Source organism: Natrix helvetica, assembly GCF_964273705.1.
Source record: "Natrix helvetica genome assembly, chromosome: 1".
In the NCBI taxonomy this organism is placed as follows: Eukaryota; Metazoa; Chordata; class Lepidosauria; order Squamata; family Natricidae; genus Natrix; species Natrix helvetica.
In genome coordinates, this window is record NC_138548.1 from 275862211 (window position 1) to 275992489 (window position 130279).

General features: G+C 39.5%; 4 protein-coding genes across 11 annotated transcripts; 1 reads left to right on the forward strand and 3 right to left on the reverse strand.

Annotated features, from left to right (window-relative positions):
* Positions 1-6338: 6338 nt before the first annotated feature.
* NDFIP1 (Nedd4 family interacting protein 1) lies at positions 6339-37946 on the reverse strand. 2 transcript variants are annotated; one of them, XM_081934459.1, is made up of 8 exons: positions 37657-37946; positions 24249-24330; positions 20758-20888; positions 19561-19648; positions 17542-17666; positions 14730-14796; positions 10469-10574; positions 6339-7262 (listed from the first exon to the last, which is right to left on the reverse strand). In XM_081934459.1, the coding sequence occupies exons 1-7, from the start codon at positions 37705-37707 to the stop codon at positions 10471-10473; spliced, it is 648 nt and encodes a 215-aa protein (XP_081790585.1). In that variant the 5' UTR covers positions 37708-37946; the 3' UTR covers positions 6339-7262; positions 10469-10470. The 2 variants fall into 2 exon arrangements, with proteins under 2 accessions (XP_081790585.1, XP_081790584.1); XM_081934458.1 differs by having other exon boundaries at positions 24249-24336; positions 37657-37945.
* Positions 37947-46422: 8476 nt separating this feature from the next.
* On the forward strand, positions 46423-59125 carry GNPDA1 (glucosamine-6-phosphate deaminase 1). Its single transcript, XM_081937220.1, has 7 exons — positions 46423-46578; positions 47932-48061; positions 49597-49698; positions 50766-50948; positions 52020-52204; positions 55262-55436; positions 58643-59125. Exons 2-7 carry the CDS (start codon positions 47938-47940, stop codon positions 58735-58737), a joined length of 864 nt encoding a protein of 287 aa, XP_081793346.1. The 5' UTR covers positions 46423-46578; positions 47932-47937; the 3' UTR covers positions 58738-59125.
* An 859-nt stretch (positions 59126-59984) lies between these two features.
* RNF14 (ring finger protein 14) lies at positions 59985-77497 on the reverse strand. Of its 7 annotated transcripts, none has more exons than XM_081935870.1 (10): positions 77135-77497; positions 73950-74095; positions 72487-72567; positions 71859-72021; positions 70662-70813; positions 69694-70197; positions 68039-68267; positions 65165-65337; positions 63453-63583; positions 59985-60522 (listed from the first exon to the last, which is right to left on the reverse strand). In XM_081935870.1, the coding sequence occupies exons 4-10, from the start codon at positions 72010-72012 to the stop codon at positions 60492-60494; spliced, it is 1374 nt and encodes a 457-aa protein (XP_081791996.1). In that variant the 5' UTR covers positions 72013-72021; positions 72487-72567; positions 73950-74095; positions 77135-77497; the 3' UTR covers positions 59985-60491. The 7 variants fall into 7 exon arrangements, with proteins under 7 accessions (XP_081791996.1, XP_081791998.1, XP_081791992.1 ...); XM_081935872.1 differs by lacking the exon at positions 77135-77497 and adding an exon at positions 76835-77043; XM_081935866.1 differs by lacking the exon at positions 77135-77497 and adding an exon at positions 76668-77043.
* Positions 77498-86909: 9412 nt separating this feature from the next.
* Positions 86910-120171, reverse strand: HSPA4 (heat shock protein family A (Hsp70) member 4). The gene is made up of 19 exons (XM_081934455.1): positions 119740-120171; positions 116085-116142; positions 107628-107768; positions 106957-107079; positions 106433-106532; positions 105430-105563; positions 102745-102989; positions 101159-101235; positions 99422-99573; positions 97721-97827; positions 97416-97549; positions 93071-93252; positions 92395-92490; positions 91959-92111; positions 91425-91550; positions 90632-90739; positions 89303-89422; positions 89040-89201; positions 86910-88160 (listed from the first exon to the last, which is right to left on the reverse strand). Exons 1-19 carry the CDS (start codon positions 119844-119846, stop codon positions 87954-87956), a joined length of 2532 nt encoding a protein of 843 aa, XP_081790581.1. The 5' UTR covers positions 119847-120171; the 3' UTR covers positions 86910-87953.
* Between the last annotated feature and the right edge of the window lie 10108 nt (positions 120172-130279).

The window sequence follows — 130279 nt, forward strand, 5'->3', positions numbered from 1 at the left end:
GCAATATCTCCTTGCCTTTTGACCCCTTTAGATTTTGCTCTACTTGATTTCCACCCTTCTGATGTCTTATGCCTGTTCGATTTAATGTTGTCAGCTGCCCAGAGTCACCATATGTGGGTTTGACAGTCATATAAACTTATTTAGTAATAATAATTGCTCATCACAGCATCAAGCCAGATAAAATGTCCTTTAAATCAAATACTCTCATAAACCCATCTGCACAACATTGTTGGTGAAGAATGTAAGCCTATTGCTTTATCCCAGGCTATGTTTCAGCTTAAGTCTACAGTCCTTGTATTCCCCAGGGATCTCCCAACTAAATGCTAACCAGATCTGATCTAGCTTAGCTTCTAAGCCTAGACAAGATTGGCCAGATGCTGCCACTTGCTGCAAACTTCTTGACTGTTATTAGAAACATCCCATTTCTTTTTCAGTGTGCTGGGCCTTTGAAACATTTTCTTTCTGCTTCAGCATTTCTTTAGGAAAACTCATCCTACATGTTGCAAAATAGAGAATCTTGTTAATGCAAACTCTCCTATGAAGAGGGTTTAGGAATATGGTTTCTAAAATGTCATTAGTTTCTTTCCTAGTAACAGAAAAACACATTCAGAGGAAGAGTATCAAGATCTGGACACCAATAAGCCCAGTATGGTGTAATGTGCGGACCCAGACTTTGAGTCACCCTCAGTCACTGATTGAGCTTGGGTCAATCACCTTCTCTCAATCCAACTCATAGATTATTGTGGAGAAAGATACTATGTATGCATATATGCCCCAAATACATATTCTATTTCAAGAGACACTTTTCCTCATCCCAGATTTCCCCCTTTCTGACTTCAGCAGAACCAGAAGCCTGGCCTGAAAAACAACTATGTAAAAATAATACAGTGATGAGATATCCAGAGATGCATGCTTTATCCAGCTTTCACTGGTTTTAGAACTACCGGTAATCTTTTTTTCCTGGCTAACTAAAGCTGAAGCAAATATGACAACATTCCCAACAACCCATCATTATATTACTGGCTACTCAGTCATAAAATACTGCTTCCTATTTCCACCAAAGGATGTAGCCAGCCTCTTAGTTCTATGAGTTTGGATAAGCAGCAATACCCAGATGAGATCAAGCCATATAGGTGGTTTGGATCCCTGAGACACAAAAATTTAACCTTCACTTATTAAAATAAATCATAAGTGTAGCCAGACATATAGATAAGTGAGTTGCCTTGAAAAGATGCATTGGCAAGACTAGGGGGAAGAGATATTGTAGAAAATAGCCACAGTGTAATCCAAGCTACTACCTGGTGCTCAGATAAGATCACAGTTAATGATTCCAAGGTTATTCAACACAAATAGAAGCAACATAAAAAGGTATGTTGACAGCTCAGCAGCGTCAGAGCAGGAAGTTATGTCCCCAATAGGAGTTAATCTACAGTCAATCAATATCTGTGTGCTAGTCAAAGTCATTGGGTCAAGACAAAATGAACCAGAGGTAAGGCTAGAGCAACAGTAATGTATAATCCGCTCCCAATTCTGTAGACATCTACACAGAAGACAGTCATTTTGAGTTCAAAAGGACTTGCTCCCAGGTAAATGCATATTGAATTGCAGCCAAAGACTTCCAGCAACTCAGTTAAAGCCAGACTTCCAGCAACTCAATTAATCCCGATTTTTAAAAAATGCCCCCTCCAAAAAATTAGCAGCCTACCACCAATGCTTTCCAGTTCAAACTCTAGAAGAAATGTATTAGGAGTGTGTAAGCAGATTCTGTTTTTTTTTCTTGGTAAGAAATTAGATGACATTTCAGAACAAGGTGTTGGTTTTAGTTGTAATAGCTTCATATCTTGCCATCAGTTCTAAACCTCTGGACACCAGTAGCTTCCTCCTGGTTTGATTAGCCGTTTCCCAACAGCAGCATTTGGTTTAGGTGTTTGATGTAGCAAAATCAATGCAGCTATCTTTCCACACTTTCCTAAAAGCAACATTTAAGCTAAGTAGATCCAGGGAAATGTAAATAAAACTTCTCCAGAAAGCCACACCTGTCTAGTTACACAAAACATCCTTTTCCCCTACCTCACCTGGAAGTTGTTTGCTACAGAGGATAACCCAACTTGCACCATTGTCACCCCACTGAAATTCTAAACTTTGCACTATCAACGCAAAGTAAACATGTGGCTGATTGGTAGGTGCAAATAAACACGGTTAAGAGATAAGGTGCTGATACTATGTTCCTGTTGCTTCCGGGAGGTCTATTTAAACAAGATTAAGCTAACCCACAAAAGTTTCTTTATGCAACTGCATCAGTGCTTACTACTTCCCCTTCCCCTTTTGCTCTAAATTAGGCCTCTATAATTTTCTTAATATTTGATGGACCATGCAAGTTTCATCAGCTTTTGTTGCAGTCAACACTAATGTCTAAATTTCCCAAGATCCAGGGTGATGAAGACTTTTTCTAATAGCTATAGAACAGAGATGATCGTTTATTCGTAGCAGGATCCGACTTCCCGAAACACTCTTACCATAACTAGGATAGCATACAAGTGTTTTTTTTTTTAAAAAAAATATCACTAGATAGCTTTTCAGGGTTAGGAGAGAAAGTATAAAACATAGTATCTTAAGGAAGGTAATCTGTAACTCTTGCACGAGTGGATAATTTTACATTTTTAAAGTGCCAAAGTGTATCTAGGCTGCTGAACTTCAGGATTTAGGCAGGGCTCCTCATAATGAATAAGCCACTAGGGCTAAGGCAGGACTGGGAGCAAGATTCAGAAACAAGGGCTAGATCTTTTGCCAAACTCCCCGGGTTTGGTTAATCATGGCATGGCAGTGGGCACCAAAAATCTGTCTCCATCATTCCCCCAGATGTCATTCAGGGGTGAGAGAAATTGTCTCAAAAGCTCTAGGACGACAAGTTGAAATATCCAAATCTCTCTATTATGAGGTTACTCTTAAACTCATTCACCCGCCTAACCCCTCTGAATCATGGTTCGTAGTTTACCTTATTCACTTTTCCTTTCCCAATGTAAATTCAGAGGGAATCTTCTCTACTAAAGTTGTGTGAGGCCTGTTCTCAATGGCCCTCGATCCTGGTCAGAGTATCCATTTCTCTCTGGGGGAATATGTTGAGTGGGAGAATGTTAAGAGTTATTGAAGAAATATAGGAAGGGGTCTGAGAGAAAAAGGTGACCTTGTTCATCAGCCCTGCCCTTGTCTCCCACCAGCATATGGATCCCATCCAATAATCATAAAAAATGTTTGGCTCTTGACAGAAACAATCCTCATCCTCATTATAAATTAAAAAGTCAAAATAATAAAACAACTGTCTTCACTAGTCTCTCACTCCATCTCCCAAATACACTCGCATTCAAAAACTCATTGCCAGTTCCAGAGTTTCCAAACTTTTTTTCTTTCTAGCCATATTTTTCCTGCCCTCCAAAGATTCAAAAAACAAATATACATGTTATCAAAGCTTTACAAATTAAAATTAATTTTAAAATATTTAAAATTTAGATATCGGGTACATAGCAGTCCTCATGCATATTCTTTTCTACAAGCAGTTCTATGTGCAGGAAAGATTGACAGCTTGGATTATCATATGGAGAATGAGAATAATAAAACTTCTGCCCTATCCATTTAGAAGTTGCTTTGCTTTCAGTGATGCTTACAATTGCACTTAGAAAGCCAGTTGGCATCTTTTAAAAATGTGATTTCATTGTTTATTACAAGATATGTTATAAAAACAACATTTTACTTACATATTTTTCAGTAATGACATATAATTTTACAGCAAAATACTACGTATCTATCTAAAATTAAGGTATGCTGAAATCACTTCTCATCAAGAAACTGGCTATAGGACTGAAAGTATTACATATATATTTTTAACCACTGAATAAGGTTTTAAAAATTGAACGATAATTCAGGGGAGATAGCCGATATTAAAAATGATTAGGCTACAGAAATATTACTCAAAAAATTTCTACATCTCTCAGAAGGCATGCATTTTCCCCAAAAAATTGAAGGGATGTGATTTGCATCTCTCTGCAAATACAAACACTGCTGTCCCAAAATACCTTAACAAAGACTCAAATATCACTGTTACAAAGCTTGTTGTCTTAAACAACCCAGGAAATGAAGAGAGGATTTGACGCCACTTTGAAAACAAATGCATCTCTACAGAAGGTAATGCTATTAATCCTTGGTGATACCTATTCAAGGGAAAGAAGGCATTTGGGGAGTTGTTTCTGTAAATTATTGTACATGGTTCTAGGAGCAAGTTAAAAACACACATATAATTTTAAAAATCTCATAATAGACCTAGTATTTTTTATGATCAGCATTTTTCTCTAGTGTGAGAGGGAAGTTCTTCAAACCTATGTAGTTTATTGTAAAGCATCAGATATAATAAAATGTATTATAATATTTATCAAAACAAGTTTTAAAGTGGTGCAGTAAGATGGGATAGCATATTTAGCAAGTGGGCTGTGCTAAACCAGATACAATTAACTTTGTTCACCATGTCTCCTGTGAGTTTCGTGTACTCCAAAAGGAAATACTAAACATGCTTGCTATGTTACAAGAATTCAGTGAAATTCATTATGTCGGTGCCTTCCATACAAAAGAGGTGAACCTAAGACCTTGGGAATTGCATAAGGCCTCAAATGCCGCTGCCCCCCCCCTTTACTCCTCCTCTACAAATTATCTCTGACCAAAATTGTTTAAGCCTGGTATCAAAGATTTTTGTAATTCTGAGATAGGAAACTGAAGCTCCAGAGAGAGCCCTAAAAGAGTTTAATTTAAAGAACACAACTACCCTAAAAAAATCCACCGAAAATACTGGTCATACCCACTATACAGGTGAAACTCAAAAAATTAGAATAAATTTGTCATACTTGTGATGATTATGGCGTACAGCTCATGAAAACCCCAAATCCACCATCTCAGAAAATTAGAATATTACATGCAACCAATAAAGCAAGGATTGTACATAGAATATCGGACCTCTGTAAAGTATAAGCATGCATATGTACTCAGTACTTGGTTTGAGCCCCTTTTGCAGCAATTACTGCCTCAATGCTGCGTGGCATGGAAGCTATCAGCCTGTGGCACTGCTGAAGTGTTATGGAAGACCAGGATGCTTCAATAGCAGCCTTCAGTTCTTCTGCATTGTTCGGTCTCATGTCTCTCATCTTTCTCTTGGCAATGCCCCATAGATTCTCTATGGAGTTCAGGTCAGGCGAGTTTGCTGGCCAATCAAGCAGAGTAATCCCACGGTCATTGAACCAGGTTTTGGTGCTTTTGGCAGTGTGGGCAGCTGGAAAATGAAGTCAGCATCCCCATAAAGCTCGTCTGCGGAAGGAAGCATGAAGTGCTCCAAAATCTCCTGGTAGACGGCTGCGTTGACCCTGGTCTTAATGAAGCACAGTGGTCCAAAGTCCTCTTTTCTGATGAGAGCAACTTTTGCATCTCATTTGGAAACCAAGGATCCAGAGTATGGAGGAAGAATGAAGAGGCCAATCAAGCACAGTAATCCCACAGTCATTGAACCAGGTTTTGGTGCTTTTGGCAAAAGTTGCTCTCCGATATTGTACTATGTACAATCCTTGTTTTATTGGTTGCATGTAATATTCTAATTTTCTGAGATGGTGGATTTGGGGTTTTCATGAGCTGTACGCCATAATCATCACAATTATGACAAATCACGGCTTGAACTATCTTGCTTTGCATGTAATGAGTCTTATCTTATTAGTTTCACCTTTTAAGTTGCATTACTGAAATAAATGAACTTTTGCACAATATTCTAATTTTTTGAGTTTCACCTGTACATCTTCATCCTACAACTGGAATCTTTAACTGTTTGAAACTACATACAAGTCACATTCATCAAACGTTACCAATGTAATACATACGTGAATCACATATGTGCACAAGTACAGTTCAAGCATGAAAAATAGTTACAACCTGCCTGTGGTATCCTCCCGGCATAAACATTAGGTCTAGACAGTGCTTGGCTGAGTCACATTTTTTAAGCTTTTACAGAAATAAGGAAGACTATATTTTTAGGCCACATCATGCAAGCAATGCTATAGAACAAATTTTGAGATAAACAGTTACTTGGTCTGTCAACTGCCTTAGATGTGAGAATTGATTAAGACAGCAGACATTTGAGTGATTGAATAAACTGAGACTTGTAATTAAATAGTGCCATATCTTCTTCCATCCTTGCCATTTGCCATCCAATGGCCCAAATGAGTGTGTGCCTGGTCTAACTGGGCTCTTTTAGGATTTCCCCCTTAAAGTCTCCATGTGAACACTGGTGCATAGCAAAATGAAAATCCTACTAATGTAAGTGACATTTATTAACATTCTGCTATATTTACAGTTTTAACACAATAGAATTCTGAATTACTGTTTTGCAGAAATCACAGAAACGTACAATAAACTATATTTAACTGTAACATAAAATAGAAAAACAAGAAATGTTAATTAGTAAAGAGACTACTTTAAGACCCCTAAAATCATCAAACATAACTGTCTGATTTTACACATGGCAGTATCAAATTATTTGAATTTTATGTTACCAACATATACTGCAAGGATCCCAAGCCAAAATAGATATAGTACAATTGTATAAAGGACTTATCATATATTACCAAAAATTAATACATATCTCTACCATCTTCTTAGCCATACTCTCACAGTTATTCTTTAAAACATTCAGATTGTGCATGTACGCTTTATTCCAAGTTGTTATCATTTTATTTAATAACAGATACATATTATGTGCAGAAATACAATTAAAACAAGTTTCTAGACCCAAGAACATCCCTTCACAATGGCCAGCATTATTACAGTATCTTACACTAAGAGAGTATACTCCAAGCTCATTTTAAGGGGAGGGGGAAAAGCAAGACTGACCCCTTCTGGCTACAGGGCAATAGCTCATGCTATTTAAAAGACTACAAATACTAAATAAGGCATTATTAGTAACATCACAGACTTGATTGCAAGAGCTGTTTCAAACATTAGCCACTAATTTAATGATTACAGGAGTTTGCATTGTACTATTAAAATTTTACATCTAAAAACAAATAGAAAGAAATGCTTCTTTTTTCCAATAAAACTTTATTTATTTTAAGCAGGTGATTAATTACTTTTGTTCTTTTGTGGGTGTTCAGAGTCTTGATTCATTTCCTGCAGATGTCCATATATTAATTGAGGGAGGATTCATTTAAAGCAGGAAAATGTTGCCAAAAGACTTCAGTCTGAAAAAAGCAAAATGATAGCACAGAGAAGAATGGTCATAAAACAAATTAAGTATAACCGAGGAAACATTTTACATACACAAATTATTGGAGATAGCATAATAATTCATAAGTGTTTGTCTTCTTGACTGTTTTTACATTTTTCATTCTGTTGTTTAATTTTAATAGCTGAATATATGTGTGGTTTGACACAATCTGTGTTTGATGTCAAGCTTTTAGAAAACACTTGCCAAACTCTGTCCAGAGTTTCCCTGTCCAGTTGTGTCCAACTCATTGATTCACAGCTGAAGAGCCAGCATTGTTGAAAGATGCTTCCATCCTCATTTGGCAGGCATGACTTATATACTAAGGTACATGGAACACTGTTACCTTCCCATCAAAGTGATACCTATTTGTCTACTCACATTTGCATACTTTCAAACTGGTAAGTTAGCAGAAGTTGGGGCAGGAAGTTGGCCCACACGGTGCTTGGGTCTTGACTGCTAACTTTCTGGTTGACAAGACCAGCGTTGGCCACAGCACTGAGTGGTTACTCTATAATTGCTCAGTGCAGCTCTATATTCTATAGATAGTCATGCTATCTTCTTCAAAAGTTTAGACAAATTGTATGTAAGAAAGCTAGTGCATATTATTGGATCATATTAAAATAGACAGTGGAGGTTCACAAATGGGGTGGGGGGAGGCTATGGGCTACCTCTTCCGGCTTAGCATAATTAGATCGATAGAATAAATAACTTTGATATCTTGAGTACAGCCTGCAACTCTGTATGAAAACTTGATTTTTATTTCCACATATCAATTTATAAAGAATACTGAAAATAAAAAGCACAATAAAATGCAAGTGATGAGAAGAGGCAATTTACAATCTTGTTCACCATTATAACTCCTGTACTCATGTTCAAATCTGAACAAATTAAAGATTGCTAAATTTATTTACTTTAATCTCAAGGAATAAGATTACTGTATAGTAAACATAATTAATAGCTACAATTTAGTTAATTACATTTAACTAACTATAATAAAAATTGCATTAGTTCCATGCACACTGACTGCAAAACACTGGCTTGGGATAATAATTGTGTTAGGAGCTTCAAACAAATAGCACATTGTTTGTAAGCATCCTTTTTGGACTGCTTTTTCTGCACATCTACAAGTTGCTTCAAATTTGATTATGAATACTTCCACTTGTTGGACAATACAGCTATTCTTTGTAAGTTGCATAAATTTGCCCAACTGAATCAGCATCAAGCACCTTTAATAAATTAATAAATATATTTTGTTGCCTATTAAATTTTAATTTGGTAGGCTAGAAAATTTCAGGCACTCTCTAAATCCACAAACTCTTCACTTTTTGTAAATATCAAATTAAAAACTGAGTAGATGCAAAATTATGTGGCTGCCATTTTTGCACCCTACATGAACTACCGTATTTTTCAGAGTATAAGATGCACCCCTTTTCCTCAAAAAAGAGGCTGAAAATCTGGGTGCGTCTTATACACCGAATACAGCATTTTTTGCCTCCCGAACACCCGCCCCTTTACCAAAACGGCTGTGCATACCCTTATGGAAGCTTTCAGAGAGCTCCTGGGGGCTGGGAAGGGCAGAAATGAGCAAAAAATGACCCATTTTGCCCCCCCCCCCCCCAGTCCACAGCAGTACTCTATAAGCCTCAATAAGGCTATGCATGTAATTTTTTGGACAAAAACCGGGCCCGTTTTCATGAAAAATGGGCCATTTTTTCCTTGTTTTTGCCCCCCCTCCCAGGAGCACTCTGCAAGTCCCCCCCCCCCAAGGCTATTCGTGCTTTTAGGGAAAAAACGGGCCCGTTTTCACGAAAACGGGCCATTTTGGGGAGGTTTGCAGAGTGCAAAAACTTTTTTTCCCTTGTAGAAAGCTCTTTAACTAATTGATGAGAATTACATTGATCAAGTGCTGTGCCAGGAGAAACACCTACCTATCTACTGTATTTCTTTCTATATTTCTCTCTATCTATCCCTCTACCTACCTACCTACACATACACTCTCTCTCTCCCTACCTACCTACTGTATTTCTCTCTCTCTCTCCATTTCTCTCTCTCTCTAACCCTCTACCTGCCAACCTACCTACTCTTTCTCTCTCCCTCCCTATATACTGTATTTCTCTCTCTCTCTTTCTATTTCTCTCTCTCTATCCCCCTACCTACCTACCTACCTACCTACCTACCTACTCTCTCTCTCTCCCTACCTACCTACGGTATTTCTTTCTCTTTCTCTCCCTGTCTATCCCTCTGTCTACCTACCTACTTAAAAAAATTGCCTCTTCAAAACCTTGGTGCATCTTATATTCTAGTGCGTCTTATACTCTGAAAAATACAGTACATCAGAAAGAGTCTGATGTAGTTATTAAAGTATTGGCCTAGAAACCATGAGATTGAGATTGAAGCCCACTTTGGGCATGAAATCGAGCTGGGTGGCTTTCGGTCAGTCATTCTTTTTCAACCCAACCTACTCACAAGATTGTAGTGGGGAAAATAGGAGGCAGAAGGAGTATTAGGTACAATCAGTGCCTTGAGTTATTTTTAAAAATAAAGAAGATGGGCTAAAAATACTCTAAATCTACATTCAGAGAAATCGTTTCTGATGTCAGTAGAAACAAAATAAACAGCAATGGCCTGCTAGCCAAACCCATTTTTTATTGAAAGAAACTTTCAATAAAACTGTGAGGAAAATTGTAATTCAGTGGGAATTCCTCCTAGTCAGGAGGGCTATAGGGGATGCCAAATCACTAATACAGAATTAAAGATATCCTAACCACAGTTTATTTTTTTTAAAAAAAAACTTCTCTAGTTCCAGTGTCTTTAGGTGGCTAATGCCAATTGCATTTGTTTATGCAGTCTGTCTCATGATGGTGTTTTTCTTCCCTGAGTTTTGTATATTGCCTTCTAATTCAATAGTGAACATCTATTTGGCAAAAAAAGTTGTGTGTATACATCAGGATACACATCTTCCTAAAGCAATTTGAAATTTTCTTTTAGCACTCAATATGACTGAATTACAAAAATGTATTTTGTGAAAATACAAAAAGAAATACAAATGCAACAAATAATATAAATTGATTTTATAAATAATAGGGAAATGTGAAACTTTCTAGTATTTTTTTTAACATGTGTCTATATACACAAACACAAACACACCAGAAATTAGCAAACTTTATTGAAGTATATTACCTTTAGTAAATAAAGAGAACTCTTGTCCTAGGGAGTGTAGAAAATGTTTCTGGCATCTTTCGAACCTTTGCATAATTAATAAATCCTCTGAGAAACAGAAGAAATCCTATAGAAAAAGTACAGAATATTTTTATGTAAACACATTATTTCTCTTTGATCCCAAAAGCACTGTTTGTTCAAGGGCCTAACAATCAGTTTCTAATTTGTTATGGTTTTCCTTAATTAGTTACATTCCTTATTGTGGTACGAGGTCAAATATTGAGTAAATCAGGCGATTTTCTGGTAATTCAATCTTCAAACCAGGATTGTTGTCAGGTAAGCAATTCTCAATGAAAGGAAAGAGATGAAAAGGAAAAGAGGTTGGCAGGATAAAATCCCTGATTTGGACAGAGTTGCAAAGTAATCCCAAGATTCCACCCACCCTGCCAAAATAATCCCAACTGTCACAAAGATATGAAGAAGCTTTCATCCTAATGAACATAGTTAGTCAAGCTTTTGATGAAACTAAACAAACCGAAATTCCCTTAGGCAACGGATAATTCCCTTAGGCAACGGAGACTCTTGAGACATTTTTGGAATTGTATAGATGGTCCTCAACTGACGATCACAGTTGAGTCCACAATTTCTGTTGCTAAGCGAGACATTTGTTAAATGAGTTTTGCTCGATTTCATGACCTTTCTTGCCATAGTTGTTAGGTAAATCACTGAAGTTAGTAAGACTAAGTTAGTTAGTTAGTAATTAAGTGAATCTGGCTTCCCTATTGACTTTGCTGGTCAGAAGTGATCACATGACCCTGGGACACTGCAACAATCGTAACTATGAGTCAGTTGCCAAGTAGGTGAATTTTGGTCATGCAGCCATGGGGACGCTGCAGAAGTTGTAAGTGTGAAAAACCGTCAAGTTATTTTTTTCAGTGCCGCTATAACTTTGAACAGTCACTAAATGAACTGTTGTAAGTCATGGACTTCCTGTATTTTGTGCTGTGCGGATGAGGATAATGCGTGTATCAAAGAATAGTTATGGGAAAAATCTATAGTTGAGAACCTCGTAGGAACAAACACAATCATAAAGAGAGATCTCCTGAGGAAACTAGTTGGTGGAAGATTGCTGTTTGGAAATGACCAATAAAATGTTAGCAAGGAGAGCTTGAAAAGGTGTTAGAATTTCAAGAAGCTCAGGAACAAGTAAGTTGGGTCCCTAAACTAAAATGAAGCCTAATAAGTGAAAGTACTGGAGCTTTATAAAGCATGAGCAAGTGAAAGTGGGAACAGGAAAATAAGAAGTGAGACAGTTAAACTGTAAAAACTCTGTCTAAAAATGATGTATATAGTTTGTTACGCTAAGGCTACTACATACATTAGAAATACTATATATAATTGAATGACTTGTCACTCAAAGAATATAAAACTGGAGCCCTCTTAGTGAGATTCCTACAAGAGGGGCGAGAGATTGGAGAAGGCTGAAGTGGAAAACTGTCAACTGGACCAGAAGGAATTATTGGGTGGTTTGCGTGGAAATTTATAAAACTTCCAGCACTTAAGCGTGAGCTGTTTAAGAAACAGTAACTTAAGTTCAAAAAGGCTACAGTTATTTCTAAAGAATAAAAGATATGTATACAAGAGGAAACTTTGATTTATTAACCATGAGATTGTTATTTTATTCAAAAAAGAGAAAAGCAAAGAAGTTGAACAGTAAACATTGGTTTTAATTTTTGCTTCTAAACATTATACCGAACCAGTTAATATTCACCCCAGGTTTAAAGCCACATTACTAAAATATATAGAAGAGTTCCAAATCAGGAAAAAACCATTTAATATCCAAACAATCTATATTTCCTTACAGTTACAGACTGTGCTTAGGGTACTAAACCACAGGTTTATTCATTCTCTTGTCTTAGGCAGCACAGTCGACCAGTTTAAGAGCTACAGCTTAAAAGTGTTGAAATGCACAGTCAGAGAAAGAGCAACAAGATGGGGAAGCTCTGTCTAAGGGTGAGACTTTATCCATAATTCTTAAGGATCGTGTAGATCAGTGATAGTTATCCTGGTCCCTACCGCCCACTAGTGGGCGTTCCAGCTTTCATGGTGGGTGGTAGGGGTTTTGTCCGATACTGAAGCACTTTCCTTTTTTTTTTAATTTAATTGACTTTTAAAAACATTTTCATAGCATTATTTAAAAACATTTTCATTAGGTTTTCATAAAATCACCATTACTGTGGAACCGATGGGCGGTTAGAAAATTTTACTATTAACAGAGATAGAAAAGAAGGTGGTAGGTATAAAAAGGTTGACTACCCCTGGTGTAGATCTAAAATCTATGCATTCATTGACAAATACATTCCTCTAATAATTATCATATTCCTTATTGTCTTGATTATATTTGTGATTCCTAACCTTTAAAGACATGTCATTTCTTTACTTAAACCAACATGAAACAAACTTCCAATTAGCTGAACATTTAATCAACACATTTATTTTTTACAAAGGCAGCCAGGCTAGTTGTTATAGCAAAAACAAACAACAATATTGGGAAGGTTTCAATGCACTGTGAAATCAATTATTTACAGTTTTGTTTATCCCAGCATGCAATATTGGGTCTACATATTCGTTTGGCATTTTATTATTAATGCATATGTTTGGCAAGAACTCCAACACTAAAGAATTGGTTTCCCAATAGTGTCTACAATTACAAATAGTATTACAAATAATACTATAAAATTAAGATTAATGTTAAAAATAATAATGTAACTACAGGTAGTCCTCGGCTTACAACCATATTTGAGCCCAAAATTTATATTGTTAAGTGAGACATTTGTTAAGTGAGTTTTGCCCCATTTTACGACCTTTCTTGCCACAGCTGTTAAGTGAATCACTGCAGTTGATTAGTTAGTAACCTGGTTGTTAAGTGAATCTGGTTCCCCCCTTGACTTTACTTAACAGAAGGTCACAAAAGGTGTTTACGTGACCTTGGGACACAGCAACGGTCATAAATATGAGTCAGTTGTCAATCATCTGAATTTTGATCACATGACTATGGGGATGCTGCAAAGGTCATAACTGTGAAAAACGGTCATGTGTCACTTTTTCCAGTGTCAGTGTAACTTTGAACGGTCACTAAATGAACTGTTGTAAGTCGAGGTCTACCTGTATACATAAATCATTCATGTTCAAAGGCTGAAATGGAGCCATGAGAGAATGTTCCATATTTAGCCCCCTTGGCCTTTAAAAACTATTTTAAAGTACCAGTAAATTCAAATTAAGGGTTCTCAACTGTTTGAAATTACAACCAATCTGAAAAGGAATTTATGACCTGGACCTGAAGTTCTGATAGTTAGTGCCCCTTACTGTGTTTTATGACCGTTTTGCTGAAAACTGGCACTTTTGGTTTTCAGCAAAAACACAGCATAACAACCAATGTGTTCGCTTCATGCCCACAACGTTCACTTAACCACCATAAAAAATGTAAAAAATGTAACATTAGTACAATGTAATGGTCATAAAACTGTTACATTTTTTCACAAACATAAAAACACATCAATCAACAGCAACAATCATTTAATGAAACTAATTAAAACATAGATTAATATAATCAAAACTGCCTTCTCTGGGAAAAATTTCAACTTATGTAACAGCTGCAATAAAGCAGAGATACTTTTAAATATGGGTTTGATTGATAGTGGCTTCCATTATTCAAATATTTTAACTTTTATTTTACCACAATCTGAATAGTTTTTTTTCTTTTCTGTTACGATGTTAAAGAAAGCATTATTTATCGTTTTCTTGGTACTATTTAACTACACCATTATCCTTTGGAAATTGTTAATGTCTCACCTAATTTGTAGTATGTATTTACCTAAACCTGTGTTTTAGTGATTCCGAATAATATTGAAACATTCTGAAGAAATTTGACCAATCTGAGTCTTCCCTTTACATGTTATCTTTGACACGTGTTCTATCTGGTTAAGCTACAGGATTAGCATTTGGCCAATGCAAGAGTCAGACAAGATTTTTTTAATATGCAACTAATGACATCTCCACTAGGTGGTAGGATTCCTTTATATTAAATCCCTATAAAGAGCCCTACTTAGACCTTTCTCAAGTAATGAATTAAAGTTAGAAATTAGGTTAAGTCAAAAAGCTATCAGAAAAGTTATTTTATGAAAAGTTTTTTAGCTTACAATTAAATTTTGATTTACAGCTCCAGGTAAAATAATTAAAATCAACAACTAACATTAAAATAAATTTACTGAAACCCACTTACCTAATACAAGGAACACCCACCACAGCCAGTATTGCCCATCAAAATAGCCAGGGAAATAGGTAGAGAACTAAAAATTAAAAACAAAAAATGAGGAATGTATTAAGATGTTAAGCATTTGTGGGATTTTTCACACTGCTGATTACCGTAGTTGCTAATTAAGTAGAACAATTGCTAAATCCTTCAAAGCAGGAATGGTTTAGCATTAAAATAACTGCTGCTCATTTACAATTATTTATTGAGCTAGCATTAATAGTTCTGGGAAGAAGTCCTTTAGGACTCAGCAGTTGTAAAGTACTTTCACTGATACTTTCTTAGTAGAAGTGAATATAAGACAGCCATGCTTGATTCTATAAGAACACCTCAATAATTTACTCTTTCTTGAAAAAACAGAGCAAACACGACGTACTTTACTGCTGAAGTGAACGATGAGGAAAATCTGCTCTTGGAAAACATTAGGCATTCTGCATATTTTTCCTCAAATACAAATGATTCCTTTTGTTATCAAAGTTTTGTTACACTTTGCCTCTTGCACCGATCCGTGCCATGTATAGTTCTTGGGATCTGTACACTTTGAAATGATTCAGAAGCACTTTGGATATTGATTTGTTTATGCATTCATTCAATTTCTATAGCCACCCAACTCAACCAAGTGATTCTGAGTGGCTTATAATTCTAAAATTAATGTTAAGAAAAATTAAAAAAAAAAAAAACAGCCAAAAAATAAATATACACTGCAACCGAGATAGTGAACCAACTAACAGTAAAGCCAAGGAACAGGGCCCTTAACACCTGAGCCGCAGGCCTCGGTACACAGCCAGGTTTTTAAAGCTTTGTGAAAAGCCAATAGGGGCCATTCTAATCTCCAAGAGGAGAATATTCCGTAAGGCAGGGACTACAGCAGAAAAAGCCTATCCTCTAATTCAGTGATGGTGAACCTATGGCATGCGTGCCACAGGTGGCACGCGGAGCCATTTGTCAGGGCACGCGAGGCGCTGTCGTCAGCTGGCCAGCGCGCATGTGCGCGCTGGCAGCTGTGTTCACCCTTTTTTAAAGCCATTTTTCGCCCTCCCCAGGCTCCAGAGGCTTTTTAGGAGGGCAAAAAGAGCCTCCCCCACCCCCCCCCCGGAGGCGTCAGGGAAGCCTCCGGACAGTCCCTGAAGCCTTCGGAGCACTTAAAACAACCCTCCGAGCAAACCGGAAGTGATGTCCGGTTTGCTCGGAGGGTCGTTTTGAGCCCTCCAAAGGCGTCAGGGAAGCCTCCGGACAGTCCCTGAAGCCTTCGGAGCGCTCACAACGACCCTCCAAGCAAACCGGAAGTCACTTCTGGTTTGCTCGGAGGATCGTTTTGAGCGCTCCGAAGGCTTCAGGGACCGTCCAGAGGCTTCCCTGACGCCTCTGGAGGGCATCCGGGGGGGACAGGGGTGGCTGTTTTCACCCTCCCCAGGCTCCTACAAAGCCTCTGGAGCCTCGGGAGGGCGAAAAAAGAATGTAAAAATGGGGGGGGGAGGAGCACCTGTAGTGTGCGCATGCGCACTGGGGGTCACGCATTGCATTATGGGCGCGGCACGCCTGCACATGACCCCCCTGCGCTCCCCCCATTTATGGCACGTGAGCCAAAAAAGGTTCGCCATCGCTGCTCTAGTTCCTGCCTGTTAACACTTTTTGGTGGAAGGGATCTACAGCATGCCCAATCTGTTGGATTGAATTGAAAACATTCAATCACATGGTCCCTATTCTAAGAAGCTGACTCATAGAAGTTAATGAAACTCTTGTAGCAATTGCATTATTTTCCAGTTTTGCATGGAGACTGGAAAACCTTTTATCTAAATTGGTATAGGGTTTCCTGCCTAAGCAGGGGGTTGGACTAGAAGATCACCAAGATCCCTTCCAACTCTGTTATTCTAGTCTATTCTTTAAAAAAGTATCTATTTCGTAGTTCTTAGTTATGTTCTCTGAAATTAAGCTTAGATTTTTAATTATCTTTGTCTCTTCCCAAAAATGGAAAACTGAATTATGTTTAAAGACAATTTTGTAAAATACTGTTTAATAGAGAGATGGTATCAAGGTTAAGAACTACTTTGCCTTCAGTTGTTTTTAAGGAAAATTTCTATATATAACTTGTATTTTATATTATCCAATTTAGTTTTTCAAACTTATTTCATTATTTTTATGTGCTCCTTTAGGAAGCCTATCAGTAGAAGAGAACCATGTAAGTACATATGGGAAATCCACATATATAGATATATATATATAAATTAATGGCAAATCCTATGTCTTCTACGCAGGTTATTTTAGATTCAATTCCTAGCATTTGAAAGAAAGAGGGAAAGAATGAATGTTTGAGGTCCAGATAATTATGTCTGCGGCATTTCCCTGATGTACTAAGGTAGTAACTTTATCAAAAAAGAAAAAAAGATTAATACTGCATGATTTGCTTTTAACAAACTCATGTTGCCTTCCGTTAATTGCAGAGTGCCTATCTAAGAGCAAATGGGTTTTATAGACACAGGTTTTCTAACATGCATCCAAATACTGCACATAAAATATGAAAAATATAAAAAAATCATTCAGCTAAAACAGTAAATAGTTTGAAAGAAGACTAAACAAATTAGCATGCAAAATGTATATTAAGGACCCCACATAATTGATCACAGGACTCAAACAGAACCTATTACATTGTATTTCCTAAATACAATGAATAGTTTGTCTAAATTAATTTTCTAAACTTTCACAAGGAGAAAATAATGGAATACTAAACTCTGTATCGAACACATAGACTTGTGATAACTTCTTTTTCCACGCTGTAACTTACCCTGACAATCAGAATCCACTTAATGAGAGAGAGACCAAATCCAGAAATAGCCCCATATCTTCCTGCTGCTGAGGTAGTCAAGCAGAAAGAGAGGAAGAATCCAATCCAGTTGAAAAGGAATGCCACTAAAAAAGCAAAACAAAGAAAATGCCTTAATGCCAAATAATGGATTTAATTTTGTTCTAATTATTGATGATGGTCATACTGTAATTAAAAAAAGATCGCTACTACCAGGACACCCTGAAGAATTTGGGAGGGTAATTAAAAAAGACTAATATGAAAAGTTATAGAAAGAAAACTCTCCTGACAAAGGCAATCTATAGATGGCTAGTAGTCAGAATGCCTCTCAGCATCTGAAGAGGTAGGAAGAGAAAAGGAAACTGCCTTCATGCCCGATTTTGAGCTTCCCAAAGAAATCTGATCAACCACCGTGGAAGCAAGGTGCTAAAGTAGGAGGAACTTGTGTGTAATAACTCAGTGGAGTTGTACTTATGACCATTTGTGGAAGTATTTAGGTTTCTCTTCAATTTTTGTAAAATGTCCACTTCAAGGCCCCTAAAATAAAGAGGTAGCATAAACTGTTATCACATTCATAAATTAGCACTGCTGTCTATAGCATCCTTATGCTTATAACTTATCATTATATCTTATACTACTTTTTTAAATTTGTATTAAAATAAGTTAATGGACACAAGGCTTTTCTTGGGTCAAAAATGATCAGCTCTGAGACTTCAAGGGGGAAAAAACAGCAAACGGAAGACAACTCAGCTAAAAGTGGAACTGGAGACTGGTGGAGAGAAGAGCAGACGAGTAGACTAGCTGCTCGTAATTCCTCCACAGAGAGAGGACTTGAGATTGCTGCCAAATGCTCAGATAGTTTCTCCTTGCAAGGAGATTGTAAGACAGGAGTCTCCAACAAGTGTACAGATCTGGGAGACAAAGAATAGCCATCTTGTTCAAACCAGTTGACGCCTTTAAGGAAACTAAGTTCACTTATTTCCTTTTCTAATCATTTTTAGAAATTGTTTTAGAAATTTTGAAAATTTACAGACTAAGGATCCAGATGGATTTGAAATGGGATTTTAGAAGAATCCTTTCTGTAGAAAAACACTTTTCTTTTAAATTCTTTTTTTTTTTAATGATAAGGTTGAGATCTTTAAGGTTGGACACTGGCAAGAACCAGAAAGAACTAAAGATTATAATTTAAGGAGAAAAACATTTGACTTACCAGTACGGATTGAAGCAAAATATTTTAACACTGAACTTACAGAAGAATATTTTTGAACAATGGGCTCAGACATTAACTTTAAGAGTGTCTGTTTCTATTAATAAATTGGGTTGTAAAAGATGTTATGAAAAAGGAACAAGTTTTACTTGACAACATTGAGACTGATCTGAAAGTGATTTCGAAAGTGACAGTCTACAAAAAAGATGCCACACTGGATATTCGGAAGAAACCCACTCATGACTTAATAATTAAAAAGGATGTATAAATAATTAACCAGGAGAGTGACATGGATTATTTTTCCTTGCTGGATTTACAGAGGCTTATTAAAGCTCTGAAGAATTTTGTGAGAAGGGACAAAGAAAAGATGAAAAGAAATCAAGTTCTAGATCATTATTTCTTGACTGAAGATCAAGATTGTTAAAAGTAAAAGGAAGTTGGTTTATTTGATCAAAGCTAAAATAGATATGTTGTTCTCTCTATTAACCCTTAATGGGCTTTTGGTGATGAAACAATGGATTGAAACAATGAGGCTTCAAGGATTTGTTTATAATAAGATGTGAAATATGGAGGGGAAAGTCATTTGTTGCATTTTAAGAGAAGTTACTAAAATTATTTACACTCGTGATGAAAGTGGAAGTGATTGCTATTTAAAAAATTATCAGCTCCATATGTGCAATCTCTGTAACAGCTCAGAAGAAAATATTTCTATTATCTAGATGGCCTTATAAAATATGAAAACCAAATGTTATTTCAATTGCAATTGTTAAAAGTACTTTGTTAAAAGTACTCACTGAAGAAAGTCAGCATGAAAATGCCATCATTTCCTATCCTCAGTTGGTCGGAATCATCAAAGTCATCCCGTGTCACAAACTCTTCTTCCTGTGGCATAAATGAACAAACTGATTAGCAAAAGTCTGGTTCATAAGAACAATATGCCACCTTTCCTTAAAGAGAATAAACTAGAAAACTTGTGAAAATCAGAGATTTTTCTTACCAGATTATTCAATGTCTTCAACAATGGCAGAACTTTTAATGTTCTTAAAAATTCAGGGAGATATTCAGAGATGTATCTGCCTTGAAAGCAGCCCATGGTGAACCATATAGCAGTCAAACCTCAGGACAGGGAAGGATTTATGACATTTTTATTACATCATAAACAGATTGTATTAGAATTTTTAATGCCATATTTTATAAAATTTGCCAAATTTCCATGGTAGTCATAGGTTCTGGATTTGGGGCGCACTCTATAAATTATTCCATTGAGGTATCTTTGTTCAAAAATTGTTGCTCTATGATGCACCATTTTGCCCAGTTAAAGGTTACAGACACAAGAGTTTTAGTAGTATACAGATAGGTATTTAACAAAGCACACCTATCTTCTTCTACTTCAGTGTAAATCACTAAGGAATGAGAAATATTTCATATACATACATGAGTGAAATACCATAATTAAAGAGAAATTTAAAAAGAAAGACCTAAGTGAACTGTATCTAATGTACAAATAGGACAATACAAAAATAAACATAGCAATCTTATAACTATACCCTGGGATTTGAAGTGAGTGCCATCGGGCAGAAGACATCAAAGTATAGCCAGCCAAACAAAGAGGTTTAAAGATAGTTTCTATCCTTGGGCTGTCAGACTTTTAAATACAACCACAATCACTCCATGCACACGCTAGTTTTTTTTCTTTTTCTTTCTTTTTTTCGTTTCTGCTATAATTTTGCACCAGTGAGGTTAAAACCAATTTCATTGTATTTAAGTACAATGACAATAAAGATTATACTTATACTTAAAAGCATTTTAACATGTTACCTATATTTCCTAAAACTGCACAAATTGATAAATTATTCCTGTTATTTATTTATTTAATTACATCAGCAAACTTAGCTTATAGTCACTCCTTAGGGTATTGACAGCACTGACATCAACAAATCTACTTTTTCATTATGTTTTGATACGTTTTCAGAGAATCAAAACACACGTACCCTTCCAGGAACTAAGGGAATAGTAGCTTCTGCCTTAGTTCTCTCTGCTTCATCATAAGTAGGTAGAGTTGTAGCTACATTATATGAAGGAGGTTTAGGGAACCCAGCTTCATCTTTGTAGTCAAAATATGCTGGCAGGCAGGAGAGATAAGATGGTTAATTTATTATTAACATTTGTAAACTGAACTATGTTATGAATGGAAAAGTCAACACTTCCAACTTTTTATCTTCAGAAAAGTGGCAAATTACAAAACTCATGAATGGCAAAATCCATTATATTCTTGGAGTGGATGTACTTCTGAATAAATATATTTATCCAATATAATGCCCTCCCAATGAGTTACTCCCAGAGTTATTAAGTCAAGAAATCTGGAAGCACCACTTTGGGAAAGAATCAGGGATAACAGTGCAGTATGAAATAACTGTGGAGAACAATCCCTTCTCAAATCAGATTGACCCAAACTGCTGAAAGGGGTAAATTTGTAAGTAAGGACAAGAACAGCGATTGGGGACAAAACAAACAATACAATAAAGCTTCTTCATTGGCTTTCAGTCATAATAATGGGCATTTCTAAACCAAGATCAAATTAACCATGAGTCATAAAAGCCATTGTTTGTACACGCTAGTTTTTTTCTTTTTCTTTCTTTCTTTGTTTCTGTTATAATTTTGCACCAGTGAAGTTAAAACCAATTTCGTTGCATTTAAGTACAAAGACAATAAAGATTATACTTATAAATAAAACATCAGACTAAGATTATGGAAACCAAGACGTCACTAAGGCAAAAGGCTCATTAATTTTATCTACTACCTAAGGATGTCTTGCAGATAGGTGCAGTGGGGGGCTACTGCATGGTCACAAGGGTTCAGGCGAACCCTTAGTTCTGATCTTTGGCTGGGCCCGCCCACACGACCATGTTCTATGCCAGTGATGGCGAACCTACAAGTGGCACACGGAGCCATTTGTCAGGGCATGCGAGGCGCTGCCCTGTCAGCTGGCCAGCGCGCATGCGCGTTCTGGCCAGCTGAGTTCACCTTTTTAAATGCTATTTTTCGCCTTACCCAGGCTCCAGAGAGTTTATAGGAGACTGAGGAGGGCAAAAAGAGTCTCCCCCGCCCCCCTGGAGGCCCTCCGGAGGCTTCAGGGACCGTCCGGAGACTTCCCTGAAGCTTTCGGAACACTTAAAACCACCCTCCGAGCAACCAGGAAGTGACTTCCGGGTTGCTCAGAGGGTTGTTTTAAGTGTTCCGAAGGCTTCAGGGACCATCCGGAGGCTTCCCTGACGCCTTCGGAGCACTCAAAACGACCCTCCGAGCAAACCGGAAGTGACTTCCGGGTTGCTCGGAGGGTCATTTTAAGCATTCCAAAGGCTTCAGGGACCATCTGGAGACTTCCCTGATACCTTCGGAGCACTTAAAACGACCCTCCGAGCAACCCAGAAATCACTTCCAGTTTGCTCGGAGGGTCGTTTTAAGCGTTCCAAAGGCTTCAGGGACTGTCCGGAGGCTTCCCTGAAGCCTTCGGAACACTTAAAACCACCCTCCGAGCAACCCGGAAGTGACTTCCGGGTTGCTCGGAGGGTCGTTTTAAGCGTTCCAAAGGCTTCAGGGATCATCCGGAGACTTCCCTGATACCTTCGGAGCACTTAAAACGACCCTCCGAGCAACCCGGAAGTCACTTCCAGTTTGCTCGGAGGGTGGTTTTAAGCGTTCCGAAGGCTTCAGGGAAGCCTCCGGACAGTCCCTGAAGCCTCGGGAGGGCCTCCGGGGGAGCAGGGGGGCTCTTTTAACCCTCCCCAGGCTCCTATAAAGCCTCTGGAGTCTGGGGAGGGCGAAAAAAGCATGTAAAAATGGGGGGGGTCGCGCATTGTGCGCGCATGCGCACTGGGGGTCGCGCATTGTGCGTGCATGCACAGTGGGGGGAGTCACGTGTTGCATTATGGGTGCAGCACGCCCGCACACAACGCCCCTGCGCTCCCCCCACTTGTGGCACGTGAGCCAAAAAAGGTTCACCATCGCTGTTCTATGCTATTCATTTATAACTTACTTTCTGGCTTGTTGGCTGGCCCACTGAGTTCTGTGCTACCCCTGCTGTTCTCACCAGAGCTGCCTGAACTGATTAAGAGCCTGTTTGAAGCTCCATTTCTCTCCGAAAGGGGTGCATGGGAGTGAAGCGCACACGTGCACTCACAACGAGCAAACCCTTTATTAAAGAACGTGCAGCCCACCTCTGGATAGGTGGCACATAAATGCTTTAACTTTTATGCATGTTTAACACGTACATAAATGAGTGATACCAGTCACCTATCTTTGGACTACAGTATTTTAGTTCACAGGATTAAGGAAATGGAGGGACTACCTGTGCCATCTGAGCTGCTCAGAAATAGGAAAGAATGGGGAAAATTATTAAGTAAATACTAATTAAATAAGCATGTTCACTGTTGATTATAATGTTCTTTGTTCTCAGGACAAAAAGTATTTTAATCAGGCCAACTGTCTTTCTTTAATCTATCAACTGTATGATAAAATATGAATGTTGTCTTCTACTATCTAGCTTTTCGGTCTTTAAATTGCCCTTTCCTTTATCTTCTTTTGGCACATTATAGTAACAGTAAAATATGAATCAATGGCACATTTATTTTATAATCTGTATAAAATAAAGCATGTTATATGACAGGAAAACAAACAGATACACTCTGAAATAAGCTGCTCCTTTCAGTTTACTTCCAAGTAACAGCATAAACATTTCTTTGCAAAATAGAAAGTTGTCAAATACAAGAAAAATCACGTTATTTAGAACCATATTGTGGTATTTAATTTATCCTATTACTATAATGCTACATTCAAGTATATTTCTAGCTAACTATAAACATAGATGATTTGGAACTTTTTATAGAGAGCCCTTGACTTACAACCATTTGTTCAGCAACCATTTGCAACCACGACGATACTGAATGAAGGGACTTACGATCTGTATCCGAAGTTGTAGCCACTGCAGTACCCGTGTGATCACATGATTCGAATTTGGGCAATCCACCCACCTTTATGACTAACCACAGGAATTTTGCAACTGCCCTCACCTGCCGCAAGTAGCAATTCAATAATTCAATGTATAGCATATGGCAGATCAGTTGATTTCTACAAATATAGAGTTGTGATCTCTTGATGTTGTGAAACTATTATTTAAGCAGCACTAGAAGGAGAAAGAATTATCTTCCACATACTCTTCCTTCTTAACCTACAGTTGTGAGGTATGGCTTCACAGCCAACAATGCAACATACTATAGAATTACTTACAGAAAAGTAAGTTTCCTAACTTTCATAATTAGCATTATTTTCCTGTTTCTTCTGCAATGTAAAATAAGGACTATCTAATAAGGATAGATTTATCAGTCACTTATTTTTCCTGTAAATTTAGATTGTTCACACAACATTTTGCTGTACCTCCAATCATCAAGAAAGTTATTCCAATACCAGACTTCCAAGTTTTTACCTGAATTCTCTCCAGAAATGCTGCTGTAAGGTGGTGGAAAATCATTTACAACTGGCAGATTTTCAACAGGTTCCTCCTCGTTCTGCAACTGAGAAGATTTTTTTTCTTTAATTAAATGTTTCATCATTTTTTTAAAAAATCAATAAATGTTTTAAATATATATAATTTTTCAATCATCCCTTTAAGAGAGATATAAATCACTTTTTAAAATCAAGCTATTAATTCTAAGTAACTTTTTTACTTAATATACTTTTATTTTTATTAAACATTTTAGTTCACAGCTAAATAGTATTGCGATAGCAAAGTAAATCAGCCTTTCTTGTAAGCTTTTTGCTTTGCTGAAAAGTTCTTAAAATCTATATACAGTTGGATGTTTGAGAAAGATACTGAACAAGTATATGAATAAGGCAACATATGTAAAATTAGGATTTACTGGGGCTAACACATAAATAATTCGTGAATATGGGACTCCTAATTTATATTTCTTTCCATTTATTTTCAAATTATTAATGCAAGTATTCTAAATTAACAGATATTTCTATCTGTGTCTCACATACCCTTTCAAACAATCAGCGAATCAATAAATCATCCACAATTGTTTGTTATTAGGAACAACACTGCAAGATCTAAATTTACACAAAAGCATTGCTTTTCAATCAGCATAGAAAAACTGGAATATGGAACATATATTTCTATTATTAAACTGTAACTATGTAGCTTAATTCAGTGGAGCAAAAACTGCTCAGTCACCAGATGGCAATACATATGAGCTTACTGACTGCTGATACCACTCCTCAAATTCATCTTGTTGCTATGGTAACACAGGGGAAATCTTCAAGATTTCTAGCAGCAGTGTGAAAGAGAGGATTATGGTAGCATTGCATTACACACACACACACACACCTCAATTTACATAAACATTTATCTTTATGTTTAGATATGCTTAAGGCAAAGTTGTATATGAACACATTATGTAGCATTTGCTAAAGAATACAGCAATTCTCTCCAATTTATGGATACCACCTTCTGCCATCCTTATGACGCACTGACGTCAGCCCTTTAAGGTAGGTCAATTTGGGGAACAGGCAACACAAGTACCACTGGAACTCTACATTACTGATAATAGGCCATAATAACAAAACCTTTAAAAATAGAGTTTTTTCCTCTGTGCTTTTTTTATACCACATATAAGCAAGGCAGGCTTATGTTGAGTTACTTTCTTAACCCTTCTTCTTTCCCAGGCTGAGTTGTTTGCTTAAAAGTTATTGCATTCCATCTTTAAGGTTATCTACATATCCCTGTACAATTACTCCCCCATCAGTCTTCCCTCCTGGGTTCAAAGAAGGTTCTGGTAGGTTGCTAAGGGAAATGTCTACAGACTCATTCTCCCAACCTTACTTGGCAGCTCCCCAAGATCAACAAGTAAGTCTTGTTACTCAGAATCAGACAATAGGAAAATATCCCCCCCCTCCTTTTTTTGGTACAGATAGATTTGGAGAGTTTATCGTAATTGCATCAGAAAGTAAGGAATCATCTTCATCCTAGCGATAATTGTGTATTGGTAGTGGCAGCACTTTTAAAAATATGGTTTATGTGGAAATTTCAGATGGAACTGGATGCCCAATGACTAAGCCTCCTAAAGTCTTCTGCTATATCTAGAATCTATAATATATTCCATTTCACACTCTCTACCTCCCCGCCCCCAAATAGAGATTTTGAATGCAAGGTACAGAGGCTACTCACAAATGAACAGTGACTAACACAAGACCAGATAAACCTTCAGTGAAGCAGATGAATTGCAAATGAAAGGCCAATGGCTTAATTTTCTGGGTAACTGGGAAGAGACCAATAAACCTTAAAAAAATCCAGATTTTGATGGTAATGCAGAATGTAAAAACCACGTAGGAAGCCAAACTAAATCAACCACCAGAAGCTTGGCACCCCTTGCTTGTATGTATCTGCAATACATCTGTATACAGTCTTGGCCAAATCTGTTCCTTTAAGAGGAGTTGAGCAGTCTGCCTCTCCTGTAGAATGTCAAAAGCATGAATAACAGTAGATGCCGCAATTCTGGAGGGCAAGATGTGGGGTTGGTAGCAATACATTAATTAAAAGGGAAATGTAACTTGGAGGTATATACTGAGATGTTACAGGCAAATTCAGTTCGGTTGTCCTGCCGATATCAGACATAGCACCTCAGGTATTGATTCACCTTTTAAAATTTCCATTTGATGACAGATAATTAGATGGCAAATGAATTCAATTGTATAGCAGGTACAAGAGGGCGTTCCAAAAGTGGGTGTAGCAAAGGTGTCACACATTGCAGACACAGGACCAGCTTGGGGTACTTGCTGGTCAATCTTTTCCACAAGTATAGGTTTCTCTAATAATTGTGTAGGCAATTTAAGTTCCTGCACTGTGATCTCATCAGAACCTAAAATAGTGGATAGTTATATTTCTAAGCCTGAAAGTGTGAAAAGAATAGTATGGATAATAAAATGTATTTATCTATTGTTAGTTGTCTGAGCTATTCCTAATAGTTGCCAAGATCTTGAGAGAGGAGCCTGTGAAATTTCTCAAAGATGTTCTGGAGTAATTTGAGTATTTGCTTGCTGCACCACCTGAAGTTTCACAGCCGCAGCTTTAGTAACTGATTCAGTGGGACAAGTCTTGACTAGGTGTTTGGGCTCCATAGCAGAAACACAACCAAAATCTTTCCTCTAATCCTTGTCTGTTGCAGACATGGTTTTTTTTATTCCTCCTATTTGCATGGATTCTCTGGAATTGGTGCCCAAGAGGGAGAAGATTAGTGATGAAGAAAGAATAAAACCTCCTCCACTTATTATTTCCTCTGTGCTCAACCCCTCCAATCATCCAGCAATGATCATACAATGCTGGAACAGTTCTTCCAGATTACCCAGCTTGCTGTATCTTATTAACATCTCTCAGTTCATCAGCAAGTCCTTCTATTTCACATTTCTGGCCTATAACCGAAAATCCAATAGGAAGTAACATACCCTGCAATACCTTTGCTTTAGCTTATGAATCTCCTGATTTGGTGTTTCCCTCTTTGCTGAATTAACAAAAGGCAGTTCTAAAACTTTGCAGGAAGTTCTGGTAATTATGCAGCAATGACCGTTCCCTTCAGTGAGAGGCACAGCCCATTAGGCAGTCTCTTTTTTTCAGCAGATTTAGAACAAAGATATCACTGGAGCAATCTATGGGAATCAAACAATGATGAGCTTCCCAGTTGAGCTGCAATGGACTAGTTTTTTGGTATCATCATAGTTTTTTTGGCAACTGTGGCTGGCACCTTCAGAGGAAAAGTGATCTGTTTTTACCAGACTTTAATTTCTATTTCTTTGTTAGGATCACTATTCTATGCAGAATTCAATGATACTGTAGGAAGTTATCACCCAGCCCTCTCCCAGAAAAATGAAATATCCTAGGAAATATTGATAAGGCAGAATATTATATTTTCCTGGATGTGAAAAAGGGAGAAACACATTTTAAACACTAAATTCCTACAGCTTCCTGCCCAGCCCCACTTTGTCAATGGGCCATTAAGAAGGCCAAGCTAGTCCACTTTACATAATAAAGAGTTCTCCTCTTCAGCTGTGATGGGATTAAGGCAGGATAATAAGCCTTTACTCAACTGACCACATGGCATCTGAACTCAATCAAACCTGAATTCAAAACAGCCTAGAGGGTTGCCCTTGCATGGGCCCATGTGAGTCTGGCAACCAATCAGAATACATTTCTTACACAGGAACAGGAAACAGATAGGTGGGGCAGAACAGATTATAAAAATCCCTGCAAGCCCTTCTTCACCCCTTCTCTTCCCTTCTCTTCTCTTCTCCACCAACATTGAAGCATGTGATCACCTTTGCTGTTCAGGGCTCAGGCCATGTGGTCCTGTCCACCATTAAAACCATCTTTCCAAGCAGCCTCCATGTCTCCAGTGTCTTTTTCCCCACTTGGAGCCGAACCCAGAAGGACATTTCTTCCAACAATTGGCGACCCAGATGGGACTCCAAGCTAGCCTAACAAATGGATATGGCCCAGGTAAGCCTCCCATGCCGGCACAGACCCCATTGAGTCTGTGGGTGGACTTTATCTTGGCCTTAGCCATTTGGATCTAGGCTTTAAAGGGGTTTTGAGTTTGAGCTCAAAGGCTGCCTGGAAAGAAGGTGAGTACCTCTAAATTTTAATTCTCTAAAATTTAATTTTAAAGCATGGGAAATGTGTGTATGCCTGCCTGTGTGTGACTAGTGTGTGTGAAAATGGATGGAAAAGTGAATGGATTTTTTATTTTTTGTTGTTGCTGCTGTTTTTGTCCTGTGAGAGAAAAAAGCTAAAGCCCATAAGAAAGTTAGTGAGAAAAAGGGAGGTACGCATACCCGCTCCGACAACACCCCTCCTGGGTCACTGTGCGGCTGGTCCTCCGGGTCTCTTTCCCCAAGACTTGAAACTGTAAGAAAAGTCCCTGCGTGAAAGGGCGCGAATCGAGAGAAGGTTCCCGCGGTGAGGAACGCGTCAAAAGTCCCTCCGAAGGGCACCCCCAGAAAAGTCCCTCCGAAGGGCACCAATAAGACCCTCCGAAGGGCAAACAGAGAAAGTCCCTTCAAAAGGGCGCGAAAGGTCCTCTAAGGACGCGAAAGTAAAGTGGGGAAATACGAAGTGGCAAACCCGGCTAGGACGAAGTGAACCCACATCTAAACGGGATCATGGGAAGCGGTAGCTCGAGGGTAGCCATGGAAACCCCCCTAGGGGAGTTGTTGGGGGCCTGGGACGAAAAGCAAATGCCCGTCCTGGCCGGAATGAAGAAAAAAAAGAGCAGATTGTAGAAAATGGGCTTTGCTGAAAGATGATACAGGAAAAACTAATTTGGCTGAAAAGGTACTTAAAAGGAAATGGTGGGATTTCTTTTTTTTTTCTCTTGTCTGTCTCTTTCTCTGTCTTCTATGTAACCACGTAGTTTTTGTTTCTTAAGATTTGTGCCTTCCCCAATTTAACTGAAATTCATGGTGGGAATGATTTTGTTTTTCCCTCTTTGTCTGTCTGTGTGTATGTCTAAGTCTTTGTGCACCCTCAAGGTAATTGTAACTAAGATGTCTCCAATCCAAAAGACAAGAATTTTAAAGTGTTCAAAGAAAGAAAGGAGTAAACTGGCAGAAATTGCCTTCGCTCAGTTTGTTGGGCCTAGAAAACTAACTGAAACTGGGAAGGGTCTTCACTTTGTGTCTGTTTTGGCCAGCAGAAACAGAGTAAAGATATATATATATATATTTCCTTCCTTCCTTGCCTATACCTTAAAGTAACAACCCAGGAAATGTTTGCAAGAAAAGTTTCATCCTTGCATTGCATTTATTGTGTGTCTAAATGATTTTACCTGTTCATTTCTTTCCTGGAGCATGTGAATCCAGACCCCATTTCTCATCTGTGATATCCCCATAATGTTTATCTGTTTATCTGCTGAGTAACTGATGCTTTTATTTTTCAAACTCTGCCTGCAAGCTATCTACCCCCCCCCGCCCCTCCCTTACCTCTAATCCTCCAACAATGCCTTTTCTGTGGGGGAGGGAACCTTGTTCTCATGTCTTTCAGCCCTAGAAGATTGTACTCTTCAGAAACAAAGGACTGCTAGCTCAAACCATAACTCTCCAATTTGCTGCTGGTGATTGCCTCCTGATAAAACCTGACATGAGAAAAAAAACTTAGCCAAGCCTGGGACAGACTGCCAAGACTGACTGACCAGCCTTACCACCAAACCAAGCATGCCACCCTAGCAGACATGAAAGAACCCTGAAGGAGATGAAGAAGTAAAGACCAAAAGACTTTTCAATTCCCAGAAGACAGCTGAAAAGATTATGGGGAGGGTGGAATTTGATAAGTTTTCTTTCTCTGTTTCATTCACAGAAATTGTAAGGTCTTCTTTCCTGTCTCATTTATATTGTAATCAGTTTAATGTATTCATGTAAGAATTGTATTTGAGAATGGCTAGCACAGCAAGTTCTGAACACCTTAGATTTCTGGCTGGTGGGAGGGAAATTTTGTCCAAAATGTCTGTATTTTCTGTATTGTAGAAGCAGCTACACACACACACACACACACACACACACACACACAAAGAGAGAGGGAGAGAGAGAGTCCCCATTCAGAATTAGATTGAAACTATCTCCTTGACTTAACATGGGGAGGGTCAGTTCCCCTCAGGCAATTCCCCCACTTGAAGAGTAGCAGAAAGGATCTTCAAAACTCAAACCCTGACAGTGACTCCCCCCCCCCCAAAAAAATGATGTTGCCCAGTAAAGCAGGACATGTTGCACTGGTGGTCTCTGATAGGAGTCCCTGGGCTCATTGTGTGTAACTTTAAAAAAAAATACTAAATAGCTTGTATTGCACACTAGCTAAACTCAATTTGGCCTCACTAAAATAGGAGCCAGGGCAAGTTAAAGAAATCCCTTGGAAATGGGCAGCCTGTACTTCTTTAAAAGGAAGAATCCTTCAATGGCTGTGAAGTTTTTTTGGGACTTCTGCTTGCTTGTAGTCTGGAAGCTCACAGAAAGTGATATCAAACACCTGAAAATAATTGGCATGGTAAATTGGATATTGTAAATTTCTTTCCAGAAATTGTGCCCTGGTTGCTAAGACCTTCATGGTTGAAAGCTCTCTGGGAGCCACTGAAGGGATCCTTCTGCTGTCTCTTTCAATGCTTTTCCATCAGAAAAATTAAGTTTCCCTGATCTGACCAATTTTATCTTTTGTCAAAAACATGTACGTTCCACTCACATTTTTTTGAACAAAAAAAGGAGGGATTGTAGGAAGTTATCACCCAGCCCTCTCCCAGAAAAATGAAATATCCTAGGAAATATTGATAAGGCAGAATATTATATTTTCCTGGATGTGAAAAAGGGAGAAACACATTTTAAACACTAAATTCCTACAGCTTCCTGCCCAGCCCCACTTTGTCAATGGGCCATTAAGAAGGCCAAGCTAGTCCACTTTACATAATAAAGAGTTCTCCTCTTCAGCTGTGATGGGATTAAGGCAGGATAATAAGCCTTTACTCAACTGACCACATGGCATCTGAACTCAATCAAACCTGAATTCAAAACAGCCTAGAGGGTTGCCCTTGCATGGGCCCATGTGAGTCTGGCAACCAATCAGAATACATTTCTTACACAGGAACAGGAAACAGATAGGTGGGGCAGAACAGATTATAAAAATCCCTGCAAGCCCTTCTTCACCCCTTCTCTTCCCTTCTCTTCTCTTCTCCACCAACATTGAAGCATGTGATCACCTTTGCTGTTCAGGGCTCAGGCCATGTGGTCCTGTCCACCATTAAAACCATCTTTCCAAGCAGCCTCCATGTCTCCAGTGTCTTTTTCCCCACTTGGAGCCGAACCCAGAAGGACATTTCTTCCAACAATACAATACATAATCCATTGTTCCTTTGGTGACTGTAAGCCATCCAGATCTTTGCAGTCTCAAACATGATATCTTTCCAGAGTCAAGATTAAGTTATTTTGCTGAGATTTTCTCCAAACGTGTTTCTTATTAAATAGTTCCATTTTTACTTCTGTCCACAAAATTCTGTTCTATTGAATCATGTAGTGGTGTCTGGAAAACTTGAGTGAAGCAGCAATGCGCTTTCTGGAAAACAGTGGTTTCTTCCTTGATATCCTCTAACACAAACCACTCTTGTTTCTTCATAGTGGACTCATGAACATTGATATCAACAATTAGACAGGTATGAGACAAAGGAGCATGCCAAAAAACTGCCTTTATTCCTACCTACTCATAATCTTTTAAGGGGCCTGCCCTTCTTTTACTTGGGTTAGTAGTTCTGCAAAATACGCACAGACATCAGGCTGGAAAAACTTTTTTGAGGAAAATAAATAGTAGTAGCAATAAGGAAAAGTTGAAGAGGGAAGACAATAGAAATAAAGAGATTTGGAACAAAAAAATTGAAAAAGGAATAATAATATAATCCAGAAAGAGCCTAAGGCACCAAAGCTGAGTCCAGAGGTAACAGAACTTCCAGGAAGGGACCTGTGGAACCAGCAGAATTGGCAGAGTAATAACAGCTCAACAAGAATAGCTGATGAATGGCTGAAGGTGAGTGGGAACAGAATGTCAGGCAGATCAGTAAATACTGTAAGAATTTGGGGGGAAATAGAGATAAGGCTTTAAACAGAATCCCCCCCCCCCCCCGGCAACCTGGTCTGTGTTTGGGTAGATTTGGGCTTCTGACTGGTACTTTTACACTCCTCCAAATCAGATCCATCAGATGAAATTTCTCAGAGTACTATATTCCTAATTCTTGTAGTGACTTGAATGACCATTCCTGGGAAAAGGAATGATGATGTTGAATATTTTTCCACTTGTAGATTATCTGCTTCACCATGGATTAATGGAAGCCGAACTATGTGGCAATGTTTTGTAGTATCAGCGTCAAAGATAATTTATCTGGGGAAAAGTAACTAATGGTAAGACATTTTACTGAACAGCTTCTTCCCAGGAGTTGGGAGGAAAATACAGTGAAATTATGGGTAAAAGGATTAGAGATTTTATTTTGTAGAAGGCATAAAAGTGGATCCAACTCCTCTCATATATGCATCTTTACATGCTCTGCTGCAACATAGGTTTGAGGCTGTCTCTCATAATTCAATAAAAACATATTTATAAAATTTAGGTGCGAATCCAAATACTTTTAAGATATTTTGCAGAAAATATCTAAAAAGAATAAATTCCACAAAAAGAACCAATGTAATATTAGGTTTGCAACCATCATCATTTTGAAAATATATATCTTTAGGTATATGTTGTGCTAATTACATATACAAAGGGTACTAAATATGGATTTTAAACAATCATATTTTTTTTTAAAAAAAATCAATAATAAAATTTCTTCTCCCAAAATATGAACATTTTATCATTTAGGATTTTGCTAGACAAAGGAAACTATATGGTACGTAAATTATGTCATTAATTATCATGTGTTCAAAGAATAACCTCAAAATCTAATAAAAAAACTTCTGCCTTCAAGATGTTGGCCAAGAAACAGATAACAAAGAATCCCATTTTGAAAATGGGACAAATGCATTTTTAGATGATCGTGAATGTTAAATTATTACCATGCAACCCAACTCTTAACAACTAATCTAATGATTTTAAAATAAAACTACAAAACAACTGCAACCTAATACAAACCCAAACATGAGTATAAGTCCCTTAGAACAACAGGATGTATTTCTGAATGCATAACTTAACAACCATTCAAAATTATACTGGAACCCTCCCCAAAATGTACTTACAACTTGGTTCCAAAGTTCTACCAGCCAGGGTTCCCCCAATAGTCAACATTTATTCATTAAACTTATATGTCTTCCACCTCAACATGAATTCGTTTTGGGGTCTCAGTAACCAGCCTGCATTTATGGCCATTTGCAGAGCCCCATGATCATGTGACTGTGATTTATGATGTCTTTGCCCTAAACTAGCATTTACTTCGTTTTCAGCAACATCATCCCATAGAAAACAAGTCGGTTTGCTTAATAACTACAACATTTGTTTAACAACCGCCACAAAAAAGGTCGCAAAATGGGTCTTGTGACATGGTGACCCACTTTATGACCATCACAACTTACAAGTGTAATGGGCAGGGTCCATTATGCTCATACGTCAAGGACTATTTGTATGTAATATTGTGCTATATATCACATAAATAGTGTCTCCGTTTTTCCCCCAGCAAATTCTATTGTTTGGGAACCATGCACAGCTATTATTATAAAACAGCATTATTCCAGGCCTCATCACAATAAAACTGTTTTTATAGCCCTGCAGTTATTGAATCCAACAAATATTCATCTAAATTCCTATGAAGTATACATTTCTTATTAATACATAATTTCCAAAAATATTTTCAGAATTATAAAAAGTTAAATAGAAAGTAGACACACAACTGTGAACATAACTAAAGCTAATGCTTTTGTTCAGCTTCACTACTATAAACTTAATTATATTTGCAGTTCAGTCCCAATACATATTGCCTTAGTCCTCAATTACATATAAATATATAAGGAAATTTAGGGATCATCTAAGCTTACTAACCCTTCAAAAAATCCCCACTACCCTCAGTTAAAAAACAATACATGCCAATTTTACAAAGTACAGTAACTTCAAACAAAGATAAAATAATTATGGATTCAAAAGTCAATTGATTCCAGAAACAATCCTGGATGAGGTTTACATTCTTGCAGAAAGAACTGGCTCCAAATCTGTTTTCTGGACTTGCAACTTCTACTTAAAACATTGGGTAAAAAATATGGTGAGGGGGTCCTTTCTGTAACTGGTATCTATCATTTCTGAAAGAGACTTTGTTGATGGCCATTCATGCCTTTGTTGTCTAGACCACTATACACCAATGTTTGTACATGGAGTTATCATTAAGGCCCATCTGGAAGTTTCAGCTGTTCATTATGGCCCAGGGTATTATGGCTAGGTCTAGATTAGCCCATCTAACATCACTAATATGGGATCTGCTTTATCTATTAACATATGAATGCAATTCAAGGTGTCAGTTGTCACCTTTAAACCTCACATGGTTCAGATATTGAATATTTCTGACACCATCTAGCCCAAATTGATTCATGGAGGGGAGATTTGCTAAGAGTTCCTCTATTGTAATTTGCAAGGACACCATAATCAAGCTTTCTTAATGATGCCCTGTCAATAGTTGTTAGTTTCTCAAGAGTCATTATAACTAGAGAGGCATACAAGACAGAACAAATAAATATATGAAGAAATGAAACATCAAGATTTCCATACAAATGACTTAACATATCATTTCTCCATGATTTCTCACCAACATAGTTCCCCTTTAAGCCATAAATCCCTTTGATTTCTATATCAGCAAGCATGTTTTAAATCATGGTTTTGTCATAGCTAGGTCAGCAGCTAGCCAACCTTGGCTAAAATAAGCAAGGTCAAATCTGGTCAGTATTTCAATGAAATATAGTTATCACAACTGTAGACTACAATGGTATTTTTTTTAATAAATAAAAAGCTCTAAAGAAGGCAACAGTTAACTAGTTCTGTATTGTTACATAAAAACATGTTGGACGCGTCCCAGTATTAGCTGGTTCTCAACTCACGATGGTAATTGAAATCTAAAATGAGTCACTGTGAGACTATGCCCAATTTTACCTTTTTTGTGACAGTTGTTAAGCGAACTCAGTGGTTGTAAAGTGAACACCATGATCATTAAGCAAATCCACTGCTGCTGTACAATCAATTGTAAGTATAGCAGTTGACCTTTGACTAAATCTCAACCTGAATTAAATTGACTTAAAAACAACTTGGGAGCTTTTAACATTGACATGGGATTTATCCAAAACAGACAAAATTAAATAAGAACCCTTTAAAGCACTGCTGTCAAACTCTCAGCCCATGGACCAATGTGTCACATACTGGACACACCCACACCTGGTTTAGCAAAGGGGGAAAAAGTCACAATATGCCACATGACAATGCCATGATGACGTGAGTTTGACACCCCTGCTGTAAAGATTCAGGAGGAACCAAATAATGTGTTATTTGGACTGAATATTTTTCAGTATGTTTCCAATTAAAATTAAAGCTACGGATTTTTTTTAAATTAATGTAAAATGGCATTCTGTTCAATAAAACCTAAATATACTTATTTGAAATTTAGCACGCTTAAGCCCCACAGAAGTTTCTACTTGCACACATTTCTTTCAGTTTATCAAGAAATTAAAAAAACACATTTCTCTTAAAAAAAATAAAAAATAAAAGCCCAGAACGTAATATAGTCTACATTTATTTTTCAGAAATTTGGCAGGTCTTTCATTTAGAAGAACTAACTTCTGTGAAATGTCTGTTAAAAAAATAAAGAACAAAAAATTACAGCTAACTTCAAACCATTATGTTAAGTGTAATATTTAAAAATTTGGATTCAGAGTCCGAACTGAAATGACAGTTTTCAAATCAGCAAATTAGTTCTGTACCTAATTTTGCAATATGTACTTATCAGCTTTAAACCCTCCAAAACTATCAGCTAAACAAAGAGACATCTATTTAATTACACTTCGTAATTACAAAATCTCAAAAGGCAATGTGATATTCTCTTGGGTTCTAACCTGAAAGACACTTCGGTAATAACAAGACTTTACGAACAATAATTTCAAATGAATACCGAAACTACAATTGAAATCCAATTAAATGATGCTAATGATATGAGATGCAGGCAATTGTCTAGCAACACTTGGTGGGCCACAATTTTCCCATCCCAGATTTAGATTAAGAACGCTGATCCCAGATCTTTCATAACATATTTAGGTGAAATTATTCTTCATTTTTGATACATACCATACAATAATTGTAATACCCAATGCTATATACTTTTCAATATACTTTTTTTGACAGTCCGTTAAGGCAGGGGAACCAGCTGGCTTATTTAATTTGAATTTCACATCTGTAAATGTAAGAGTTCTGGAATTCACAGTGTTTTACTATTTGGATATGGGAGAAACGAGAAACTCCAGAGATGTTAAGAATTAGGTCTCCCAACAATTTGCTACCTCCATCATATCCTTACGGCAATTAATTACTCCAGCTAGCACAACTGCTAGCACAAGGACTAGCTTGCCTTCACACTCACAATCAGCGCCCATTAAATTCTCCATCTATACAGGATGAAGAATTTATAAGGCCAAACGGACGAACCTCTTCTCCTTTCACCGCTGGCTTTAAATCACCACGGCTTTTGATACTTCTACTGCGTAACACCCTAATCTTAAATCATCCATCCTCACAATATGGAGTCGGTCAGTAACCAAACCAGCCACGGATGCACAAACCAAGAACGCCGTTTATTTAGGACAGGCGTTGTCATCTTTATTTTTTCTACCTTACGATCAAATCGGACACCAAAGGCTGGGGGAAGAGGAATAAAATTGCTTTTATGGTCGGGTTTCCAAAGGGAGCAAGCAGATGGTTGGGGGTGGGTGGGTGGGGGAAGCATAGTCTCTGTCTCCTTTGGCCTTCAAAACTTAACACACCAAGTAAAAGGGGAGGGAAACCGGATGCGCGATTTAAAAAGTCGGGGGGGGGGGAGGAAACGTTGGAGTTGCCTTAGAAATCAAGAGGCCAAAATGGAAGCAACGAGAGAGAGAAAACATATCTTATCGGGGGGAGGGGGGAAGAGGAGACGACTGAAGCGTTGAAGGCTTCCTGGCTTCTAAGCCGGAGGGAGCTTTTCAAAGCGCCTTTCGCCGCCTCACAACAACCCCCCACCCCCGTCCCAACACACCCCGCCGCGGCCTAAAGGACCGCGGCTCTCGCGTGAGCCGCTTTGCCCAGTGGCGAGCCGCTTCTTCCTCACCTGCTGGTATCGGCCGCCGCTGCCGTTACTGCCGGGCTCGGCCGCCGCCATAGCGTTTGGGGAAGAACCAAGCGAGGGCCAAGAAGGAGGAGAGGACCTGCCTGGGGCGGCGAGCACTTTGAGGGAGTGGGCGGAGGCCCGTCGGGGACGGCTTGAGGACGCTTCCGCCCCCCGAGGGCGCTGCCGGTGCTAGGCTTGGAGGAGGAGGGCTTGACGCTTGAGAAGGAAGGCGGCAGCGGAGGCCACCCGGAGAACTCCCTGCTGCTATTGCTGCCGAAGGCCCGGCCCCTCCCCTCCCTTCCAAGCCGTCACGCGCTACCGCCGCCGCCTCCTCCTCTTTCTTAGGTTCTTCCGCTGCTCGGCGTTTTCAGCCACTCAGCAGTCTAAAGGGAAAACCCACCGGACCTCAGCAGAGGTTGGTGGAAACGATCCCCCGCAAGATCTCCTTAGTTCCGTCTGGTGATCTTTTCCCATCCGAAGGGGGAATTGTCTTAGAAAGAGTGCAGAGAAAGAGCAACCCGGATGATTAGGGGACTGGAGGCTAAAAACATAGGTGAAGAACGGTTGCAGGAATCGGGGCTTGGCTAGTCTAGTGAAGAGAAGGAGGACCATGATAGTCGATATTTGAGGGGTTGTCACAAAGAGGTGGACCTGTTTTCCAAAGCACCCGAAGGCCAGACAAGGAATAATGAATGGAAACTGGTCAAGGAGAGATTCAACCCAGAAATAAGGAGACATTTTCTGACAATGAGAGCAATCAACTAATGGAACAGCTTGCCTTCCGAAGTTGTGGGAGCTTGTGGGAGAAATGGTGTAGGGTCTCCTGCTTGGCCTGGGGGGGGTTAGACTAGATGACCTACAAGATCCCTTCCAACTCTGTTATTCTGTTAACTAAGTTGGGAAATGTGGCATATCTTTTGAGGAGCCCTCCCCAAGATGGACTTTTTAGGGACATGATTGGATAGCCTTCATACACGGCCCAAGTGTCTCCATCCTTGCATTTGACTCTTTTTCCAGACAATGCACACCTGTGTTTACTGGTAGTCCTCAACGTAGAGTCTTTCATTTAGTAACCCTTCAAAGTTACGGTAGTGAAAAAAGGCAGTTGTTTACTTTTTTCACACTTAAGACTGTTGCAGCAGCCCCGTGGTCACTGATCCAAATTTGGATGCTTGGCAACTGGCATGTATTTATAATGGTTGCGGTGTCCTAGGTTCTTGTGATCATTTTTTACAACATTCTGACCAGCAAAGTCAATGGGGAAGTCAGATTCACTTAACAGCTGAGGCACTAATTTAACAACTGTAGTGATTCACTTAGCAACGGAGGCAAGAAATTTTGTACAATGGGACAATTTAACTGCCTTGCTTACCAAATGGAAATTTTGGGCTCAATTGTGGTCATGTTGAGGATTATCTGTATAAGGTGGAATTCACTGTAGAGCTCCTGAAACACTGTGGTTAGGGTGAAAAATAGAGCTACTGTATTAGGCTAACTTGTGATCATCTTCGGGCCAGACCTCCATCTGTCTGAAAACTTGACAAAAATTTAGGGCTGTAAATTATGGGAGTACCAGCCAAGTCATCCATATGAATATGAATGAAGTAGTCCAGGAATAAAACATCTGCAAAAGATTTAATAGATCAAGAATACTTTATATTTCATATTTTTGCTTATAATGCATTCTCCAAGACATAAGAAAATGTTTCTCTCTTTGGATATCTTTGTTGCATTTTATTTGGAAATGGTACTCAACATGATGGATACAAATTTAAAAACTAAAAAAATATAACATGCAGACAAGTTAAATTAATATCCACCTCAGCAAAAAGCCAGGTTCCATCTAAATTTTAAAAGATTGTGCAGCTAAATATTGTCTTTATCAATTAAACATAAAAAGGAGATAATTTGACATTCCTGGCAAGCAATAGTTGTCTGAGCAGTTGCCCCAAAGCGCTGTTGTTGTTCAGGGTGTGGCAGTGCCTGGGGGTCAGAAAGTTAAATGACTATATTTCTTTGATGAGTTCATCTTCAATAAACATTGGTTTTTATTTTGCTAAATTTGTTTTATTTTAATGTAGTATTAAAACACTTTCCTGTGGCATTTGTGAAACATACAGTCAAATAATTTAATTTAAAAAAATAATGAACTCACATTCTACTATCTTGTGTTATTTTCAAGTAAGTCCACTATGAAGACAGGACTAAATAGACTTTCTTTGAAAATGTTAAAGTTCAGGTAAGCTTTTCAAAAAGAAAGTTAATGGCAACCTGTCACCTGCTGCTTAGATGTTCCGTCTTTTTTCCCTTACGGACCGATTTTTGTGGTATTAGCATTTATCTGATGTGCAAAATGCAGGATATAAAAAGTCTACTGAAATTCAAAAATATTTCTACAGGGAGAAGAAATTGGAAAACCTGCAGCACTTTAAGAATTGAATGATATTGTTCAATTGGCCATGAAATGACAAGTCATATGACAGGAGCAGTGAATACAAAAGCAGGGGAAGGTCTTGAAATATGTTTAAACAAAACAATGCTGACTGCTTCAACACTATACAAAGATTTTGTGGCAAGCTCTATTAGTTTTTAAGAAAACCAACTTTTCTGCCATTGGACCAAATGCAACAAATCTGACATTTGATTGGTACTTCATTAAGTCTAACTAAAAACCTAACAGTTGACATCCATGACTGAACACCGCTGATAAATACTCTCAAGGGCAGGAGTGAAATAGCAAGGTACATTCCAAAAGCCTTTTCCACCTCCCTCTTATAGAAAGACCATGGTAGAGATTCAGGCCCTGCTTGCTACTGGACATAACTGGTGACTCTTGAATTAAAATATCTGATCAGCTATGGAAGCTACTGAGGATACACTGGGGATTTCATTTATCAGGGAATAAGCTTCAGTGTTTTTACTGCTATATTTAAAGTCATCGGCCATTTCCTCATCAGTGATTTATTGTATTAAGCAGCCATCACTATCACTGTTCTACAAGTACAGCAAAGGTTGTATGACGCTATAAAAAATAAATAAAAGTAAAGCCTTCTAGTTGGGCTCAAATTCTGGTGGCCTTATGGAGAGATCCATGCATTTTCTTTTTTTTTTTTGTAATAAAATTTTATTGGTTTTTCAAAATTTATAGGGAAAAGGGTAAATGGACAGGTATACAAATTTTGGCAGTTGCAAAGTGTGTGAGGCCCCCCTCCCTCCATACCCATAGCGTACATTTATATATAATGCATTAGTATATAATTGATTATAATCAGCATATTAGTTCTATTATTAAATTCAATCAAATTAAACATTACAATATAAAATCCAAATATAATTCCATTTTCACTTTCGGTCAATTTATAATAATATGATTTTCATATTTATTTCTGTGATCTGAGTCTTCTTGCTATTGCCCCATCTCCCTCCACTGGCAGAGCTCTGGCCCCTCCCGTGTCCTGCGTGTCCGTTGTAGTGTCTGGTGGTTTCTCTAGGAGTGTTTTATTTTTTTCCATAAAGGCCTGCGCCTCTATGGGTGAATTAATTCTGATTCTTGTCTCCTCCCAGAATATCAGCATACCTTCAGGCATCAACCATCTAAACCACACCCCTTTCTGGTATAATTTATTCGCTAATTGCGAATAATTTTTTCTTTTTTCTCTAATCTTCTTAGGGATCTGCTTCAGAATGGTTATCTCCATATCATGATATGTCAATGCTTGCCCCCTTTGTACACCCAGAATTTCATCTCTTGTGGTTTTTCTAAGGAATTTAATGTGAACCTCCCTGGGTAAATTGTGTGTTCTAGCATAAGCTGAGTTCACTCTATAAACCAGATCTATATCCCACCCCATCTGTTGTTTTTCTTTGTGTGTATAGTCAGCCAGAATGTTTGTCATGATGTCCCTTATATTTTCCCCATCTTCTTCTATAACATTTTGAAATCTAAGATAATAGGACATTCTCTCAAATTCTAATTTCATCTGTTGGATGTCAAGATCTTTGTTCCCTTTCTGCACGGCTTCCACCCCCCCCCTCACCTCCTCCACCCCCCCTTCCACAAGATTCAGTCTTTGTGAGTTCTTATATATTTGGGCTTGATTTTCTTTAATTTCATCTTTCATTTCCCTTAACTGTTTCTTGATTTCCTCCTGGCCCTGTAGAATTTGTTGAAGCATTTGTTGAAAGTCCATCTCTGTAGTCTTATGTTGCATCAGTTCTGTTATCTTTGACTGTGTGGCTGGACTGGATGTTGCGGATGTTGGAGCAGAAGTGGCAAAGCCAGGTTTTCCAGGAGGGGGTCTTTTAGATGCCATCCTTTATAACGTTAAAAGTTCAGTCCAAATATGAAGTAAGCAATTAGAAAAGAAGGGTAGCCAGGTGAATCCGGGAGCAGAATAACCAGGCAGAAGAGAATCTCTCCAATAAGTCTGGCAATAGATAGAAAATTTCCCCTAGAAGGTTAAAAAAATACCAATCCACAAGAGGTTCCTCTGGGAGACACGGAGACAAAGACCGGAAGCCTGAATTTTAAAGGTGGAGTCAGGTTTCAGAGTTCATAAAGACAACGGAAGTGTGCCATCTTGCCCTGCCAGTTTTGGGCACAGAGGCGTAACAAAGTTTTAGAAAGTTCCAAAAGTCCTCAAATCATTGTAATATGTAAAATTAAATTGAAAAGAAAATCATCTCAGCCTAAGTGAGGCTTCATTCGTTGGCTCTCCCCCCTCCTCCTTCCCCGGGGGCTGAGAGCAAAATTGTTTCTTGCCGCTTGTCCAAGGGGGGGGGGGAAACCCCCCTCCCTCCAGCCGCACCTCCAAAATGCTCCGAAAGTTGTTTTAAAGTTTTAAAAGCTGAATCAAATCTTCATGCAAAGTAAGGGATGAAGAGAGAGGCAACCTCACCGCACCGCAGCTGCTTCCTTCAATTGTAGCATTCTCCAGTCGGCTTGTAGCGAGGCGCGAGGCGTGGAAACGCGATGCGCCCTCCGAGCTTGCTCCCCGGTGCCTTGGGCGCGCGAGAGAGCCCCCGCCGGCTGCCGCCGCTGCAGGAGACCTCCGCGATGCCGCCCCTCCGGCAGGACCCCTCTGCGGGGTGTCCTGTGCCCCCCAAGGAGTGGGGAAGCCCACCGGGGAGCCGGAGCGGGCAAAGAGCTGCCCGTCGCCGCCGCCGCCGGAACCGGAACTCCTCCATGCATTTTCTTGAGAACAAGGTAGGAATGGTTGACTAAAAGAAAGTCAAGAGATTTTCAGCTTTTACTTTTTAGAAACACCTTATTTGCAAAAGAAGCAGAACCCACAATCTATGTTTTTGTCTAGGAAAACAGAACCTATAATTTATTAACATTACAGTTCTCATGACAACTATTGTTGTAGGTTAACAACTTTTATTTTGGTTTGTTTTACTAATATTATAAGCCAATCTAATCTCCAGCACTGGGGAATATCAACCTCCATATATCACATTTCTTTATTCGATGTGTTTCCTTTCCTTTTCTCAGCACAATAAAATAGTGGTCCCGACAACAGACACCCAATCATCCTTTCCTACATGGGGAACACCTCTGCAGAACCACCCCACAAGCCAAATTAAAAGAAACTGAATCCTCTTTACAGATGTTAGGAAAGAAATGGCCATCGTTCAGCCAGTTGTTCTGTCCTCCCCCTTTGTGAGATTAATAATAATAATAATAAGTTTGAATTTATTAGCCGCTCCCTTTCCAAGTAGGACTCGGGGCGGCGTACAATGGGGCATATAAAACATAGAGAATATACAAAAACACATAGGCATACATACAAAACATACATACGCATACACGGACACGGACTCGGAGGAGGTAACAATTTACACCATATAGATAGTTAAAAAACCAGGATTAAAATACCCCAATTGTAAGAACCCAATATACAATTAAAATTTAACGTTTAAAGTACAATTTAAAAACAGTTAGGAGGAATAAGAAAAATTACGATTGAGCCAGGCCAGATAATTGAAAGAGGTGGGTCTTCAACTGAACACGGAAGGAGCGGAGATCGGAAGTAATCCTGATGTCACGGGGGAGGTCATTCCACAGGGCTGGGCCCATCACAGAGAAGGCTCTGCTCCTGGGTGTCGCCCCCCGGCACTGTTTGGCGGACGGCACCCGGAGAAGTCCCTCTCTGTGTGAGCGAATTGGTCGTAGGGATGTGTGGGGCAGGATGCGATCCTGCATGTAACTAGGCCCTGTGCCATGAAGCGCTTTAAAGATCATAATCAAAACCTTGAAACGCACTCGGTAGACCACAGGAAGCCAGTGCAGCTCGCGCAGGAGAGGTGTTACAGGGGAGTATCTAGTCCTCCCCATAATCACCCGCGCGGCCGCATTCTGGACCAACTGTAGTCTCCGAGTGCATCTCAAGGGAAGCCCCATGTAGAGAGCATTGCAGTAATCCAGGCGAGACGTCACTAGCGCATGGGTGACTGTGCGTAGGGCATCCCGGTCCAATAAGGGGCGCAATTGGCGCATCAGGCGAACCTGATGGAACGCCCCCCTCGCCACAGCTGTCACATGGTCATCCATGGACAGCCGGGCATCTAGGAGGACGCCCAAATTGCGCACCTGTTCCATGGGGGCTAGTTGGACGCCCCCAATGGCCAGAGATGGAAGCACCTCATTGAACCGGGAGGCCGGAAGCCACAGCCACTCCGTCTTGGAAGGGTTGAGTTTTAGTCGGTTGCCATCCATCCAGACCCGTACGGCCTCCAGACACCGGGACATCATTTCGACGGCCTCATTGGGGTGGTTCGGGGTGGAAATGTATAGCTGAGTATCATCAGCATACAGATGATATCCCACCCCAAAACCACGGATGATCTCGCCCAGCGGTTTCATATATGTGTTGAACAGGAGAGGCGAGAGCACCGATCCCTGTGGCACTCCACATGTGAGTGACCTCCGGGTCGAACTCTGCTCCCCTGCCAACACACGTTGCGTCCGATCAGAGAGGTAGGAGCCAAACCACCGTAAAACGGTGCCCCTGACTCCCAACCCCTCTAGCCGGTGCAACAGGATACCATGGTCGATGGTATCGAACGCCGCCGAGAGATCTAATAGGACCAGGATAGAGGAACAACCCCTATCTCTGGCCCTCCAGAGATCATCCACCAATGCGACCAAGGCCGTCTCCGTGCTGTGCCCGGGTCGGAAGCCGGACTGGCACGGGTCTAGATAATCATTTTCCTCCAGGTGACGAGGGAACTGCTGTACCACCACACTCTCTACAACCTTCGCTAAAAAAGGAAGGTTGGAGACTGGACGATAATTGACTAGGTCCATTGGGTCCAGGGAAGGCTTCTTGAGCAAGGGCCTCACCACCGCCTCTTTCAAGGCGGCCGGTAGAGACCCCTCACCCAACGAGGCGTTCACCAGGCCCAGGAGCCAGTCGCGCGTAACCTCCCAGGATGCCAGTACAAGCCAGGAGGGACACGGGTCCAATAAACATGTGGTGGGTCGCAGACGTCCACGCAACCTGTCCAAATCCTCGATGGCAACCGAGTCAAACTCCTCCCAAAACGGTCCCTCAAGACTCGCCACGGGCGTCTCTACTGGACCACTGAAAGGGGCCCATCCCGTCCGGATTTGAGCGACTTTGTCCTGTAGATATTTCCCAAACTCCTCTGCTCTGCCCTGAAGTGGGGCTTCCCGTGGTCTCTCAGACAAGAGGGAACGAGTCACCCGAAACAGGGCAGCAGGGCGGTTATCTGCAGACGCAATAAGAGCGGCACAATGTTGACGTTTGGCCGCTCTTAATGCCACAAGGTACGTCTTCAAATATGCTCGTACCTGTGCTCGGTCAAATTCGGAACGGGAGGATCTCCAACGACTCTCTAGGCGTCTCTTGTGGCGTTTCATCACCCTTAGCTCCTCGGTAAACCAAGGTGCCAGGGTGGTTCGTCGCCGCAGGAGAGGCCGCAAAGGCGCCACCCGGTCTAGGGCCCCGGCAGTAGCACTATTCCATGCGTCTACCAGGTCCTCCACCCGGGGGCGGGTCAGGTCCACAGGAGGTGGCCCAAGTTCCGTCTGGAACCTATCTGGTTCCATCAGGCGCTTGGGGCGGAACCATCTAATACCTTCCAGTTCCGCCTCCTCGCGGCGGGGGGTAGCACCAGGGAAGTCCAGCCGGAGAAGTGAGTGATCCGACCATGACAGGGGAATAATGTCTAGGACCCCTATTCCCAGATCACTCGTCCACTGGCCAGAGACAAAAACAAGATTTTCAGCTGTTTGAAAAAACAAGCAACAAGGAGACTCAGAATGGGAACTTATCCCAAAGGTGCTTTTCCAAGAGGCAACTGGTCTTTTTTTGTTTTTTGTTTTTCTTTGAAGACGTTTGGCTTCTCATCCAAGAAGCTTCTTCAGCTCTGAATGAATGAAGTTTCCTGGATGAGAAACAAAACGTCTTCAAAGAAAAAGAAAAAAAAAGTCCAGTTGCCTCTTGAAAAAGCACCTTTGGGACAACCATGACCTTGGATGACTGAGAATCTCCATACAGACAATGGGAACTTATCTACGCGCCCGTAAAAGAAGACAGGACGGCAAAACACAATCTGGATGCCTCCTAACTTTCCGGGAAGGGACAAATCGATGAGGCCGGAAAGGAGCACAGATGCTCGGAGGTAGAACCCCGAACGCCTGGAGAATCTTCAGATCCTTCAACAAGAAACAGAGGACCAGAAGTGCTGCAAGCCGCTCTAAGCCGCAAGGAAGGCGCCACGACGAAAGATGCAAAGGCTCCTCTTGCGCGGGTCCGGGGAGGAGGAGCAATGGAAGTCGCCGGGGGCGGTGACAGTCGAGGAGCGCTGCGAGCTCAGCGTGTTTTTTTTTAACATGTGACTGGATGAGGTCATAAGAAGGCGGACCCAGTGGGAGCGAGTGGCCGCCGAGGAGAGGTGAGTGGCAAGGCAGGTTGCTCGGATCGGGGCCCCCGGGAGTTGCTTTCCGCGCGCCTTGTATTCGCGGCCCGGAAAAGCGGCGTTTCTGCGGAGGCGCAGGAGGACTTGTTTTAAACCCGAGGGGTGGCTGCGCCTCTTGCCCCCAGAGCCCCTTTCCAGAGCGCGCTTGACAAACTTCCTTCCTCCTTTGCTCCGCTTCTACTTTCCTCTCTTCGTGAAGCCTCGTGACTTCTTTCCCCAATGGTCCCGTTCGGCCTCCTTCCCTTTAACAATCTCTATGGCTCCAATATTATCAGGAGGAATCCAGGAGGACTTTTTCAGACCAACCTATTTTACTAAAAGGTCTAAAGCTTTCCTGAACCCACAACTTGCTTCAGGGCTACCAGACTCCTTCTTGATGTTCAGGCGAACTCTGAAGAGCTCAACAAATACAAATGGGTGGTTAACACATAACAGCTTTCCATTGATAAAATGCTGACAATCAGCGACCTACAGAATAGAATAGAACGGAATGCAAAAAGGAATAGGAGTAAAAATTTAATTGTCACTTTGAATGTACACTAATTGGCATACATTACAATGAAATTTTGCATACAGCTCTCAAAGGGTCACCACCTCTGATATACACTACATAACCATGGCTAAATAAATAAATACAAAATTATGCATATACCCACATCAATGACACAGAAAAACAACTGTGTAGTTCAGATGTATAAATAAGAAAAACAACTGTGTAGTTCAGATGTCTCTCCTCTCTCTTTCATCATTGCTCAATTTAAAATCCTACCTCAGTTTACCTGTACATACTTCTGATCACAAAAACGTATTAATATGTTCCAGTTTCAGTCTAAAGTGCTGCCAGATTTCTGGATACCATAGCACCGTTTATGCTTGGTATTTTTGGATACCATAGCACTCTTACAATGTCAGCAACTTTTACAGTCAACTTAACCAGACTCATTGTATAAAAGACTTTGCTGCTTTTCTAACCCATTCATTTATGAATGGAAGTGTGGTATTTAACGAATGCTGATGGTAGCTGTAAGGTCTGCATTTGCAGCAAAAGTCACAGAAGTATGGATGATATTGCTAAAAACCAATGGATTTTTATGGCTCCAGTGCCCAAGGAGCACTGTCACTTAACAGCTGTGGCACAAAAGTCAGAAAATGGGGCAAACCTCACTTAACAAATATTTCACTTATCAACAGAAATTTTGGGCTCAATCGTGGTCATAAATAGAGGACTACCTGTAATGTTTATATCTACATAAATAGCCAATCCTGCCTTCACATGTTGTTTAGCTTATAAGTGAAATGTATAATCCGAACATTCTTCCAAAATTGCAGGTTACAATGAAGCTTATAATTCTAGAAAATTACAATGAGGCCAGTGAATGGGCTGCAAAGTACATTAGGAATAGAATAATCCAGTTTAATCCAGGACCAAATAAATATTTCACTCTTGGACTTCCCACTGGTAAGTTACAAACGTCAGTTCGTAGGAGGTGAGCTATGGAGTCATAATTTACTCTGGTCTAATTCAGATAAAAGACTGTCTTCGTGGTGTTATGATCAAGCTGTCATTCTTTACACAGGATGTTTGTCATAAATGATTATTAGGTGACTAATATTTTGGAAGGCAGTTTGTTTTCTCAAATTTAGAAGAAAAAACTTTACATGGAAATAATTATCAAGAGCTTGCAATTTTGTTTGAACACGTGGACATTTAATTGGGATACACATTCAGCAGACTTTTATACACTTTACTTCTAGACTACACATATCTGTCATGAACATTCTCACAATTTAATGCCTGTAGCAAGTCTGGCTAGATACTTTGCTAATGGGCTGAGCAGACTTTACATATTTTTTGACACTAAAGTTTGATAGATCACTAAAATAGTAAAAAATAAAACGTCCAGCCTCTGTATTAATAGTCCATACAATTTTCATCGTACTAACAATGCTTGCATTGCTATAATGGTAGATGGAATTAGATGCCTTTTTAATTTAATTTTTAATGCACTATTCCCAACAAAGCTCCACTGTTCCTGTGACATGTTCACTTTTTTCTCCAGTTGGAATGAAATATATTCTTTTGCGAAATGCATGTGCCTATCTTTTCCAACAAAGACATTATATTGTGAGGCCTATTTTAAGTTTTCCTTTCATTTTTTTTAATGTGCAGTCATGTCTGATTTACAGTGATTGACTGACCAAGCTCTGTAGTTTTCTTGGCAAGATTTTTCAAAAATGGTTTGTCATTGCCTCTTTCCTAGGGCTTAGAGAAAGTGACTGGCCCAAGGTCACCCAGCTGACATTGTGCTAAGGCAGGACTAGAACTCACTCCCACTTTCTAACCTGATGTTTTAACTACTGTACCAAACATCTTCCATAAAATCTAATAATTTAATTCTGGACATTAACTGCTGTTTCATTTTATTGGTTGTTGTTGAAGGGAACGAGGGTCCCTGTGCTGATGTTTACTGTCAGATGAATAAGGTTTATTGTAACTAAGAAACAGGATGAGATTGTTTTTTTCTCTGGCCTCTATTTCTGGATCACTGCGTCCTTTGCCACTAAAATAACTACCTGTTATTTTAATCTTTTCTCCTGTGTTGCAGTATTGAATCATACCTGTCTTTCTATTTGGCCATTTATCGTTTGCATAGTAAAGAACTCATTAGGTAGGAACACTGATCCCAAATTCCTGTCTACTACATCATTCCATAGAAGATATAAAAAGAATTATATTCATTTCATGATGAATAAATGCATTCATCAGCAATCCTCTGAAGAATGCTTCACCATTAGCAACAAAGAAAGGGTCGCTGGCAGTGAATGCCGTTGCAGTTTTGAAGATCTTGATGAAGCTGTTGCTGAGCTGAAGAGCATGTGTGAGCCATTGTTTCTGTAGTCCATAAACCATTGCAGTTGTCAGTTAAATAAATGCCTTCTGTGTAGTACAAACTTTGTTTTCATGGATGGTGTATTGCTTTCATTGCTTTCTAGGAAGTACCCCGTTAGGATGTTACAAAAAACTGATCGAATATTGTAAGAATGGAGATCTCTCTTTCAAATATGTGAAAACCTTCAATATGGATGAATATGTAGGTGAGCCACCTTCACATTCAAAACTGTAGAGAGGTGTCATCTTTTATATTTTTTTGTCAGTACATTTTCTTTATTACATACAGGTAAAGACAAACCTATTTCTGCATTGTAGTTTGGTGAGTCAAAACCTGAGTTGTGAACTATAACTCATATATCATCTTTTAGCAGTAACCCATCTGAGCAGAAGTAAACCATTCTCTTGGTATTGTGGCCCACCAGCAGAGCTGGCAGCAGAGAGACAGTGAAGAGGTTGGGCGAATCCTGGAGGCTGGGGAAGGCTTGAACAAGGGCTCTGCGCAACTCCCCTCTCCAGCTGGGCAGAGCTGCATGTACTAACCTAGGGGGGTATCCCTAATGTGCCAAGCCACAGGAGCTGGAGGGCAGGCAGAGCGCCACGTGGCTTAGAGCCTTAGGGATAACCCCCTAGGTCAGTACATGCAGCCCTGCCCGGCTGGAGAGGGGGTTTGCTGGGCGGCTGCTTGTGAGCGTGGTCACCTCATGGCTGCTTTGCCCCTGAGGCTGTGCCTGGCTCTTCGGGAGCCCACTTGCAAGGGAGTAGCCACCTGGTTACTCCCCTCTCTGGCCAGGCAGAACGCCACTCCCCAACCTAGCGGTATCCTGAAGGCAGCAAGTAACGAATGCCTTTCCCCCCCCCCAGCTCCCACGGCTTGGCGCCTTCGGGATACCGCTAGGTCGGTGAGTGGAGGGGGGGTTGTCCAGGGGGCTTATTTTCAGGGATGGTCTTATATTTTTTCCCACACGAAAAATGTGGCAAGGCATTAGTTTCAGGACAGGTCGTATTTTTGGGGAAACACGGTAGTTCTGGGTGCACAGCTCCAGCTAGCAGCTGCTCTGTAAGAGTTCAGCAAGCTATCTTTCCCAGCTTGCTACCAAATCATTTTTAACTGGAATTGCCAGTGGCCAAACCTAAAACCTTCTGCATATGGAACAGGTAGTTTTCTACTGTTATCGGTGTTGTAGGCTGTCCTTTCAATATTACGGATAGAAAGATAAGACATAAATAAATGAACTAAAAGCAATCACATGCTAACACACTATCCTCACAGGTCTTCCAAGGGAACATCCAGAGAGTTACCATTCCTTCATGTGGAATAACTTCTTCAAGCATATTGACATCTCTCCTGAAAACACTCATATTCTGGATGGGAATGCAGCCGACTTGCAGGCAGAGTGTGGTGCCTTTGAGGACAAAATAAAAGCAGCTGGAGGAATAGAACTCTTTGTTGGGGGTGAGTTTTTAAAGGTATTGGAAGCAGGAGCGAAGTTATAGAGGGGAGGATTCATCACAGCTTTCAGACTACTTCAAAACACCCAATTTTCAAGAGAGATATTTTTGATGCTGCAAATCAGGCTAAAATATCAAGTGATATACATCAAGGTGATACAAAACAAGACTTTGTGAACAGACTTGTGGTCATCTTTCAAGCTAAATTAATCTCTAATGTTTCTCAAAATTACACTCAGGAAAACAAGAATAATAATGATAGATAGAACTGGATTGTTTTAAAAATTGAACAAATAAATGGTCTTTTTTCAAAGGATGATGCAGGTACAAATAGATAAGGCCCTAATACCGATACCATTTGTGGGAGGGCTTGTTACAGAAATAGTTGTAGTGACTGAGGTGTTATGCTGGAATCAGGGAGATCTATCTGAAAATTCATCTTTGATCTTGGAGGTTCACTGGTTGACTCTCACCACAATCTGCTTCTCGGGGTTTTGAGCAAAAATAAAGGGGGGGGGGTACTTTCCCTACTCCAGAATAAAAGGCAAGATGTAAAATTAATGAGATGTTATGTGACATCAGGGAAGATGAACATTTTTTATTGGCCATGAGACTAAACTTTAATGAGGCAGCAAATTGAAATATTGCATGTGGGTATAAAAGTCCTTTTGTGAGTCATTTTGTGGGTGGGTTGAATATCTGGAAAGGTTCTGTGATTATCAGCTTAACCCTGAATTTGGAAATCCATTTGTCTGGGGAGGGGCATTTATTGATAAACTATAAGCTTAGCTTCATAGTGCTAAAGCAGTCAGAGTTAACATTGATCTGCATCGTTAGTTCTAGTCCTCTTTCCAGAAATGTTGCTAATTCCTGTAAGAGAATGTTCTCGTTTCAGATGTTTGGCAGTATGTAAACGTTTCGACAATTACTGTCTGTATTATGGCCAAAAGAAACATTCACAACCATCTGTTTAAATGATGCACTTATTCTTCTGAAATACTTAATCCTAAATCATATTTACTGTTTAGCAGCTATCAATCAATTGTAATAATAATTTCAATTATTTCCCCTACAGGTATTGGTCCAGATGGTCATATAGCCTTCAATGAACCAGGGTCAAGCTTGGTATCTAGAACTAGAGTGAAGACATTAGCTATGGACACAATACTGGCTAATGCTAGATTCTTTGAAGGTGACCTTTCCAAAGTGCCTACAATGGCTCTCACAGTTGGAGTGGGTACAGTCATGGATGCCAAAGAGGTTAGAAGCATAATAAATACTTCCAGATAAGAGATAGAGGGGGATATGGAACAAGAAGTTTGTCCGAAAAGAAGAATTTTAGGTTGCTCAGTATTATAGAATACTGGACTTGGAAGACATCATGGTGGCCATGAAGTCCAATTCCTTTTCAGAACAGGAATCAAAATTAAACTATCCCCTATAATTTACTGTGCAGCCTTACTTGAGTAAATCCAGCAAAATGGACTTCATTTCAGTAATATGCTGTAATTCGTCTGTAATATAAAATTGCTATTACTGGGAAGTTTTTTTTACATTTTCAACCACAACCTATCTTCCTAAAACCAGAATCCTTAATTCTCTTCTTTTTTTGCATTCCTGGAAAATTGAGAATCTTTTATCTTCCATGTTATATCCTCCCAAGTATTTGAAGAATGCTATTATATGTCCCCATTGGCCATCTTCTCAAGGTCTGCATTTCCTTTTTTTATCTTTCTACATAGGACTTTCTAATCTCCTGATAATCCTCACTGCTCTTTAAATCTGTTGCAGTTTGTTGGAATGTGGGTTGGTGCTTAAATTGGAGGTGTATTTATTTCAAAACAAATCCATGTCTTGTACTATTTAGTTATAGATCATGTGGTGTGTTAAAGAGATGACCAACATCTACACATGCATGTTAACATTGAGCATGATGGACAATTTAGAGAGGGAAGTTCCTTTGGGCCTCTTTTCTCTGATATTTGTAGTGGAGTATACAAACTGACCATATGCCAAGTGATGACTGTAAATGAAATGCTTTTCTGATATTTCCAAACTTATGCCTTGTTTGTTTTATTGGAAGTTTGGTTTTCTGTTGCATAATAAATAAGTTAAGTCTATGGAAGATAACAAACTTACCAAACATAATAATACTTGACTAGAACTCAAAGCCTCTGAATGGAATTTTACAGTTTTACAAAATTCCAAATAAAAAGCTAAGTATATACTGTAAAATATTAATTCATGATAGTATTATGAAGCTATTGTATGTAGTCAGTTAATACTCTGACACCATTTTTGGAACCTTGGAAATAAAGCAGGGATTTTGCAGACCTCTTAGTCTTCTGAAATCATTGCTTATAGCTCAGTGCATTATCAGTTGTGATAGGTAAAAGGTAAGAGAATTGATACCGTGTTTCCCCGAAAATAAGGCAGGGTCTTATTTTCTTTTGACCCACAAAATATGGCTTTGGCCTTATTATCAGGGGAGGGCTTATTTTTTTGGGATTGCCGGGTGGCTGCTGTCTTGCAAGTGGCTCCCAAAGAACCGGGCACAGCCTCAAGGGCGAATGGCTGTGTTGCACTGTCGTAGCAGCTCAACACAGCAGCCATGAAGTGACCACGCTCACGAGCAGCCACCCAGCAAACTCCTGTTCCAGCCGGGCACCGCACCATTCACTGTATGCTCTGGGAGTATGCTCTGCCATCAGCCGGCCCACAACCATAGAGTGTACTCCCAGAGAGGCCACTGCCCAAAGACTCAGCAGCCTACTTCCATGGTTTGGAAGCCACAGAAAAAGCCATGCTGGAATGGTGGTAACGGTGGTAGGCAGAGACAGCGGTAGTGCCCTGGCTCTGCAGGGAGAGCTGAGCCAAGGCATTGTGAGGCTCGGAGGCATGCAAGCGGGGACCGAAACAGCCACTCGAGCAAACCCCCCTCCAGTCATGCAGAGCACCATTCACTTGCTTTCCGAAGGTGCCAAGCTGCGGGAGCTGGGCGGCGGCAAACAGGCGCTCATGCTGCTTAGCAATACACCTAGGTCAGTGACTGGTGCTGTGCCCGGCTGGAAAGGAGATTTGCCAGGTGGCTGCTCATGAGCATGGTCACTTTGTGGCTGCTGTGTTGCGCTGCTGCAACAGCGCAACACAGCCATTCGCCCATGAGGCTGTGCCCGGCTCTTTGGGAGCCCACTCACAAGAGAGCAGCTGCCTGGCAACCCCCCTCTCCAGCTGGGCACAGCACCACTCACTGACCTAGGGGTATCCCGAAGGCGCCAAGCAACATGAGTGCCTTTGCCCCCCCCCCCCAGTTCCAGTAGCTTGGCACCTTCGGGATACTGCTAGGTCAGTGAGTGGCGCTCTGGCTGGAGGGGGGGTTGTCCAGGGGGCTTATTTTCAGGGGAGGGCTTATAGTTTTGCCCGCCCGAAAAATGTGGCATGGCCTTATTTTCAGGACATGTCATATTTTTGGAGAAACACAGTACTTATCCTGATTTTTTTCTACATGCCATCCATTTTTACTGAACTGATCAGCTATTAGTTTGGTAAGTCTGCTAGGCAGATAAATTCACCAGCTTCTAGTTCACCAATGTTTATTACCGTGTTTCCCGAAAATAAGACAGGGTCTTATTTTCTTTTGACCCCTGAAATAAGCGCTTGGTCTTATTTTCAGGGAGGTCTTACTATTTTTGAGGTGCAGAAGGCGATGAGCGTGGTCACCTCATGGCTGCTGCTGTGTTGCAGCAGGAAGGGCTTATTTTCAGGAAGGGCTTATTTTCGGGGGAGAGCTTATTTTAGCACATGAGCTCAAAAGCCTGATTGGGGCTTATTATCCATGGAGGTCTTATTTTCAGGAAAACAGGGTAGTCCATCTGTTCTTGCATAGTAACACAAAACTCTTGGAGAAATGTCTTTCTGCTTAAAGGACACGGTATCTGTACAGTTCATAAATTAGCTCTTACTTGAACTACAGATTATAAACTGATATAATTAAAAGCAAGCTGTCCTTTTACAAGCTTGCTATAAAACATGGAGCTGTCTTTGTTTTTGATCTTATTTTTCCTCCCCGATTTTTTGTAAAATAGAATTCTATATAGCTCTAATGGTTACTTCTCCGTTTTATTTTCTTGGAAAAAGTTCTCATATGTTGGTAAAACTTACTTCTTGCAGGTATTTGTGGCCTATACCATCTAGTTCTTCTTTTTTCCAACTTGAAATACATGCATAACAGTAGTTGAGGATAGCAAGGACCATTTAGTATTTATGATGCTTTTCCTTAAAAGCCTAATTGTGTTTCCTGTATGTCCTGTCATTCAGGTTATGATTCTGATCACAGGAGCCCATAAAGCATTTGCATTATACAAAGCAATTGAAGAAGGGGTGAACCATATGTGGACTGTTTCTGCGTTTCAGCAACATCCCCGAACCATCTTTATATGCGATGATGATGCTACTCTGGAGCTTAAAGTAAAAACTGTGAAGTATTTTCAAGGTAGATTGTTGTCCAAATCAGCAAATCAGTCTATGAATGTCTAGAATATAAGCAGGGATTAACACACAAGTAATGTTTGGCAATTCACCTTTACAAATCATGTTGCAAAAATCCTCCATGAAGCTGGTACCTCTTTTGGCCGCAGTTAAAATGTACCAGGCTGCAAATACAATTTGGGACTGTCATGCGTTAACTATAAGGAGTACCTTGGGAGATTTTAACTTGTAACACAAACTTGTCTTATTGGTTTCTCCACTATTTCTTAGCATTTTCGTATTGAAAAGCTTCCCACAAGACTGTAGGTACTTTTGGCTCATTTAGATTAACACTTTTAGTATTGCCCTTTCATCTTACCCTTTTTGAAAATCAGATTATTTTCTCAACCTGCTGATTTTTGCCATTTTAAGTGAAATGTTTGTATCTTTTACCCAACCATACCCAACAAGCATGTCTTCTCCTTAAATTTCCTTGAGCCAGGATCCAGTTGAAGGGAAGCTTTAAATAGATAAAGGAATGTGTAAAAACAGCACCAAGAACCTAAGTCATGTATAAATGCATAAAAAAGGAACAAAGGGCTATTTGCCACCTCTCTAGTATTATGGTGTACAACAAGTAGAGATGTTAGTGAAAGTTCCACTGAACCACCACAATCATCCTCTTGGGGTTCACCAACAATGAACAATTAAATATCTGCAGGAAGTTACAAACAGGTATGATGGTACCAGCTTTCTAAATGTATTGCTGGCTTCACATATCATGTTAAAGCACTGCTTTTCTTAGCCAGCACGTTAACAGTCATCTTTACTGTTAATGAAGGAGCTTGCAGGTAGCTGCTTATAAAATAGTCTCTTCCATCAAGATCAGCCTCAGAACGAAAGTTCAAAACACTGTTGTTTTCAAGTTTCACTTCACTTCATTCTATTAGCAATGGAAGGTGTGTGTGTGTGTGTGTGTGTGTGTGTGTGTGTGTGTATTGTTATACGCTTTGGAGTATTAAACAATGGGTGTGAGGCATGACATGGAGATTCTCCCATCTTAATGACTCTGTATATTTTGATTATTTTAGATTTGTATCTTGCTTTTTTATTCCTCAAATAGGAACCTTCATAAGGGAGTCTGGGAGATACCAGGAGATCTAAAAGTAATCCAGTAATCATGACTGAGGGAGTTGTTGAACTTGAGCCAATTCAGTCCTAGTTGCATATCTTATCCATTCCTCCACATTGGTGCTTTATCTTAGAATATAAGGATTGCATTTTCCTGTTCTAGATACAACATTCAAAAATATTAAGAGGAAGAGAACTAAAAACAGAGGTTGTTGGAATGATGCCAGCCTGCATCCAGAAAGAAAACAGTCATCCTTTCGTGTCAAACAGAATCAGCATAAAGCAAAGGCAGATGAAAAAAAGCTATTTAAAAAAAAAAATTAAAGAGTTAGAACATTGGGGAAATGGAGAAATTGCTGTGCCTGACCTGGCTGCATTCTCTCTCCAGGGTGCCAAACCGAGTTTGGCTTTTACTAATTTAGTGTGAAAATAAAAGCAATAAACAAAGAAGTAAAAAAAATGCATATTTACAGAGACGTACCCATATCTCTGAATTGAGGCTATATCTTAAAAATATACAGGGAAAAAGCTTAATTTCTTTTTTGTGGGGGGGCGCTCTGTGCTTCAACCCAGTATTTCTTGTATCTTTGTACAAGCTCCATGACTGTATGTACTCCACGTTGTATGCATATCAAATATATCAACATATTTTTTTTCTAATCTCGACACTTTTTCATGAGGAATTTTTGATGCTTGATAAATCTTGAAGCCTGTGGACTCTGCAATAGATAGTGTGTGCTGCTTTGTGGTCTTCTGAATTGGTTTTATATTTACAAGGTTAATATTCTAACTTTTAAGATGATTTTATATTGGGAGGGGGAGTTGTTTAGCAAAGTTTTATTTTTCTGTATCTCGTTAGATTGTCCTAAATCTGATATTTCTAATCACATGTCTGTTTTCTATAATTGGTGCTTGCTATAGCAATACTTACATTATTTCATTTTTATATACCAGAAATACAGCCAGCTGTGAGAATCCCTTCTCCCAGTGTACACACTTTCATATACGCACAAAGTTAAGGGTAGGATACAATACAATACAATACAATAGTAGAGTTGGAAGGGACCTTGGAGGTCTTCTAGTCCAACCCCCTGCCTAGGCAGGAAACCCTATACCGTTTCAGACAAATAGCTATCCAACATCTTCTTAAAGACTTCCAGTGTTGGGGCATTCACAACTTCTGGAGGCAAGCTGTTCCACTGATTAATTGTTCTCACTGTCAGGAAATTTCTCCTCAGTTCTAAGTTGCTTCTCTCCTTGATTAGTTTCCACCCATTGCTTCTTGTTCTACCCTCAGGTGCTTTGGAGAATAGTTTGACTCCCTCTTCTTTGTGGCAACCTCTGAGATATTGGAATAATGCTATCATGTCTCCCCTAGTCCTTCTTTCTCTTAAGCTAAACATACCCAGTTCCTGCAACCGTTCTTCATATGTTTTAGTCTCCAGTCCCCTAATCATCTTTGTTGCTCTTCTCTGCACTCTTTCTAGAGTCTCCACATCTTTTTTACATCGTGGCGACCAGAACTGAATGCAGTATTCCAAGTGTGGCCATACCAAGGCATTATAAAGTGGTATTAACACTTCACGTGATCTTGATTCTATCCCTCTGTTGATGCAGCCTAGAACTGTGTTGGCTTTTTTGGCAGCTGCTGCACACTGCTGGCTCATATTTAAATGGTTGTCCACTAGGACTCCAAGATCCCTTTCACAGTTACTACTACTGAGTAAGGTACCACCTATACTGTACCTGTGCATTCCATTTTTGTTGCCTAAATGTAGAACCTTACTCTTTTCACCATTGAATTTCATTTTATTAGATAGTGCATTTTATTAGATAGTGCCATTTTATTAGATAGATAGGATACCAGGTTAAACATCTGCTTGGAAGACAGGTGGTGGTAGGAGGTACTATAAAACTGCTATTGATACCAAATACATTAGGCAAGGCAGTATAGGGACCCAGAGGGTTTGGGGAGAAAGGTTTGAAGTCTCCAGCTCACTACCCCACAGATTCAAATATACTTGGTACAACTGTAAGTTATTACTTGATGAAATATGACATTTACATAAGAATTGAACTATTTTTGTTTCCTTTAACCAGGGTTGATGCTTGTTCACAACAAACTAGTGGAACCGCTCTACAGCATGAAAGAAGTTAGAGCAGAAAGTCAATCTGAAAAAGCCTACAGTGACTAGCCTCTCTGAGCAACCGGCTAGATCTTTCTGGCACCATTGCAAGAAGGTGGTGGAGAGCAGTCTTTCAATATACAACATACATTATTGGACTCAAAGCATGTTTTTTTCCACCAGGTGCAAGAGTAGGAGTGGATGCAACTGCATCAAGCAATGTCAAGTAACTCAGGACTAATTACACATCAGTTTCCTACTATTTTAAGAACATAGACCGAATGAGGTAATGGCAACCTCATTTTCTTTTTTAAAAAAAAATGGTTTAAAGAGTTTCTGGGATGGGGATGTTAACATTAGAATCGTAATTGTGTAGAAAGAAATCTGTAGAAAGAAATATGGACTTTTCATTACTTTTTGCATATTAAACATATAAATGTTTATGAACAATTTGGGGTATATTTGTTTTGTTAAGAATTGGAAATAAGAGTTGGATTTCATGAAAACGCAGCCTTTTGAGAAAACGGGGGGACGACAAATGAAAAGCACTCTTTCAGACCATCTACTGGACATCAGCTCTTAATGCAGAAATATCAGACTTTTCTAAAGAGGTACAATTATGTAATGTGGGGAAGCATCAACTCTTGGCTCTTCTTCATTATTATCCAAGTCATCTTTTCCCAATCTGATTGACGTTTGCTAGGAATTCTGTGAATTGTAATTCAATCTGGAAGGTATTAAAGTGGGAAGCTTCTAAGAGTGCAGGAAAACATACTTCTCTATTCTCTAAGTGGCTAGTAGAAGGATTCTTGGCATTTATGCCGGCCTTAGGGGGGGGGGGGGGATCATTTGTTTCCAGTTTATAGTAGAAATTGAAGTGCTAACTTCTATCTATAAAAACTCAAAACTTGGTAGGAATATTTTATTTTCAACTTCTGTATAGAGTTCAACCATAGAGTTCATGCTTAACACATTGTAGATAGGAAGGGCAGACAACTTCATGTCACCTTGGCCCAGAAGTATTTCTTCCTGATCTTTTCTGGACAAGCATTTTTTTTTGCAAATTTGAATGGAGCAAACAACTTATCAACCAGAGATATGATCATACAATGAAACCTTCCATGGACTGACCTGCTAACAGGTTCCAGCGGTAATTTATTTTGTGAAAACTGAAGGATAGATACAAAATGACTGTTATAGCTAAAGGCAGCCATTTGCAGATATCTGTTCATCAGACAAACTAATTAAGGCCAAAAGACCAGAAATTTGCCCACAAATGCAATCGGATGCTGTAGAAGCCTCAAAGTACAGGCCTATTATTTGAACCTAGTGTCGCTTTCTTTATTGAATCTTGAATTTTAAAAATCATTTTCCATCCATGTCATGATAAGCCATATCCAAGAGACTCTCAGACTGCATCATTATCCATGCTAACAGGATAAAGTATTAAGAATTGTAGGACCTGAAGAAATCACAGGTTTTTACCTTATACTTTGCTCTTGGAGAAGGACAGCAATCAACTGCTTACATTCCACTGCTGTTGTTCTTGGAACAGTTTTAGTGATAATAGTGCTAACTTGAAAAAGAAGCACATTGTAAAATTTTAATGTGCTTGTTTAAATGTTCAGTGCTTTTGAAAATTAAATTAAAAGATAACATCCATGAAATTAGTGGTAGCAAACAAAAGCAGTTTTCTAGACGGTCTGAGCTGATTTCTGTGTCTCATCTATCGATAATCAAAGTAACTTGAACATGCATGGTACATCTTCCCTTCTTTAGCTTTTGATCCTGGTTAAAGATTAATCATTCTCTTCATTCCAAAATTAATCCTCAATTTCCATAGCTTGAAACAGCCTGAAAGACAAGAAAATTGAATTTTAAACAAGAAAATATTTTGCCAACACGGTAACAACTCATGCATATATTTCTGTAAAAAGCCCCTGTCCAAAAGAGTAGCAGAATCAAGCAGCAAAACTAAAAAAAATAGTTTTCAAAACTGGATTTTTTTTCACAACTATGCAGATTTGTAATATCAGAAACTAATGAACATGCTATGTTTTAAGAGAGTATTCCTCTCTATTTTCAGTAAAGAAAAGAACAAACTTACTAGTACTCAGGCCATAACTTATAAAAAAAATGTTAACATTGAAAGATTTGCAATAATGCATTCCAACTGACTTTCTCAGGACTTAACCACTACTTCTACATATGCTCAATATACTTTTATTGTTTATAACAGCAGAGACACATTGTTTGGATTTGTTCCTGGAAAAAAATGGTACTCTTTTAAATAACTGATATACTTTCTACAGTATGTAAAGAAGCAGGATTCTTTGTGTTGTGTCCGCTGACCTTGTCGATCTATCAGTGACCAAAAACTGGCGCATTCCTCAGAAGCAGATCTCCCTCAGCCTAGGGGCCATTCCTCACCCGGATCCTCAGTGGCTCCAGTTGGCCATCTGGCACTATTTTTATTTTCAATTAAGCACTGATATCTATTGCATTCTTTTGAGGCTGTTTTTCACCCTTGAAGCCTCCGGCCGTTTTTCCTTGAAGCTTCCGGAGCGCGAAAAACCAGCCCTATGGGCAAACCGGAAGTTTGGGAACGGACTTCTGGGTCCCCGTAGGTCCGTTTTTCATCCTCTGGAGCCTTCAGGGGCCTTCAGGAGGCTTTCCTGAAGGCTCCGGAGGGCAAAAATTGGCCGTACAAGCAAACCAGAAGTCACTTCCGGTTTGTCCGTAGGTCCGTTTTTCTCCCATTAGAGCCTTCAGGGAACTCTCCTGAAGGCTCCGGAGGTCGAAAATCAGCTCTATGGACAAACGGGAAGTCACCATTCCCGAACTTCCAGGTTCCCCATAGGACTGTTTTTCGCCCTCCAGAGCCTTCAGGGAAGCTCCTGAGGGCATGGGGGGGGGGCGTGGGGGAGGCTGTTTTTGCCCTCTCCAGGCCCCTAGAAAGCCTCAAGTGGGGACGGTGAAAAAACCACATCAAAAGGGGGGGGGATTGCTGGTCACGTGCTCATGTGCGCAGGGGGGACATCGCGCACATAGCATGGGTATGGCACGCCCACGCACGACCCCCCTGAACTCCCACTTTTGGCATGGGAGCCAAAAAAGGTTCACCATTACTGCTCTAGGGCAACTTGGAATAATTACAGTTTCTAGCAATAGCTAATGTAAATCTGCTACTTCCTCCCGCATTCATGAATTCTGCTATCAGCCAGCGCTTCTCTCTTTTCTTCCATTCTCCCAATTCTGTCTGCTATTTATGTGGCTAAAGAATTCTGGATACCTAGGGGTGCTCACAGGAGCTATCAACAATAAAATGGAGGATGTGACTGAATGCCTTGCTGCTGCTTGTATGTGTGTGATGCATGCATCACAAAAAGATATAGGATTCTAAGTGCCTGATGATATCACCGTGATGTTGTTGATGGCTCTTACAGCTACTCCTGTGAGGAATGCATCATTTTGCAAACTGTTTTGTGACCCCCCAATAGAGGAGAATATTGTAGCTCAGGGTTGAAGTGTGGATCTTTGGTGCTTTTTGAGTTTGGTTGTTTTCTTGCAGATGTTTTATTACCCAAACTATATAGCATCATCAGTGCTGGTAGTGGATGGGGTTTGCTTTCGTAACAGTAAACAGCCCAACCAAAAAAACAAACCCCAAGACCACCCCTACGAACACTGAGAGGGCAACTACTAGAACATAAAATGAGAGCAAACCCCACTCCCTACTGATGTTATCTGATTTGATAATGAAATGTCTGCAAGAAAACAACCAAGCTCAGAAAGAACCCCTTCTTTTGTGGCATTTTGATTTAATCAGACTACTAAAGCTATGGAATTTGGCTTCAGCATTAACTTTTGGCGCAAATTTAAATATTACAGTACTATTTAAGATTTGACTAAATATCACCGTGTTTCCCCGAAAATAAAACACGATCTTATTTTCTTTTGACCCCCCCAAATAAGCGCTTGGCCTTATTTTCGGGAAGGGCTTATTATTTTTGATGTGCAGGAGGCGGTGAGCGTGGTCACCTCATGGCTGCTGCTGTGTTGCAATATTTTCGGGGCAGCTTATTTTAGCGCATGCGCTCAAAAGCCTGATTGATCTTACTATCTGGGGAGGGCTTATATTGGGGAAAATAGGGTACATTTTGGTAGGAAATCTGTTGCAATGCTAATGAAAGTATATTGTATTCTGCATCTTGCTAAGCCATACTTTAATCGTAGTTATTAAAGTTAGCTGGGTTTACTCAAAGTAAATAAACCAAACAAGTCACATTGTGGATTAGTACAATGTATGAATCCAGTCTTATTGAACATATTATTTTCCAATAAAAAGTCCTATAACAAATTTCAAAGCGGTCAAAATAGTTTTAGCAATTTTGAATTTTTCAATATCATTGCCTCTTGCAGACAAAAAGGTACACATATGTCAAAGGTTTTTGTGTTGTACACAACTGTTCAGCCAGCTCTTTAACCAGTTTGTGGAATAAGCTCCACATTAAACAGTGTTCAATTTATTAACCTATTGCAGTGTTTTTCAAATTTAGTTACTTTTAATATGAGTGGATTTCAATTACTAGAATTCCCCAGCCAGGATGTTGAAGTCCACACATCTTAAAATTACCAAATTTGAAAGACGTTGACCTATTGTTTTGCTTACTTTGTAGTAAGAGATCCCAAAGTCTTCTAGAATGCAAACTCTATTAACCCCTGTAAACTTAGACCTATAGTGAAATTCCGCTTTTCTTTCAGTAGAGAAAAAAGTTACTTACAAGTTAAAACATGGTGAGCCTGGATCACTAAAGTGCTGGTATGGATTTATCCTGGATAGAACACCCATACAAAGCCAACAGAAATATTGCATGCAAGCAGTGCACCTCATCCTGTTACAGCCATTTAACTTCTGGAAAAAAAGAAGGGAAAAATACAATTTGACTTAAAATCTGTACAATCCACTATACTTTGCTAAATGGAAAACAAGGTCCACTTAAACTTTGCTAAATGGAAAATAAAAGATGCAGAGGCTACTCACTTATACTATTTATAATTCAGTATATCATTAACACATGAAACTGCAGTAGCAAATGCTGTCTTGACTGTTATAAAAAAGAGAATTCTGCCTGTCTTTTCTAAATAGCTGAAGCACTAAATGGGATTTTTACCTACAGGTAGTCCTTGACCTACGACCACAGTTGAGCCCAACATTTTTGTTGCAAGGCGAGACAGCTGTTTAATGAGTTTTATTCCATCTGACAAACGTTCTTGCCAAAGGTTGTTAAAGTGAATCACTGCAATGATTAAATTAGTGAAATGGTTGTCAAGTGACTCTGGCTTCCTGGGCGATTTTGCAAAAGGTGATCACATGACCTCAAGAAACTGCAATTGTCATGAGTCAGCTGTCAAGTGTCTCAATTTTGATCAGGTGACCATGGGGATTACTGCAGTGGTCATAAGTGTGAAAAACAGTCATAAGTCACTTTTTTTCCGTGCCAGTATAACTTTGAATGGTCACTAAATGTACTGTTGTAAGTTGAGGACTCCCTGTACGGTACTTCATAGTATTGCCAAAGTGGAGCTTCAGAAACAAAAGAAAAAAATCCATTGTCAACAGTCCTCTAGGAAGCATATCAACAGAAATTACATAAACTGATACAGGCACTTTCAGGTGTGTGTGTGCGTGTGTGAAAGGGGGAGGAGAGAGACTGAAAAACAGATGTCAGACTTATTTGTATCACAAACAGCAGTATTTGAAAACCAATATGAGAACATTCTCCAGAAACTTTTTCAACTTTTAAAGTTGCTTAAACTAAAGAAAGAATGTTATTAACTGAAAAACCTAAGTTCAAAACTGTAAAGTATAACCTGTGGAGTGAACGGAGAAAACTGAATTGAAACAGTGAATTTTAATTCCTTTCAATATCATATTGTATGAGTTACTGGAAAATGCTTTGGAAATACCGTGTTTCCCCGAAAACAAGACAGGGTCATATTTTCTTTTTACCCACAAAATATGGCTTGGACTATATTATGAGGGGTTTATTGTTTTGGGGTTGCTGGGTGGTTGCTCTCTTGCGAGCGGGCTTCCAAAAAGCCGGGCACAGCCTCATGGACGAATGGCTGTGTTGCTCTGTCGTAGCAGCGCAACACAACAGCCATGAAGTGACCACTCATATATCTGGGGCAATGTATTTGTAGTGTTTTTCTTACAGTTTAAGACAGGTATTTCTAGATAAACAGCCTTCTTACCACTTGTAGGTTTTTATCACAGAAAAAGGCAATGAAAATCCTGTTATTCCCAACACAACCAAAAATTACTGTGGAGATGATCCCAGCCTATAGTCAGGATTGGACTGAACTGATAGTCTAAAAAATGGCTGTCCACAGGAATTCAAAGCTAGACCACAATTCTTGCTCCTAAAAAGGTAAACATTTTTTGAGTCTCCAGAACATTTTTCAGTCATGTCCTTCTTTGCTATGATCTTACCTCAATAGGTGTTGCACAGCAAGGACATGATTTGGAATTGTTTTCTAGCCATTTTTTACTTTCCATCTCCTCTAAAGCCTTTTGAATAACTCTTTTACCATAGCGTTGCTCCAAAAATCGTTTTGTGGCTTCGTCTGCTTGAAGATATTCATTGCGTAAATCTGCTAGCTTCTCTGCATTAAGAACAGAAAATGGCATAAAGTTGTACAAACTGGCCACCCAGAGCTTCAGAGCGGCTCCACACCGTGGAAAACATAGGCGCGTGCACACACCCCATACAATTACAGTCTCAGAGACTTCGTAACGGTGGGAACTTGTTCTCACTCACCCAGGTTTCTGCAGAAGCTTCTCCCCGAAGCCCTCCGAGGGAGGAAGGGCCAGTTGGGAGAGGGGCTTTAGTCCTGCTCTGGGCTGTAATTGTGTGGGGCGTGCGTGTGCCTATGTTTTCCATGGCGTGGGGCCGCAACTGGAAGGCAAGGAACGCGAAGGGGACCAGCGGGGCCTGGTCCTTCTTAAGACTACCTGTCCTGAAGAGGGCAGATGTGGTGGCATCGGTCTTGGGATGTTCTGCGGAGCCTCCCATGGAAAAACGCCACGCGGATGGCTTTTTAACCAAGCGGCTGTCAGAGAGAAGAGGGCAGCATGCGCCCGTGTTTTAGGCGACCCCTGTGAAAGGGTCATTCGACCCCCAAAGGAGTCGCGACCCACAGGTTGAGAACCGCTGTTCTAGAGGATGTCTGACCTACTACTTCAATATGTTTTAATCAATAGAATACTTCCTGTGTGAACACCATGGCTAACAAAATGGCTTTTATGAGCCGAATTTCGGATCCAAGCAAGCATAATTTCTCCAGAACAAAGGGGAGATGGTTGAGACTCATGACTTCATAATCAAGACAGTTGTTCTTCATGAGCAGACTGCCATTTTTAGTCATTTTATGACTGGAATGGCTGGGAGTCGGGATTACATTAAGCCCATTAATGTAATCCTGACTGCTTTGCATAATCAAAAAATAATCACATATTTTAAAAACTTACAATAAAATTTATACCATTCTTTATGCAGCAAAAGGGTGCTTCTGTATATGGATTGTGAAAAGTTAACAAGGGTTTTAATGGGTCAGAGGAATTTGAAAATATGGTTTTAAATTCTTTAGAAGAATTTATGGGAAAATATCAATTGCTTTGTTTTTTTTTTAATAATAAGGCTACCCTGATGGTCGAACATTAGTGTCAGAGGATAAAATAAAATGGAGGAGAAATCCTTAGCGCAAACTTTTGAGCCAAACCTTTGGAAAGGAAGGATCAAACACTTGATAAAATTGACAGATGATGTTCTAGTAAAGTTATGAAAAAAAAGAGCTGCAATGGATGTATATGAAATTAATTTGAAAGCGGATTTACATGTAATACAAATAGATCTGACACATGACTTATTCCCTAAAGGAGATGAAGCTATTACACCAGGAAACTAATTTGGATTTATTTTTCTTCTGCATATACAAAATCTGCTAAGATTTGGAAGGATTTTATTAGAAGCAATAAACAAAAAGATCATGTTTACTTATTGATACAAAAGAAATCTGTTTAAAGTTCTGAAGGATTATTGTTTTGAAACGCAGATGATCAGAAAAACTACCTCTACCTTTTTTTTTTAAGAAATCAAAGAATAATTTTAAAAACTTAGGAAAGCTTATGAGATAAGCTTGTTTGACCAGGGTTAAAAGAAGAAAATAGTTGTATGCCCTTACTGGACTTGTGCTAACAATGATGAATAGACATAGCATTTGGACTGTTTTCTTTATCTAAAATATGAGTTATGGACAAAAGAGAAATTATGATTTATTTTAGAAATTATGATAAACTACTAAAATTGTTTTTAATCTGCTGGGATGAAAGGAGGTTATTTTTTTAATATTTTCTTTATTTTCTTTTTCAGCCTCCCCCCCCTTTCCCTGTGCTTTTTTGTATTTTATGTAGTTTATATCCACTTTGCATTTATAATACTTAATAACATTTTAAAAAATCTTCTACTCAATAAAGCCTTCTATATATTCCCTGTTCAATTAAAGACACAAAGAAATAAATAAAGAACTATCTAGAAGACAGCCTTTAAGAATTGTATTTCTAACAGTTTGCCAATCCATGGTAACCATTAGCTGCAATTTTAGATGTAAAATATTGGAGATATGGATAGTGACCCAATTATGAAATCAAAATGATTAGAATGAAAATGTTTGATCTTATTTGGCGGAGAGTGAATTAAATATATTAAGCTCCATAAGAATCTGAAGCTACACAAGAGACTTAAATCATCTTCTCAAACAATTTAAGAATTAGATATTTTTTTTGAAACTGGGATCTTAAAATGCTCCATAGAATTAAGGTAAGTCATTTTTCCCCCTTTTTTAAACAAATAAAAACAGCAGGAAAATCTGGGCCACAAAATTTCATCAGTATAATCTTGAAATGCTTTTAGGATTACAAGACAAACTGGAGGACCACCTGCGCCATCCATTCCATGAGAGTATTGAAGAGATTCCCACAACCAAAATTATGTTAATTTATTGACTAGATTTGTGCCCCACTTTTCATTCAGAAGTTCAAGATGGCATAAACAGTGCTCCCAAAAAGAACCCTGTGAGATACAGTAGGTTCATGTAAGAATCAATGTGTCCCTCTGTGAGTTTCACCACTTGATAAGTAAATGATTCAAGAGTTCTTTGGTCAGTATGTTTTCATGGCTGAAGAGAACCTGAGTTTCCTCAGAGCTAGTCCATCATTTTAAGAGCTTACTCCCCAACACACTAATTCTCTTATATGAAGCATAATATTCAGAGAGCACTGAATGCAAAGTCCTTTATGGTTACTCACCAGCAGTGACTTTACAGGGGGAAACGCCATGATAGGTCATTTTACACAAAGTGCAGAATGCGTAATGACATTGCGAACAGATGCCCATAGTGCAAGAAGGATCCTGCATCACTGGGGTTTGGCAGCTTGGACGTGGGCAATACACTACATCTGCCATCAAATCCAAACTTGACTGAAGCAGCAGGCGATCGTAAAGTGCAAATAGCTTCTCTTCCACCAGCTCTTTCACCTTGAAGGCAAGTGATGAAATATATTAGAGGATTTTGATGTAGCAAGATTTACCTCAGATTGTATTTATGGAAATAATCTGATAGGAGAGTACAAAAGATGCTAACCAAATGAACTCCGTTTAGACCTATTGTCATACAGCAGCAGCTAACGTGATTACACCTCGGTTCATATCAAAATTGGAAGGTATTACTTTCTTATCAGTGCTCCATAATGCATATTTCTAAGACTTGGCTAATAACAATCCAAAGATTTAGAAAGGACTCCAGAATGTTACTGAATTAAATTGGGGCCAATTCATTACAGAACGTAGAAACATATATTTAACCCGAAGCTTAGACCAAGATTCTAATGGTATCAAAAGTTAATTTACAAATAATAATAATAATCAAGAAAATAATAAACCTTTGTATACTGCAAGACAAACAAATGTACATATGTCTCCTCTTATAAATTAGGTGAATACTGGTCTAATTCTTTGGGATCCTAGTTTTTTGCAAAAGATATGGCCTCTCTTTAAGTACTTACAGTATTAGCTGCCAGAATCATTTTAACAATATAGATAGCCATTACTATAATTGGACATTAGTATATCTTTAAGTATGGTAAGTTGTAAGTAAGTTCAGAAGTTGTGGGAGCTGATCACTGAAAGCTTTCAAGACACTGGACTGCCATCTGTCAGAAATCGTGTAGGGTCTCCTGCTTGGATGGATGGTTGGATTAGAACAGTGGTTCTCAACCTGTGGGTCGGGACCCTTTTGGGGGTCGAATGACCCTTTCACAGGGGTCGCCAAAGACCATCGGAACACACATATTTTCGATGGTCTTAGGAACTGAGACACCAATTTTATGGTTGGGGGTCACCACAACATGAGGAACTGTATTAAAGTGTCGCGGCATGGGGAAGGTTGAGAACCACTAGATTAGATGGTCTACAAGGTCCCTTCCAACTCTGTTAAAAGTCCTCAACTTATTACAGTCCACTTAGTGACCATTCAAAGTTACAACAGCACTGAAAAAAGGGATCATTTTTCACACTCACAACCATTGCAGCATCTCCATAGTCACGTGATCAAAATTCAGACACTTGGCAACTAGTTCATATTTATGACACTTGCAGTGTCCCAGGATCATATGATCCCTTTTTGCAACCTTCTGACAAGCAATGTCAATGGGAAAATCAGATTCACTTAATAACCGTTTAACTAACAACTCACTTAGCAACTGTGGCAAGAAAGGTCGTAAAATGGGACAAAATGCACTTAAATGTTTCACTTAGCAACAGAAATTTTGGGCTGAATTGTGGGTCGTAAGTTGAGGACTACCTGTACTAGCTTTCCTTTCTGGGGAATGCCCAACTATTTTTATGCTCCAATGATAGGGTGGGATTCATACCATGTCTGACCCATAACTGACTTTTCTTTTACCTGCCCAGGAATGGCAACAGAGGAACATTCTGGTTCTGGACAATTCAGGCAATGGACCTGTCCATCTTTGATTTGAATTTCAAAGTAGTTCTTCAAGCAAACCTTGCAGTACACATGCCTGCAGTCTTTAAAGTCCATACATTCGCTTCCCTGTTTTACCGAAAAACAAATATTGCACGTGAACATTTTACAGTTGAAATTCTTCTCTTTTTGGGACTGATCAAAGTCTAAAATTTCCTTAATCAGGATTGACAAAGACTCAACATCCTCTACAGTGCTTGTATCAGAGGATTCTCTATGTGTGGATGCAGAATTTTTGATGTCATAGCAACCATCCTCTTCCTTTGGCTGTTTTTCTTGCTGGGTTATCTCTGGTTCAAACGGGGAAGTTATATTCAGAAAGGCAAGTGTTTCTTCTTTGAGAAATTGCATCCAGGCAAACAGGACCACAGAACCTCTGTTTTCTTCCCATAAATTATCTAGGTGCCTGCAAAGAGCAGTGAGCTGGAAGTGGAGAGAGGAGTAGAAAAAACAGAAAAAAACATTTTTTCCACAAATCTTAAGTCAATTTGACTATATTTCATGAAAAGAAACGGTATTTTAATAGTATTTCATCCATATTTCACTCTCCAGCTGTTATCTGAACATTAAGGACTGCTATACCTGTAGAGATAAAACGTAACTCCAAAAATTACTTATGTATAATTTCCAAATGAATATGTTATACGGATAATATTAAGGTTTTAAAGTCACAATTATTGTCTTTATAATATAATTGAAAATAATTCATGAGTTTTAACACATACAGTATATTATTTTCCCTAGCTAACCTGAATTTTAATTATGATGCTTCCTTTTAGCAATCATCCTTTGGCTACAAGAAGATCATCATTCATTTAAAACCTATGTGCCTTATCATCCTGATGGATCATATAAATTACATGATGTGTAAAAGATTAATGCCAAACCTGAGCCTGAGACAGCCACTTGCAACTGAGAGTGAACAGAGGTGGGGAAGTTGAAGGATAGTCTGCTGGGAATTCAAAATTCAGCACTACTGGAGGCAGAAAGCTTACTGTATATTCAAGTTTGCTGTTTTCAAGAGTCTCTGTGAAGTTGCCTGAAACAAAATGTATTCAATGTATTTATTAATTTGTTTGCTGTTTATCTCACTGCAAGGCAACTCTGGGAAACATAAATTAATCTGATTATGCAATTTCCAAGTCATGGTATTTACCTGAATGGTTCCATATTATTTCCATAAAACCTTCTCTTTGAGAAATTCTCATTAAAATTTCCTCAAATGTTACCTGAATTTAGTTATGTTGAGTAAATGTGGCTCTCCAAATATAGTTACCAGTAGACTGCAATCCTCATCCACTTTTTCAACACTGTGTGTGCAAAATGTGAATTCCTGACTTGCGCATGTGTGTATGTATATATTCAAAGAGGTAATAGGTATATTGAAGTATCATATGAGCCAACTCTTATATTTTGCACAAGTTAGCAGAACTCTGAGGGAGACAGGTGGTTAAGAAATAGGATAAATACCATATTTTTTGGAGTATAAGATGCACCTTTTTCCCTCAAAAAAGAGCTGAAAATCTGGGTGCATTTTATACACTGAATACAGTATTTTTTGCCTCCTGAAACCAAAATGGCCGTGCAAAGCCTTTAGGAGGCTTCCAGAGTGCTCCTGGGGGCTGGGGAGGGCAGAAATGAGTGAAAAACGCGCCATTTTTTGCTCAATTTCCCTTCCCCCCCTGCCCCCAGGAGCACTCTATAAGGCTCCTAAAGGCTATGCATGCCCTTATTTTACCAAAAGTGGGCCCGTTTTCATGAAAAAGGGGCTGTTTTTTGCTCATTTGGGGGGGGGGCACCCCCTCCCAGGAGCACTCTGCAAATCTAAAGGCTATTCATGATTTTTTGAAAAAAAAATGGGTCCGTTTTTGCGAAAAACGGGTGGTTTTTGGGAGGTCTGCAGAGTGCAAAACCTTTTTTTAAAAAAATTGCCTCTTCAAAATCTAGGTGTATCTTATACTCCGGTGCGTCTTATACTCCGAAAAATACGGTACATACATGAATGAATGAATGTTCCATACTTGACAGTACTATACTACAATACCTTTCAAGAAAATCTGAATCCAAAAAAGAGTCGGACTTACCGCTCAGAGATACTCTGAAATTCTGAGGCACATCCACGGAGATTCGAGTTTCTCCTCCTTGTACATTTTGTGCTCTCTTGAATTCATCATCATCGTAAATACTTGCCAAAGCAAGAAGTTCATCCTCCTGAGATTCTTTGTCTTCCGAAGACATTTAAATGATCTGTGAATGATAAACGTATTTCTAGAATATGTTATGAAGACACCGTAAACTGAATAATCTGCTCCAGTCCCCATCAGTACCCAAATGGACAATAGCAGCCTTCTGATTTTTGAAATATTTTCATCTGAAGTAGATTCCAGGAAACAGTCAAATGCTTTTACTTATTTTAAAAATTAAACATTGTCTTCAAACAAAATGCAGTACAGTTGGTCTTAACTATGGAAGTTGAAACAAAATAATTTCAATCAGAGTTTATAATTCAGTTTAGTTTCAATTAATGACACTTACGGAGGGTTTCCATGCCAAAGTATATTTAACAGAAATTAAAACTTTCCAATCTTTTCCTTGTGGCCTGGAGGGGGTGGGGGTGGGAGAGAGTTTAAAAGCCCAAGACACATGAAAATAACGAAAAGCAACTGTCTATTCATTGCTATGTCTGAAGTAGGCTAATCTCAAGGAATTCACCTGAAAGTCTTTCTTCTTCCTTATGAAACTCCTCCAGGATTCTTTTCTGTTTCTGATCAGTTTTTCACTGGAATGCCACCCCTGTCATAAAATATAGTGCCCAGAGAAAAAATATTTGATCCATACAACATTACTTTAGAAATTAAATCAAATCTGTAATATTCTCTCAAATCAAACATACATTGTAAACTTACAAGTTTAGCTGGTTTTTAAAAATTCTACTGCTGCTACCACAGAACAGGTATCGACTTCAATGGATAGTTAGGACTGCATGGGGGAAAAAACCTGCAACCAGCCTGCCTTCCATTGGGGATCTCTATACTGCACAAGCGACACAGAAAGAGGGCTGAGAAAATATCTATAGATATTTTCATGTATCTACATGTATTGAAGATACAGATATCTACAGATCTACATCCTGGACATAAACTGTTTCAACTCCTCCCCTCAAGATGATGCTATAGGCCAGGGCATTGCATGCCAAAACAACTAGACCCAAAGACCATTTTACCCCCTGCCATCATTCTACTAATTCCCACAGCACTTATGCCTAAGGATATTTACCCATGCAGTATGGCTATATTACTATTATCCTTCTCACCTTTCCTGTTACCTACTCCTATTGTTACCTTATGGCTATCACTTTGTCGGTTGTATCTTATGATTTATGATTGTATCTTATGATTTATCATTTTATTGCTCATACAGCTTATGCACCAGAAACAAATTCCTTGTGTGTCTAATCACATTTGGCCAATATAAAATATTCTGTTGAATAAATCAATCTTTGGTATTCTGCCCGCTCAATAAACTCCATTTGGCTATTAGGAACTGGGTTGATATGCAGCATTTCCCACAATACATGTAATAACACAGATCAACATAAACAATACCACCATCAACTTAACCTTGTCTTGCTCAGCTTGTTAATTAAGTACGTTGTACAAATCTGGAATAGCTAGATAAAGAAAGCTGTAAGTTGAAACCTTACTTGCAGTTAAAGGGAAGTTAAAGCTTCAGGTTCATACAGCCTGAAAGATTAAATGAAAATGACTAAGATGTGCAAGACGAGAGAAAAATGATGTCATGTACATCACTCACGGTAATTTAAGGTATTGTGTGAATCACGTCAACAGGTTGGCCTGTTGTTCTGATTCAGTCACTGTCATTTCTAAACCATAGTTCGTGGCATAACATTTTGCACTGGAGAACTTCAAGTTCTCCCTTTGCCCCTAACCTCCCTGGCTTCAGATGTCACTTTTCTTGGACCAAAAATAGCTTCTCCCCTTCTGAACTTTCTATTCCTCTTTTTACTTCACTTGGAGCAGTGAAGCTATAGTTGTTTTCAGCACAGCTTAGGCAAGGAGTAATGTTATCTGTTATCTGTATAGCATCAAACAATACACTGGTAGAAAAATTACAGAATGGCAATGGTAAAGATTGAAAAAAATAATGGTAAGTACATAATTGATTTAATCATATATTGCCCTAATGATTCCACTTGCCATCTCTTCCTCTGCTGCTGCTTTCCTAATATCAAAATTATGACTCTTGGTTCCACAGAGCAAAGACATGATTTTCAGCTACATTATTAGTACCGCAATCTTACCTAAAAAGACATATGCAAAATATATTTTATTCCACTAAAATAATTTTACTGATCAAATCAATCACATTTATTAAGAATGGTTATTTATTTATTGAATTTCTATGCTGTCCATCTCACTAGTTCTGGGCAGCTTACAGTATCAGAAGCAATTAAAATGAAAACATTAAAACATCAAGTCTTAAAACACAAATGGCATTGATAAGTTAAATAAAGGACCAGAGAGTAAGCAGGTGTGGAGGTGGTATCTTATCTAATCTACTAGCCATCTCCAGAGTGGGACACCCCTGTATGGGGCCCAAGAGAATTGGCAGAGCCATGTTTTTAGGCCCTTTCGGAAGGCTGAGGATGGGGATAGATCTCACATCTGGGATGGGGGGGGATGATGTTCCAAAGGGCAGAAGCTAGGGCAGAAAAGGTTCTCCTCCTGGACCCTACCCGCCACAATTTCTTGGCTGACAAAATTCACAAGATCCCCTTTTTTGTTAGCACAAGTGGGGTGGGCCAATCCCATTGGTGAGATATGGTTCCTCAAATATCCTGGACCTATGTCATAAAGGGCTTTAAAGGTGATAACCAACAGCTTGAATTAGTTCTGGAATGAAACGAAACCAGTGCAGTTTACACAACAGAATCGTTACACAGACCACCTAAACTGTTTGCACTGCTTCGTTTTGTGCCAACTGAAGCTTTTGAATATTCTTCAAGAGTAGTCTCATGTAGAGCACATTGCAGTACTCCAAACACGAGATGACCAGGGCATAAGTGACTGAGCGCAGGACTCATAATCCAGGAAAGGGTGCAAAACAAAGTTGAGTAAAGGGTCTCCTACCTATGACTGCCACCTGCTCTTTGAGCAGGAGTGGTGTGCCTAGCAGAACCCCCAGATTGTGCACAGGATCTGTCTGGGGAAGTATGACCCCATCCAGAACTAAAGTTGTTAAACTAGGTCTCAAGGCTCCATATACCCATATCCACTCAGCCCTGCCAGGGTTTAAGTGATGTCTATTGTCCCTCACAGCCTCCAGACACTGTGAAACGGAAATGACAGCAACACCTCTGTCACACAGGTTGGAGATATAAAATTGAGTATCAGCAGTGTACTGATGATACCTGGTCTCACTGTGTTGGATGATCTTACCTATTCTAGCAATAGCAATATCACTTAGACTTATATACCGCTTCATAGTGCTTTTACAGCCCTTTCTAAGTGGTTTACAGAGTCAGCATCTTGTCCTCAACAATCTGGGTCCTCATTTTACCCACCTCGGAAGGATGGAAGGCTGAGTTAACCTTGAGCCAGTGTGATCTGACCTGCCGAACTGCAGCTAGCAGTCAGCTGAAGTAGCCTGCTGTACTGCACTCTAACGACTGCGCCACCTTGGCTCTGTTATATTTTTATATAACTCTGTTATATTTTATATATTCTGTTATATTTTCACGTCATTTATTTATTTATTACATTTATTTGCCACTTATCTCACTGTAGGGCTATTCTAAGCAACTAAAGTAAACAATGACAAAGGAACACAACAAAAATAAATACATCAATAGGATAACCAAAAAGATGGATGGTTGGAGGGCAGGGAGCAAGGGGAGAGGATCATCAATCCTCAATCCATCAATCTAGCAGCCACCTCCAGTGGGGAACTCCCCTATTTGATCCCCAGACCAACCAGCAGAGTGAAGTCCTTAGGCTCTTTTGCGGAAGGATAGGAGGCTGGGGACAGATTTTACCTTAGACAGTAAAGTCTTCCAAAAGGCCAGGTGCAATTGGTATCTTTTTAATTAGTCACATGATATAATTTTATTTTCTGAATAATCAGAAAAATGTATGCAAGCTTTTGCCAGAAACAAACATAATAATAATCCATGCTGTCCACTAAGAGCCAAAGAAATACAGTACTTACTTTCTATTTAAAAAGGGATGATTTTTTTTCCTGACTATGCTATAAATTTTCATGAATTGATCATTAATTTTGGTCTCATACAAACATTTATTAAAACTAGCAAGGTTTCCCCTTCCTAAATCTGGTTTACTTGGAAATTATTTTATCTATCAAGGATATGTGTGAAAATAGGTGAAAAATATAGGCCCCGAAAGAGGTGGGTGGGTGCGTGGGTCTGTCTGTCTGTCTGACAAATTATTGTCCTGCCTAACTTTCTAATTTCCCTAAACTACTTACAGCAGGGGTGTCCAAACTTGGGAACTTTAAGACTTGGGGACTTCAACTCCCAGAATTCCCCAGCCAGCCATGCTGGCTGGGGAATTCTGGGAGTTGAAGTCCCCAAGTCTTAAAGTTCTCAAGTTTGGACACCCTGATTTACAGATTTCATATGCTATTAATTCAAAAGATCCTGCAAAAGTATCCTTAGATGGTTAACTTAAGAGGCTTCAAAAGCTGGACACACCAACTCTTTGGAACAGTAGAACAGAGAGCTAAATGACCAAAGTCGTAAAGATAAAATAGCAGAGAAAAAGGAACCGTTTGGATCTGACCTGGGTCACAAATAGTATCCATTCATTGCTGCGACCCCACCCACTCACGCATTCACCCACCCACCAAATACTTACTACAGGGATCCTCTAAGCTTTGTCGGTGTAACAACAATAATCGGGTGCGTGCCACCAAACCGTTTTCGACTTCTAGAGACCCCATATAGATAAATATTTTCTCCAGAACGAAAAGAATAGCCGTGCGATAAAAGAGCGCCTTTGCTGGAAGAAACTTTGGAACCCACCCAATGAGGCGAGCTGCCTATTCGTGGTTTTTAAAAAAGCAAGCGCGGAGCCTGTTGAAAAGGCCGAGGCATTTCCCCTGATATGAACAGAGCGAGCTGAAAGGCGTCCAAAGCGCAAGAGCGCCTTCCAGTTCTCGCAATAGGGGTGCTAGCGATCGGGTGACGTCACAGAACCTCAAGAGCGGAAAGCAACAAGATCACCGCGATACACAACGCGCTTCCCTCCCCTCTGCCGACTCCCCATGACACTCCATCCCGCTTCTTTGCTATAACCCCCTACCCGCACCCTCGGATCCTGACCAGGACACCCGCTCCCGAGGCACTCCTCCTCCTCCTCCGCTTGCAAAGCCTGCTTTCGGCGATCAGTTCCGTCACGGATTGCGAGAGCTACGGGAGGGAAAAAAAACGCTAGGAAGGGAAAGCGTGGGCGGCGTTTCACTCTAGCGGGGTCATGTGCGTCCGTCGGTTTCCGGTTCGTTTTGCGAAGCTGTATTGAGACGGTTCGGGGGAGCCGAGGAATGGGGCAGCCGGTGGTCGCGCGAGTGGAAGGGAAGGAGCGCTGGTTGCCGAAACTACGTTTGGGTTCCGCTTAGGGATGGATGGCGCTAGAATCGGTTGAGCTGAACTTTTCCTGGGTTTGCCTTTAGTTGCGATTTGAAAAAGAAGGCGCGGAAGAGCAGGCTTTAAAGAGCCACAACGTTTAACACATTAACAGAGTTAGAAGGGACCTTGTAGGTCATCTAGTCCAACCCCACCCTGCCCAAGTTGGAGACTGTACACCATTTCTGACAAATGGCAGTCCAATCTCTTTTCGAAAGCCTCCAGTGATGAAGCTCCCACAACTTCTGTTCCATCGGTTGATTGTTCTGTCAGGAAATTTAGATGTTACAACGGTCAGTCACTTTTTTCAGTGTCGTCGTAACTTTGAGCTGTCACTAAACAAACTATTGTAAGACAAGGACTAACGGTAGTGTAAAGATCATATCCTTTTGCTAGTTCTCACATCCCCACCTCCTAGGTTCCTAGAGCCACAGGTGTCATTTCTCTCCCGCTGAGAAGCACAAGGTTTAGATCATATGCTTTCCTCATACGTTCTTTGATGCTTTCCATTTGCCACAAGCTAAACGACTGCCGTCTGAAATCAGTTTGAGGCAAATAGACTCAATAAAGAACGAATTTACTTGGAAGGGCCTTGGAAGAGCTGCTTAATACATGATTCTTGTGTTGCCTCTTTGTATCTTGACAATATGTGCTATTGCATTTAGTATTTCTTAAGCTGCTACAGTTGTCAGAGAATTGGTATGCTCATTATCCCTTAGTCCCCAAATAATGTGTAATGAAACAACAATTATGTTAGATTAAATTATGTAGGGTTACTAGTGTTTGTCTGAAAAAATATAATACTATGGAAGCAAAGAGAGATCTCTGTGCTCATAGGAACATCATTCCAAAATATATCCACTTTTTAATTAAGTGTCATGACAGACCTAACCCAGCCTTCCTTCTCTCCTGAGAATAGAAAATCTAAGTACTTTTTAAAAGAAATTAACCATAATATGGTAGAATGCAATTATTAAGGTAAACATTAAACCTAAAATCTCCCAGAGATAAGTACGTCTGTATAATCTTTGTTATTTAATATTTGAATTATGAAATGTGTTAAATCACTTTTAAAGCAAAAACTATTTCACTATTCACAACCAATTTCATTGTATTTAAGTACAATGACAATAAATATTATACTTATACTATTGTGTTTTAAACTAAGGGTACCTGGTTTACACAAACCTGTAATAACCCAACAATGATTTCCATTTAGAATTGAATTTTGCGTCAGATTTACTTTTTAAATACCAAGTTATTTCGAATATTAAGGCATAGTCACAAGTTGATTAGCCATTTTTGAAGGAACTAATTCAAATGAATTTTCCAATAACAAAGATATATTTCCTGTAGTTAAGAGTCACTTAAGGACAAAGCAGAATTGGAAGAAATGAAGAAAGAACCTGGGAAAAGACAGCTTTTGATTAAAATTTGGATTTCTGAATCTGAGATGTTCATCTAGCTATTTCAAGAAAATTCTAGATAACAAATCTAGATAAGAACTTGTGCTGATTTTTTGTCTCTGTTCAATTCAGAAATTGTTTTAGGCTGGTTTGAATGAGACCTCAGGATGTGAACAAGATAAGATGGTGCTAATTGTATCGATAATGATAATCTTAGTGTACCAACATCATTTGAATCTTATTCCAAACCCTTTAGAGCAAGTTATATTTCTAACAGATTACACCATTTTAGATTCTATCCAGAATATAGGACTTACTCTAATCCTTTGTATTTTTCTTCAGCTAACTTGTAAACTGATAACTGAACTGTTGGTTTAGTATTTAACTTTGGGAGTATATATTTTAAAATTTTAAATACAATGGTTTCTTACCATTTAGTCTTTTTAACAAATTAAGGCTGATTTTAGAAAAGATAAACATGATCTTTTGTGTGATTGGTCTGTTTCTCAAGGGCAAAAATTATCCTTTTACATGTATTGCAGCTATCCAATCAAAATGCTGCATTATTTCATTTTCCAAATATTTTCCTTTTTAATTTTCAAAATCCTAGCAGTCTAAAACTCCTATTTTGCTTACATACCAGGGCTGCGGGAAAAGCCAGATAAACCACCATTTGGAATATAAGTGGTAGTATCAGGAGCTATTAGAATAAGCGACAAAATCTTTAATGCTATATTTAAGAGAGATGAGCCTATCTGGCTTATAGGTTGGCAATACATTAATGCACTACCATTGCAATGTAATGAGCACCTGCAGGAGAGTGGGGGAGTTTTGATAAGCATAGTTTTCCCAGAAAGAGGCTTGGACTAAGGGACTGCACATTTACGAGCAGGATGGGGGAAGAGATTCGGGGTAGCCATACCCTAGAATCTCTTCAGAATGTGTCTAATAGGTAAGAAAACTACAGCTTTAAGTTTGGCAAGATTTTGTCCATAGGTGTAAGCAAATAAAAGATTGAATTCAAACTTATTTTTCTGGGCTTGGGCCTGATAATGATGGAGACAACAGAAAAAGCATTCTTGGGTGATTTTGAAATGTTTTTATATTGTAAAACGATTCCAGTGCAGGCCTAGTGTCTTAGGTTTTAGGTGCCGTTTTTGTGCATGAACCAGCTTCCCCATATATTGTTTTTGCAGCACATCATTTTTTGAATGATCACAACACTCCAACCTGTTGTTTTGTAGTATTCTTTGATTTAGATACAAGGCAGTGGAAATCCCTAGGACTCCTGCCATCTAACCAAAAAGAAACAAAACTATAAACAAAAACCAAAGGGGGGGGGGGGGAGTGTCACACTGTGTATGTTATTACTATGCCTCCACAGAAATACACATTAGGGATGAAAGCCTTCTTCAAAGTAGTTGGCTAAATATTAGAGAATAAATGACTTTGTATATGTGTGCACTACTGGCCATCCAAACTGACAGAGGAAATAGATGAACTCTTTGTAAATCAGTTGGTTGAAATGTGCAAGAAACTATAGTAATGAGAGACTTTAATTAACCTGACCAACTGTGAAACAAACTGCAGGGAGTGAGAGATCAGACAGGTTCCTCATGTGCCTGACAGCTTTGTCATGCAAAAGGTAGTTAGAGGTGGTTACTAGAAGGACAGCTATTCTGGTCTTAATTTTTACTAACGGGAAAAATGGTTGAGAGTAGAAGTTATAGAAACTTTGAAGAAGAGCAATCATATCATACTTTAAATCACCATAATGTAACAGGAAGCTAAATCAGATTAGTGTTTTAGACTTTGAGAGAGCTAATTAGGAAGGATTCCATGGATGGAAAGCCTACAAGGACACTTATGAAATCCTGAAAAATAAGATAATGAAGGCAATTCGAGTGAAAGAAAAACAAAAGTAACCCAAGGAGACAAGCAAGGTTGCAAAAAGAGCTGAAAAGTTGAGGGTCAAAATTAAAAAAAGGAAAGTTGGCTTGCCCGAACCGTCATTCTATGTGTGCTCCGGGAGAATCCAAGCATGGGTTAATTTTGGTCTGCTTGCCTAGAGACTGAATTGGAAGAAATCTTGACCACGACTCTTCTACTTGGCAGAGCTCAGTTTTTCAATGAAGGCATGGCCGGTACAAGAGATGAAATCGATGAAATGAGCCCAAAGTCAGAAACATCCTGGCCGCCCTCCTTGCCGTGACCCTGGATTGAGGTCTTTGGGTGGGGTTGGATTCTCCCACAGCGCACATAGAACGACCTACCTTGTAGGTCTTTCACCTGAGCATTGCTTGGAGAATCAACATGGTATATGCCCAAGAATAGTGTCCTAAGGGCAGGGGGCAGACTGATCTGTGTATCTGAATGAATCGCCTGCAGCACCCTCCTCCCGAAGGATGCCTTGGCCGAGGCAAAAATATTCAATTTGTAATGTCTGATGAAGAGCGACAGGGATGAACACGTTGCCACCCTGCATATCTCCTCGACCAACGCTTGTGACGCCCAAGGTGCGATCGTGGTGGCACTCCTGGTAGTGGGATGTAATACGACGGGGCAATGGTCTGGCCTGGATTTCGTAGGCCTTGGCTATACAGTCCTTCAACCACTGAGCCAACTCCGATATCCTCCTGGCCAAAGTAATGGCCATGAGGAAGACCACCTTAAGAGTCATTAGTCGAAAGTGCAGGGGCTCAAATGGAGTGGTCAGCGCCTGGAGCACAATGGACATGTCCCAAGAGGGGTAATGATGCGGTGTGAGGTTGGCAGCTCCTTTCAGGAAGGTACGCACCCTCAGGTGATGAGCCAGAATATGTTGTCACACACACATCCATAGAACCATTGATAAAGCAGCTATCTATCTATGGAGAGTGCTGGGTGCAAGCCCCTTGTCAAGACCGTCCTGTAAAAACTCCGAAACCTGAGGAATTGAAGCAGACTTGGGGATGACCTGTTGAAGACGGCACCATCTGCAGAAATCAGTCTACAAAGCGTCATATATACGTGTGGTGGAAGGTTGCCTGGCTGCTTGAATCGTCCAGATGACTCTCCTGAAGAAGTTGTCTCGCATCAAGATATCCCCCTCAAGTGCCAGATGGCAGCTGAAGCCACTGGGGCTCCGGGTGGAATAGAGCCCCTTGGTTGAAAGATATCCTGTCATCCTGGATCCTCCAAGGTCTGGCAATTGAGAGGCTGACCAGGTCGGTGTACAGGAGCGTCAGGGCCAGTGCAGAGGGACGAGCAGCACCTTTGCCCTCTCCACAAGCACCTTGGGAATGACCCTCGGAATGAGGGAGAGGTGCAAAAGCGTACAATAGTCCCTGGGGCCACGGGCTGCGAAGACCATCAGCCCCTTCCGCCCTGGCACCAGAAACCTGGTGAAAAACTTCAGGTGGTGAGCATTGGTCGGATGTGCAAAAAGATCCAGTCGGGTGACTGAATCTGCATGACAATTCCTGCAACAGATTCGGGTAGAGCCGCCATTCCGCATGGTCCATCGTGGCCCTGCTCAGCCAATCCGCCTGGACATTCGCAATCCCAGAGATGTGTTCTGCCCTGAGGGACAGAATGTGCAACTGCCCAAAGACAATGCCTCTCCACCTCCAGCATGAGAGGCCTGGGGTAGGTGCTCTCCTGACGATTGATGAGAGCCTTCATGGCCACATTCTCATGAGGATCAGAACATGTTGCCCAATAACAACTCCCGGAAATATCGGACGGCAAGGTGGGCGGCCCAGAGCTCTAGCCAATTGATATTGTTCACTAGGTCTTATGGGCTCCAGCGACCCTGTGCTACATGAGTCTGGGCATGAGCGCCCCACCTGAACAAGCTGGCATTGAATATTATCATGATACATTCTGGCTCCTTGAATAGACAACCCTTCCGCAAGGCAGGGGAAGTCCACCAGCTGAGGGATCGGGGCACTTTGGGTGGCACCTGAATCTTGATGTTGTGCTTGCTGCTGCCCCTTTATAGATATGGAAGCAGTAACCACTGCAGGTGATGTGCATGTTGCCTTGTCCAGGTAATGATACCAATGCAAGATCAGTTTCCCAAGTAGTGTGGAAAGGACCAACAAGTGTACTGACCTCTGTAACAGGAGCTGGTTCCCCAGGCCGTGGATGCTGGAAACTCGCTCTTGGGATAGGAAGACCTCAGTGCTCAGTGTCTATCAATGTTTTCAAATGGAATAGCTTGGTGCACGGCAGGTGACTCTCATCCATATTGACTGCAAACCCATGGCTTTGCAAGACCGGATCATGGTTTGCATGGCAGCAACAACTGAATTAAAATATTGAGATAGCATTGGAGTCTTATGGGCAGCGACCATGGATGGGCTGCCACAGCTGCCAACAGTTTCATGAAGGTCCTGTGGACCAATGACAGGCCAAATGGCAGGGCTCGGTATTGATAGTGGCGCCCTATAAAGATAAACCTCAGGATCCTCCTGTGGGAGGGCCGGATGGGCACATGAAGGTAGGCTTCCTTGATGTCCACTGATGTCAGTAGATCTCCCTCACGGATGCAGCCCAAGATGGATTGTAGGGACTGCATCTTTTAAGTGTTTGTAGGCCAAGTGAACGTTGAGCCACTTGAGGTCTAGTATAGCTCTCCACTCCCCATCCCACTCCTGAGTTTTTTGGGACCAGAAAAAGGATGAGTAAAATTCTGACCTTCCTGCCCTGATGGAACTAACTCGATGGCGAGATTGTCCAACAGATATCACATCTGTGTCCATGAATCCTTTCTTGACCTGACACCGTGGAATAGGGCATCTGATGAACCATCTTGGAGGCATGGAAAGGAACTCTAGGGTGAGGTATAACTGCACCATATGAAGTACCCAAGCGTTTGTGGTGGACTGTTCCCATTGGAACTGGTTCAGAAAAGAGCTGGTCAGTAGGATCCGGGTCCAATGAGGGCTCAACCATAGCCCTCATACCCCCCATTTTGGCCGTAGCTCTGACCTTGAATAGCAAGAACTTGAATAAGGCAGGTCTGAAAATCCCTGAAAAAGCGGGCCAATCAGGGGTCAGGCAGTCATTGTCCGATAATTCCTTCCCCCCCCCAAATCCTCCTCGCTACGTATAGATTTTAATAGGAAAGGAGGATCCCGTAGGGGAGCTGGAGATGGCCTAGACTAGACCAAGGAAGATCTAGCCCTACACTGGATCTCAGAATCTATTCCCTGGGAAATGGCAACGCAAATCAGATCCCTGATTTCCCTGGGGAGACATAAAAGTTGGCCGTCCTCAGAGCAGAGCCCCACTGCCGTGGGAGTAAACGTGGCCTCGGGCGTGGAATGCCTGGCTTCCGACACAGGGCCGAAACCCAATGCAGAAATACATACTCAGCAGACAGGCCCTGAAAGTTAACATTATCAGGACAAATCCCTGGACACCCCAAGGCCGGAGGAGACACCTGGACTGAGAGGTAGGGCAACACCTCCAAGGGCAACGTAGGAGGGGATCTGGTAGTTTCCACTTCTCTTGCATCCTTAGAGAATTGCTTCTCCAAAGCTCTCTGCTTACACCTGGCATCTTTCTCAGCAGCACCAGATTTGGACTTGGTCCGTGACCTGCTGCTAGTACCCTTAGTAGTAGGCCTACCCACTCTGGAAGTTGATGCAGCTGTGGGTGGTGGGCTCCCAGGAGAAACTTCCGCTCTAACTACACTGGAACAAGCCCGATTAGCCATGATATGAGTACTAGGGACAACCCTGGGGTCGAATCAGACTCCCTGCAAGTCGGGAAACCGGTTGGCCGATAGTCACAAGACTGCCCACTCACTGTCGAGGCTCCGTGAACACAAGGTGTAACAAAAGACTTTGATAAGAGGCATAGCACTGAATCACAAGTCTGGAGTTTCGAACAAAGTCACAATCAAAGTTGATGAAAGAACGGAGCTGGAGCCCAACGCTGTCTCCTTTGTACCTGATGAGCTTGAGACTGCAATCCTGCCCAACAAAATGGCTACCAAGCAACAAACGGCTCTTGGCGCCAAGGAAAATTCCGCAAAATTCAAATGGCATCCAGCAAACAAGCGTGAAGAGCAGTGTACCAGCTCCTCCATGCCAAATAACGCCCATGCGTCCAATTAAGCGTCACGAAGATGGTGGACCAGTCTTCCAAACACCAGAAAAACACACACAAGCTGCAGATTTAGCAATCCGGAGAAAACCCTGAGATCAGTGCACCAATCTCCCAGTTCCTCAATTGGATGCCTATCAGCTGAGGGCTAGCCTGAATGATCAGGCAATGATGCCCCAGCTGCGAATCTGTTGGACCCGAGAAACCAGGTACGTAACATGGTGGCAGTTCTAGCCAGCTGGCCTGGAAAACCAGCGCGCACACGAGCAGCCAACTAATAATTACAATCAGATCTACCTGACCTAACCTGTATACTGCAAAAAATTTCCAAACTGATAAAATTTTCTTGCCAACTGAGCAAGAGAAATATTACGTCTCTCTTAGACAGACTGAATTGAGTAACTGAGCTCCACCAAGTAGAGAAGGTGTGGTCAAGATTTCTTCCAATTCAGTCTCTAGGCAAGCAGACCAAAATTAACCTATCCTTGGATTCTCCAAGCAGCGCACAGTAGAATGGAAAGAAGGGCACATACGGTAACTAAAACAGAATACCAGCAAATAAACCACATTTGCAAGTAGGGAATCAGGAAAGCAAAGGACCCTAATGAGCTAAGACTGGCAACTAATGCCAAATATAAGCTTCTTTCAATACGCAAGATGCAAGATGTCGAAGAAACGATAGCTCCACTAATGGGAGCAGATGGCAAAATGACAAACAGAGAGAATGCAGAACTGCTTAATTCTTTCTTTGCATCCGTTTTTACAAAAAAGGAATAGCCTGACCTGTCAAAAGTATCACCAAGGCAAATAGAACAGTGTACAAGTCAAGGGAATATGAAGGCTAAATTGTATGATGAATGGTTGTGGGCGGTATGTCTAGCCTATTGAAGAGGATTAGGGGTCACAGAGTTATAGGTGGTGCATCGCAGGTAGTTTCAAGAACAGACCGGACAACCATTTAATTGGGATATTTTAAGGCCTCCTGCCTTGAGTATGGGGTCAGGCTAAAAGACTTCCAAGTCTCTTCCAGCCCTATCTACGTTCATTACAATCATCATCCTGTGGGGAAGATTGGGTTGAGAGCCTGGTCCAGTCACCCAGGCAACTTTCATGCCTAATGGAGGCTTAGCACTCAGTCTCCATCCAAGTGCCTTTCCCTTCTTTACACACTATTCAATCTGACTTCTTGCCCTAATGAGAATTCTCAGTAAGAACCCATTATTTGTTTTCTCAAAGAAATGTATATGGCTGTCACATAGTGTGGTTCTAGGCAGCATACAGCAATGAACAGTCAGTTTAAAATCTCAAACTTCTGCCTTCTTTAATTCTAAAGTTAAGCAAAAAAAAAAAAGCTGATGTATAGTTTATTTTATCAAAATGTATATGCTGCTCACCTTGTGATGCAAGGCATTTATTAATATTAATACAGCATACAGCCTCGTCTTTAGCACTTTGTAGTTTTTCATCTTTCTTGAGTGCCATTTAAAAAAAAGTGAATATTTTCAAAGAAAATAAAAGCTTATGTGACAATGGGATATGTAAAAATAAAGGTTGTACTGTATGTCATCAGGTTTTCAACTGCCATGAATAGATCAAACATGCAGAAAATAGCAATAGTTGGAGATAAATTATTTTTGAATATTTTATATACACATTAATAATTTCTAAGTTCAAAGAATAAAAATAAAAATATTGTACTGTTGTACAAATATAATACTTCTATTTTTCTTCTTTGAAATTCTGGCACTGACAATGCTCTGAATTTCAAGTATGAACTAAGACCTAAATTAAAAGCAACACTGTTTAAAACTATATAACCCTCACGATTGTAAAACATGGCTTTCAAGTCCAATATATTTTCAAGGAGTACTTTAAAGTTGGTTTTAAAGAGATGTACCAGTAATTCATGTTACATATTTTCTAATCTTAAAGAGTTTCATGTAGTTTTCTTATAATCAACAGTTTTAAAAAAATCAGAATCCAGTGCATTTATTTCTTGTAATGTGTATGGAAGCTTTCATTTGATTTCAACACATACAAGTTAATGACAATTATCAATACTAGAAGAATAACACAGCCAAAGTGTAAATGAACACAAGAGTAAACTGCCAGATTCCTTCTTTAGCTGGAAGATAAAACAATCATTTTCAAGTGTAGGAAAACAAATACTATCTTCTATGTTAGCTACTAATCAGAGTAATCCAGAGGCAGCTAGCAGTATATTCTCCTTTTTCCCCTACAACTAAGCTAGAGACAGAAATTTACACAGCATTTCTTATAGCTGGGGAGAAATTTATCATGAGGATACATATTGGATCTAATAGCATATTTTAGATAAATGCTATTCTGCATATCAGATAAACAATTTGATACAACACCTAGGACATAATGAATATTAATAGAGTGTGAACATGAACCGGGAATAAACAGTCCAGCTACTTCATTTCTTTACATTTAACCTGAATAAGTCATCTGAGCCATGTTGCCTTATTTCTCACATAACCATAAAATGGTACAATAAAAATGTATTAAACTTGCAGGTATAAAACATGCTATTATTGCTTCCATAATTCCAAAGGGATCACAATCTAATATCTTTATTATGCTCTTTTGTGTTAGAACCAGAGCTTTAAATACTTCTGGTAATTTTCCATCAACTAATGTTGCTTCAATCCACAATAGTAATTTAATTGTAGATTAAAAACAAACCACCAAACTGTTCTAGTTGTTCTTACACACTTTAAATAATGGGATTCACAACATGAACAGGATTTAACTGAAAGAGCAGATGCGCAAATCTAATAACTATCAAGGATTTCTGGCATCATATGGCAAAAGATTGAACTTATCCAGCTGAAGATTTAACTAACCTAGAGTTTGTCTCTCCCTACCAACTAATCCCATCCAAAAATGTACCGTGAGAAAATAACAGTTCTCAATTGGCTTCCATTTATATTCAGATCATAAAGTAGACAACATAAAGCTTTATTATAGTATGCAATATAAAGAACTGGAATTCAATCAATATCCATTTCCGGAAGTTTCTTTTCTGTAGATGTTGGAGCTGTTGAATCTGTATGCTGTTCAGCAGTCTGAGAAGACTTGGTGGCATCACCCTGGCCTTCTACTGGCCCATTCTGTTCTGCTGGTTTTTGATCCTCTTTTGGCAGTTCCACTTTGGGTTTGGGTTTGGTAACAATAGGATTACAGATGTTTATCAGTTCCTGAAATGAAAGAGTTGGAAGCATTGAATGGTAAATTATACCAAAGCTGCCTCCCAAAATGTATGAAAGTTAACATGCCAATGATATTCTTAATTGGGCTAAATGTCAACAACGTAAATAAGATAAATTTAGTAATGCTGAAAGAATTTTCCTTGGCAACCACATTGAAACATTTATCTAGGTTCCTATCCGTATGTCTCTCACTGTTCGTTTCATCCCAAATTGTTTTTTGTCTCTTTGTAGTAAGATCTTTTACACCATAAAACATCCCTTTTAAGTTCTCAAGAAGAAATTTTACAAAATCCTTTTTTGTTTGAAGGAGGCTAAATCTAAATTTAACTCTGCAGGTTTGTCAGAATAAATTTACTTGAAATCACAGTAGTCACTATGATGTTTGGTCTAATTATTGCTCTATTTGTTGTCTAATCTATGCTTGGAATAGATACAGAATTTTTATAAAAATTGATATAATTCCTTTTCTTTCCATCTAATAATTTTACTCTTTTAACTTGATACTAAAACCAAAGACGACCATTAAATGGGTTGGGAAGACAACCACTATTTTTGTTTAAAAAAAGTCCACTCATTGCTTTATTAAATCTTTCAAAACAAGTGGAACAATGTGAGCTCTGCTACTTTAAAGTATCAGAGTTAAAAGTATATAAATATCAAGCTTTAAAGTATCAAAGTATAGTACTTCCTGCCTCCATTTTCTAAGATGTGCATAAACACTTTTATTAATTCTTGGCTTAAAGGATTTAAATCAAATCATTTTTGTTTGTTCTTTGGCCAGCCTGAGATAATTTCATCTGTAAAATCTATAGAAAAAGTCTAAAACAAATCATACCACCAGGACATTAAGTTTAAAAATGTATTTACTTTCGTTTTTGCTTCAATTTCCTTTGCTGTAATAACAGGGTCCAAAGTAAGACTTCGCTTATGCTGAAGATTAAGCTTATTGTTCATCCATTCCATTGCTTCATTTGCACTCTTCTCCACTTTCGCCATTTCGCCAGGGTCTAAGTGGTCATACTGTTCATCCTAGTTGGGGGGGGGGGACACATTCTTATAGTTTAGTGCTGAAAAAAGAATGGAGATTTTTGAAATCTATTTTGAAGGTTAAGAAAGATATAAAAAGACACCTTTTCTTTAAATGCATGAACAGCTTTCATATACTGTTGAACATGTTTTCCAAGCTCTTCAAAAGCTTTTGGTCTTTCTTCAGATTCTTGAAATCGTGCCTGAATGGGCTGTCCCACAGCCTGAATTAAGAGAAAAATTCATCAAGAAGTTAGTATCCTGTGAGATGAATTAAAAACTGCTTTAAATTGCTGAAAGTATTTCAAATTAAGCATGCTATAACTTGTAGCCCTTTAAAGTCTTGGGTATAGCCTCCAGCCTCTGTCCAAAAGACAATGCAACTGTAATGTGCCATAATTGAAGATCGTTACATAAACAAGCACTAATATTAACAAGTGCCCTCTAGAATTAACTGTGACCTAAAAAAACAAATGAAACATAAATATAATTTTAATTAAACAAATCTAATCTAATTTTGCTCCTAGCCTCATCTGTTTTTGGAGTGTGACTTCTAGCATACCTAAGGCAAAAGCTGAATAAACCTTAGCTTATTCCTAATGCATGAACCTGGCCAACATATTCAAATGTTTCCTAAGAATTACATGTAAAATTCTTTTTACAAAAATATGATTCACTCTAGTACTTAGTTTAAAAGTGTCCAAACACTACTTGTTAAAGAATCCTAAAGGCAGAACATTACATATGTTTTCATGAAAAAAAGAAACATTATAGCTAAGTGCTATCAGGATCAAATGGATTACCTTATTTTTCAGAGTATAAGACACACCTTGTTCCCTCAAAAAAGAGGCTGAAAATGTGGGTGCGTCTCATACACTGAATACAGCATTTTTGGCCTCCCAAAACCCCGTCCCCTTCACAAAATGGCCATGCATAGCCTTTAGGAGGCTTTCAGTGCTCCTGGAGGCTGGGGAGAACAGAAATTAGCGAAAAACTGGCCGTTTTCTGCTCAATTTTGCCCCCCCCCTCCTGCTCCCAGGAGCACTCTATAAGCCCCCTAAAGGCTATATACATGCCCCCCTTTTGTTTTGCAAAAAACAGATGTTTTTGCAAAAAATGGGCCATTTTTTGCTCATTGGGGGGCCACCCTACCCAGCAGCATTCTACAAGCCTCCTAAAGGCTATTCATGCCCTTTTTGTGGGGGGGAACGGGCCCGTTTTCGTGAAAAATGAGCTGTTTTGGGGACATCAGCAGAGTGCAAAAAATTTTTGTTTAAATTTGCCTCTTCAAAATCTTAGTGAGTCTTATACTCCGGTGTGTCTTATACTCCGAAAAATATGGTAGTTTAATTTCATTGTTTTATTTTTGTTGCTAAATAAATAAAAAATATATTATAGCCTAAGAAAATTTGGCAGTTTTCAGGTCCACTTACTTTCATTTCAACAAGTTTATCAATATAAACCTGTTTTGGTTGATCTTCACCCTCTTCATACAGCCAGTTCTCTGTGTCTTCCAACTTCAAAGTGAAGCTATTACGATCCTGGAAATAATTCAAATAAATTAAAGTGTTATTCTTCAGTGAAGAACTGAATTCCCAGCTTCTTAATTTTGAGAATCAAACATTGTACCAGGTTATATAATGCACAGTCCTCAATGACCATAACAGGACCAGAATTTGATTGCTAAGTGGCATGGTCTTAGTGAAAAATCACAGGACCATGCTGACTTATGACAACAGTTCCATCAGTGGTGATCATATGACTGCAGAATTCTGGGACTACTGTACTGTAATTCTGCACCAGTTGCCAAAAGCCTGAATCATGATAACATGATTGCAGCGACATTGCAATGGTAGTAACTTCAAGGACAGTCTGCAAGTCTCCTCATTCAGCATTGTTGTAACATCAAGCAGTTACTGAAAAAATGGTTTTTAAGCAAGGACTATTTGTGTTGTAAATATTTGTGGAATTAAAAAGAGATCAGTGGGTCAAAGATATCAATGGATTTACAACTTAACAGAGTTAGAAAACAAATTCATAAAAAGGATGTGACAATGTAAATTCCACATAAATTTACATTGCCTAAAAATGTGCTACCTCAGTACATTAAGCATTTCCATGGAAATGCTTGAAAATTTAATCACTGGACCCTAGCAACACTGATATTAGATTATTCTGAGCAGATCTGTTCCTATTTTTTCTAGTTGCACATCATTAAATACCTACCTCATCATTAACAAATTTTTCATACACGCCACAGAGTTTATCTCTCATTTCATAAACATACTCCTCTACTGCATTCTTGGCATCATTCCGCTCCTTCTCCAGTTTATCCTGCATAATCATTTTACCCTGCAGGAAATATAAAATGGTTACTGTGACTGTGCACAATTCAATTCTCTCACCTGAAGTATCCTCCATGGAAACAAGCTTGACTTCTGATAAATTCAGAGATCTCTATGCAGCGTTCTTGACAACTAATTGGACGCTGCCTTCTTCCAAAGTGTCTTTCAATTTTCCAATTTACAATGTGCCCTGATAATCTTTGTTAGTATCTCATGCAAACACTGCTTACCTTTCTAGCCCAAACAAGCCAGCCTACTGTTATCACTTCTAAGGTAAGCAATAAATATTAACCACTGATAGTTCATCACATCTTCCTTTACTGCACGATGGCAGAGTGAGATTACAAGGCTACATTGCACCTTTTGTTTTCAATTCTGGCCGAAATCCTGTGTTAAGTGTTTTAAACTAACTTACCTCATTCTCAATAAACAAGTTCAACATATCCTTTCCTATCTGCCACACCAAATGATTCTCAATTGGAAGATCAATTGTCGTTGTCTTTACTTTAGCTTTCTTAGCTTGAGGGGGCTGGTCTGTTTTCTTTTCTTTCGATCCGGCCTGAGATGTCTGCATTAAAACAGTATTTTAAAAGACTTCAGGACAGAAACATGCAACAGATTCTGGGTTTTAGGCTATTCAATTTCATGAATAACTGTGCCATAAATTGTTCCATTAACTGAGACATATGCCTTTAAGAAACACGTACTGAAAAAAGTATCAAATTATTTTACAAACAGGCTGCTAATAATTTTATCTTAGCTCATCCTTAAGGCAGAAAAGCAACCTGCCATTTTCTTTATATTATTCCACTAATTTTAGAGCATGTTTTATTTTCAGACATAACTTTTACCTCCATTTCCTCAGACTCAGTCTTATTTTCAGCTTGTGTTTGCTGCTGTTGTTGTTCCTCATTTTTCTGTTGCTCTTCCTGGTCTATTTGCATCTTCTGAAATTAGAAAGCAAAATGTTGGGTTACATGAAACTCCCATGTTATTGAATATGAGAAACGGAAAGTCCTCCTCTGAATTCAACACCCCATACCCACCCACTTGTAGTACTAATCACTGAAGGGATTGTTATAACCTTGAATTTCAGATACCAAAAAGAACTCAACTGTCTGGGTCCCATCCCATTCCATCACTTTATTTTTTAGAGGGAAAGCACATGATGATGATGATGTTATTTAAGGCAGGTAACTGACAGTAGCCCACTTGCAACGATTGCTAAGCAATCCTTGGTTTTAATAACATATATGATACACTCCAGCTCTTACGTGTTTACTTTCATGAATCTAAGTTCTTTAACCACTTATTTAGAAGTAGACATTCTCCATACAAGTGGATACTGTTAATGGTTAGCAAAATCAATGCACCCTGTGGATGCAGTTTTTATATAATCTTGTAACACTTAGGCATAATCCTGTATTTGAAAGTTTAATGATAAAGAAAGCCGTTAGCACAACTGACTTATTGTTAAATTAGCAGAGCAACATTTGCAAAAAGAAAAAAGAAATCTCCACCCATTACCTCTTCATCTTTTGCATGTTGATCTGTTTCCATGGGCTCTTCATTTTCTTCTGATTTATGAACCTCCACAAGGGATGCACTTGAAACACTGAAAATGCCATGGATGTTTACTCTGACTTTAACTTTCACTTTGGAACTGGATCCATCCTTTTGCGGTATTACTTTCTGAACTAAAAATTGAGCTAATGGAAAATATTAAATATTTTCATTAATGTAAAAAATTAAATTGGAATTGCTAACAGAAAATAATTGAAATCTCTACTGCTTCCATTATTTTCTTTATTGTGTTTTAATAAATACAGTACAAAATTTGCTAATTTAAAAGATCATGGAATTTTCCAAATACATAAAACCAAAGATACTGTATAGCAGCAAATATTTCATTTTCCTTTATTGATCAAGTTAATTTACTAAACGCTTATCCTGCATTTTCACTATTTAAAACAACCAAGATAGCAATTTAAATTATAACCTGATTATTAATTAAATAGCGTATTGGTTAAAACAATTGCTGGACAGTATTAAATCATCATGTCTTTAAATTTCTAAAAGACATGTAGCCTGACTGTTTCAGTTTCTTGGAAGTACTACTCTGTTCAAACAGGTTCCTTCCCCAAGTATACATTCTTCTCTGGGGTATCTGGCAGTTCTAGATAACAGACAGTAAGGAGGAGCAAATAAACTGGATGTTGAAGGGCTTCTATATCTGTCTAGGATATTTTTTTTTTTAAATTCAATGGTTAAGTGCCAAGAAGGGTTCACTCAAATGAGGATAACATTTCCTCTGAAACGGAGTCATTTCGCTACATATTCCACAGCTCAAGGATAGTTGCAGACAGACGGATCGAAGTTCCCAACCCTTTAATACAAGTGAATTATTTTAAATTATGGGGACACTGCCATTTAAAAGACTTGGTTGCACAATCTGCTCTATGGATGTGAAAGTAGATCTCTCACTTGATTCTTTCATTTGGGAAAAGCATCTTAGGTTGCCTTGCATTGGGTAGAACTTGCTAGCTTATTGCCACCTGCACTGGTAAAATGGGCATTGGTTCTTACCTGATATGCTCATTTTCTGGTAGAGACAGCACCTAGACTGGATATGCTCTGTCCATTAACCAATCAGACTGAGTCTACACTTATGATGTCATCGGGCCCTTGTGGCTCCTCCCCAGTTTCAGATGAAGGAAAACTGTAGACTCAAGTGAGAATTGTGAGCAAAAAGTAAAAGTCCATAGTCACTGTATCTCTCTCTCTCCTCCGCACCAGGAATCCCCTCGTGTGACCCATACAGGGCGGGGCTGGCTGCTGTCTCTACTCTACCAGAAAATGAGCGTATCAGGTAAGAACCAACGCCCATTTTCCTGTTATCGTAGAGCCAGCAGCCAGACTGGGACGTACCAAAGACTAGGGTGGGAAATTGTAAAAAAGGTCGGTTAGGGCACAAGCACTTGTTGTAGAACTCTGCGCCCAAAAGCTGCGTCAACCAACGCATACTTGTCCAACTTCTAATGACGTACGAAGACTGTGGGAGACACCCAGGTGGTCGCCCAGCAGACCTCTTCCAAGTTGGCTTGAGTGGACCAAGCCGTAGATGTTGCAGCGCTTGTGTGTAGAGTGAGCTGTAATGTTTGCAGAGACCTGCATGGATTGAAGTTCATAAGACAGTTTAATACAGACTCCAGCCTAAATGATGAAGACTTGGTACCCAAGGAGGCCTGGCGAAAGGAGATGAAGAGAGCTCCCGAGTGGCGGAACGAGGCAATGCAGTCGATGTAGATCTTGAGGGCACGACGTAGGTCAAGAGTGTGCCACTTGAGCTCCCTCTTGTGACGGGGAGATGGAGAGAAATCAGGTAAGGTCAACTCCTGACCTTAGTGGAAACAGCTATTCACCTTCGGTATGAATGTCGGGTCCAGTCTTAAAACAACTCGGTCTGGATGGAACATGCATAAGTCATGCCTGACTGAAAGAGCAGCCAAATCAGAAATATGTCTGGCTGAGGTTACAGCCACCAAAAACAGCGTTTTAAAGGACAACAGTTTCGAAGAAGTGGATCTCATAGGTTCAAAGGGCGCAGAAGTCAAAGCCTCTAGGACACGAGGTAAGTAAGTCGGATATCTATGTATGGCACGGGGACGCAGGTTGGACGCTCCACAGAGAAATCTCTGGATCAAGGGGTGAAAGGCAGATGTTCGGATGCCAAGCCATCCAGAACAGAGGCCAGAGCAGCCACCTGTTGGCATAGCATGTTGGGGTAAGTCCCTCATCAAGCCCCCTGTGCAGGAAGTCCATGCGGAATGGATCAGACAAGTCTGAGTCCCGCAGATTATTTTGCTCCCCGCCAATTGAGGCCTGAGAAGTAGAGGCAGAGGGATCAGGTTGGTGAGCCGCAGCAGAAGATTTATGCTTATGGCCATGTGATGGAGCAGGTTGGGGTTGCTGTTGTAGGCCAGCAGCCATGACCTGTTTAATGGTTTTAGCAATGATGGTTGCCATATCAGCAGGAGAGGTGTACATGGTGTGGGGGTGCCCAGAACCATGAGTAACTGGGAGAGAAGCCTGTTCAAAGGTGCGCTCCCTATTGAGAGGGACATCAAAGAAATTGCCTGTGTTGTCAGGTTCCATCGAAGATGAGGACTCTGAAGACAATTCCCCTTCTGAATAGGCCAGGGGGGAGTCAGGGCCCATGGGAGACAAACAGGTGGTGCTGGGGACGCCACTTGGTGATCCATGGGGGGAGGGAGGACTGGGCAGTTAGACTATGTTGTTGTTTTTGGGCCCTCTGAAATTCTTTTTCAAGGGCCTTCTGCCTGCGCTCTTCTGCCCTGGTAGTCACTTTAGAGACCTTGGGGTTTACTCCTGAGGAAGGGGCATCTTTGGCTTGCCTCTTCCTGCTGCTCTTTGCCCCTGATGGCCCTGCCTCCTCTAATCCTGCATTCGTATCCATAGCTGGATCAGCCATTTCACCAAACATAAATCAACAACCCAATAAGATAGGCCACAGTCTCACACGTTTGCTGACCAGGCGCTCCTGATCTGGTCCCCCTGGGGTGATCCCGCGTTGCTGAGCACTCCAAACGGCTTCTGTAGAGTTCGCACCTTTTTTAAAGCGTCCAAAATGGCCAACTTTTTTTCCCTGAGGCTTTTCCCAGCCTCAAAATGGCCACCGCTATCTTCGTGGGCTTTTCCGACCCGTAAAATGGCCACAGATACTTAGTGTGGCCAGGCGATCTACAGAATGGCCACCAGACCCGCCTGGAACCGCTGCACACGAAACTGCCAGTCACACATCCCTCCGAGCGCCCAGAATCAAGGAGCGCCCGCGGGGAAACAGCCATGGGGCCGAAGCTCGTGAGCTGGCCGATCTGATTGCGAGGCAGGCTTCCTGAGTGAACTCGTGGCCGCAGGCAATCAGACGGCTGAGGAGAGGCAGCCAGAGATCAGTTTTGAATTTCCCTCCAATTTGTAGAATAAAGGATTATTTAAGGAACCAATTTAAAGGAACAACAATTTTTTTGGGAAAAATTCACCAATTAAAGATATAATTAAATAATTTGGAGGAGAGATCAATTCTCACAGGCAGTCCAGGTTGGACTGAGTCTGAAACTGGGGAGGAGCCACAAGGGCCCGATGACATCATAAGTGTAGACTCAGTCCGATTGGTTAATGGACGGAGCATATCCAGTCTGGCTGCTGTCTGTACGATAACAAGAAAATATGTCATTTCCCTTGACACTCTCATCTTTTTTTAAAAAAAATTTTTTTTGCCTCCATCTCTTCAATTTTGGTCTAGTTTTCTTTACCCCTCTCTATCGATCTTGTTCTTTTTTCTACCTTAATCATTTTTCATCCCCAGTTCAGAGGTGGGTTGCTCCCGGTTCGGCCTGGATCGGGCAAACCAGTAGTGGTGGCGGTGGGAGGCTCCGCCCACCTGGCCGGATGCTTCTGCGCATGCAGAGAAACGTTGAGCACACACAAACAAGAGAACCGGTAGCAAAAATAATAGAAACCTACTACTGCCCCCGTTGCATCCTTTCTTCCCAGCCGTGCTATGAATAGCTTATATGCTATTCTTTCTAGCTTCTATGCAGCATTTACTGTTACCTTCTAACTTTGCCATGGACCAAGAAGGATTTATGATGGCCCCCAACAATCTCACACATAACTGATAACAAAATACAGTATTTTCTACAATCTTACAAACTAGGCTTTGTCTTACATTTTAGCATAGATGTTAACACTAACGCAAGATCTCATGACAAAAAAGCTTACAGGTATGTTCCTGGAGTGTGATACATATATTAAATACACAGAAAAAAACAGTATCTCTTATGCTACATACCTATTGCAGTGTTTGGATATGGCAATTCTTTAGGAGAACTGTAATAAGCTTCCAAAGTAAAGGGTTCCTTTCTGTAAAATGTAAGGACTTTGGAGAAAGGTGCAGCATGATTCTTTGGGAATACTTCACAATCACTATAAAAAGAATACATCCTTGTTCACTCAAATAAATAGTTTCTGAGAAAAGACTTACACTAAAAAATTATGTCAATAGTTCAAATATATGAAAAACTGTTAATGCTATGTTTATGTTTATACGCATATTCATTATATCATGATATATAAATCAGCTTTATTAGGAGTTACCTTATCCCCTCTTCAGCCGGGGAGTTCCATTTTAAAGAAATAGGGTACGGCACCAAGTCTGTGATAGAAAATTCTCTCACTTTAAAAGCTGGTGATAGAATAGCACACTGTAAGGGAAAAAAAAGTTTGGTAGCATCAAATTATGTATAACATCAAATCATATACTTATCATCATGTATTAAACCAAAAGGCTGATAGGTTTCCATTTCAAAAACTCTTTGTTTATTCAATTAACGTATGGTCATAGGTCAAATTCTGATGTAAAGAGTACGAAAGTGCAGTGGCTTATCATTTTGTCTGTCCTATGTTCTTTGCATGTCAGACTTCATCCCATCATCTCAATTTAATTTTTAATAATTAAAGCTATGAAAATATAATTCAGTTATAGATGGAAAAGTTTATTTCTTTGCTGCCTCAACTGGTTGCCACGCGCTTGCAGAATCATGCACTTTCCTTTTGCTTTTTACAGCCATTAAAAAAAAAATGACTATTTTCAATTGGAAACAAGCTACAATTCATTAAGCTTAGTCAAGAAGCCAGCTTTGTATTATTATTATTTATTTATTTATTTCTTCGCACTTCTAGACCGCCCCCTCTCCCAAAAGGGACTCGGGGCGGTGTACAGTCCACACAGCAAATACATCATCCATAGTAAAATTCATTAAATAGATAAACAGATGAATAAGTGAATAAGTATAAATAGAGGAGGTTAAAAGAATTAAAAGAACTGTACAGCGAGAATATAAATATGGCTTTAAAACCCCTAAAATCAATTAAATTTAAAACAATACCCTTAAAATACCAGTTAAAAGTATATTTCCAGGAGGTAACAGTTATAACAGTTATAATTATGCCAGGCCAGCTAATCGGAATATCTTTAATTAAATAGTATTTAGACAAATAATTAGGGATGAACAAATTATCCACACTTATTTGCTAAACATAATGGATAACTGCAAATATTTGAAAATATATGCTTATAGCATGTGGCAGAGAAGGAAAGTGAAAGTGTCATTGAGTTATTTTACGAAGTCATGAATCCCAGTTTTATTTTTAAAAGATTAACATGTTTAACATATCACTAAAATATAAGTCTTGAAAAAATAAAAGGCAGTAATAAAAGCTATTAGTCTAATCAGATACAGAAAAGTATTGATTTATTAAGATTTATAAAGCCATCCTTCTCACAATCTATGAATCTCAGCAATTCATTGTATAAATGAGTAAATAAACTACGAAACCAGCCTGCTCCGAAGCACTTTCTTAGCTTCAATTTGGAAGTGCTGCACATCCCTATTGTCAAATATGCTGAGACAATGCTATCCAAACATCCACTGAAATTTTAGGGCACAATTTCTCTTTTTTCTGGAGTTGATCACACATCTAAAAGGAAGACCCCAAAATGTGCTAGATATTTGGGCAGGAAGGGACTGGAGAGGAGTGGAAAGGAGAAAAATGTTACACTGTACATATCCTAGTTCGTGCAACTGTTTTTTGGTTTTGGACTATATAAATTTGCATTAAAAACTCATTTAACTACTGCAGGAACAAAATGCATTTCCTAACAAATACTCAACATTTCTTTCCAATTCAACTATAACATTTATTTGTACCTCCTTTGAAACTAAAGGTGAACCAGTGTTTAATTAAAAACTACAGTTTTAGCAGAAAACATTTTTTTCAGCATACCACCATTCTTACCTGTAATGCACAGCCTCGTGTGACAGCTTCATCCGCATTCAGAGTTGTACTGAGTTCTTTACCAAAAAATTTACTGATCCGCTCTTTCACAGCAGGTATTCTTGTAGTCCCGCCTACTATTTCAACTGCACTGATATCTTCCTTCTTTAGTTCTGTGAAGAAAAAAATAGTTAGAGTCATTCTAAATCTAAATTCATTTGCATGAGTAGAATCCCACAGGTTTCAACATGTGCTACAATGGCATTTTAAGCAATGCAAGCATCATTGCACATCGGTCTGGGAATACACACACACACACACACACACACACACACACCAAATTTAAAGTAAAAGAAATGTTTTTGAAGTATTCCATTTGGATTTGAATAAGGAAAATATCTTGTAATTTTAAACTGTATTTCTATCTACTTTCTCAAATAAATTTTTCTCAAGTAGAAAAGGAGGTTTTTAAAACTGGACAATCATCTGTCTGAAATGGTATAGGGCAGTGATGGCGAACCTATGGCTTGTGTGCCAGAGGTGGCACACAGAGCCTCTCTGTGAGCCCCATCGCCAGCTGCTCCTCTGAGTCCCATCATGCATATACGCACCAGCCAGTTGCTCTCTTCCAGGTTCTTCACACGAAGACCAGCTGGCTGGTGTGCATGCACGCCGGACCAGCTGCTCTCTTCCGGGTTCTGGCGCTTGGTGCCGAAAAGGTGAACTATCACTGGCATAGGGTTTCCTGTCTGAGCAGGAGGTTGGAGTAAAAAACCTTCAAAGTCCCTTCCAACTCTGTTATTCTGTTAAGTCTTTCCTGTTGTAAAAACTATGGAATATACTGCCCTCAAAGCAATCCTTGGGGCCTGTCAACCAGATGTTTAGGAGAGCGTTTTTCTTTTTAAATATGTCTTTGATCTTGATTGGATGATACTGAATATTCATATATCTTGAGGGTCCATTTATTGGGAAGGGAAATATTTGAGGGTTGGTATTATGTACATACAAAGAGTATGTAACTGGGCAACATAATATGTGAATAATAATGTGGCTAGTATTTTCTAGACATGAAAGTAGAGTTAAATTTCCAGTCAAAGAACACAGTCCTTACAAATAACAATATTTTTTTCTACCAAAGTCCAGGCTTTTTTATATTTAGCATTCTAAATATATGAAAACAAAAGTATTTGTAGTCTGGAATCAATATAATGAGACTTCATCGAAATGTCGTGAAGATACTTCCAATTCTACGCGGGAGAAAACCCGAACAACCAAAGACGTACATATATATATATATATATATATGTGTGTGTGTACACAAATATATATATATAATTATATATATATAATTATATATATATAATTTACAATACAAACTTCAGAAGATACAGCTGTGCTCTGATGGAGAACTGTGACACTTTCAAATAATATCTTTTGTTTTTTGGATTTCAATGCCATCTTTTGCCTGAAGCTTAGGGCAAGCATTCTTAATACTTTAAAATTTATTCTCAACCTTGTAAAGTTATTGGACTGAGTGATAGAAAGTAACCAAAGTCACCCAGATAACTTAATGGTTGATTGAGTGTTTGAATCTGAACCTTCCTAATCCTAACTTTTGCATTATTGACTATTAGTGATGCTCATTTTATTTTATCCAGCAGTTACTAAATATAAATTGCTCTACTATGCACTTTAGTGTTTCTGTAGTTATATTTATTAGTCCTGTACTGTACTACAAATAACAAAATGTATACTTACTAGCTTGATCTAAGACGCTGCGAAGAGGTGGTTCTATTCTGGCCAAAAGATCATCACACATCTCTAAGAATTTACCTCTATGGGTGGAAATGGAAAATTATTTTTTATGAAAAAAAGCATAAAGATTAATAGAAGTCTCTTAAATAATCTCCCAAATTGACAACATTTACAAAGCTGCATTTAGTAAGTTATATTAGATAATAAACCAAAACTCAGATAGTTCAGTCTGCTGTATTCCTCAGTTCTTTTTTGTTTAGGTAGGATGCTTCTTTATTTCATTCCCACAATCCATAAAAACAAATTTCCACACAGCATGCTACACAAAAATTGAGTTTCTTCATATTAAGAGATTAAGCATTCCTCTCTTTCTCATTCCAATTTACAATTGTCACTTATGTTTTCAAGGTTATAGATCACCAATCAAGGATTAAATCCATAGCGGATAGATAGATAGATGATAGATAGATAGATAGATAGATAGATAGATAGATAGATAGATAGATAGATAGATAGATAGATAGATAGATGATACATACATACATACATAGGCAGGCAGACACAGACATGGATAGATGGATAAATATAAATATATAGATGCACACGCACACAATGGAATTATGGTCATGGGTTTTGAATTAATGATTAAAACATTTTGTATTAGTTTTGGATATGCTATTGCCAATAGTACAGCATTTGCAGAATAATTTATTTAAATAAATATATATTTATAAATACAATGACTATTTGTAATTGAGGTACATAACCTGCTTTCTCTGAGTTATACAGTCTCCCCCATCCACCACCTATGCCAGAGAAGACAAGCTAAGCTGAACTTAATTAAATATTATGTATTATGCAATTATTCCTCATATATTTAATATTCTCCCTTTTCCATGTTAAAATTGTAATTTGGCAGCAAATTGGAGATTAGATCTACACCTACACACCTACACCTACCTATCATCCAAGATGATAGAAACAACATTCCTAATTAATTCACATTATCAAAACCTCAGATCCACCTCTGGGAGAAGAATTGAGAGATTAAAAAAAACGTAGTAGAAACTATTAGTAATTTTCCTAATTCTAACATATAATTGTCCACTTTTCCAGTCCCTTCATTATAGGTAGTTTTTATTTACCAAACACTTATTCAACAATAGTTTGACCTTACAGTGATGCTGAACAAAGAGTAGTTATGACCAATCCTTTTACTTAGGACCGCCACACAATCATGATCTGTGACCTTCCCTGTTGGTTTTTGAAAAGTCAATGGGGAAGCTGGCAAGAAGTCACAAGAGGTGGTCAAGTGAGGTCCTTGCTTAACACATTCCTCACTTAAAAACTGCTAGAACTGATGTGGTTAAATGGCGCAATCGAGGTATTTTTTCAACTAACAATTATGTCACTTAACAATGGAGTTTTCAGTCCCCAATTAGCATTCTTAAGCAAAAAACTATCTATACCATTTAGCCAAACAATGAAAATAAAGATGTAAATAAGGAAGTGTGCTCGCATACTTAAAACGCTGATTTAAGAAAAAAGTTTTTAGAACTTCATTACTGAGGTATATTAATCTGCAATACCTGTTCATAGTCCCAGAGACATCAATATCATTCATGAAGCATTCTATGTTCATGGGCAGGTCAGAAGCATTTGCACTCATCAGTTTCTTCAGCTTCTCACATTCCTGAGATAATCTTAAAAGGGCCCGAATTTTGGACTTTATGTCTAGTTTGTATTTTTTCCCAAATTCTTCACAAAAATAATTTACTAATACTTCATCAAATTTCCTGCCACCGAGCATTGTGTCAAATGCTGTTGCAAGTACCTTCACAATAAAAAGAAAAAGTATATTATCTATTAAACAAATGGCAAGTTATTAATCAGCCAATTAATTCAATCACCAATAATGAATCCAGTTTAGGGTCATATAAAGTACTAATCTAACAAATTACAGCAGCCATGTAGTATGCATGTTTAATCAACACACACACACACACACACACACACATCCTAGGTAAACATCAATAAAGAGACACTTCCAAGCTGAAAGAAGTTACCAGAATGTAGAAAACATTGTACCAGGCTATGTATCTTTGTCCTTAGCAACTGTCAATTACAGAATCATTTATGCAGAGAGAATGCTTTTTCATAATATACTGAGCCATGCTAGTTATACTTAGCAAATTATTCAGAGGCATATGGTTGTAGTATAGCTAAACCACCTCAGAGCTTCCTGTATTATCTTAAAGACACTCTACTCTGCAGTAATTGTCCTTTTTGCCATATCTATTTTCACTTCTGATCAATCTTTCACATCAATGTAAATTTAACAGCAAGTGTGATTTAATGGTAAATAGGTTCAGGATGTTTGCCTATGTATAGATCATATTCTGAATTTCTTCTTTTCAAAAAGATAATTCGTTTTGTAATGTTGATATCGCAAATGAAACCCACTCTTTCAATTAACCATCTGGGAATCTATGTTCCAGATGGGTACATACTCATTCAACAAACCACAAAACAGTGCTATTATTTATTTCAGTTCCAATACAGGCAATCAATACTTATTTTCATTCAGGGTTAAAGAGAGCAATACAGGTAGTCCTCGACTTATGACCACAATTGAGCCCCAAATTTCTGTTGCTGAATAAGACAGTTGTTAAGTGAGTTTTGCCCCATTTTACCACCGTTCCTGCCACAGTTGTGAATTTGTCTTCCCTAATGATTTTGCTTGTCATAAGATTGCACTCACTGGAGAAGTGCCTAATGCTGGGAAAGATTGAGGGCAAAAAAAGAAGGGGACAGAGAATGAGGTGGCTGGATGGAGTCACCAAAGCAGTAGGCATGAGCTTAAATGGACTCCAGAGGATGGTAGAGGAGAGGAAGGCCTGGAGGAACGTTGTCCATGGGGTCAAGATGAATCAGACATGACTTTGCAACTAACAACAAGATTGCAAAAGGGAATCACATGATCCCAGCACACTGCAACCATCATAAATATGTTGCTCAGCAACTGAATTTTAATCATGTGATCATGGGAATGATGTAGCAGTTTAAATAAGTATGAAAAATTGTCATAAGTTATTTTTTCAGTGCCGTTTTAAACGGTCACTAAATGAACTGTTATAAGTCGAGGAATACATGCATATGAAATAAACAGCTGTGAGGAAACATAATCTATAATGCAGCACACGATAACATTTATGTACCTGGCAACCTGATAAAAATATAGCACCCAAAAAACACAGGGACAATTATATTATCGTACAACCTGTGCACTTAATTTCCTTATAGCAAAGAAATAAAAAACTACTACTAGTCAGGCAATATTGCATATAATTGGTTCTCTCACACATGTCTGGCAGAGACAGAATGTGCACTTGCTGTTCAACATGTTTTATATCAGCCTAGGAGCCTTTTCTTTACTGTAATTGGGTTAAAACAGAAAGATTTCAAATATTTTTTTTCAAATCTATTGTTTTAAAATGTTTTTAGTATTTTAATTATATTCTTAAATTACTGTATAAGCTACCCAGAGCCATTGATTGAGACAGGCAGCTATAGAAATTGAATGAATGAATCGATCAATCGATCTAGGAATATTTGACATTACAAACACTAAAGAATATAATAGATGTAAGTATTACCTCCTCTGCTACTTGACCCTCTCATAGTCACACATAAAGCAAACGCTGCAGTTTAGTTCATTATATTGCTTTTTATAAGGAAGCAGTTTCTAAGTTGATATATTACATTAAGTCATGGTTTGCTGAATTACTAATACTATACTGAATAATGCAAAACATTCAGCCATAAACACAAAAATGTTTAATGTGCCATAACATTAAACTGCTATGCCATAACAATACAAATCACATTGTAAGTTATGGCAGTGGCTTACTGCAATGTCCAAACCCTGTTACTGTGATGTTTCTACTACAACTTTCCTTCAAATAAAATAATCTACAAGAAAGTTAACACCATTAGCTTTATGTCTCAAAGGTGCTTTTCAAAAAGCAATGGGACTGGGGTTTTCTTTTCTTTTTTTAAGAAGCATCATCAGTTCTGGGAGGAGAGTCGGGGCGATGGAAGGATTCGGAAGGTGGTGGTGGAAGGATCGTACTTCTTTGCGGTCATCTGGTTAGCTTTATTTTTAATTGCTAGCTTTATTTGTCAAATGCATCAACACATCCACATTTTTCAACTATAATACTTAAAATGGTAGCAATAATATCATAATTAACATGAATAGACTTTATACTTGCCTTCAATTTCCCCTTGTTGAATGCACATACAGATACTTGATAAGCTGAATGCCCTATATCAACAAATACCACATTTCTTGGTTTTTCTTCTAATGCAGGCAGGTCTTGTTTATAGATCCCATAGGCTAGAGCAACTAGACAGAAACATACAGAAATTTCATGATCCTCTATTTAAGTATTCTTTTAAATTTGATTAAGAATGCCGCTTAAAACATTTAGTGCACAATTGCAATCATCTATCAGAAAACAAATATTCTTAATATGGATTAAGGTCTACATGATAAATTACCTTTTTATTATAGACAGAACTTTCATAACTCTCTCTGAAAATCTCAAACTTTCTAATGAAAATAAATTGTACCAACTAAGTATATATGTAGAGAACATTTCTAGAAACATTGAAGCCATATAGAAAAGCCATTCTCCCTTTTCAGGATTTATCTCCAGAATACTTTGGCTGAAATCCAATTTTAATAATAGCTACAAGTTATTTACTAAAATGCTGTATCTCTAAGCTGCTTCCGGTTTTAAAAAAACCCTAAACCTCAAAACAGATTGTAATAATGGTTCTTTTCTCTCATCTTCTTCAATCTTTCCACTGTCCAAAATATACTGTATTTTAAAGATTTTTGAGGATGTAGCGAGGCCATGTCCTATTTCAATAGCAACAAAAAGTTATTCCGTTACAGAAAAAGGGGAACTAACAATTTCTTTTTAATTTGTAGATTAATTTGCTTGAAAACACTAAAAAGAGAAAATATTTCAGATATCTTTTGTGAATTTCTGTGCTTTCACATTTAAAAGTAATCAAAATGTGAAAATATTACTCTATCCATGTACAAATCTGAATGACTGTAACAGAAAAAAAGTTTAGTGAATTGAAATAAACCTTGAATTATTTCTCCTTTATTCAATGTAATAAAATTAAGGCTAAAACAAAACTTAACTTCGTTGCAAGACTTGCAAATATATACTTCAGTATTCTTTGCAGTTATCTACCTACCTGCGGTAGTTTCATTAATTAACTTCAAGCAGTTTAATCCAGCAATCTGCGTAGCATCCATGAGAGATCTCCGCTCTGCATCTGTATAAAAGCAAGGAACCTACAAGACATTTAAAAGTTGATTTTTAAAAAGAATACTTTCAAATAAAATATTTTTAATAATTGGATTTTTATCCACATTTATTACATTTGTCCACATACATAGCATAGGGAAGTAAAAGTTAAGTGATCTGGTTAGTAAAATTGTTAACAGCTAATAGTTGACAAATGACACAGACACAATATTTACAAGCCAAAATATCAATCTTCAATCATTTGAGTAACCACATTTACAATCCAAATACTATCTTTCCTTTAGTTTCTGTAAATACAAGAATATCAGTCTGGCCTGAGAGGCTTACAATATGATAAACCATTATTAAGGAAGCTAGGCAACAAGCTGTAATCAATTTCATTCATTTTCATTCATAAGCTTTAGAAAACTTAAATTTAGAAAATATCAAAAAGATAGATTTATTACTTACAGATACAACACAGTCAACTACAGGTTTTTTAAGAGCATTCTCTGAAGTTTCTTTTAGTTTAGTGAGAAGCATTCCTGTAATCTGCTCAACTGTGAAGTTTCGTTCTTCTTCCATATATTTAACCTTAGTTAGAAACAAAATGATATTTTAATTTGTAATTTTCCAGAGTAATTTTCTCCACAAAATCTTTAATAGCATGTTTAAAGTTAAATATATTTCTCCCTTTGCGTCACAAATAAGCACAAAAGAGCAATCAACAGTATGCTTTATTTTTCATATTTTTAAGAGAACAAAAATTCTGATCATACTTATTTTATCTCAAATAATGTATCTCAGTCAACCGCAAAAGATAACTTTACTGGGAACAGCTTGTATCCCATATTGTTCAACTTTAATATTAATGAACAACATCTGCCTATCTCAAGTCCTTGGGAAGGACTTGATAAGTATACAGAAATCCAGTCTAAACATCTGGCTGACTCTCTGACCAACAATAATTTATAAGCCACGCAACTCCCATCTCTTTAAGGAAGACTATATCAATTAAATTTTTAACATTTGAATAATATCTGTATTTCTCTGCTTTTATTTTTTTCTCTTTTGCCAAATAGCCAAACTATTCTAATTTTGTAAGCAAGCAATAAATAATATGTGCACATTCAAGGTCATACCTTAATGCCAACTGAGTGAGAGGGCAGCTGGACAAGCTCATAAGCAAGTTTAGCTTTTTCATCATGAACAAAAGGATCCGAAAATGCACGACCATGAAATCTTTTAAAACCTTGTACTGTATTCTTTGCATTTGAAATTACCTAGAAGAGAACAGAATTTAGCCTCATGTAACAGAACATTAACACTTTTGCAGTAAGTTGTAGAAACAATTTGAGGAAAAAGTACAATGCTTTTATAGAATTTCACATTTTTTTTCATGGTATGATGTCAACTCTCTGTGTTTACATTCCATGCAGAGCGTCGGCAGAGCCGGATCCCAAATTACAGTAGCTGGGTTAAGATGAATGAAGCTATTGGATAATGTGATTTATTGACAAAGACTGAAGGAAGGGAAAAACACGGGCAAAGTTAAAAAGCAGATAAAGAAAGCAAAAAAAGATGGCTGCGAATAAGAAATGCCTAATGAAGAATGCCTAATGAAGCTGTTAATAAATCACTGCTTCTTGTATTACAATATTGGGTCCCTTATTATGAAGCAGGCATCATTAGAGTACTTTACAGACAGCCATCTTTTGCTTTTAAATATCGGAGGTGCCGAGAGGGAACTCAGCAGACCATGGAAAAAGGCCAGCTATTTGAACAGAGCTGGATAGCAGACATCAGACATCAAAGCCGAGATGAGCGAAATAAGATAAGTAATCAACCCCTAAAAACAGCTAAAGCTGAGCCTCCACCCCACCCCTATGTCCAGAAAAAGGGAAAGGCCCTAAGCGAGCTGGAAAGAGTGGAGGGGATGCTGGACTGGAATCAAGCCAGGACCCCAAAGCCCCCAATGGAGCCTCTGGGAAGTTCCATAGAGCAACAGAGAGAGGAATTTGACTGGGTCACCCTCTGTGAAGTAAGGCCATTATGCATGCCAAAAGAGAGGGGAGGAGCAGTGGATCCTCTTGAGATGACGAGAAGCACATGGGAATGCAGCCCCACTTCTCCACCCATCGGAAGGAAGATGAAGCCAGTGCCTCTCCCACGTAGCAGGCAGGCTGCCCAGGGCAGACAATCTCCACCCTCCCTCCGAACTAGAACTGAGGAGTATCTTCAGACATATCAAACGCAAGCATACAGAGCCAACAGGAGGAGGGAGAGGCACTGCTGATTGAACCACCCCGATTCAGAGGAAACTTTGATGGGAACTCAGACCAGTTAGCCCTATTCCTTGATTCAGCTGAGGTCCACCTGGAATGCTATGGACACCTCTACTCATCCCCCAGAGTGAATACTATCGCAGAGGGACTAGAGGGAGAAGCAAGGGAATGGCTAGCAGCCCACCACAAGAGGAGAGCCTCCCAACTGCAAGGCATATATGACTTCCTACGACTGCTAGAGGCCAGGTTTGAGGTGGAGGAGGACTTGTATGCGGAAGATGAGCTCAGCGACCTAAAGCAAAGTGGCTGCCCCATCAAAGAGTACATCTGCAAATTTAGGAGAGTCACTGGAAGGCTACCCCCTTTACCAGAGCGTCTATTAGTGTATTTTTTCAGAACAAGTCTGGACCAGCAGATTGCCCAAGTAACTGCCTACCGTGACATTCCAAACCGACTTTCTGAGTGGTTCCAAGTAGCAAAAAGTCGACAGCGGGCTGCATGCCAACGACATGAGAAAGTCACTGGACACAAAAGAGAGAGGTCAACCTGACATGAAACCACCCAGCCGACAGGAACCACAGCACCACAGCGGGCCCTGAGACCAGCAATCCCTCAAAGTCCGCTGAAATCCTACAGATGTGAGGGGATGGGCCATATGGCATCCGTGTGAACGACCCCAATCCCGATGTCGAGGTCAGAGCTACTACCCAGGGCATGACGGGAAGGCGGCCACAAATGAACTACCCACACATCCCGGAAGGCTTTCCTAGCTGCAGAGGTCCCTCCCCAACCAGATGAAGGGGGGGGGGGGGGGAAACCCAAGGCAACAATGACCAGTCACCAGAATCTTAGAACAGTGACGACGAAGGCGAAAACAACCCAATGGTGAGAGGACCAATTTGTCCTTTCCTTTTTCCAATACGCCTCACAGCCCCAAAGACAGGAAGCCTGGGGGATTTTCAAGCCCTAATAGACCCAGGCTGCACTAGATGCTTGATCAATCTGACCACAGTCCTGAAATCATCCCCGGGGCAAAACTACCCAAACCCAAGCTGTACGCCATGACACCCTGGGAAAGGCAAGAAATGCGCAAACACATAGACAAAACACCTAGCATGAGAGTTCATCGAGCCAGCCAAAACACGGGTTGCAGCACCAGTCCTCTTCAAAGAGAAAAAAGACGGAACTATGAGACTGTGTGGACTTTCGAGGGATAAATGCTGCGTGAGTACACAACCTATACCCCCCTCCCCCTCATGAAAGATATGCTATCTCACTTGGCCAAGGGAAAAGTCTTCACCAAATTAGACCTCAGAGAGGCATACTACCGAATACGGATCAGGGAAGGAGAAAGAGTGAAAAACAGCGTTCAACTGCCCCCTAGGGATCTTCCAATTCAAAGTGATGCCTTTCGGACTACAGGGAGCCCCAGCAGTGTTCATGCAGTTAATAAACGAGGTGCTGCATGAGCACCTCTACAAGGGGGTCCTTGTCTACCTGGAGGACATCCTCATCTACACTGAGACCTTGGATGACCACATACCCCTGGTCCGCCAAGTACTAGAAAAACTTCTGGCAGCCAACCTATAAGTCAAGCTATCAAAATGTGAATTCCACCGTGAGCGACTAGACTACCTAGGCGACCGAGTGTCAAATAAGGGAATAGAGATTGACCCAGCCAAAGTGCAAGCCGTCCTAAGCTGGCAACCACCTCACACCCGCAGACAGCTACAAAGCTTCCTAGGGTTCGTAAACTTTTACAGGCAATTCATCCCCTCCTTTGCAAAGATCGCCAAACCCCTGACAGACCTCCTGAAGACAGGGAGCCCAGGAACAAAACCTTGCCCGGGACAACCTCTACAGTGGGACCTAACCTGCCAAAAGGCATTTAAGACACTAAAAGAAATGTTTGCAAAGGAACCGGTGCTGAAGCATCCTGACCCCGAGTAATCCAAGCAGATGCCAGCGACATGGCAGTGGGAGCAGTGCTACTCCAAAAAAAACAACCAGGGAAACCTACAACCCTGCGCCTACACCACCTGCAAGCTCACAAACACAGAGAGACGATGGGCCGCATGGGAAAAGGAGACTTTTGCAGTGAGATGGGCACTGCTAACCTGGAGACACTTGTTGGAAGGGGGCCAGAAACCGTTCAAAGTCTGGACTGACCATAAGAATCTGGGCGCTCTTAGGACTCCATGGAAACTATCACCCAAACAAGTCCGATGGGCTCAATATTTCAACCGCTTCGACTTCGTAGTAAATCACATTCCAGGGAAGAGAACTTTCTAGCTGACGCCCTCTCACGTATGCCCCAGTACAAATGCGAACGGGAGCAGGTGGTGGACGCCATCATTCCCTCTACCCAAATAGCTGCCCAAATGACCACCAGACGACAACGCCATGACCGGCACGACCAATCAGCAGGCGACCTAACCACAAGACTCAAAACCGAACTGCTAGCAGACCCTTGGTTCCAAAACAACCAACACATCTTGACAAAAAGAGATGACCTTGCCTGGAAGGAGACGAAACTCTTATGTCCTGGAATCCCTACGCACCCTAATTCTCCAGAGGAGCCACAACGCCAAACCGGCAGGCCACTTTGGATTCCTAAAGACGTTTCACTTAGCCCGGAGGCAGTTCTGGTGGCCCAAAATAAAGAAAGATGTGGTCAGTTACGTGAAAAGTTGCACCATCTGCGCCACAATGAAGAGGCGACCAGGAAACTCCCCCTGGATTGTTGCAGCCAGTAGCAGAGCCAACGAGGCCGTGGGAGATCGCAATGGACTTTATAGTAGAGTTGCCAAAGAGTGGGGGAAACATGGTGATTTGGACTGTAATAGACCTGTTCTCCAAACAGGCGCACTTCATACCCTGCAGCGGACTACTCTCAGCTCACAAGCTGGCCAAACTGTTCCTGAAGCACATCTACTGCCTGCATGGAGTACCTTGAAGAATTATCTCAGACAGAGGGGTCCAGTTCACGGCTAAGTTCTGGAGGGAGTTCCTGCAGTCCATTGAGTCATCCCAGGGTATTAGCTTGGCTTTTCACCTGAGCACCAATGGGGGGGGGGGGCAGAGAGACTGAATGCTATGGTAGAGCAGTACCTGAGGTGCTACGTGAACTATCAGCAATCAAATTGGGCAGACCTTCTGACCTTCGCGAAGTTGCATACAATAATGCTGTTCACAGCAGCACAAGACTAATACCGTTCAAAGTAATGAGCGCCATGGACTTTGTCCCAATGCCTGAGTATCCAAGGGATCCCCCTTCCTCAATCAGCTTGACTGACTCGATGTCAATGCTAAAAGCAGCCTGGGAGAATGTCAAAAAAGTGCTAGCTACAGCAGCACAAACCTATAAGAAACAGGCAGATAAACACTGAACTCCGCAATGACCATTCCTGGTGGAAGAGAAGGTTTACCTCTCCACAAAATTGAGGTTAAGACTCCCTAGCAAGAAACTGGGACCAAAGTTTGTAAGACCATTCCCCATAGTAAAGATCATCAACCCAGTCTCAGTGCAACTGAAACTGCCCCGACTGCTAGTGAAGGTACACCCAGTATTCCATAGTAGCCTCTTAAAACCCGTGGTCGGATCCACTGAGACCACTGCCCCGGGAGCCCCCAGGCCCTGTGATCATAGGGGGCCAAACCCATTATGAGATGCAACGCATCCTTGATTCCAAGTGGCACAGGAGGCAACTCCAGTACTTAATTAAGTGGAAGGGCTATCCCTTGTCAGAGCATCTTGGGTAAAGAGTAGAAATAGCCAGGCTGATCGCCTTATAGATAGATTCCATGAAAAAAATCCAAACAAGCCTGTGGGGAGGATGTAGCCTTGAATCCCATACTGGTACTCAAATTGTTTTTGCTTGCACAGATTGCCTTTGAAAAGTGAGGGGAGTCAGATGTCAACACTCTGTTGACATTCCATGCAGAGCATCAGCGGAGCTGGATCTCAGATTACAGTAGCTGGGTTGAGATGAATGAAGCTATTGGATAATGTGTTTATTGACAAAGACTGTAGGGAGGGAAGAAACAAGGGGAAAGTTCAAAAGCAGATAAAGAAAGCAAAAAAGATGGCTGCGAATAAGGAATCCCTAATGAAGAATGCCTAATGAAGCTGTTAATAAATCACTGCTTTTTGTATTACAATATCGGATTGCTTATTATGAAGCAGGCATCGTTAGGGTACTTTACAGTACATAAATTTATACATTTTTCTTGTAAGTATCAAAGTATGCTATATAATACCCATATTTCCTGGAAAATAAGACTGGGTCTTATTTTCTTTTGAAACCCCCCCCCCCCAAAAAAAAACAGCTAGGGCTTTTCGAGTGGGTCTAATTATTGACTCACCTTGTGGCGGTGGCACCAACAGCCCCACCCAACAGGAGCTCACTGCCGGCCCACAACTTCTGCAGCCGCTTGCCGCCACTTGCACACATCGTCCTCGGTCTCTGTTTTGCCGTCAGAGCCTTCCGGAAAGCCCTTTGCAGCTGAGAAACAGCCTCTGGATTGACACCGTATGGTGCCCCCTGGCTTCCGTTTCACCTTCAAATGCCTTCCGGAAAGCTCTCTGCAGCCCATAACACAGTTATCAGCTGCCGAGGGCTTTCCAGAAGGCATCTGAATGTGAAACGGAAGGCAAGGGGTGCAGTGCATCAATCCAGAGCCCGTTTCTCAACTGCACAGGGCTTTTCTGAAGGCTCTGATGGCAAAACAGAGACTGGGGATGACGTGTGCGAGCGGTGGCAAGCGGCCGCAGAAGTGAGCCGCAAAAGAAGTGGACGCAGAAGGCTAGGCAGCTGTTGGCGTGTGCAAGGCCTGATAAGTAGGGCAGCTCCACCCCATATCCCCACCCTAGCTTCATTTTTACCTCACCTCACCCCACCCCCTGCACCCTGGGATGGGTGGTGTCTTAATTACGCCTAATTTTGGGGATAGGGCTTAATTTGAGCACATGCGTTAAAAACAAGGTGGATAAAATCGATTTTTTTTAAAAACGGATTTTTAAAATTGAAATTGGATTTTTTAAAATTTAAATCAGATTTTTTTTCATTTTAACAAATTTATTTTAATAAAATGCTTTTGAAGTACAAATCTATCTAAAGATAGTTTTCTATTTAAGATACATTAATAATTTAGTTTATTCAGCATGAAATGGAACTTAGTTATGTAGAATGAGGTTGTACATTCTGCAATATTGGGACTGTCAGTAAATCAACAGTGGATAAGAGGAGGAGCTGCTGCGGGACAGAGATGACAATTGCTGTTTAAAATTTATGATTTAAATGAAGTTGATTTAAATCAAGCCGTTTTACTAGCGATTTAAATTGTTATTTAAATCGACTTGATTTAAATCAAATCCACCCTGGTTCAAAAACATGATAGGGCTTCTTTTCGGGATGGGTCTTATTTTAGGGGAAACACGGTACAATTAGAAAAACAACTACAAGTTATTGAACATATATTAGAAATAGCATATGCAAAATAATACTTCCATATTTTATATTGAGGATTTGCTCTTCAGGAACTTTACCCAATGAATTACAAGTAGTCCTAGATTTACAACTCATTGAGACCAGAATTTCCAGAGCTAAGCAAGGCAGCTGTTGGGTCATGCCTGATTTTATGATCTTTTTGCCATGGTTGTTAAGTGAATCATATAGTTATTAAGCAAATCCGGCTTCCCCCATTTACATTGTCAGAAGCCAGCTAGGGAGGCTGCAAATGGTGATCACATGACCTCAGAATGCTGCAACCATTGTAAATATATGCCAGTTGCCAAGCATCTGAATTTTGATCACATGATCATTGGGATATTGTGATGTTGTAAGCATGAGGATCAGTCACAGGTCACATATTTTCAGAGCCATTATAACTTTGAATGGCCACTAAACAAATGGTTATAAGACAAGGACTACCCATATGTGCAAATGAGATTAGAAGATGTTCAGTCACTTAAATTGTGCAACACTTTATTGCACAAGAAAATTAAGTAATAGGATTTCCTTCAACAATCCCAGCTCCATCTGAAAGTGGCACGCCAATTTTCTTGCTATAACTAATTCACTAACTCAACTGCAAGCATTTTTTCAATGCATTCCTTTCTGGTAGGAGTGATGCAACCTTAATGAAATAAAAACTAGTGGTGGTATCTAATATTTCTTTGGTTAAGCCTTAGTAATGCAAATACAGACAACATACTGTTACGTCAGAATTTAAGGTGGAAGGAAATTGTGGATGAATAAGATTATGACACAGAGTAAAGATCTTTATCTAGAAGATAAAAAAATTAATTACAACATCCTTTATATTTTAAGGCCATATAAAGATTAAACAATTTTTGTTATGTTCTATTTGTTAGCAACTACTTGATCTGAGTGTTGCAAGTCAAGCCTCTCATGGATCACATATTATAATGCAGGCCATGTCATTATTTCCATTTTAAAACATAATGATCCTAACACCGAAAATGAATCACAGCTACATTTGAGCTCAGCTCCTGGTACCTGGTATCCTTACCATTTTCTTGGCACTTTTATAGAAGTTATTTCCTACTATCTTTGTGGGGGATAGTTTATTACGTAATTTTCCACTCTAGTTTACATCCTTGGAATTTCCATGAAGTCCGCTTAAATACTCACAGCAGCTGACCCTATTCAACCATAATTGGCTAAAGCACAATAGTTCTATAATAGTGTTTAAATATTAAAGCAAAAAATAGTTATAATTTATAATCATAGGTAATCATGCCTCTTCTAAACTTTTGCCAGAACTATAAAATAAAGAACATATAAGAGGGGTATCACAACCCACTTGTAATTTCATGTTGGAACAATTCAGCTCTGGATTTTCTCTTCATCCCTTATAGAATGGGCCAATAGAAATTTTACAGGTGTGGTTTGTATATTTCGGGAAGTCTTTGATCCAGAATCAGGAATGGATTTTTTGAAGGTGGAGGTTTGGCCTTATTTTAACAACTCAATCCCTCCTTAAATTCAATTGCTGAGAAAAGTGAAACAGCAGAACAGGAAAGAAATACACAAGAGACGTATTGGCATTAGTTTACTCCAGTATAAAAATTTCCCATTTGGATTCCAGAATACACTTCAAATTATTCAACAAGTCAGGATCCTTTTTATAGGATAAGCAAACATAGTATAGAAAATATAAAAGTTTCAAGAATTCAACTTCATTAAGCCTGAATATGAAATACTTAACACAAAAAAAAAGATGATTCAATGTTTTCATGTTTTTCTAGCAATTATGTAATTATTAAAAAAATTAATATAAAAACCCCACCTGGCTCTTGGCTGCAGCTCCAATTGAACGGTTCTTGGGTCCAAATGATATACATGATCTAACATAAAATAAAAAAGTAGTTTTAAAAGTTAGATCACAGTACTTTTCAATATAGGTTTCAAAAATAAAACGAGTAAGCTTAAATGATATGAAACTTAATAATGAGGTGCCCTCAATGAATTTATTATAAAGATCATTTTTTTAATTAGAACAAATTTCCTAATAGATTTGGGTCATCTTATTGTGGGGAAAATAGGAGGAAAGGAATACTGTGTATGTTTCCTGTTTAAGTTACTTATAAAATATGAAAGGTGAGATATAAATCTAATAAATAAATAAATCTTGGTAAATTAAAGTTGCTTCAATGGAGCACAAATCTTTTTTAGTTATCCATTCAACACAGTCCACCTAATTTTCGCCAAAAAGTTAGCTTTTTTGGTGGATGAACTTTTTATAGATAAATTTATAAGCAAATGATTTTAGGATTATTATTTATCATGTTACTGACTTGGATTCTCCTCTTTTTAAGGAACAGATTTTCAAGGGAGCCTGAAGAGACAACATATATAGTATTTTATCTTTTCAGAATCATCTTCAGAGTCACCTTGAACCAAGAGTTAGGCAGCACATAAAATTTGATGATAATAATAATCCTTGGGACAGACTTGATAGATGGACAAAAATGCCAGATCCAGTCTAAACATTTAGTTGACTATGCAACACTATAATATCAATAGTTAAAAAACCTCTCTCTCTGATTAAGATGCTATTTCATCCCACAGAAGATATGTGCTGTGGAATTCATTCAAAAACTGAAAACCACAAGTATGCTCCATGAAGAATGTGGTGCACTGAAAAAGGTGCCTGTTTTATTGCTGCAGTCAATACGTATTAATTACATGGATAGAACAATATACAGTACAGAATAACTTATTTTAAAGCAGTGTGCACGGCTGCCCAAACTCAGGTTGCCTAACACCGAAAAATAATTTATTTATCCTGCCTTTACAAGTAATTCAACATGATACTATTTTCCCCAGAACAATAACTGTGTGAGGTGGGTTGGGCTGAATGTCTGGCCCAAAGTCACCCAGCTAGTTTTCATGCCTAAAGAGGGACAAGAATTCAGTCTCCTGGTTTCTAGACATTAACCACTACACCAAATAGCTCTTACATATATTTCTCAGCAATATATTCGTACTATCAAATTTTAAATGTCTTCTTTCCAAATCTGCTAATACCAGCTAAGAATCCAAACTATTACAAATGTAATGTGTCTTTTAACAAAACTTATGGTACAAGACCATTGAAACAGATGAACGTATTTGAACATATTCAAAGAATCAAGAAACATAAAACTAAACTTCCTCACTTTCAGGACATATAGATATATAATTATATATTGCAATATAATAGAAATGACCAAGTTCAGTTTATAAAAAATACATACAGAACATGACACAGTAAGAAAGACAAAAATGCACAGATCAAAATAATGACATAAAGGAAGGATGAAGGACATGTATGTCCATGATTAAACTAAGAAAAAAAATCAGAAATGTAAATACTGCGCAGCTATAACAGGCAATTTATTTACAAAATGGAACATATGTAAATTCAGAATTTAAAATAAATCCAGAATGCAATATTACCTTTTCTAAAATATAGATTTTACAATGATTCTATTTCCAAGGTTTATAAAATATAAAATTTCCCACACCAAAATTCTAGATCAAAGTTCTCTAATGTGGAGTTTAAAAAGGGTTTCTAGCATCTTTAAAGAAAGTGGAAGCAGCATCAAATGATAAGTTAACTAAGTAGATAGCTAGAGTACACTATGTTTCCATTAACCTATCAGAATTAATTTTCTTGATGTAATCAAAGTTTTTATGGCAGAATTCTGGCTTTCCGTATATTGCTACACTACAATGTTTATCAACCCAACTGGGCACGCTGGTTGGGCTATTAAGAATTAGGGGCACTAAAGTTTCCCCACCACTACACTGAGGGATATACTTGACTGTAGTAAACCTGATTTTAGAAACACTTAACAAGTTTCTCATTGAACAGTTTACCATCTGACAAATCACACTAAACTAAATTTATCTCCATGAAGACAAATTAACTTTTTCCAAGAAAGTACAGATTTGCAAGAGGTAATTTAGGTAAAATAATGGAATCCAACTTCATGTTCAGTGTAGAAAGAAACACATCCAGTAAAGGAAAAGCCCACCACCTCTTCTCACTGATTCTTTTATAAACAATAACATTCAATCACCACCTTTTTTCTTGCAAATAATACAACAATGCTTTATCTGTCACAGCCTTTTTTTGTATGGCACTCCTTCAAATACAAGAGAATGGCTCTCACATCCCTCCTCAACCTTCTCTTCAAAAGTAAAGATACCAAGTTCCCAGTCTCTGATTATTTTTGATGCACTTCTTTGGATCTCTTCCAATTTACATTCTTTGTTTAAATAAAATTAAATAGAATGGAGTTTTTCATTTCAATACTAAATATTAAAAATAGCAAAAGGGAAAGAGCAGCACTGGAAAGAAAATACAACTATTGGCAGAACCAAGAAGCATAGAAAAATTGTAAATTAGAATTGTATACAAATAATATCAAAGTACAATGAAGGATTGGAGGAAAAGAGATTTTGTTGCTGCTAGTATTAAACAATGAATACATTTTACAACATTACTGCAAATCACCCACTGATGATCCAAAGTCCAGTCCTATGCTCACCATATTTCTTCATCAGAGTATATGCATTGCTGCGTTGCACTGCACATATTTTACAAGTTGACTTTACTTACCTATAAGGGACATTATCTTTAAAATAGTATTTCTTTAAAATAGTATTAGGTAGGATCTTTCTAGAACAGCATTGAAGTTACACTAGAGGAGGCAAACTAGATAACCTCCTGACTGGATGAAACCTACACCCCCTCCCCTCCCAAGGACGCCTACTTTCAATTATGTGAACAATACGCCTTCTCCTTCTCTGCCCAACCGAATAAAAAATAAAAATACAAACTTAATAGCCATATTGGTTTACATAAACTGTAAACGCTCCTGGATGGGTTAGCTTTTTTTTAATAAACAATTTCGGTTAGGATGATATTTCAAATCCTAGCGGCCATCCCTCGAGGCATGCCGCAGTTTCAGGAAGGCAGCTTCAGAAACATTTAAACCGGGTTACTTTCCCCTTCCTCCGCCCAAGCAGTCGGCTCCTCCACTGGCCGGTGCCGAACCCATTCCCCTTCCCTTTTCCCAGGAACATCTCCATGTGGGGCGGAGGGCAGAGAGAGCAGGAGAGGGGGAGAAAAAAAAAAGTATTCCTCCTAGGCGCAGCGGCACCTCGCATTACTCACGAATTAAGGGCGCCCTTTTTTTTCTCTCGTTCCCTCTGCTTTGAAAGCCCAAAGGTGTGGCCGCTCCGGGTGATTTTCCAATTCTAGCGAGAAGGTAGAGCTTAAGGGAGGATGGCGGCGTTTTCTAGGCCACCGGCGCTCGGGGGTGATCGCACCTCTGACAAGTTTGCGACGCTTCCTGGCCCCGCTGCGGCGTTTCCCCCGCCACCCTTCCCCCATATCCCGGAGCTTTCGCCATAAATTGGATCCCCAGCTTCCCGCCGGAGGAGTTACTCACGGGGTGCAGCGGTCGCTGTACTCGTTGGCGATCGTTTCGATGCCCCCCGCACGGGCCACGGCCACATAGCAGCTCTGGAAGCCCAGATCGATTCCCAGCACGGACATGGTGCCTTCGGGGCCGAGGAAGAGAAATGCCTGAAAAAGGCCCGAGAGGCCTACTTCAAAAGAAGATTGCACGGAGCCGGCTGGCCTGGCAGACGAAGAAACTAGAGCCGAGCGGAGGAGGAGAAGAACCCTGAGCGGCCGCCGCCTGAGGGGGAAGAAAGCAGTTCACCGCCGCGGGAGCCTTTTGCAGTTCACCCGGAGCGGCCGCTCCGACTGTTTAAATGGGTTGCCGCAGCACGCGACTCCGTCTGCCTCCTCGCGCTGGTGGGGGCGGGGGAAAGGGACAGGCGAAGCGGCAGCGCAGAGAAATCTCGAAGAATCCTGACCCGTCTAAAGGAAGGGGTGGGGGGGGAAAGCGGGAAATTCTCTCGCGAGATTCCGGGCCGCGATGCGGGCTCCCCCTCCCTTTCGCTCTGACGAGCGAGCGAGCGAGCGAGCGAACGTGCGCACACGGGTCTTGTTAAAATCTCGCTACGGTTATCCTCGCGCCTGGAATGCCGATGAGGAAATGAAGACGGCGAATCGGGATGGGAGATACGGGATTTTGCACTCAGGAAGGGCTCCAAAGCGCATGCTCGGCTCATTGCAATTTCACAGCTCGGGCTTTTCCATCGCTTTCTCCGATGCACGCCAAGAACGTGCCTGGGCAACTTTTCTGCCGTGCCCTCATGACATTGTTTTGAACTCGTCTCCAAAAACATGTACTGTATGAAGCAGGCAACAACCCGCAGCAGTTTAGGTTTTTGTGCAATTTGACACACTCCGTCAACCCCGGTATTAAGAGTCAGGTAAACCCCCCTCCCTCCCAGGTTGGGATCATTCCTGCCCTATTCATCATTTTAGGCTGGGGCAGGCGTATCCCCACCTTTTGTGTCTGTCAGCCTTGTTTTCCAGGGCCCTTCTGCTTTTGACAACAGGAGAGCCTCCTTCAAACCTGTCCTGGCTGCCTCTTCCGAGTTCGGAGACCTGAATCAACCCGAAAGAGCAGAGTGGCGGAGGACTCCATACTGAAATAGGAGATGACCGTTTCTTTCTTTGCAGCTGCTTCATGATGCAACTTGCCTAGCTACTGTTGATGTTGATGTTCAGACTTTTTGAACGTGGATGCAGCGCTCACCTGAATGAAGTTAAACTGGTGTCAAAAAGGAATCTCATAGTTTTGCTACAAGAGTTCTGTACAGGTGTATTCTTATGGACAGCAGCTTAATGCTATCCCGGAATCAGACTATCTTGGACAAACTGTCAGGATTAGTAGTGCAAGGCCCCTGTCCAAAGTAGCCTGATCATCAGCTTTGAGCATGTCTTAAGTAATCTGTGCCAAACCAGAGCAGGTTTTGATAAATAGGTAAGGTTGCTAGTCCAGCAATTTGTAAAAAAAACTTACCTCAGATTCACCCCATTGCACCTCAGAATATTTGGTATACATTTTCCTGCCAACTGATGAAGTTTGGTGGAAAGGGAAGGAAACAAAGCCATGGGACCAGCCGTGTCCTTAACATGCCCTGTATAAAGTATGCCTGCCATAAATGCAAATGACACATAGCATCATGTCCGCAGTGGGGGGGGGGTGTCACAAGGGGCAGCAGATTTTATTTTGTTGAGATTTTCTGCTGCCTCAAGGACTGGTGGATGGCACTATGCCATGAAGAAGAGCCCCATGTATACAGATTAGTGTTAAGCACCCACTAGCAATAGCACTTAGACTTACATATCACTTTACAGCCCTCTCTAAGTAGTTTACAGAGTCAGCATATTGCTCCAACAACTGGGTCATCATTTTACCAGAAGAATGGAAGGCTGAGTCAACCTTGGGCAGGTAAGAATCAAACTGCTGGCAGCCGGCAGTCAGCAGAAATAGTCTGCAGTACTGCATATCACTTAAGGCCAAATTCTACCTCTTCTTTTTCTCTTCTGACTAGATTGCTTGTGAGAATGCAACTGCACATATTGATTGGGAAGGAAAAGAGGTTAGTGATATATTTTTCTGAAGAGAGACACACACATATGTGTGTGCGTGTGTGTGTATTTAATAAAGACACTACCAGTTATAGATGGCACTTTAGAAAAATTTTAGATAAACATATGTTCTCTAATTATGAAATAAATATGCATTAACACATCTAAGGTGATGCTAAAGGCAATGGCAATTTACACTGCTGATTAACTTAGTACATCTTGCAATACAGTATCTCTTTCCCATTGAAAAGAATTTAAAAGTGGGAAATGTTAATATAATCCTATAGCTAAACCTTGTTTGAGTAAATTATTCTAATCTTCCAATACATTTGTACACACAGGATTTTCTTTTTACCTTTTAATACAGACTGGAACTTCAAAAACCTTCCAAATTTGGCTGCCAAACTATAAATTTAAGTCCCACAAAAAGCAAAATAAATAATAAAATGACAATAGCTTGTAGTTTATTGCAATTGGTTAAGTCAAATATTTGGTTTGAATGATGATCTTGAAAAAACAGCAATACTATGTTGTTTCTATGTTTTCCAGTGCATGTTGTTGATGTTATCACTCATAAAACTACCACAAGACGGTATCCAGTTCAACATATGGCCATGTAATAATACATTCTAGGAGCAACACAGAGGTCAAGTCAATAGTACAGAGGCCGCATCATGAAGTCTTTAAAAAACCTATTTTGTGGTAATTGGTTCAACTTTAATGTAATCCACGACTTACAACTATTTGAAATTATAATAGTGCTAAACAAAGTAACTTGTGGCCAGTCCTTGTATTTGCGACAGTACCCCAAGGTCATGTGATCAAAATTAGGGCACTTGGCAACTCGGATATAACAGTTGCAGTGTCCCAGAGTCATGTGATTGACAAGCCAAATTTACATAATTCTGTAATTCACTTAACTTCAGTGTTTTGCTTAACAACCATAGCAAAAAAGGTCATAAGATTGGGCATGACTCATTTTACATCTTAACAATAGAAATTCTTCAATTGTGATCCAAACTCAAGGACTACCTGTACTGAAAATAAGTAGTAGATTTTTTTAATCTAGCAATGGACAAGCTGCCAAAGTACTTTGTTTTGGTTATGTTACAATAAGCCAAGAAGTGATTATTTTAAGAGAGAGAGAAGTTGTAAAGCAAGGCGAGGAGTGAGCTTCTTTCTGCCAATGGGAAAACTGCCTTCCTCTACATTGGAAGGTTTATGATTTTTGCTACAATGCATCTGAGGGAAAAGCCAATTAATTCACACGCCGAAGGAATGGCTATGTGGGAACAGGAACCCTCATTTACTATTGGCTGATGCAGCTGGAAATCAGCATTCTGAACTCCTAGACAATTATAATTATATTTGATGTGTAGAATTATAAGCTCAGAATATTGTTAACTTCCTAACAGACAGGAAGCAGCAGGTGAAACTAGGCAAAATCACATCAGATACCTGTACAATTAACACAGGAGACCCCCAGGGATGTGTGCTCTTTCCACTTCTTTCTATATAACGTATTTTTCAGAGTGTAAGACACACCCTTTTCCCTCAAAAAAGAGAGTGATAATCTGGGGGCATCTTATACACTGAATGTAGCATTGTTTGCCTCCTGAAATCCCACCCCCTTTACTAAAATGGCCATGCAAATGAAATGAGCGAAAAACAGGCCATTTTTTGCTCAATTATGCATGCCAAAGCCCTCAGGAGCACTCTATTACCCTCCTAAAGGCTATTCATGCCCTTTTTTTGACCAAAAACGGGCCCGTTTTCGCAAAAAATGGGACTGCATCTAAAATGTTCCATCTGTTAAACAACTGAAGTTTGCAGATGACACAACAGTGATTGGCCTCATTTGAGACAATGATGAAACCGCATACAGATGGGAGGTTGAACAACTAACCACATGGTGTGACCGCAACAATCTGGAACTGAACACACTCAAAACCGTAGAAATGATGGTAGACTTTAGCAGAAACCTTACCATACTACCACCTGTTACAATACTAGACAACACAGTATCAACAGTAGAGACTTTCAAATTTCTAGGTTCTATCATCGTATCTCAAGATGTAAAATGGACACCTAACATCAAAAACCTCATCAAAAAAGCATAACAAAGAACGTTCTTTCTGTGCCACCTCAGGAAGTTCAAACTGGTCAAGGAGCTGCTGATTCAATTCTACAAAGGAATTTTTGAGTCTGTCATCTGCACCTCTATAACTGTCTGGTTTGGTTCTACAACCCCACAAGACAGACACAGACTTCAGAGGATAATTAGAACTGCAGAAAAAAACAATTACTACCAACCTGCCTTCCATTGAGGACCTGTACATTGCACGAGTCAAAAAGAGGGCCCTGAAAATATTTACAGACGCCTTGCACCTGGACATAAATTGTTTAAACTCCTACCCTCGAAACGACGCTATACAGCACTGCACGCCAAGACAACTAGGAACAAGAACAGTTTTTCCCTGAACGCCATCACTCTGCTAAACAAATAATTCCCTCACCACTGTCAAACCATTCACTAAGGCTGCATTACTATTACTATTAGTCTTCTCATCGTTCCTATCACCCATCTCCTCCTACTTATGACTGGAGGACTATAATTTTGTTGCTTGTATCCTTAAGATTTATATTGATATTGATTATTTCCTCATTGCTTATTTGTACCCTATGACTATCATTAAGAGTTGTACCTTATGATTCTTGATGAATGTATCTTGTCTTATGTACACTGAGAGCATATGTACCAAAGACAAATTCTTTGTGTCCAATCACACTTGGCCAATAAAGAATTCTATTCTATTTCCTCCATTCACTTTGTTGTATGACACAAAATATTATAGAAATTTATATATATATGTGCGTGTGTATATGTATGTATGTATGTATATGTGTGTGTGTATATATATATATTATGTGTGTGTGTGTGTGTACGCACACACACACACACACACATACATACATACATACATACATATATATATATATACCCTGCCGGTCCATTAAATCCCTTTCTATGTCTACATATTCTGCTTTGTTTATTGTGATCATAATAAAAGCTACAGCTAATACTAATCCCAAGCAATTCTGATGTCACTGTGCATAATCTAAACATGTCATGCAGCACATTGCTCATTCTCTATTCTGGGATCATCATGCACATATGGTACTCAGGAATATCATGTTTCTCAGATGCCAAATTCAAATTACGCTGCAGATAATATTACATGGTTCTTAGAACTCGGTTGAATTAAAATTTATATTGAGCTATTATCTCACACAGTTACAATATTAAGACTTTTTCAGCTATTCCATTTCTTTTCCAGAAATGATTTCCATTTAATACAATACAATACAATACAATAGTAGAGTTGGAAGGGACCTTGGAGGTCTTCTAGTCCAACCCCCTGCCTAGGCAGGAAACCCTATACCGTTTCAGACAAATAGCTATCCAACATCTTCTTAAAGACTTCCAGTGTTGGGGCATTCACAACTTCTGGAGGCAAGCTGTTCCACTGATTAATTGTTCTCACTGTCAGGAAATTTCTCCTCAGTTCTAAGTTGCTTCTCTCCTTGATTTCTGGAAATTTATATTATAAATATAATGGTTATGTAATTTAGTTATTTTAAGAGATTATTTTTTTACAGATATTAAATCCATGAAAGGAAGAACAGATTTGTCTCTGAATATGAATATTTTTATTTGTTCATACTTCATAATAGGAACATGCATAATTGCTATGCTCAAATCCATTATATTATTAATCCTAAAAATACACTATTAAGGGTAGTGATGATGAATCTTTTGAGCTCAACTTGTCAAAAAATTCAGAAAATGCCAAATCTGCTGGCATGTCATACATATTCCCCCCTGAACAAAAGTGAAACAATTCTTTACATATCCATTTATTTATTTGTTTATTTATTTATTCCAATTGTGTGATTCCCCGGGATCTGCTACATTCCTTCAGGCAGTGATCTCTTTCTGCTGACAGGCCTCTGCAGCTACCCAAGATTGCTCTAGCTCATATAAGACCTTCATTCTTGAAGCAGCTTTGGGGAATATTCTTCGGCAGCTTCTGTGGCCTTCAAAAATCCATATGAAAGCATGCCGCATTCTCATGCAATTTTTGGAAGCAGTAGAAACTGCATGAATCGGGTATGTGTAGTTAGTGAAAACAAGGGTTACGGGTGACATGATAGTGTTCCAATATTTGAAGGGTTGCCACAAGGAAGAAGTCATCCTATTTTCCAAAGCACCATAGCCAAGACAAGATACAATGGATGGAAACTAATTAAGGAGAGAAGCAACCTAGAACTAAAGAGAAGTTGCCTAGAACAATTAAGCACAGGCTTACCTTCAGAAACTCTGGGTGCTCCATCACTGGAAGCTTTTAAGAAGAGACTGGACAATCACTTTTCTTGATGGGGTGTCCTGCTTGATCAGGGGGAGACTTCCAAGGTTCCTTCCAACTCTGTTATTCTGTTTCTGTTCAGAACACTGTGAAATAGACTATACACACTGAGAATTCAAAGTGCATGCATGCAGAAACACAAACGGAATTCATTAATGACCTGAAAGAAGCTAGGCTAGAATAGGGTGTGATCTTGCACAACCTCTGGAGCCTCAAGGAGTTGCATGAGAGGCTAGTACTCCCCTACAGCCTACAAAAAATCTCATGAGAACAGGGTGTGCTTTCAAGAACAGTTGTTGGGTGTTGAGAAACTGCAATAATGCTGAGTCACCAAACTTTGACATGTGTGTGATAGGTTCACCATCACCGTCCTAGCCTATATATTGTGTGAATTCAGTTCATGTAGTTAATTTATGGTTCAGCATATCAGAGAAAAATGAGTTAGTTGAACAAACAATGGTTCAGCTAATCATGAGCAAGCACATAATGCAAACTGACATTTTCTCAGAAGGTCACTTTAATGCACTTTTAAATTCTATGGGAAACTTGTTCCCTATAATGTTAGAGAAGTGGCTTAAGAAATGTCATAGAGAAATACAACATTATGTGAGAGATGGTGTCCATGAAGGGAGAGCTAGTATGATGGACTATAGTGAAGTATAGGAAGGAGGGAGCACATTTCAGAAAGGGGAAGGAGACGAGGCAGCCCAGTTCAGAGTTGGATAGGAGACAGAGGAAGAAAATGACAGACACACTCTAGAATCTCCCAAGGAGATGCACTAGTGTGAAAGTAGTAAAGATTTAGTCTGGCAAGAACCTGTCTATAGGTAGTCTTCATTTACAGCAGTAATTGAATCCAGTCCTAAGTCCAGCCAGTCATTAAGCAGGTCATCGTGGAACCACTCCCAATTTTACAACTTTTTTGTGGCAGTTGTTAACTGATCATTAAGCAAGCCCATGGTTCACAGTGGGCTTTTCTTTGCTGGAAGCCAGAAGTAAACACTAGTTTCTGGCAAAAAAAAAAGTTGTAAATCATGGTGATGTGACTCCAAAGTATTAAAAATGGCTGTAAATATAAGAGGCTGTAACTGAATGCCCAAAATGTGATCTATCTTCGCACAAGGGATTGGAGTAAGAATTGCACTCAGATGAATTTTGTTCTTCTAAGAGGATTTTTCAGTACCTCCTGCAGTGTTCTGGGAGGTACGAATTACGAACACATTATTCTTTGAGAATGTGACAAAATTAGTGGACCAGAGGAATGCTGTCGATATAGTTTACTTGGACTTCAGTAAGGCTTTTGATAAGGTAGACCATAACCTACTACTAGATAAAGTAGAAGAATGTGGGTTAGACAGCATCACCACCAGATGGATTCGTAACTGGCTGACCAACCGCACTCAACATGTAGTCCTCAATGGAACTGCATCTACATGGAGGGAAGTATGCAGTGGAGTACCCCAAGGCTCTGTTTTAGGCCCAGTACTCTTCAACATCTTCATCAATGATTTGGATGAGGGAATAAATGGGGAACTCATCAAATTTGCAGATGACACCAAGCTGGCAGGAGTAGCTAACACTCCAGAAGATAGGCTTAAGATACAGAAGGATCTTGACAAACTTGAACATTGGGCATGTGAAGGAGGGAGAGTTCCCCTGCTCTTGAATTAATGAGGTGTGAATCGTCGGCTTTCCAAGCAGCATATTTCCAGATAAGCAGAAAATAAAACCCGAGAACATATTCCAATAAAACAACTTTTAATATAAAATAAAATAATAATACAAATCTTACTATCTAAATCTTACATTTTGGCAAGAGCTATATTGCCCACCTCCTTCGGCAGGCGAACGGAAGATCAGAAGGAAAATAAAAGAATGTGTGACGTATTATGAGACATGCGCATTAATCATTGTCAGATAAGAAACAAGTCTGCTGTATAACTCAGAATATAAGCTCAAGTTGACAAACAAATTAACGCAGTGACAGGGCACTATCTAATAAAATGAAATTCAATGGTGAAAAGAGTAAGGTTCTACATTTAGGCAATAAAAACGGAATGCACAGGTATAGTATAGATGGTACCTTGCTCAGTAGTAGTAACTGTGAAAGGGATCTTGGAATCCTAGTGGACAACCATTTAAATATGAGCCAGCAGTGTGCAGCAGCTGCAAAAAAGCCAACACAGTTCTAGGCTGCATCAACAGAGGGATAGAATCAAGATCACGTGAAGTGTTAATGCCACTTTATAATGCCTTGGTAAGGCCATACTTGGAATACTGCATTCAGTTCTGATCGCCACGATGTAGAAAAGATGTGGAGACTCTGGAGAGAGTGCAGAGAAGAGCAACAAAGATGATTAGGGGACTGGAGACTAAAACATATGAAGAACGGTTGCAGGAACTGGGTATGTCTAGTTTAATTAAAAGAAGGACTAGGGGAGACATGATAGCAGTGTTCCAATATCTCAGGGGTTGCCACAAAGAAGAGGGAGTCAAACTTTTCTCCAAGGCACCTGGGGGTAGAACAAGAAGCAATGGGTGGAAACTAATCAAGGAGAGAAGCAACTTAGAACTGAGGAGAAATTTCCTGACAGTTAGAACAATTAATCAGTGGAACAGCTTGCCTCCAGAAGTTGTGAATGCCCCAACACTGGAAGTCTTTAAGAAGATCTTGGATAGCCATCTGTCTGAAACGGTATAGGGTTTCCTGCCTAGGCAGGGGGTTGGACTAGAAGACCTCCAAGGTCCCTTCCAACTCTAATATTGTATTGTATTAATTCTGCTAGGACGACATGGATAGGCACTAGGTATGGATGACACAAGATGAAATTGGAAAAGATCAAAGCCTCTATATTTCCTCAGTGAATGCCAGATCTCAATTTTCTCCACTTATAGAAGGAATGTTCAGCTTAATATAAATTTGGATAAAATTCTGTTTTGTTATGTTTCTTTTCTATATTTATATAAATATCAATATAAATTCCTTTGTTACTTACAATACACTACATGTCTATTATTTCGAAATCTCTATGGACATTTCAGCCTATGTGCCTGATTGATGAAGAGAGGCCTAACAAATGTATTTATAGGATATCATACCAAAAAACTGCCTTTTCATTCTTATAAACAGATTCTGAAAAACTACTGAGAAAGTAGTTGTTGGATTAAAAATAAAAAACAGTATTTTAACAGATAATGTTCCGATGTCTGCCCTTCCAAAAGAAATAGTTTATTTTATCAATGGTATATAATTACAGTAGTTATATTGTTTATAATCTTGTAAAGACCAATCCAATTCTCATTCACTAAAAAGGCCAATTACAGAAAACAGATATTGGTAGAACAGGTAATAGATAAGTTGCATTTATTTTAGCTTTGGTCATACTTTGTTGTGTGAAGAAGACTAAATGTAAGTCTACCTCAGTCACCAAAACCTTATTATATTGCAATGTTATAACTTGTGAGGTATAAAAGTGTGTGTGTATATATGGGTACCTGCAACATAATATCCCAGAGTTAACAATTGTCAATAAGAAAAACAAAAAAGTCTGGATAGTGGGCTTGTCTATACCTGGAAATAACAAAAAAGAACTTGAGATAATCACAAAATACAAACACCTGAAAATAGAAGCAGAACGACCATACATTTACATCAAACATCCACAACTACCTATCCCAGGTTGACAAAGTCTTGCTAGGTGGATAAAATGCGCCAGATCTAGTGTGGACATCTGCCTGATTGTGTGATGAACCACAACACTTCCATGTATGTAAAAAATAACAAGGGAAGAGTGGTACAATAAATATTTTTTTAAAAAATATGACTTCTTCCACTTTTGTTGAGTATAGAACATTCACAAATTGTACCACATACAGTCCCAAGTAATAATCTATTTTTATCACCTATGGATTTTAGAACCTCATTGTATGAAGTTATGACTCTGGCAGTGTTATCTGAGATTGCAGAAGGATATGCATACTTTTGAATGTTCTACCACACTCAAAGAAATAAGGGAGGGGGAGTTTCCATGTCAGAGAGTAGCATCTCCC

Bases quoted from the DNA above. Each gene is read 5' to 3' on its own strand.
- NDFIP1 (XM_081934458.1), bottom strand. From the start codon at position 37,707: ATGGCGGCGGCCGAGCCCGGCAGTAACGGCAGCGGCGGCCGATACCAG. The intron at 19,649-20,757 runs GTACGTGTGTTT...TTTATGCCACAG, and splicing joins TTCCCTTAGTTCCTGGAAGG to GAAGAAGAGTTTGTGACACG. The intron at 14,797-17,541 runs GTAAGTTACAGC...TTTAATTTTTAG, and splicing joins AGTGGATTCTGATTGTCAGG to TTCTCTACCTATTTCCCTGG.
- GNPDA1 (XM_081937220.1), top strand. From the start codon at position 47,938: ATGAAGCTTATAATTCTAGAAAATTACAATGAGGCCAGTGAATGGGCT. The intron at 48,062-49,596 runs GTAAGTTACAAA...ATTGCTTTCTAG, and splicing joins CACTCTTGGACTTCCCACTG to GAAGTACCCCGTTAGGATGT. The intron at 52,205-55,261 runs GTTAGAAGCATA...CCTGTCATTCAG, and splicing joins CAGTCATGGATGCCAAAGAG to GTTATGATTCTGATCACAGG.
- RNF14 (XM_081935868.1), bottom strand. From the start codon at position 72,012: ATGTCTTCGGAAGACAAAGAATCTCAGGAGGATGAACTTCTTGCTTTG. The intron at 70,198-70,661 runs GTTTGGCATTAA...CTCCACTTCCAG, and splicing joins AGTGGCTGTCTCAGGCTCAG to CTCACTGCTCTTTGCAGGCA. The intron at 63,584-65,164 runs GTAAGATCATAG...CTTTTTTTCCAG, and splicing joins GCTGTGCAACACCTATTGAG to AAGTTAAATGGCTGTAACAG.
- HSPA4 (XM_081934455.1), bottom strand. From the start codon at position 119,846: ATGTCCGTGCTGGGAATCGATCTGGGCTTCCAGAGCTGCTATGTGGCC. The intron at 102,990-105,429 runs GCAAGTATAAAG...TTTATTGTGAAG, and splicing joins TCAACAAGGGGAAATTGAAG to GTACTTGCAACAGCATTTGA. The intron at 101,236-102,744 runs GTATTGCAGATT...TTCCACCCATAG, and splicing joins GTCTCTGGGACTATGAACAG to AGGTAAATTCTTAGAGATGT.